The sequence below is a fragment of the Chionomys nivalis genome, chromosome 18 (assembly GCF_950005125.1).
Source record: "Chionomys nivalis chromosome 18, mChiNiv1.1, whole genome shotgun sequence".
Taxonomy (NCBI): Eukaryota; Metazoa; Chordata; class Mammalia; order Rodentia; family Cricetidae; genus Chionomys; species Chionomys nivalis.
Genome location: NC_080103.1, coordinates 26230005 through 26340146, shown reverse-complemented (window position 1 = coordinate 26340146; position 110142 = coordinate 26230005). Strand labels below are relative to the sequence as shown.

Sequence of the window (110142 nt, the reverse complement as noted above, 5' to 3'; positions counted from 1 at the left end):
CCTCAAAATAAGTAATTGATTTTGAGGTATATACCATACTAGGGAATACACACAAGAGGCTATCAACCTGATTAAAAGCCTGTGGTAGGGAAATATAAGTATCCAAGTGGTGAACACACTACCATTTTTCTCTAAGTGAATATATTATCAAACTTCCTTATAAAAATATATGCCTACGGGCTTATGAAAGTCTCAGCTTGGGAATATGAGTTTTTGCAGAGAATGATGGTTAATAAATAGACTTACATATGATCCAAGTGCTGAGAATAAGTGACTAATCAGTGCTCAAGACGTGTATATAGTCTCCTATTCCTAAGACCCAGGATTTCACTAGAGAGAGGATGGAATAAGAATCTGAAGATGAATAAGAGTTAAGAAGCACTGATAACCAGATATGACATTGTCATTACAACCATGAACACTGAGCATGTATGGATACCTGCACAAGAATAGGCCTTCTAGCTTTCCATCACATATAGAGGAGGTTTTCATTAATGTATTCTTTCTTGAGGAACTAATGGCTGAGAATGGTTTTTGGAGAAGGGAGTGTCACTATTTTCTAATGGTGTAGTGCCTGGGAAAATAGGTAGGAAGAATAAGGGAATAAGAAAGGAAGGAAGGTGGACATACAGGAGTAATAGAGGAATAAATACATGCACAATATTTTGTATATATGAGAAATCATCAAAAAATTTAAAGAGTTAACACATGCAAAACATGAGAATTAACAAACAAGATTACTCCTTATCTATACACAGACAGCTCAGGCTATATGAAATAGCATTGAAAATGCATGTTCAGGAGGGCAATTTAGCAATCCATTTTTATAGTATGTTAACATAACAATCATGATAAAATAATAGTAGGTTCAACAGACTTTAAAAACCTTAAAACTTTTGTGAAACATAAGATCCTATATAACTAGAGTTATGAACCAAATTTAATTTAAAATATATTCAAATAAATATTTAATAACATTTATGAAAGAATTTTAAGACTAATGATTTTCTTGTATCCTGATAATTTCTTTTGTTTTCTCTTATTATTCATTTTGGTTGCTTGAGGAAATTAAATTTCAAGAAAAAAATATTGGTATTTCATGTCATATCACACAGAAAGTTTTATTTTTAGGTTAATGAAGCTGCAGCTATTAACTATTAAAACAGTCTTTGTGGTGCTGGAGATAGTACCTATGGCCTCATGCAACACGATAGGCAACCATAACTCTAACTGAGCTATACTCCCAGTCCTGAAATACCTCCTCCTCCTTTTTTTGCTCTTCTTTTTCTTTAGTTTGACACATACACATAGGAACATGGATGTTTTTAAGTTGCATCTTTTCTTTTCTTTTTCTTGCTTAAAAATATTGAGAATCTCATACAAGATTATTATAATTTTGCCATTTCTACCAATCCATCTCCTTTCCTGTCCCCATATATTGTTCTCAGATTCATGGTCTCTTATTTATTTATTGGTAAGCACACACACACACACACACACACACACGGTTCATATGAGTACATTCTTAGGATGGATCACTTGGTATTGTTAACATATCAGGAAGCTTGTCATAGAGTAGACTAATTTCCCTCCTCTCAGTAGCCATTGATTGCTTTTAGCTCTTCATCTAAGGTGAGAATTCATGAAAATTCTCCCGTCCATGTTAAGCTATTGCAGTAAAACAAAAAGATGTCTTTCTAAACTGAATTCTTTCTTATAAGCACATATTCTCATTGTTCTTAATAATAAAGACCCAGAGTCAGCTATCAGGAGGTGAAAGCTGAAGGTTCAGAGAAGCAGAGCAGCCAGCCACTGGAGTTCTTACCTCTACCAAAACTCAGAACAAAGGGGCCATCCTGTCCTTAGACTGTCTCCTCAGACTGCATCCTGCCTCAGACTGCACTGAGTTTCTTTCTTCTCCTGCCTTATATTCTTCTCTCTGCCCAGCCATGTCAAGCTTGTCTCCACCTCCTTAGTGCTAGGATTCAATGCATGGGATCCCCAGAGCTAGGATCACCTCTGTGTGAGTTGTTTCTCTTTTAGACTGGATCAATTTCCTTTAGCCTCTGTCTGCCTCTGTCCTCCAAGTCCTGGGATTAAAGGTATGTATCCCCACTGCCTGGTCTCTAGTGGCTTAGTTCTGCACTCTGACTTCAGGCGAGTGTATTTGCTAAAACACAAACTAAATATTATTACACTATCTAAAATAGATGATGGCCATTTACATTTCAACTATCAAGTGAATTACTCATATCAAGTATAGACTCTGGAGTATTTTAACCTGTTGGACAAGTATGACCCTCAGCTCCATTAGAACGTTCTTGCTTAAAGTGTGCTCAAATTAAAATATTTACAGGTACTTATTGCTTTGTGGTCATTCCGTTTCAGGGCCCTAGAATAGAATAACAATAAATAATACATTATTGGTGACGATGGTACTCTCCTATCACTCTCTGGAACTAGAGGAGTAACAAAGTCGATCTCCTATCAATTGCTGAATTGGCATGAAGGAAGAATCCTTGTTTCTTCAAATTCTCCAACTAGATCCAAGACTTTAAAGAACTGCAGGCTTATGCTTTGGGCATGACTGCCAATTACTTCTCACCAGGAACATCTGTGTTTTCTCCCATCCACACCTACAACCCTCTGGGGATTCTCATGAATTGACGGACTGCTTTGCACTTTGTGCTGAGTTAGACTTCTCTTTCTCTGTGCTTTTCCTGTGTCTTCTCATCCTGCCTATGATTTCTGATGCTCTTTCAAAGTATCTCGTTAGCATGCAGTCTATATTTGCAATTCTTGAAATTAATTCACTGTATGTAGAATATCTTATCCTGCCATCTCCATCCATTCCATCATTGGTTGCAAAACTCAGTAAGCGTTTATATGTTTTATTTCACATAAAAATATGATATGCCAGTTACCAAACAGCCAAAAAATTGATTGAGGTTATAGAGTGTGAAGGTTTAATAGTGAAAGCAATAATACACGGTAGATACTTGTGCAGAAAGGTGATACCCATGTCCAGATAAGGGATTAATGAACACAGATACAGGACTACCAGGGAACAGAACTTTCAAGTACAAATCTACATGGCAGGCAGTTTGAGTGTCAGTTTTTAATATCATCTTGAAGTGGACCATGTATCCTGGTCAGGAGAAAGTATGCTTGACTTGAGATCCAGGAACAATCAGATGTTAATCCTCAGGTGATCTTCCTGAAAGAGTTCCCTAACAAATGGATGTGGAATCACATGCTCTGAAAATCTGTTGGGGCCAGTTCTTCTTTTATAGTCTAGGGTGAGGGAATTATACTGGGGTGTTGATCAGTTCACACAATGATGTTTCAGAGATGACTTTAAATGTTCAGAGGCAGAATTTTTATTGACATTATTGAATTACTCTTGAGCCATACTGGCAGATTTTGTTTATACAAACCAAAACCAAACCAAAAGAAAACAAAAACCAAAAATCAAAAACAAAAGCAAAAACAGAAAGGGGTCTAATACTCACAATTTTGAAATAGTATAAATAATTTAACACTAAGGAAACAAAATGAACAACTGAGGAATAGGATAAATAATTCTCACAGGAAGAAACCCAAATGGCCACTGACTATTTAAAAGGTTTTCAGTGTTCAAACAAATTAAACTTATTACAAAATACCATTTCACTTTAGTCAGAATGGCTATCATTAAGAAATCTGTCAACAAATGTAGCAGAAGATGAAGAGAAAGAAAAACTCTAATTCACTGCTGGCAGGATTGCAAATTAATGTAGCTATTACGGAAATTAACTAGGAAAGTCTTCACAAAATAAAAACCAAGCTAGTAGAGAATACACCTATGCCACTCATGGGCAACTAGTGCAATTGCTACAACCTTATCTATTGTAGTCTTAGAAAACCAGCTCCAAGTCTGCACACAGGTTTGCAAGGAATCTTTATTGTGATTTATTCTATCTAGGGTTAGTAAAGGAACACACATGTCGTTCTGGTGTAACTCTCTTTATTTTTTCATGTTGCTGACTTCTGTATTTTTTCATGTTGGCTCCAGATTTTCTTTGTTCTTAACACACACACACACATACACACACACACACACTCATACTCACGCTCCAATAGACTCTTTCATGCTGCATAGAGGAGTAACATTTTAAGGTCACATTCCAGTAAATGATATGAGACAGAGCTACCCCAATAACATACAAGCAATAAATTTCAACTTTTTAATTGGCTGTAAAGTGCAGTTGTAGCAGCAAATAATCAGTCATTGTGTTATCTATCTAAAGAGATAATCTTATAAGGCGGTAAAAAGGTTAGAAAGCAAAACTGTTGAGGAGTCTAAGAAAAAGAAGGAATTTGTGCATATATCCTATATTCCTGAGTATATTAAACATTTATTTTATTTTTAAAAACAATCTTTATTTTTCACACACTAATCCTATATTCCTCCCTTTTCTCCTCCTGCTTTCCCCATCTTTCCCTATGCCATCCTTCATCTTCTCTTCAGAGAGGGTAAGGTCTCCCATGGGGAGTCAACAAAGTTTGTCAAATCAAAATGACTAAAGACAGAAGCCTTCCCGGCTGCATCTACCTGGGCAAGATATCCCCCCGCAGAGGAAATGGACTCCAAAAAGCCAGTACAATCAGTAGGTTTAATCCTGGTCCCACGGCCAGTGTCCCAGAGACTGCACAAGCCACACAACTACCACCCACATTTAGAGAACCTTGTTTGGTCATATGCAGGTTCCCTAGCTGTCAATCTGGAGTCAGTGAGTGCCCACCAGCTCAGGTCTGCTGTTTCTGTGAGTTTCCCCATCGTGAATTTGACACCTTTGCTCATATTATTGCTCCTCTGCTAACATTTTGTGATTAGCAGAAATACTGGGCTTTCTCCAGACACTCTGGAGAAAAGCTTTTGTTGGGACCCAGGTGTATATCTTAAATCTCCTAGTATAAGTCCATTAGGCATTTTCCAAGGCTCAGTGAAATTAAGAAACACATTAAATCTTAAAATATATTTTCCTACACTGCGTGTAACTATAGACTATAAAAAAGGAAACTTACAACTCTTTATCGGGGCCATGAAGTCAGATTATTCTTTGTAGCCTTTTGCAGAGTTAATTTTTGTTCTAGATAATTAGTCAGAAAAAGGGAGAGAAACTGCAATGGTAATTAAGTCGCTTTGTGCCTAACCATGGTTCAACAAATCAGATAGATGGCAGTTTTGTGTTTGTGGACTAGTCTGCATTTCTGTCTAGTCCCTTAACACCCATTAGCAGGGAACCTTTCTAATCTGAACTGACTTTGACCCTCAAAAATCAGTTAATAGTACGAAAGGCTGTCTTATTAGCTAGAAATGCAATCACTAGCCTATGTCAGCCTGAGCTGTGATATAAAACAGCTTTCAGGGATTATATAATTACTGACTTGTGCAGTATTTCTTTGTATAGCCTACACATCAAACTTTGTAGCTAACATTTTAGAGATCAAATAAACAATACAATTTAAGAAGGAGTCATCTTCTAGAAAGTCCACAGATATAAATGCTCATAAGATTGAGATAGATACATTATAATATGGTAGTGGGGAAATACCCACACCATATCCATAATATCAGATACCAAAGATACAGCAGAAGCAAAAGACAGTTTGGAGTCTGTATTCTCGTAGACTTTGATTGAATGAGACAAATCCATCAGAGAGCTGTTCTTCTGGTGAACTGGCACCTGGCCTTCAATTGCCATTTGCTGCCCCTCTGATATGGCCAATGGCAACCAGCACTTGCCACAGAGATAGCTGCACATCCATGTTTGTTACTGCTCCACTCACAACAAGAAGGAAATGGCCTATATGTCAATCAAAAGTTGATGGATAATGAAAATGTGGTATTCATACATCATGGAATATTATACAAAATTAAAGAAAAACAATCAAATTTTAGAAATATTCCTTGGAATAGAGAAGTGAGAAGACCCAAACTCAGAAGGAAAGAAAGAAAGAAAGAAAAAAAGAAAGAAAGAAAGAAAGAAAGAAAGAACACTAAAAATTTAGTAAGGAGTCATAGATAGCATAATGTTAGGTGATGAGAGAGGATATAATTTAGGCAAAAACCATGAAAATCCTAAGACTATGTAGAGATATTTTCCCCTTATTTCAATTCTACTATAGTCACCACATAATGATTGATTTATGCTTTCAACTGTCTGTGTATTGAAGAAGAAATACTATTTTCATATTCCAAAAAAATCCAACATGTATTATTGTTTTCATGAAATGATTATGAAAGTTCATTTTTCTTTTAATTCTACTGATCATTAACTCAATAGAAATTAACACTGAGTATGTTTGTCACATTGATTCATTTAGAACAAGATATTTTTTTTCTTTTTTTTTTCTTGCTGATTTTTTTTATTAATTAATTAATTTAATTATTAAAGATTTCTGCCTCTTCCCCGCCACCACCTCCCATTCCCTCCCCCTCCCCCAATCAAGTCTTCCTTCCTCCTCAGCCCAAAGAGTAAGCAGGTTTCTCTGCCCTGTGGGAGGTCCAAGGACCACCCACCTCCATCCAGGTCTATTAAGGTGAGCATCCAAACTACCTGGGCTCCCACAAAGCCATTACATGCAATAGGATCAAGAACCCATTGCCATTGTTCTTCAGTTCTCAGTAGTCCTCATTGTCCATTAAGAACAAGATATTTTTAAAAATGTTTTAAAGGTGAGTGTTTTTAACTGACAATTTCCCATTTTTCTTCTGTTCAAAGTTATATCAAATCATTCTCTTACTATGCTATTTAACATGTAAGTTGTACTGCTATATGTGAACTTTCAAGTAATATTTTAATATATTCCAATTTACTTTATTTTTTTAAGATGTATACAAAGAAACTTCTGGTTTATGCAAAAGAAAATAAAATAAGGCAACATACAAACTGAAAGCCTTTTTTCTACAACACAGAGTACTTCAATGCATGATAGTATTCACTGTCACTCTTGATAGCAGGAGACCAAAGTGTCCCCAGTGACAAGCACATGCATATTATTCTTTTTAAGTGATGCAATGCAGAATTTGGTGGCACACATCTTAAGGATATAGAATCCAAATTAAGTTTTCAGTCACAAAAGTGCACTAGTAATTTTCCATCACTGTGAAAAAATATTCCAGGAAAAAAAAAGGCAGGAAGGATTTACTTTGTTTCATGGTTTGGGAGATTTCATTACACATCCACTTCCTTTATTACATGTAAACTGGTTTGTGAGGCAGAACAATACAGGGATCACGAGCAGGAACAAAGTGTGTCATTTCATGTTCATTAACTGGGGAAATACAGGAAGGAGCCAGAGACAAAACATTCCTTCAAAGCTATGCCCTCAGGGACTTTCTTCTTTAACCATGAAATTCCTTTTGCTATCTCTGTCAGTAATAATTCATGACTAGTTTAATTCACTGCTGTAGTAATCACCCTACTTATTACTTTTTACTATGTTCATAAGTTGGGGATGAAACTTCCAATATATATGTATTTTGGGAAGATGCTATATGTTACATATATGGTACAGCAACCTTCCTCTTCTGCCCCCCCCACAGATGCATGTGCATTTCAAATTCAAATTACATTTAGCCAGACTTCAAGAGTTCCAAAAGTCTCAGTCATCATGTATATCTTAAAATTCAAGACTGGAATTTCCTTTGAGGACTAAAGAAAGCATCTGTTCTGTGATACTCTGTAGAAGATTTTACTCTCTTTGCTTTCAGTGTAAGGAGCCATGGGGTGAAAGATTCGTTGTCAAGAGGAGGAATAGAAAATAGTGAAAGTAAAACCAAGGAAAGAACAAGACCCAATAAGAAAATGTTAAATCCTATGTCTTCACACCTAGCACTCTGACCAAATTGCACTGTTGTATGAGCTTACAAATCTTAGGAATTCACATCTCCATCCTCTTGCTGGATACAGCAGACATAATCTCTGTCTTATTCTGGCTCTGTTCATGGCCTGGGCTTTCCTCAATAGATTTTTCACATCCATAATATCTGTAACTTTTACATAACAACTTAGCATTAGCTTCATTTTTTTAATGTTTCGTGAATCATATGTTGGAGGGCTACGTGCATGAATTTTGATTCACCTAGCCTCCCACATCTTCCTGTAAAAGTATGATCGAAGCTTGCCTGACTCCACAGCTTTCTATCACTACACCTGAAAAAAACTCCATCATCATATGGATGGCATGAATGTCTACTATTAACTTGAGCAATATATTGTATTAAAATAACTCTTTAATCACTGCTGTGGTAGCATTGAGAACCAGAACTATGTGGGAACGTGATGTTGTTTGAAACAGACAATCTGGAGATACATTTTTTTTTCTTTTAAAAATCAGTGTCTTCCCAATGATTCTACACCTTTTTTTTATTTAAATTTATTTATTTATTAAAGATTTCTGCCTCCTCCCCGCCACCGCCTCCCATTTCCCTCCCCTTCCCCCAATCAAGTCCCCCTCCCTCGTCAGCCCTAAGAGCAATCAGGGTTCCCTGCCCTGTGGGAAGTCCAAGGACCACCCACCTCCATCCAGGTCTAGTAAGGTGAGCATCCAAACTGCCAGTATGTGCAGTAGGATCAAAAACCCATTGCCCGTACTGGCTTTGTGGGAGCCTAGGCAGTTTGGATGCTCCCACAAAGCCAGTACGTGCAGTAGGATCAAAAACCCGTTGCCGACGGGCGGTGGTGGGGCATGCCTTTAATCCCAGCACTCGGGAGGCAGAGGCAGGCGAATCTTTGGGAGTTCGAGGCCAGCCTGGTCTACAAGAGCTAGTTCCAGGATGGGCACCAAAGCTACAGAGAAACCCTGTCTCGAAAAACCAAAACCAAACCAAAACAAAACAAACAAAACAAAACAAACAAACAAACAAACAAACAAACAAAAAAACATTGCCATTGTTCTTGACTTCTCAGCAGTCCTCATTGTCCGCTATGTTCAGCGAGTCCGGTTTTATCCCATGCTTTTTCAGACCCAGGCCAGCTGGTCTTGGTGAGTTCCTGATAGAACATCCCCATTGTCTCAGTGTGTGGGTGCACCCTCGCGGTCCTGAGTTTCTTGCTCGTGCTCTCTCTCCTTCTGCTCCTGATTTGGACCTTGAGATTTCAGTCCGGTGCTTCAATGTGGGTCTTTGTCTCTGTCTCCTTTCATCGCCTGATGAAGGTTAATATTCAGGAGGATGCCTATATGTTTTTCTTTGGGTTCATCTTCTTATTTAGCTTCTCTAGGATCACGAATTATAGGCTCAATGCCCTTTATTTATGGCTAGAAACCAAATATGAGTGAGTACATCCCATGTTCCTCTTTTTGGGTCTGGCTCACCTCCCTCAGGATAGTGTTTTCTATTTCTGTCCATTTGCATGCAAAATTCAAGAAGTCATTGTTTTTTACTGCTGAGTAGTACTCTAATATGTATATATTCCATACTTTCTTCATCCATTCTTCCATTGAAGGGCATCTAGGTTGTTTTCAGGTTCTGGCTATTACAAACAGTGCTGCTATGAACATAGTTGAGCATATACTTTTGTTGTATGATAGGGCATCTCTTGGGTATATTCCCAAGAGTGGTATTGCTGGGTTCAGGGGTAGGTTGATCCCGAATTTCCTGAGAAACTGCCACACTGCTTTCCAAAGTGGTTGCACAAGTTTGCATTCCCACCAGCAATGGATGAATGTACCCCTTTCTCCACAACCTCTCCAGCAAAGGCTATCGTTGGTGTTTTTTAGATTCTACACCTTTTATTGGTATAGATTGCAGTGGATATGGTCTAACCAATTCCTGAATCACCTTCATTGCACTTTTGCTATACCTTCAAGGTGGCAGGAAGTTATATTGATCAGCACATATGTCTGGTGTTCCTAATATCATTTGGAAAAATTGCAAATAATTTTTTTTAAGAATTATAAAGAAATGATCAGTCTGTCTTTTGATGTGCTCCTAGGCATGTGATGGCTGTTTACTGGTCTAAGGTGTTGTAAAGTTGTCTACTTTGATAATTGTTTTCATAATGGAAGAGCTAATGCCTCATGCAGTGGATAAATCAGGGTAGTATACAACCCAAAATCTATTATTTTATTCAGTATTGAACTGTTCAGGTAGAAGCACAGACTGTTCTCTACAGTGTTCCCCATTACTCTGACACCTGAGGTGCAATGGTTCTGTGACCAGAGGAAACACACATTGTTCTTTCTACATGGTGCATTATGGAGATTACCGGTGAATGTTTTATGAAAGCAGAATCCAAGAAGAACAGCCAAAAATAAGAACAATGTTTTTTTCTAGCTGATAATAAATTCTGCTGCTCAGATGAGGGCAACCACTCTTGACCCAGAGCAGAATAGTCCAACTGCACTGGAAGGCTGCACATGGTATGTGTTCTTTGAAGGCTATGCTTTTTTGTTTCAGTACAAATTTCATGTTAGTGTCTTAATGTTATTTTGTCAGTGCAACTGAGTTTGTATTCTGTGTTATGGCTGCATGTTTGTTGAAACCCATTGACTTGTTTGCTTATTGCTAGTAGAAGGCATTGGGAGCTATTTTAGTGGAATAAATGATATTCAGTAATTATTCAATTCTACATGAAAATACCTAAACATATGCTCATATATGAGTTTACATACCACTTCAAAATATAATTAGTTACGGAAAATTTAACATGAACAGTCACATAAGATATAAAATTAAACATTCTCCCTCAACAATCAACATATATAACATTGTTAAACCAGAAACCTGCAATATGATTAGAACTATGTCAAAGGGGCTGGAGATTTGGTTCAAGATTTAAGAGCATGGGTTGCTTACCCAAAGGACCAGGTTCCATTTCAAGCACCCACATGACATTTCTCAGCTGTCTACAGTTCTATTTCCAGTGACCTGACACCCTCAGACAAACATGTATGCAGGCAAACACCAGTGTACATCAAAAAAACATTGTCGAGGTTTGATGCCCCAACATAAACTATTTTCCCCTCTCTTTGGACTGGCGTGGGGGCACGGGAATAATTGAGACACAGTTCACACAGAAATATCAGAAGGGAGTCTCAAGTTTCACTCAAATTCTGAAGATCACCTGTGTTTATTATCCAAACACCTTTTATCCCCCAAGGTAAACTAAGGTGGAAGTTCATTAACATTCTGTTTCAAGGGTAGCAGGACTACAGTCATGTCTGCAGCTCAGTCACTACCTTGGAGTTCATACCTTTTCTCAGGCAATCTGCATAAATACCAAATAAAAGGAGCAACCTTTTCTGAGCTTTTGTTAGGGTAGTAACAACCCATCTAGAAGGGTACATGACTGCTCCAGATACCAACCACGACCTGAGAACTTTGTTGTCACACCTTGTAGAAATATGGGCCTACAATCCACTCTCTCTTATAAATTTTAATAAAACTTGTGGTTCTGCAACTGGACAGAATGATCACACCTGGCTTGGGCAAAGACCTCTTTATTTATTCAAGTTTTCCCATCTTTGGAATAGCCGTTTATATATGCAAGCTCCTGTATTAGGCATCTGGGAAGAAGCTTCAAACCCATCATTGACTGCTGATCTCTGTGAAGAAAAGATATTAATGGAGAGAAACACTTTTGGGCCTTGTGTCTCAGAGCCATACTTTCTTGTCAGGATAAATTATAATGCTTTATGAATAATTAGGCTCCCAAAGGTTATAGTCTCCTATATAAAGGAGAAGAGAATCACCTGAGTTGAAAACATTTCTTCTGCTAGCTTAGAGCACCTCTTAAATCTTTTACATCATATCAAAATCTAAAATTCTTTAACATATGCATTAACTCCCAACATTTACAGGTTATGTCAAATTTTTCTCAGCAGTTGACAGGTCAGTATCATAATTCTTAGCATTGTTGGTCAATACCAACTTTTCCAAATATCTTTGTCAGTACCATAATTCTCAGCATTGTTGGTCATTACCAACTCTTCCAAATCTCTTTAGGTCAGTACCGTGATTCTCAGCATTATTGGTCAATACCAGCTTTTCTCAACATCTTTTATGCAGTTACAAATATCAGGTCAAGACCAGTAAGAGAATAATGACATTGCTGTTATCAAATACCAGTTTCAGTCTCTGAGCAGCTGTAAAATCCTTAGGCTGCCTCTTAACTTCATTCATTTCTTATTTTGAGTCTTTCTTTCCCTGAGGGGAAAGTTTAGGTCTTAGTTCTCAGGTCCAATATTTTAACCAAAATGAGTTCTGTGTCCCAGAAATTAAAACAGTCAAATGTTCAGTCTACATCTTAGTAAAAGTAAACAGGATTCATACTTCAGCAAGTTGCAACCATCGTAGTCACTCATCAGCGTCTCTTTGTCTGGAATGTCTGGAGGCAAGAATGGCACTGTGCAGTGTAGGGTGGCAGTGACAGTGGGTCCTGAATCAGGCATTCCTTTCTGTGGCAGCTGGGAAAGCTGGATCACAGATTCCTCCTCAATCTCCTCTTGTTTCATTTCCCCTGCTGGGCCATTATCAATTATGATGTCATCAGGTATGGTATCCTTCTGCTGAATGCACTGAGCTAGTCGCTCTGGGAACCAGTCATCCTGGGAAAAATAGAGATTCCCTTGACCCCAAATTAATATTGGTCTGGCCCTTTCCATATTCCAGTGCAAGGGTCTCTCCACCTTGCTTTAGCAAAATTGCTCTTTGTACTATTATGCCACAATCTGTCTGCTGATGATCGCTCATGGACATCCATATTTAGAAAACTTAGTGTAAACAGTGCATGAATTAAGGCATTATGTGGCATTTGAGGATACAACTCTCCTGCTTTGTTTTTGGACTTGTGTTTTCAAGAAGCTATGTACACATTCCACAGTTCCTTGCCCTTGAGGATTATAAGGAATACTGGTCTTATGTATGATATTTCATTGGGTACAAAATCTTTGAAATGTTCTGTTAACGTATCTGGACCCATCGTCTGTCTTTATTACTTTTGGGTTTCCCATGCATGGAAAGCAATTCAAGCAATGAGTTATTACATGCTTGGCGGCTTCACCAGTTTTTGCAGTGGCCATCATGAATTCTGAATACATATCGATTGCCACATGAACATATCTCAATTTTCCAAATTCAGTAACATGAGTAACATCCATTCGCCATATATGATTAGGAAGCAGTCCTTGGGGATTTACCCCTAAATGAGGCATGGGTAGATACTGTGGGCATCTCTCACATTGCTTAACAATTTGGCGAGCAGCTTCTCTGGTCAGCTTAAATTGTTATCTTAAACTGTTTTGATGGTGCAAAGCATGCAACTGCTGAGCAAGTTCACTCTGAGATAGAACAATTATTTTTGTAAGTTCGTCAGCTAAAGCATTATCTTCAGCTAATGGACCAGGAAGATTTGAATGTGCGCTGATATGTTCCTTAAAATATGGTAACTTTGAATGTGAAATGGCCTCCTGAATGTTCTGAAACAATATCTCAACTTGTTTATTGCTAGTCCCTGTATAAGGGAGGGTTTCCTATATTTTCAAAGCATTATAAATATACTGGCTGTAAGTATATAGATTAAATTTTTTTTTCAAAATTTTTAAACACTAAAGCTATAGCTCACAGCTCAACTATTTGTGCTGAAGCTGGTTCTGTCTGCACATGTCCTTTACCATTGACCACATAAGAAGCCTTCCCATTAGATGAGCCACCAGTGAAAATTAACAAAGCATCTTTTATGGGATCTTTTGCTACCATCTTAGGAAAAATGAATGAATGCAGTTGTGTAAACTGCAGTTACTGGTCAGCTAGAAAAAGATTATTGATCTGACCTTGAAATTGAGCAAATACAATTGCTCAAGAATCACTATTTTGGAATAACCATTCAATTTGCTGCTTAATGTATGGAACATTGATCACAGCTGGTTCTTTGCCAAAATATTTTCCTGATAAAATAGATTCTATCCTGATCTTCTGTGCTAAGCATGCTACTGCTTCAAAATAAGGATTAGGTAATAATCCTTGTTGAAACATCTGATAAATAACAGCTGTGCTGGGGGAATATAAATATACCCCCATTCTGGACATAATATCTTAGCCCCATAAATTCATGGGTAAGTAAGGACTAATATATGGTCAAAAAGTTCCTTTATTGCCTTCCCCATCTTTCCAATGCAATTCATTACTATTCTGTTCAGGATTTCTAGTTTGACCAATTCTTTGTAGTTTTGTAATGGTCTCCGTTTTTGACCACTTAGAAGGCCACTGGCTGGCAGGTATAACTGAAATATCTGAGCCAGTATCTAGAAGGTCAGAAAATCTTTTTCCATTTATAAACAAAGTGAGTTCTGGTCTCTGAGGACCTATGGCTTGTACCCAATATGCATCAGATGAACCAAATCTGTTTTTTCCTCTCTTTTCTTTCTTACTCTGATTATTGGTTTACACAGCAGGAAGTAAAAATTAATTGTGCAAGCCTCTGACCTGCTTTTACTATGGTAACTCTACTTGGTAAGTGAGTCATTACCTTGATCTTTCCCTCAAAATTAGCATCAATGACTTCAGGAGCCACAATGATCCCTTGCATAGTTGAGCTACTTCTCCCTAACAATAATCCTACAGTACCTTTTGGTAAAGGACAATAGACCCCTGTGGGGAGAGCTTGTACCCCCCACTTCAGGGGTCAGAACTGTGTTTATGGAAGAGCTGATATCAAGCCCTGCACTTCCTGGGGTTGCTCTAAAAAGGTCCTGTATAGATTTCCTTGTGGGAGAACAGATTGTTGGATTGCCCCATAATTTTGTCTTGGGTTCTGAGGCTGGCCCCTGTGTCCATTTCCAGAAAGGGGATTTCCTAGATCATCTCTTTTTGACCTGCACTCACTAGTCCAATGCTTTCCTCTCTTGCATCTCCTACATAATCCTGGTTCTCTTCTAGTACTAGGGCTTTTTCTTCTATCAGAACATCATCTGACCTGACGCCCCAGAAGACTGCAACCTTCCTGTAATTTGCATTCTCCCTGGGGCTAGGTCTCCCTGCTGGGATAAGACATAATTAATTGTCTTTCTCTGTAAGGCAGCAGCTATGGCCATTCCTTGTGTATATGATTGGCTAATATCCGAGCAAATTTGGATATAATCTGCAATGTTACGCTGCTTTTTAAAAGGTCTTATAGCCACCCTGTTACATACAGCATTGGTGTTCTCAAAGGCTAACTGTTTAATTATTATCTATCCTGCTTCTGAGTCTCCAATCAACTTATGAGATGCCTGTGTTATTCTGGAAACAAAATCCTGAAATAACTCATCTGGTCCATATCTTATACTAGATAACTCCTCAGTCTGTTCTTTTAACAATGGAAGCTTACTATAGGCCTTCTTGGCTGCTGCACTAACTTGGACATATGCTGCTATATCATATTCTAACTGTTGACTTGTTCCTGTATAAGGTCTCTCACCTACAAACATCTCATATGGAATAGGAATCTGCTGAGCTCTGTTTCTCTTGGCTGTGGCCTGACATTGTTCTGTAAATTCAGTTTTCCACAATAGATAATCTCCTCCTGACAGGCAAGCCTTGGCTATCTGCTTCCAATACGCTGGTGGCAGAGCTTCTATAGCTATATTTTCCACCAGTGACTGGGTAAAGGATGCCGTGGCACCATATTGAGTGCAAGCAGTTTTTAATTATTTGAGTAACTTAAATGATTATAGGAGTATGTATTCTAAGCAGATTTCCTAGACCGTCTCTCTACTCCATTACTGGGAACAATTGAAATCCTTACATCTCTTCCCCTCTGCTAATGCCTTCTCTGATACAAGTTTGTAGAGGAGATTCACTGCTATTGTTATGCTTCTGTTTTGCTCTCTGTGCTCTGAGCTGTTGTCGGGTCTAAACCTGCTATTACTGTAGGAAGAGAATTGCTCTTCTGATGAGCGTCTTGTATCTGCATAGTTTCTAGTCTTTGTAATAGCAAGGTTACCATCCTTCTCAAGCCTTTTATTTCTTTCTGAACCCTATCATCCCGTCTCTATCTCTCAGGGCTGCTGTTTGCTAGTGAGGGCAATGAAGACTCCCTTTCATAATCCAAATCATTAGTCTCTGACCTATTGTAACTGCTGTGCTCTGTGAGAGTATCTAGCAGCTCCTCAGGTGGCACGGATGGAATTGTCGCCTGCTGGTCAGGATTTAAGCCCAACCTTTCCTGTGTTAGCATCCAGAAATAAGGCATATCTTCAGGGATGGTTTCTGGTTCATAATTACAATAATGTTGTTGAATCCTCATTCCCCCTCCTTTCCATGCTGCAACATCTAAGGTCCTGCACTTGGAAAACCGAGGGCATATCTCCTCTATGAATTCTAAAAATTCCTGTGTCTGATGCTACTGTACTCTCTCTCCCCTGTCTTTTAATATGTCTCCTATTAACTGTATAGCCATTTGATTGCTTTTTTCTTGTCCCATATTTCTATATTTACAAATTTTTACTCCTGATATTACTGTCCTGCTTTATTTATCTGAGTGCTCACTACTCACATATCCATGTGTGGTGATATTTTTTTTTCTTGCATGTTTCTCATGTTCTCGTCCATACTTCTGGTCCCTTCTTTGGCATTTCTCGAGGTTCAGTGGTCAGTCTCACGTTGCAGCTACCACTATGTCTGGGTCTGATGCCCCAACATAAGCCATTTTTCCTCTCTCTGGACCAGTGTGGAGGCACAGGAATAATTGAGACACAGTTCACACAACAATATCGGAAGGGAGCCTCAGGATTCATTCAAATCCTAAAGAACACCCATGTTTATTATCCAAACACCTTTTATCCCCCAAAGTAAACTAAGGTGGGAGTTCATAAGCATTCTGTTTCCAGGGTAGCAGTACTACAGTCAGGTCCACAACTAGGTCACTAGCTTGGAATTAACACCCCTTCTCAGGCATCTACATAATTACAAAAGAAAAGGAGCAGCATATCCTGCCTGAGCTTTTGTTAGGGTAGCGACAGCCTGTCTGGAAGGGTCCATGGCAGTATCTCCATAGAATGAGTTTGCAGTGATTCATAATTAATAATAAATAAATAAATAATAAATAAATAATAAATAATAAAATATCCTATAAAAATAATGGTGTATTGATGATAGATTTATCAATGTGGAAATTCGATAATTTTTGGAAACTTGAGCTAGAGATAGATCTCAATGCCAGACTTGCTTTGTTAGCAAACCAAAAAGTCCCAGATTTATCTCCAGAACAACAATAAAAGGAGATTGATAAAAAAATGAAAATTATATTGGTTTTCTATAACAGTGTGGAAATCACAAAATTAAATTATTCTAAGATTTTCTTTCATTGTTAATATTTTGCAACACTTGGATTTGTTACTCCTTTGGCATCATACAACCCATGAGAAATTAATGCTATTAGAACATGTTGTGAATTAAATTGATCACTGGAACAAAATGTCCTTGTAAGAAAGTATTACGTTTTAATTAAAAAAAAAACTTGAAAACTTTCAATGACTTGTAAATGTCAAATTTGATTTTCATGTTCATCTAAGATCAAATGAGGAATTCTTAAAAGTCTTTTTGTCATGAAAGGAAAGAAAAGAAAATGTTCATTTTTAACAGGTGCAATGTTGGAGGCCTTTAAGTAAATTTTTTTCACATTTGGTTGTTAGCATCACATATTCATTCTCAGCTGTGTATATAATAATATAAATGGAAAAGAATTAAATCCTCTCTGGTCATAATACATTTCTCTAAGATTGAAGTGTAAAGTAACAGAAGCAAGTAATCTCATTTTGAGTGAACATTTAAAGAGAAGAAAACTGACTACAATGTTTACTTTCATTACCTTCATTTTTTTCTATATTCCAAGGTATTTTCAACAACAAAAAATTATTTGATTTTATCATAGCAACTAATAAGGGACAAGGTAAGAAAAGGGATCTCACTCTGGAGTTGGACTGTTTGGCTTAGAATTATGACTGCAATATTTCCTGTTATATGATTTTGAACCAATCTCACTACCTACTTGATCCATAATTTTCTTTTCTCATTCTAAGTGTACTGATGATTGCAGTTTCTCTCTACAGGTGTATGAGGAAACATGTCACTAAACATTAAGTGTTCTTCTTAGAAGTTTTGTCTTTTTTCAAAAAAAGTCTCATTTAACAATAGTTTTATCATTTGAATAGTGAGGACATCGTAAATCCTATGAATTTAATATTTTCTTTAAGCATGACATGGTGGGTGACAAATTCAGACCTAACAATTTGATCCAGTGAGTTGTTCCCATTATGGTCTTATCTATTTTATTGATTCAGTTTGGCTCACTAATTAGAGACAAGCTAAGTTAATCATTAAAATTACTTTTCTAGACTCTTAACCCTTATATTTTACATAAATGCTTCAGAGGAAAAATTGAACATAGGAGGAAAAGCGCATATTGAGAAAGCAAACTGGTGAGTTATGTTGCAATAGAAGAGGTGATACAGCTGGTTAAGGACAGCAGGGTGGTGGTGCCCAGTCCACTGTCAGTCACCTTGGAGATCAGCTCACAATGCTGACAGAAGTCATATTTGGACAATTATATAAGGTTTTCAAGAGTGAACGTTGAAAGAATGAGATGATAGAACATTATAAAATTATAAATCTATCCTTTTTTTCAACTGAACAGAAATTGAAACCAAAACATTGAAATTCCTCTTGTATAATTGGGAAACACTTAACGGTAGGTTTGGATGATTTTTTATTTATACAAGTTACTGTGGTAAGTTATTTAAAAATATATGCATTTTTATTTTTTTACTTTCCACCTGTTTGTATTTAAATAGGAGTTGTTAATGTTTTATTATTTAATGGTTTCACCGTCCTTTTTAGGTTTAAGGGTTTCATGGTCTTTTATCAATTTGTGGACAGATCATGTTTGCTTGTCCAGCAGCACAGAATGTACTATTTGTGTTGGAAACAGTCCAGAGCCTTGGCTCAAAACTTATCTTTAATTCTAGAGTACTGGCCTTCATATGCAACTTATGCTAAGTGAAAGTTTAAATATTTTTCTGTTGGGTGGTATTGGTGGATAAATACTTACTGATTTAAGACACAATCCAACGTACAATTCAGAGAAATTATGAATTATTTTAAGTAAAACAGCCATAACTTGAATAATTTTTTTTTAACTTGAATAATTTTTATGTAATATATCTTCCTAACATTTTAGAATATTAAAAACTGGAAAAACAAAGCATGGACACTTTCAACACTTAGAGATAGTCAATGAGATATAGATGATAAAATTACATGTGAAGATTAGAGAAACTCTAATATTTTAATGATCCTAATACTAAATTGTTAACTATAAAGATATTTAACTATGAGACTTCTAGGCTTCTAACTACTAATGGCAAGAGTAGTTAAGCAGCTTCTTCTTGGTCATCATTAATTCATTTTCATAATGTCTTAGTGTGCTATCAATTTCAGGAAAAATCCAATATGAATAATTTTGCAAACAATTAGCATTTACATATGCAAACTGGAAATATAGAGATATAAATACAAATTAGAGTTTACTATTTTTTTAACATTTAGACCAAGTTTCTTCTAATTATATGACTTCTGTTTCCCTAAGTAGAGTTTAAGTTAAATGCCTACATTTAAGTTTGATTTATTAAGAGGAATTCTGAATTTATAATAGAGTTCTTCCTCTTTAATATTTATCATAAAATAATAATAAGACACCCATTTTATAAGATTGATTTAAAAAAGGCTTTGATAATATTATGTTTAATTTTCAGTTAGATATTTTATTTTATTTTTTAAAACAATCTTCCTTTAGTTTACATATCCATCCAAGTTCCCTCTCCCTCCTCAACTCTCACTCCTCTCATTTATTTCCCCAGCCCCTATCCACTTTTCAGAGAGGGTGGGGCCTCCTAAGGAACTCAACAAAGTCTGTCCCATAGCTTGAGGCAGATCAAGGCATGTTCCCTCCCCTGTCTAGGCTAAGCAAGTTTTCCTTCCATAGGCAATGGGCTTCAAAAACTCAGTTTATGCCTATGAATAAATATTGGCTCCACTGTCAATGTCCCTACAAACTGCCCAAGTCACACATCAGTTAGATTTCTTAATGTTAAGTAAGATTTTTAATTTTTTCTTACATATTTTATCTTGCATTATGTATATTTAAGGAATATTATGCTATTCAAATAATTACTAAATTGGGGTTGTCAGCATTTCCACTTCATAATTTTTTTATAAACCTGTTATTGCTGCCTATAATACATAGGTGATTTATATTTCTCAATAGCCTATCGAATGCCTTATGAGTCACTACAGGAAATGAGGCTCCACAAAAGTTATGATGAGGATCAAGAAACATTAAGTAATCTGTTTTCCTAAGTATGCACTGTGTATGTATATTGTGATACTACAAAGTATCTATAAATATTGTACATGCTTTCTTAAAAATTTAAGTATCTAAGATTCTTGAGAGAAACTGTTTTGTTGTTTAGATGACATCAAATTCGAATGTTCTAATATATATATATATGAAATTGAACTCAAAGCCACATATATACTAGGCAATGGACTATGTACTTAGCTCTATTTGACATTATTATTACTTAAAATTTCTTACTTATATACAAGGTATTGTGAACAGATTCCCTTCCCTTTTATCTTCTCTAAGTCCTATACCCACAGTTTTAATGTCTTTTGCAACTAGTCCAACTGCTTTTTCTTTATTTTTCTGTGCAAGACTTGGGAATATGATCATATTTGCTATGCGTTTACACTTGCAAAATCATGTTTAATCCATAAGGCAAGGTTATTACAGTGTTTAACTCTGTCCAGATCTTAGATTCTTCTTTTTTATAAAAACAACAGACTATCTTTTTTTTCATTTTACATACTCATCCCAGTTCCCACTCCCTCCTCTCCTCCCATTCCCTTCACCATGCCTTCTGCCCCACCCTCCATCAGAGAGGGTAAGAAACATTGCTTTGGTGAAGGTCCAAGGTCCTCCCTGCTATATCTTGGCTGAACAAGATATTCCTCCAGAGAATATGGTTCCCAAAAAGCTAGTACAAGCAGTAGGGTTATATCCTGGTGCTACCGCAAATGGACCCACAGTCTACCCCAGTCATATAACTGTCGCCCACATTAAGAGGGTCTAGTTGTTCCTATGTTGCATCTTTCCCTGTCTGGCTGGAGTTGGTGAGCTCCTATTAGCTCATATAAACTGTTCAGTGGGTGTCCCGATCATGATCTTGAGCTCTTTGCTCATGTTCTCACTTCTTTCACTCTTCAACTGGACTTGGGGAGCTCTCATCTCTGCCCTTCCTCCAGCTCTACTATCCCATTCACTCAAGTTCTCCTACCCCCATCCTTCTCCCCTTTTCCTTCTTTTCTGTCTTCCCTTCTCTCCATACCCCTATGATTCATCACAGAAAACATTAAAACCAACAAATTCTTAGATTCTTTTTTTAAAAAATGAACAATTATTTTATATGGTTGTCTGCTTTGCTTGCACCATGTGCATGAAGTACCCTCAGAGGCTTAAAAAGGGAGTTGTATCCTCAGGAACTGGAGAGTTGTAGGGAGTTGGGAATTACATGTCGGTGCAGAGCATCAAACACAGGTCCTCTGGAAGAGCAGAAGACACTATTAATGCCTGAGACATCACTCCAAGCCCAATTCTTACTATATTTCCAGACACTCTTCCATGAAGTTTTCTGGGTCCCATTGTGGATAATATAGAGTTGGGGCTGAACTCAGTCCTTTGAAGAGTCATTGCTCTAACTGTCACCCATTGCTAAAGAGTTCTTTGTATAAGAATGAGACATATTTCAATCTTTGGTGGTAAACATAAGTATGTAGGAAACAATTCAACTGCATGTTTATTTAACAAAACATTAGTAATAGCTGCTATCATAAGACCCATGTTCACCCAGGCCATAAATAATTGACCATGTTTACAATACCGTGTTTCAGTTTTGAAGGTGATTACATTGAATCTTTAGTTTTCTTTTGGTAGGATGTTCATTTTTACTATGTTAATTCTCCTGAGCTGTGAGCATGGGTGTTCTTTTCATCTTCTGAAATCTTCACTTTCTTTTTTCAAGTACTTGATGATTTTGTTGTACAAGTCTTTCTCTTGCTTGGCTAGAGTTACCCCCAAGGTATTTTGTATTGTTGCAGGCTGTTGTGAAAGTTCTTTCTCTGATTTTTTTCTTAGTCTGTTTGCCATTTGTGTATCGAGGGCTAGTCATTTTTAGATCTTGTTTCCAGTCACTTCACTGATTATGTTTATCAGATTTAAGAGTTCCTTGCTGGAATTTTTGGGGTCACTTTAATATACTCTGGTACAATCTGCAAATCTCCACCAGTTTTCTTACTGCTCTAGCTAGAACTTCAAATACTCTATTGAATACATATGGAGAGAGTGTACAACCTTTCATGTTCCTGATTTTAGTGGAGTTGTTGTGAATTTCTCTCCATTTAATTTGGTTAAACAAGTAATTACTACAAATGGGTATTACATTGTAAAGTAGAGCTTCAGAAATATTGCTAAAATAAAAAATACACTGACTTTAAGTTAGACATATTATCAAATTCTGCCACTGTCAATTATTAAATAAGACAAATTGACTTAGTTACCCTGGTCCTGTGTGTATGTTTTTGTGTATATCGCAAGCCTTAGAATTGACTCTAATATATAGTTTCTGGTCTAGCGTTCATTTACTAAAAATGAGGAACTTAGTGCATGTCTATTACAGCCATTTAGTGGGAACATAAGAGAATTTACTGATGATTTGCTAGGACTAGGAATATTATGCCTGAAGGAAACCTTTAATACACTTTGGTTCAGAAAGGGGAATGTGTAAATATTAATATATTTATAATAAAAATCAAACAATTCAAGGGTATAATCGCCAAACTTGTCACAGATAAAACATTTACTGATTTTACCCGAGAATATAAATGTAGACTAAAACAAAAACATTTTTCAGTTGCATAAGCACCATTTACCTAAGGGTAGTGGGTCATAGGAAGAGCACGGATTATCATGGAAGTGTGGAACTGCCTGTGAAATATGAAAAGTATAGTTTTGTTAATAGTAGTGTTCATGCAGTTTGTTGGGGGAAGGAGCAAAAGAGAGCATCAGTATTGACAGAGGAATAATTAAACCTGTATCAGTCTTGTTATTCTTCTCAGGTCTGATATGTTTTCCTTTATTCTCGTTAATGAGTGATAGTACCTTCAAAAACCTAGATGTTTAGCATTTCTCTTTTTCTTGTTATTAGGCAACTGTGGACCATATGATTTGTAATCCTTTACAGTTTATAAATAACTAGTACTCAAAAATTGATTCACGTTAGCTTTTATTTCATTGTACCCTTTCCCCTTTTCTTTCTAATTTTTATTTTTCAGGAATAAAGTGGTTGTTAGAAAAAAACCACTAAAAACATCGTAGAAAAATGAAGTTCTTCCTTCTGCTTTCCTTCATTGGGTTCTGCTGGGCTCAGTATGACCCACATACTCTATATGGACGAAGCGCTATTGTCCACCTGTTTGAGTGGCGCTGGGCTGATATTGCCAAGGAATGTGAGAGATACTTAGCTCCTAAAGGATTTGCAGGGGTGCAGGTAATATTGGTTCACAATTTAAATGCAGAGTGCACTGTGGTTATATAAAATTGTTTTCTATTACATTTTTGATTATTTTTAAGCAATGTTTTACTTCACACATAGCTTTCTTGACAAAGAAAAAAGTTTAGGGGATGGTAACTTTGTATCTTGTTTTAGGACACCAGGAGGCCCTCTCCATTGTGCTGTCAATGTTTTTAGTGGTTCTAAAATATAGATCTACAAGTACACAACCTAAGAATTGCAGGATCATTCATAGTTTTCTACAAGATTTGTTTATGTAAAGTAAACCATGATAATCTTGGTTGTTTTATTTGTAGGTCTCTCCACCCAATGAGAATCTTGTAGTTAACAATCCTTCAAGACCTTGGTGGGAAAGATACCAACCAATTAGCTACAAAATATGTTCAAGGTCTGGAAATGAAGATGAATTCAAGGATATGGTGACTAGGTGTAACAATGTTGGGGTAAGTGAAGTCATATTTCCTTTGAAGTTATTTGAAAAACTTTTTTCTGTCTTATGTTTTCTATTCTTCTTGAAAAGAAACATTCAGACTTTATTTTTTTCCTTACATTTTAGCTGCAACTCAAAATTAACTCCCTTTTTATGGTCAGTTTTTTAAAAAATTTCTTTCATATGAACCATTTAAAGCAATGTTTAGGGGGATGGTAACTTTGTATCTTCTTTTATAACACAAGGAGACTCTCTCCATTTTACTGTCAACATTTTTAGTGGTTCTAACAAACCATAAAGCAACACTTGAACTATTTATCCTTGTAACCACACTCATTTTCTACCAACCATTTTCTAGTCAGGTAATAGAAATTTCAAGTGCAATACTTACTTTCACTTTTATGGTAAATAGCTATTTCTCCTTTTAATAATGACCAGTATCTATCATTTTTTTTCCTTCAGAGACTAAAAATGACTCACATTAACTCCTTTTAAGAACAATAATGTCCATTATTCTTATCCTAATTATATATTTTTTTTTTAAAAAAATAACACATTTCATTTGATTTTAGTGATAACAGTTGCTGGGTTTTCATTTATGAGCTTTATAAATCCTCAAGCTAATATTAGGACTGTTCATGATTGTCATTTCACATTGGTTTTCTTTCACACTTGACTTTTGTCTTGTCTAAAATTAAAATATAAAACAGCATATCTATCTATCTATCTATCTATCTATCTATCTATCTATCTATCTATCTACCTATCTATCTACCTATCATCCATCTATCTATCATCTATCTATCTATCTATCTATCTATCTATCTATCTATCTATCATCATCATCTATCTACCTACCTACCTATCATCTATCTATCTATCATCTATCTATCTATCTATCTATCTATCCATCCATCCATTTATTTGAGTGTTCTGTGCAGTCTAATTATATACATTTTACCTTTCTATTTTAATTTGAATAACACACTTTTCTGTTCAGGTCCGTATTTATGTGGATGCTGTCATTAACCACATGTGTGGAGAAGGGGCTCAAGCAGGAACCAGCAGCACATGTGGAAGTTATTTCAACCCACAAACCAGGGACTTCTCTGGAGTTCCATACTCTGGTTGGGATTTTAACGATGGCAAATGTAGAACTGGAAGTGGAGGCATTGAAAGCTACAGTGATGCTGCTCAGGTGAGGAAAATGATCAGAATAAAAAATTCTCTCCTCAGTATGCACATAGAACTTTTGGAATACTATTTGAAATGTAGTTTGGATTCCTTAAGCAATGCATTACTAGGTGTTAGAAATGCAAATAAATCTTCAAAAACATTTCTAGTTATTTGATGTTTTAAAGTTTGATTTGTTTACCAGTATAAAAGAAAGAAATAAAAGGAATGGAAAAGAGAGAGGAAGACAAAGGGTTTTCTCTCAATCAACTATAATATTACCTATGTCATTTCCTCATTGTTCAATCTTCATGCTGGAAGATATTTTTAAGGTGTATTCACAGTAGAACATGAATGTTCCCACTGCCCCATGAATAGGCTTTATGAAGCTTCCTAATAGACCAATTGGTAAATATGTGACTAGTCAAAGGGAGTCTGAGGTGACAGGTGACATTTAAAACAATCATCATTTTGTTTTGCTTGTTTTTTTTTGTTTGTTTGTTTCAATAGGTCAGAGACTGTCGTCTTACCGGTCTTTTGGATCTTGCACTTGGGAAAGATTATGTTCGTGGCAAGGTGGCTGACTATATGAACCATCTCATTGACATTGGTGTTGCAGGATTCAGACTTGATGCTTCTAAGCACATGTGGCCTGGAGACATAAAGGCAATTTTGGACAAACTGCATAACTTAAATACAAAATGGTTCTCTCAAGGAAGCAGGCCTTTCATTTTCCAAGAGGTAAAGTAATACACACACACACACACACACACACACACACACACACACACACACACATATATAAATGACATCAGTTTTGCTAGCCAGAAGATGGATGGAAGATTTTATTAAACATAATTTCAATAAATTAATGTCTGAATATCTTATTAAATGTGAAATTTCTTTAACTCTCTTTTATTTAGATATAACAGACTTAATTCTTTTCCAGAATAAGGGTTTAAAGCAGTGTAGAGAATTTGTGTAGCCTGCGATACTATTGGTTCAATTAGTGTATACTCAAGGATGATTATGCCAAGCAGAAAATTTATAGCCATTAACTCCAGCTTGTCTTTCTAAATTTGACTCCTGTCTGAAGTATTATTCAATGTGTAATATTTGGGTAAGCTGATTAATATTTCTGTGCACATTTTTCATGTGAAGAGGTTAGAGTTTGTAATTGATTTCTTTAGAAAATAACATGAATTTTAATTGCTGAATTCATCTGTAAGTAAGTACTTTGAAGGTCTGAATTTCTGAATTTCAAATTATATATTAAATTTAAATATTATTTATTGGACAAAAATGTCATTGTCACCAAATTTCTTTCAATTATAAAGAAATAGGAAAACCTAATTTGAGCATCAACAGCATAAAGAATTTAAAAGATATTATTTTGACATTGAATATTTTAATATTACTTTATCCAGTTTATGACAGTTTCCTCTATATCTCTACTAGGTAATTGATCTGGGTGGTGAGGCAATTACAAGTAGTGAGTACTTTGGAAATGGCCGTGTGACAGAATTCAAGTATGGAGCAAAACTGGGCACAGTTATGCGCAAGTGGAATGGAGAGAAGATGGCCTATTTAAAGTAAATACACCATACTTTGTTATTTTGTCTGTCACATATGTGTTGTCAATCAAATACATGGACATCTTAGAACATTCTAATTTATTAAATATTTATGAAGAAATTTACTATCAAGAAGGTTCACTGCTCTTGAAATCACAATTAATCATCTGTAATTAATTATTTTCATTTTAATTGTCAATAACAAGGAAGCATTTAGAAACACCAAGCGTCACCTAGAGATTTTTTTTTCTGTCTGAGATATAAGCCAACTAGGGTTTGATAATTATAATCTGTTAAAGTCAGGATATTACTTCAAAAACTATTCTACTCATAAATAAAACTATAATGTGGACACACTATTATGTTTATGTATTGCAATAAATTAGTTTGAAATGTTAAACTATTTATAAAATGCAGTGTAATATTCAATCTTATCTTATTTTTCATTTTTTCATAATGTGACATGGATATTTACCCTTCATGAGTTTATCTACATTACTTTATACTCTTACATGAGTAATGTGAATGAAATACAAATAAGCCTACCATACCTAGAATCATGGGATATGTTAGGCAATTATATATGTGTATATACACATACCTGGGAGAAATTTTTTCCTGTGGAATAATCTTTATGTTATATAATCAGTAGTTAAATAAAAATAGATTACAGAAAGAGATACAGATTTAGGGTAACCTAAAGGTATTGTAAAACAATAATATATACATATTTTTTAAAAATAGGAACTGGGGTGAAGGTTGGGGTTTCATGCCTTCTGATAGAGCCCTAGTCTTTGTGGACAATCATGATAATCAGCGAGGTCATGGAGCTGGAGGATCATCCATCCTGACCTTCTGGGATGCTAGGTAGGCAAAACCATTTTTCACTGCTTTGTTACTTGTCTTTTATTGATGATAAATTTTCTATTCTTCTATTATAATATTATTTTGTAATTTTCAGACTCTATAAAATGGCAGTTGGATTTATGTTGGCTCATCCTTATGGATTCACACGAGTAATGTCAAGTTACCATTGGCCAAGATATTTTCAGAATGGAAAAGTATGTTTGAATATAGTTTTTCAATAAAAGGGAAGAGGTTATAATTTCACACAAAATTTGTTGCATGAAAAACCTGCCACCAAATACCAATATACTGTAATTTTAGTAATGTAAGTATATTATAAAAGTACCAACTACTTTATCATTATGAGAAAATCTTGAAAAGTAGAGATCAAGGAACAAAAGGGAAAACATAGGAGTTTAATAGTACTTACCTCGTCAATGATATATAGAGATTGTGCATCGGAACACCTGCAAAGAAGGTAAAAAGTTCATTTAATGTTGGACTAGAATTCTGCCTTATCCCTGGAGAACTCTTGCCAGGGCTGAAGGAGTACCGGAAAGAATTACCAGAAAGAACAGCAAGAGACTTTTGGAGAACAGGTCTTTTATTAAGAGAGGGCAAAGAACAGTTATACCTTAGAAAGAAAGGCTGTTTGGGCCCATGTGATGGTATGTTACTGGATGGGGGCAGGAACAACCAGTGTGCTTCATGTACATACATGGGAGCAGCAAGGGCCAGGGCAAGAAACCTTATAAGATCATATAGAAAAGAAAGAACTTCCAGCCTGGGATGTTTTTCTCTTCAGATATACAACAACGAGTTTTCATAGCCTTGGAGAAACATGAGCTTATCAGTTGCTACATCCACCAGGATACGATAGTACCCTGGGATGTCTATCTGTTGGGGTTTGTTGGTGTAGAGCAGGCAGGGGATGTGGGATATGGGTGAGGCATATGGAGCGGGGAGCAGTCAAACTCCTGCAGCTCTCAGGATGAGAAAATCTGGGGATTTTGGCATGCTTCTACCCCATCTTAGTTTTGGGCCAGACCTGCCGTTTAAAACTTGAGCAAGATAAATATTTGGTAAATACTTTTAGAATATTTTGATGGAAAGAAAAGAAATCATTTGGTGTAACTGAGATTAACTAATATATATATAATACTCATATATATGAATTATGTTAAATGAATCAAATAAATTTGAAAAATGATTCAAGAATACTAAGCATTATGAAAATATCATGCAATACTTTAACTGAACCATTTCAAAAAACAACCAAGTGCCTGAGAAGATGACATAGATGGTAAAGCTCTTGAAGACAGTACAGGGGTTCATCTCCCTGGCATGTTGCAATGTTGAGCAGTTTGGTATCTGTAACACAACTACTCAACAGAAAGGAACCACAGATTTGTAGATCATCAAATTGGATAGTTTTTTGTTTAGAAGAGAGACCTTTCCTCTACTGTCAATGGAGAGACTGTTTTTACGTTGTTTTAGGAAGATGTGTAAATGTGTTGGCAATCATAAAATGCATATTAAAACTTTGGAAAATGTATCATAGAATATTAGAATATATTTATTAGTACTTTTATTTAAGAGATGGTATGAAACCTAAGCTTATATTAATTTAAAAATTAATTATACTTACTAAGGAAGTTCTACAGATATTTATATTTTATAGTAAGCAAACAATATTTTTATTTTATCGATGATGAGATTCAGGGATAGAGGACTTATGTATCTTGAATGAGTTTTCTTTTTTTTTTTGGTTTTTCGAGACAGGGTTTCTCTGTGGCTTTGGAGCCTGTCCTGGAACTAGCTCTTGCAGACCAGGCTGGTCTCGAACTCACAGTGATTCACCTGCCTCTGCCTCCCAAGTGCTGGGATTAAAGGCGTGTGCCACCACCGCCCGGCTTTGAATGAGTTTTCTTAAGACATTTCTTGGTACTGGATTCTGTCCCTCATTAATCTTTCTGATACAAATGCTCTTACCACTTTAGTGATACTAAAGAAGTAGAGAAATATTAAGAAGTTATTGCTTGGAAAGGCTCTGAGCGAATAAAAGTGTGTATAAATAAAAATGTCATATTTCTCTGAAATATGACTCTAGAGAAATAGTAATGTTCCAAAGTTAGACACTAAGTATATACTATAGAGAATCAAGTAGCAGAACTTTTTTAGTTTAGTGCAATGAAAATGGAACATGAATCTTAAAATCCTGCAATTTTTTCTTGTAATTAAGGATATCAACGATTGGGTTGGACCACCAAATGACAATGGAGCAACCAAAGAAGTGACGATTAATGCAGACACCACTTGTGGCAATGGCTGGGTCTGTGAACATCGATGGCGCCAGATAAGGTTGGGAGTGTCCCCTACAGATCTTGTCTAATAAGAAATTGTTTAACTTTTTGTTTTAAGTTGTTGAATATAAAGGGCACGAGCATTTTACGTGATATTGTGCTTTTAGGAACATGGTTGCCTTCAGAAACATAGTCGGTTTTCAGCCTTTCTCAAACTGGTGGGATAATGGCAGCAATCAAGTAGCTTTTGGCAGAGGAAACAAAGGATTCATTGTCTTTAACAATGATGACTGGTAAGTAGAAATCAATTAAAATAGGATTGTATACTTTTATACTTTTACATCTTTCCTTTTGCTTCCTGCTTATTTGTAGCTGAAAATATTATTGTTAATGGGTTTAAGAAAGCATAGTTACCTGAAAACTAGAAAAAAAAGATGCTTCTCTCAATTTGTTTCTCCATTTTTTATAAATTTTGTTTTAAGTAGAATTCTTTTTTTGCTGTTGTTTTTGGTGTATGCTTACACTGTCATATTCATATATTCTCATTCATATACTCTTGTGATATCTGTACAAAGCATATAAACATTCAGCGAGTTTTAAAATCAGTGACAGTATGGGCATTATTAGATTCAAAATACTTTCCCCCATGTCCTAGCTCTGTATAACAACTATTTATTTTTCTGTTCCCTTGTTATCTAAACTTAAATTTTCTGCCTCTATGTGATGAATTGTTTTAATGCATTTGTCTACTTACTCTGGCTGTTGGTTTTTCTCAGGAGGCAATTGAGTTTTTTTTTTCTACAATTCTAGATTATTGCCCTTCTGTTTTTGATGCATGTGTATGTTTTCTTCTCCTTGAGCATTTTCCTATTTGTATACAACTATATGTAGAGAATCTTTGTGCAAGTAGTTGGCAATCTCAGTGGAAAGTTTCATGTTTTGCTCAATTGGATTATTGTTAGTTTCTTTTCTGATGCTGTGATCAAACATCATGAGCAAGACAACTTACAGAAGAAAGATTTTATTTGGGCTTGCAATTCCAGGTCATTAGAATGGAAAAGTAAGGAATGAGGGCAGGAATAGGAAGCTGATTACTCACACTTTGAACCACAATACAATACAAAAAGTGCTAACTGGAGAATGTAGGAGTCTTTCCCTCTCAAGGGCTGCATTCAGTGACACAGTTCCTCCACACCCACATTAGCTAACCTCCCCAAACTATGCCACCACATGGAAACCAAATTTTTAATTTAACAAGTGCTCTTTTTACATATCTAGCTATGTATCATAATCTATATCTATTTCTGTGTCATCTATCATCTATGTATCTATCTTTCTTTTTATATCTATCTATCTATCTATCTATCTATCTATCTATCTATCTATCTATCTATCATCTGTCTATCTGTCTATCTATCTATCTATCTATCTATCTATCTATCTATCTATCTATCTATCTATCATCTATCATCTATCTATCTATCTATATATGATCTATCTATATTGATCTGTCTATCTTTATGGCTAGTAAATTATAACTTATAATTACACACCACAAAGTTTAGGAAGTTACTTAATTTGGAGCTGGTCTGCTTTCTTGAATTTGTTTGAATTTGACTCTTTTTTCCTTTTCAGGTCATTGTCAACAACTTTACAAACTGGTCTCCCTGCTGGCACGTACTGTGACATCATTTCTGGAGATAAAATTGATGGCTATTGCACTGGAATTAAAGTCTATGTTTCTGGTGATGGCACTGCACAATTTTCTATTAGTAACACTGCTGAAGACCCATTTATTGCAATCCATGTTGAATCAAAACTATAAAATTTAAAATAAATTCATACTGAGAGCATCAATCATTTGTATTTCCTTTCTTTTACGTAATTTAATTTTATACTTCATTCACCCTTATAAAATCTGTAACAGTAATCAACTTGAATTCGTAAAAAATGCTTATTGAAATCAATGTAATTTTGCGAAAATTACATACAGGGATTTTAAAATGTTATAGAAGATTCTCGTTAAATTCTTTGTTAATGGCAATTCTCAGATCTATGAAGATATCCTGACAAATATATTGTTTTATCTCAAGTACCACTTGTTTCATAGTACCCTAATTTCTCTTCTTTCATATGTATGTGTGTGTGTATGCATATATATATATATATACACACACACACATATATATGTAATCACTTTGATCTTATTCATTTCCTTTTCTTCCATTTTCTCTCCCATTTTTCAACAGATTCCTTCTTTTTTTTTATTGAAAAAAAATTTCCGCCTCCTCCCAGCCTCCTATTTCCCTCCTCCTCCTCCCACTCTTCTCCCCCTCCCCCCACTCCTCTTCTCCTCCCTCTCTAGTCCGAAGAGCAGTCAGGGTTCCCTGCACTGTGGAAAGTCCAAGGTCCTCCCCCCTCCATCCAGGTCTAGGAAGGTGAGCATCCAAACTGGCTAGGCTCCCACAAAGCCAGAACGTGAAGTAGGATTAAAACCCAGTGTCATTGTCCTTGGCTTCTCATTAGCCCTCATTGTCCGCCGTGTTCAGAGAGTCCGGTTTTATCCCATGCATTTTCAGTTCCAGTCCAGCTGGCCTTGGTGAGCTCCCAATAGATGAGTCCCTCTGTCTCAGTGGATGGGTGCACCCCTCGCGGCCCTGACTTCCTTGCTCATGTTCTCCCTCCTTCTGCTCCTCATTGGGACCTTGGGAGCTCATTCCGGTGCTCCAATGTGGGTCTCTGTCTCTATCTCCTTCCATCACCAGATGAAGGTTCTAGGGTGATATGCAAGATATTCATCAGTATGGCTATAGGATGGGGCCATTTCAGGTTCCCTATCCTCAGCTGCCCAAGGAACTAACTGGGGACATCCCCTTGGGCACCTGGGAGCCCCCCTAGGTTCAAGTCTCTTGCGAACCCTAAGATGGCTCCCTTAATTAAGATATATGCTTCCCTGCTCCTATATCCGTCTTTCTTTTATCCCAATCATCCAATTTCCCCAAGTTTCCCCCATCCTCCCCTTCTCACTTTTCTCTCCCCATCTGCCCTTACCCCTATCCCACTCCACCCACAAGATCCCAATTTTTTGCTCGGCAATCTTGTCTATTTCCCATATCCAGGAGGATAACTAACTATATGTTTTTCTTTGGGTTCACAAATTATTTATTTAGCTTCTTTAGGATCACAATTATAGACTCGATGTCGTTTATTTATGACTAGAAACCAGTTATGAGTGAGTACATCCATGTTCATCTTTTTGGGTCTGGGACACCTCACTCAGGATAGTGTTTTCTATTTCCATCCATTTGTATGCAAAATCCAAGAAGTCATTGTTTTGTACCGCTGAGTAGTACTCTAATGTATATATATTCCACACTTTCTTCATCCATTCTTCCATTGAAGGACATCTAGGTTGTTTTCAGGTTCTGGCTATTACAAATAATGCTGCTGTGAACATAGTTGAACAAATGCTTTTGTAATATGATAGGGCATCTCTTGGGTATATTCCCAAGAGTGGTATTGCTGGGTCCATGGGTAGGTTGATCCCGAATTTCCTGAGAAACCGCCACACTGATTTCCAAAGTGGTTGGACAAGTTTGCATTCCCACCAGCAATGGATGAGGGTACCCCTTTCTCCACAACCTCTCCAGCAAAGACTATCATTGGTGTTTTTGATTTTAGCCATTCTGAGAGGTGTAAGATGATATCTCAAAGTTGTTTTGATTTGCATTTCCCTGATCGCTAAGGAGGTTGAGCATGACCTTAAGTGTCTTTTGGCTATTTGAACTTCTTCTGTTGAGAATTCTCTGTTCAAATCAGTTCCCCGTTTTTTAATTGGGTTATTTAGCATTTTAACGTCTAGTTTGAGTTCTTTATATATTTTGGAGATCAGACCTTTTCTGTTGTGGGGTTGGTGAAGATCTTCTCCCAGTCAGTAGGCTGCCTTTTTGTCTTAGTGACAGTGTCCTTTGCTTTACAGAAGGTTCTCAGTTTCACGAGGTCCCATTTATTCAATGTTGCCCTTAATGTCTGTGCTGCTGGGGTTATACATAGGAAGCAATCTCCTGTGCCCATATGTTGTAGGGTACTTCCCACTTTCTCTTCTATCAGGTTCAGTGTGTTCACATTGATATTGAGGTCTTTGATCCATTGGGACTTAAGTTTTATGCATGGTGATAGATATGGGTCTATTTTCATTCTTCTACAGGTTGACATCCAGTTGTGCCAGCACCATTTGTTGAAGATGCTTTCTTTCTTTCATTGTATACTTTTAGCTCCTTTATTGAAAATGAGGTGTTCATATATTTGTGGGTTAAAATCCGGGTCTTCTATATGATTCCATTGGTCGACTTCTCTGTTTTTATGCAAATACCACACTGTTTTCATTACCGTAGCTCTGTAATAGAATTTGAAATCAGGAATGGTAATGCCTCCAGAAGTTCCTTTATTGTATAAGATTGTTTTGGCTATCCTGGGTTTTTTGTTTTTCCATATAAAGTTGATTATTATCCTCTCAAGATCTGTGAAGAATTTTGATGGGACCTTGATGGGATTGCATTGAATCTATAAATTGCCTTTGGTAGAATTGCCATTTTTACTATGTTGATCCTCCCAGTCCAAGAGCAAAGGAAATCCTCCCATTTTCTGGTATCCTCTTTAATTTCTTTCTTCAATGCCTTAAAGTTCTTGTCAAATAGATCTTTCACTTCCTTGGTTAGAGTTACCTCAAGATATTTTATGCTGTTTGTGGCTATCGTGAAGGGTGATGCTTCTCTGATTTCCCTCTCTGCTTCCATATCCTTTGTGTATAGGAGGGCAACTGGTTTTTTGGAGTTGATCTTGTATCCTGCCACATTACTAAAGGTGTTCATCAGCTGTAGGAATTCTTCGGTAGAGTTTTTGGGGTCACTTATGTATACTATCATATCATCTGCAAATAACGAAAGTTTAACTTCTTCCTTTCCAATACGGATCTCCTTGATCCCCTTATGTTGTCTTATTGCTATTGCTAGAACTTCAAGCACTATATTGAAGAGGTATGGAGAGAGTGGACAACCTTGTCGTGTCCCTGATTTTAGTGGGATGGCTTTGAGGTTTTCTCCGTTTAATTTAATGTTAGCTGTCGGCTTGCTGTAAATAGCTTTAATTATATTTAGGTATGACTCTTGTATCCCTAATCTCTCCAGGACCTTTATCATAAAGAGGTGTCGGATTTGGTCGAATGCTTTTTCAGCATCTAATGAAATGGTCATATGGTTTTTTTCTTTCAGTTTATTTATATGATGGATTACATTGATAGATTTGCATATGTTGAACCAGCCCTGCATCTCTGGGATGAAGCCTACTTGATCAAAATGGATAATTTTTCTAATGTGTTCTTGGATTCGGTTTGCCAGTATTTTATTGGGAATTTTTGCGTCGATGTTCATGAGTGAGATTGGCCTGTAATTCTCTTTATTGGTTGAGTCTTTGTGAGGTTTTGGTATCAGGGTGACTGTAGCTTCATAAAAGGAATTTGGCAATGATTCTTCTGTTTCTATATTGTGAAATACATTAAGGAGTATAGGTATTAGGTCTTCTTGGAAGTTCTGGTAGAATTCCGCATTGAAACCACCTGGTCCTTGGCTTTTTTTTGGTAGGGAGGTTTTTGATAACAGCTTCTAATTCTTCGCGACTAACAGGTCTATTTAGATTGTTCACCTGGTCCTGGTTTAACTTTGGTATATGGTATTTATCTAAAAAAGTGTCCATTTCTTTTACATTTTCCAGTTTTGTGGCATACAGGCTTTTGTAGTAAGATCTAATGATTCTCTGAATTTCCTCTGTGTCTGTGGTTATGTCCCCCTTTTCATTTCTAATCTTATTAATTTGCAAATTCTCTCTCTGCCGTTTGATTAGTTTGGATAGTGGTTTATCAATCTTGTTGATTTTCTCCAGGAACCAGCTTTTTGTTTCATTGATTCTTTCAATTGTTTTCTGTGTTTCTATTTTGTTGATTTCAGCCCTTAGTTTGATTATTTCCAGTGTTTTACTCCTTCTAGGTGAGTCTGCTTCTTTTTTTTTCCAGAGCTTTCAGGTGGGCTGTTAAGTCTCCAATGTGTGCTTTCTCTGTTTTCTTTAAGTGGGCACTTAGTGCTATGAACTTTCCTCTTAGGACTGCTTTCATAGTGTCCCATAAGTTTGAGTATGTTGAGTCTTTGTTTTCATTTAGTTCAAGAAAGACTTTAATTTCTTTCTTTATTTCTTCCTTGATCCAGGTGTGGTTCAGTAGTTGACTACTCAGTTTCCATGAGTTTGTAAGCTCTGGGGGTAGCATTGTTGTTGAATTCTAACTTTAATCCATGGTGATCTGATAAGACACAGGTGGTTACTAATATTTTTTTGTAACTGTGTAAGTTTGCTTTGTTACCGAGTATGTGGTCAAATTTCGAGAAGGTTCCATGAGCTGCAGAGAAGAAGGTATATTCTCTCCTATTTGGGTGGAATATTCTATAGATGTCTGTTAAGTCCATTTGATTCATTACTTCCATTAATTCTCTTATTTCTCTGTTAGGTTTCTGTCTGGTTGACCTGTCCATTGATGAGAGAAGAGTGTTGAAATCTCCTACTATTAGTGTGTGTGGTTTGATGACTGCCTTGAGTTTTAGCAATGTTTCTTTTATGTAAGTGTGTTCTTTTAAATTAGGGGCATAGATATGCAGGATTGAGATTTCATCCTGATGAATTGTTCCTGTTATGAGTATAAAATGTCCCTCTCCATCTCTTCTGATTGATTTAAGGTTGAAGTCAACTTTGTTAGAAATTAGTATGGCCACACCTGCTTGTTTCTTAGGCCAATTTGCTTGATAAGCCTTATCCCAGCCCTTTACTCTGAGTAGGTGCCTGTCTTTGTGGTTGAGGTGTAAACAGCAGAATGTTGGATCCTGTTTTTGTATTTAATCTCTTAGCCTGTGCCTTTTTATAGGTGAGTTGATGGACAGAGAATTTTCAACAGAAAAATTCCAAATGGCCAAAAGATACTTAAGGACACGCTCAGATTTCCTAGCTATCAGGGAAATGGAAATCAAAACAACTTTAAGATACCATCTTACACGTGTCAGAATGGTGAAAAATCAAAGCACCAATGATAAGCTATGCTGGAGAGGATGTGGAGTAAGGGCTGGTTGGAATGCAAACTTGTGCAACCACTTTGCAAATCAGTGTGGCATTTTCTCACGAAACTGGGAGTCAACCTACCTCAGGATCCAGCAATACCACTCTTGGTAATATACCCAAGAAATGTCCAATCATACTACAAAAGCATTTTTTCAACTATGTTCAAAGCAGCACTATTTATAATAGCCAGAACCTAGGAAAAACCTAGATACCCCTCAATGGAGGCATGGATAAAGAAAATGTGGAACATCTACACATTAGTGTACTACTCAGTGGTAAAAAACAATGACATCTTGAATTTTGCATGCAAATGGATGGAAATGGAAAACACTATTCTGAGTGAGATAACCCAGGCCCAAAAAGATGAATATAGTATGTTCTTACTCATTAGTGGATTCTAGCCATAAACAAAGGACATTGAGCCTATAGTTCACGATCCTAGAGAAGTAAATAATAAGGTGAACCCAATGAAAAACATATAAAGATCCTCCTAGAAATTGGAAGCAGACAAGACCACCAGGCAAAAGTTGGGAGCATGGGGGTAGGAGTGGAGTGGGGGGAAGGAGAGAGACAGATAGAGAAGTAAGAAGGGGAAGATTGGGTAGAGCTTGGGCGAGTGGGATGGTTGAGATGGAGGAAGGGCAGATATGGGAGCAGGGAAGAACATATGTTAATTAAAGGAGCCATTTTAGGGTTGGCAAGAGACTTGACTCTAGAGGGGTTCCCAGGTGTCCATGGTCATGTCCCCAGCTAGGACCCTTAGGCAGTAGAGGAGAGGGTGCCTGAACTGGCCTTGTCCCATAGCCACACTGATGAATATCTTGAATATCACCATAGAACCTTAGTCCAGCCATGGATAGAGATAGAGATAGAGACATTGGAGCACTGGACTGATTTCCCAATATCCCATTGAAGAGCAGAAGGAGGAAGAACATGAGCAAGAAAGTCAGGACCACGTGGGTTCGTCCACCCACTGAGATGGTGTGACTGATCTAATAGGAGCTCACCAAGGCTAGCTGGACTAGGACTGAATGAGCATGTGATCAAACCAGACTCTCTGAATGTTGCTGACAATGGGGGCTGACTGAGAAGCCAATGATAATGGCGCTGGGATTCGAATCTACTGCATGTACTGGCTTTTTGGGATCCTAGTCTGTTTCGATGCACACCTTCCTAGGCCTGGATGAGTGGGGGAGGGCCTTGGACTTCACACAGGGCATGGTACCCTGCCCTCCCTTAGAACTAGAGGGGGAGGGTGGAAGGTGAGTGGGGAAGCAGGAGTAAAATGGGAGGAGGGGAAGAAGTGGAAATTTTGAATGATATTATTTATAAAGCAATAAAAAAAATAAATAAATAAATAAGAAAGAAGTGCTAATGCAAAGTGACCAAATTAGTTGTAAAGTGGACCAAATTAATTGCAAAATGTCCAAATTATTTTCTGGCACGAATCTCAGAAAATCTCACCTGTTAAGAAATTGGTGCTAAGAGAGGGAGAATCAGGTTACTCCCTGATAAAATATCAAATGCTAAGTGGTCTTCTCTAAATATATATACATATGCTTGTCACTAAATGGAATCAGCAGGTTGTATTTATATATACATACACATATATGTAATAATTAAGAGAATAAATCATGAATTAGAAAGGTGAAGCAAGGTATAAGGAGGAGTTGGAGGACAGAGTGTGTAGGCCTAAAATCATGTGAATAGAGTATACAAATATCAAATTCTTCTATAAAAGAAATAAATGTAAAAATGAAATAAAATAAAATCACAGAGACAAAAAGTTCTTTTTTTGTTACTTTATAAATACTAATCAAAATTCCCACTTTCTTCCCTCCTCCCACTACCTTCCTGCCTTATTGTTGTTAAATTCTAACTTTACTCCATGGTGATCAGATAAGACAAAATGTCTTAAAACTTTTCATTTCTTCTTGGTGACTTTGAGTATATCCATCCACCTTTACAACTTTGATACCCTTTACCCCTCACATATTCCTTGCATTGTCTAAAGCACTACTTGACTCCTTCAAACTTTTCTGCTCCTGTTGTAATTTTGAAATGTATTTTATTTGCTGGAAAGAAATTTCATCTTATTTATTACATAAATTCAATCCCATTATTAATTAATTATTTTACCCATTCTTGTCTGTTAGAATTGATTTTTGTGTTAATAAGATCCTGAAGCAATTTATCCATAATTCTCTTAAAATTGTTACCCTGTATTAAACTTTATTTGTTGACTGAATTTTCTATCCCAAAGAAATACACAGAGGTCTACATTAATCATAACCTGATTGGCCTAATAACTCAGGCTTCTTATTAACTCATATATCTTATATTTTCCCATAATTCTTGACTATGTTATTCATGTTGCTTGATACCTTGTTTGGCAAGGCAGTCACATCTTTCTTTCACTGTGTCTGGCTTCTTCTGTGTCTGGATGATGACTGCAGACTGCCTCTTTCCTTCTTCCAGAATTCTCTTGTTCTCGTTTTCCCGCCTATACTTTCTGCCTGGCTACTGGACAATCAGCATTTTATTAAACAAGTGAAAGAAACAAACATTACAGGGTAAAACCATTGTCCCACAGCATTTATTACCATTTGTTTCTGTGCATGGTCTGTGTCTCCTCTAGAACACATCTAATAGAATATAATACAAGTCATATATATGACTTAACATTTATAATTGTCAGTTAAAATGAAGCAAAAATACAAGAATTAGTATTAATAAAATAGTTTTATTTTACCTAATATAGCATGATATGTTCTTTGAAGATTTAAGTACTATGAAATTATTTTTCCCTTCTATTTGTATACTGAATCTGAAATGCAAAGTCTGTTTTTCACTAGTCATTAATTCTCTTTAGACTAACAACATTTCACAGTCAATAGCCAATTATTGATAGTGTCTAATATTGGAAAGGACATCTTTAGCGTTCTAGTGTAATAAATACATTGTAATAAAAAGAACACTGAATTGCAATTAAACCTATTGAAAATGCTTAATCTGATATTTATTATATGGGCATGACTGATTTCCTCGGTTTCTTTGATCCATAGTTTTTATGTGTATGGAGTTTTTTAAGGATGAGACCTTAGTGATCACAAAATTTCTGATTTAGTGTTTATTTATGTAAAAACAAGGGCATTACTCAATTCAACATCTTGGCCTTTACCTGGATCTTGGAACTTAAGGGTTTGTCACAGTCATTTATTGAGCACAGAACACATTACCACTGTTATGGCATTGTCTAGTCCTCATAGAGCTTCAATGGTTCTTTTCCTGTTCCGAATGGTGTCACCTGGCCTAATTCAACGGCCTCATCTAATTTCAGTTTCCCCTCTCCTACAAGCTCTAATGTCATTGACATTTCTGTTGTTTTTAAATATTTCTTCACTATTCTAAATTCTTTTCATCTGTAAGCATTACTTTGCTATGATCTCTTTTTCTCTGATATTCAAAGCATCCTCTGCTAATCTTCATCCAAACTACAAGGTCACATTCTTAGGAGTAGTCTCCAAATGCAAGACATCCATGTTAAACTCACTCTATTGTCAATTTTCTCATGATCTTCATCTATGTTATGCTATTAACACCATTAATGCTTTAGTAATATTTATGCTGTTTTCTTTTTATACTAAAAAGAACTTATAAAATAGGAACCTGCTTTGTTCATCATTATAGTCCTCATATACTCTTTCTTTGGCAAAATGAAAACACTAACTCATCACTGGCTAAATGGAAGGGTGGGTTGTTTCTTAACCTATACTATATTTTCTTTCATAGGTATTGAGGTACATTGTAAAAAGCAATGAATTTTTATTTTTTATTAAGCAATGTTTCAGGAATACTGCTCTGACCACTGATTGATCCTATGGATTGATGAAGGGGAAATGCATATATGTATGATCCAGAGGCATTTAAATTTAATGTCATTCCTTATATAATTTTTATTAATTTATTTGTTTTGAGGATTTTCTATATATATTCTTCTGAACTGCCAGATATCCTAATTTATTTTTCACTTCAGTACTAAAATAGCAGGTACATGCCATTATGTTTTTCAGTTTCTTAAAACTGAAAGAAATTATTAAAATGAAAAAAAATCTTAGTAGGGAGCCAAAAGCCAAATTGATGATCCCATGACTATTTATATAAAAATAAAGATTTATATATGGAAAGTTCTAGATATATTTGATTTCAGTTGTGATGTACTATTGGAGGACATAACAAACAAAATGTAATACCAATCAAATAATATTTGACCTTAAAAAATATTAGGTTTAGGCCTCTCTCTTCCTATCCCACCCAGCTTGCATCCAGAACCCTCCTCCCCTCTGCCCGCCTTCCCTCTTTGGGCACTTAACTCCACCCAGCTCAGCCTGTCTAGGCACTGGGGTCGAACCCTCAGGGCAAGCGGGCGGGCGGGAGTTCCTGTGTGTCAATAACCTGCCTGCATCAAGCAAGGTAGGCGCTTTGTTTATGAACTACCCAACCAGCATGGAGATCTGATCTCGGCACCAGGAGAGCCATCACTGGAGCACCAGGAGAGCCATCACTGGGGAGTGCCATCACTGGGAAGGTACAACAGTAGGCAAGGAGACCTGATCCTGTAAAATAAGATTCATAGGGGAGCACTCAGAGGAAGAGATGGGCAGGTGCCAATGAAAGAATTCAACCAACAATCTGAAAAACAATATGAAACCACCAGAACCCAGTGACCTCACAACAGGAGGTCATGAACACCTTAATCAAGAAGAAGTAGAAAAAATGACTTTATGAAAGTGATTGATGCCCTTAAACAGCATGTAAAAAATGCCCTTATAGAAATGGATAAGAAGTATAACAGAAAGTTTGAAGAATTGAGTAAATCAGTGAATGATACCCTAGGAAACCAAGGAAAAACAATCAAACAGATAATGGAAACAGTTCAAGACTTGAAAACTGAAATGGAGGCAAAGAAGAAAACACAAACAGAGAGCCGGCTGGACATGGAAATCTAGGTAAACGAATAGAGACTACAGAAACAAGCATAACCAACAGAATACAAGAGATAGAAGAAAGAATCTCAGATTCTGAAGATACCATAGAGAAAATAAACATGCTGATCAAAGAAAACAGCAAGGCCAACAAACTCTCATCACAAAACATTCAGGAAATATAGGACACAATAAAAAGACCAAACCTAAGAATAATAGGAGTAGAAGAAGTGGAAGAAGCGCAGCTCAACAGTCCAGAAAATATATTTAATAAAATTATAGAAGAAAACTTTCCAAACCTAAAGAGAGATAAACCTATGAAGGTTCAAGAAGCATACAGAACACCAAATAGGCTGGATCAAAAAAAAAACCAAACCATCCCCTCGCCATATAATAATCAAAACACAAAGCATACAGAATAAAGAAAGAATATTAAGAGCTGCAAAGGAAAAAGGCCAAGATACTTATAAAGGTAAACCTATCAGACTTACACCTGACTGCTCTATGGAAACCATGAAAGCCAGAAGGTCCTGGACAGATGTATTGCAGAAACTAAGAGACCGTGGATGCAAGCCCAGACTACTATACCCAGCCAAGCTTTCGTTCACTATAAATGGAGAAAACAAAATTTTCCAGGATAAAAACAAATTTACAAAATATGTAGCCATAAATCCACTTACAGAAAGTAATAGAAGGAAAATCACTAACCAAGGAGTCCAACAATGACCACAATAACTCAGACATCTAGAGACCCTTCACCAGTGCAACTCAAAGAAGGGAAACACACAAACTCTACTACTAAAAAAGTGACCAGAGTTAACAACCACTGGTCATTAATATCACTTAATGTCAATGGACTCAACTCACCTATAAAAAGGCACAGACTAAGAGATTGGATATGAAAACAGGATCAAACATTCTGCTGTTTACAAGAAACACACCTCAACCACAAAGACAGGCACCTACTCAGAGTAAAGGGCTGGGATAAGGCTTATCAAGCAAATTGGCCTAAGAAACAAGCAGGTGTGGCCATACTAATTTCTAACAAAGTTGACTTGAAACTAAAATCAATCAGAAGAGATGGAGAGGGACATTTTCTACTCATAACATGAACAGTTCATCAGGATGAAGTCTCAATCCTGAATATCTATGCCCCTAATATAAAAGCACCCACGTACGTAAAAGAAACATTGCTAAAACTCAAGCCAGACATCAAACCGCACACACTAATAGTAGGAGACTTTAATACTCCTCTCTCACCAATGGACAGGTCAATTAGACAGAAACCTAACAGAGAAATAAGAGAATTAATGGAGGTAATGAATCAAATGGACTTAACAGACATCTATAGAATATTCCACCCAAATAGGAGAGAATATACCTTCTTCAGCTCATGGAACCTTCTCGAAAATTGACCATATACTCGGTAACAAAGCAAACATCCAGAGTTACAAAAAAAAATATTAGTAACCACCTGTATCTTATCAGATCACCATGGATTAAAGCTAGAATTCAACAACAATGCTACCGCCAGAAAGCCTACAAACTCATGGAAACAGAACAGTTAACTACTGATCCATACCTGGATTAAGTAGGAAATAAAGAAAGAAATTAAAGTCTTCCTTGAATTCAATGAAAATAAAGAAACAACATACTCAAACTTATGGGACACTATGAAAGCAGTCCTAAGAGGAAAGTTCATAGCACTAAGTGCCCACTTAAAGAAAACAGAGAAAGCACACATTGAAGATTTAACAGCCCACCTGAAAGCTCTAGAAAAAAAAGAAGCAGACTCACCTAGGAGTCTGGAAATAATCAAACTGTGGGCTGAAATCAACAAAATAGAAACACAGAAAACAATTGAAAGAATCAATGAAACAAAAAGCTGGTTCCTGGAGAAAATCAACAAGATTGATAAACCCCTATCCAGACTAATCAAACGGCAGAGAGAGAATTTGCAAATTAATAAGATCAGAAATGAAAAGGGGGACATAACCACAGACACAGAAAATTCAGAGAATCATTAGATCTTACTACAAAAGGCTGTATGTCACAAAACTGGAAAATGTAAAAGAAATGGACACTTTTTTAGATAAATACCATATACCAAAGTTAAACCAAGACCAGGTGAACAACCTAAATAGACCTGTTAGTCACGAAGAATTAGAAGCTGTCATCAAAAACCTCCCTTCCAAAATAAGCCAAGGACCAGATGGTTTCAATGCGGAATTCTACCAGAACTTCCAAGAAGACCTAATACCTATACTCCTTAATGTATTTCACAATATAGAAATAGAGGAGTTATTGCCAAATTCCTTTTATGAAGCTACAGTAAGTCTGATACCAAAACCTCACAAAGACTCAACCAAGAAAGAGAATTACAGGCCAATCTCACTCATGAACATCGACGCAAAAATTCTCAACAAAATACTGGTAAACCGAATCCAAGAACCCATTAGAAAAATTATCCATTATGATCAAGTAGGCTTCATCCCAGAGATGCAGGGCTGGTTCAACATATGAAAATCTATAAATGTAATCCATCATATAAATAAACGGAAAGAAAAAAACCATATGATCGTTTCATTAGATGCTGAAAAAGCATTTGACAAAATTCAACATCCCTTTATGATAAAAGTCTTGGAGATATTAGGGATACAAGGGTCATACCTAAATATAATTAAAGCTATTTACAGCAAGCGAACAGCTAATATCAAATTAAATGGAGAGAAACTTAAAGCCATCCCACTAAAATCAGGAACACGCCAAGGCTGTCCACTCTCTCCATACCTCTTCAATATAGTCCCTGAAGTTTTAGCAATAGCAATAAGACAACATAAGGGGAGCAAGGGGTTTCGAATTGGAAAGGAAGAAGTTAAACTTGCATTATTTGCAGATGATATGATAGTGTACATAAGCGACCCCAAAAACTCCACCAAAGAACTCCTACAGCTGATAAGCACCTTTAGCAATGTGGCAGGATACAAGACCAACTCCAAAAAATCGGTCGCCCTCTTATACACAAAGGATATGGAAGCAGAGAGGGAAATAAGAGAACCATCACCTTTCACGATAGCCACAAACAGCATAAAATATCTTGGGGTAACTCTAACCAAGGAAGTGAAAGATCTATTTGACAAGAACTTTAAGGCATTGAAGAAAGAAATTGAAGAGGATACCAGAAAATGGAGGAATCTCCCCTGCTCTCGGATTGGGAGGATCAACATAGTAAAAATGGCAATTCTACCAAAGGCAATTTATAGATTCAATGCAATCCCATCAAGGTCCCATCAAAATTCTTCACAGATCTTGAGAGGATAATAATCAACTTTATATGGAAAAACAAAAAACCCAGGATAGCCAAAACAATCTTATACAATAAAGGAACTTCTGGCGGCATTACCATCCCTGACTTCAAACTCTATTACAGAGCTACAGTAATGAAAACAGCGTGGTACTGGCATAAAAACAGAGAAGTCGACCAATGGAATCGTATAGAAGATCCGGATTTTAACCCACAAACCTATGAACACCTCATTTTCGATAAAGGAGCTGAAAGTATACAATGAAAGAAAGAAAGCATCTTCAACAAATGGTGCTGGCACAACTGGATGTCAACCTGTAGAAGAATGAAAATAGACCCATATCTATCACCATGCACAAAAATCAAGTCCCAATGGATCAAAGACCTCAATATCAATGTGAACACACTGAACCTGATAGAAGAGAAAGTGGGAAGTACCCTACAACACATGGGCACAGGAGATTGCTTCCTATGTATAACCCCAGCAGCACAGACATTAAGGGCAACATTGAATAAATGGGACCTCGTGAAACTGAGAACCTTCTGTAAAGCAAAGGACACTGTCACTAAGACAAAAAGGCAGCCTACTTGACTGGGAGAAGATCTTCACCAACCCCACAACAGACAAAGGTCTGATCTCCAAAATATATAAAGAACTCAAGAAACTAGATGTTAAAATGCTAAATAACCCAGTTAAAAAATGGGGAGCTGATTTGAACAGAGAATTCTCAACAGAAGAAGTTCAAATAGCCAAAAGACACTTAAGGTCATGCTCAACCTCCTTAGCGATCAGAGAAATGCGAATCAAAACAACTTTGAGATATCATCTTACACCTGTCATAATGGCTAAAATCAAAAACACCAAGGATAGCCTTTGCTGGAGAGGTTGTGGAGAAAGGGGTACCCTCATCCATTGCTGGTGGGAATGCAAACTTGTCCAACCACTTTGGAAATCAGTGTGGCGGTTTCTCAGGAAATTTGGGATAACCTACCCCTGGACCCAGCAATACCACTCTTGGGAATATACCCAAGAGATGCCCTATCATATGACAAAAGCATTTGTTCAACTATGTTCATAGCAGCATTATTTGTAATAGCCAGAACCTGGAAGCAACCTAGATGTCCTTCAATGGAAGAATGGATGAAGAAAGTGTGGAATATATACATACATTAGAGTACTACTCTTCGGTAAAAAACAATGACTTCTCGAATTTTGCATGCAAATGGATGGAAATAGAAAATACTATCCTGAGTGAGGTAACCCAGACCCAAAAAGAAGATCATGGGATGTACTCACTCATAATTGGTTTCTAGCCGTGGATAGGGGCCACTGAGTCTATAATTTGTGATCCTAAAGAAGCTAAATAAGAGGGTGAGCTCAAGGAAAAACATAGTTATCCTCCTGGCTATGGGAAGTAGACAAGATTGCCGGGCAAAAAAATTGGAATCTTGGGGGTGGGGTGGGATGTGGGTAAGGGGAGATGGGGAGGGAAAAGTGTGAAGGAGAGGATGGGGGGAACTTGGGGAAATGGGATGATTGGAGATAAAGGAAGGTTGGATAGGTGAGCAGGGAAGCACATATCTTAGTTAAGGGAGCCACCTAAGGGTTGGCAAGAGACTTGCCTCTAGAGGTGTTCCCAGGTGTCCAAGCAGATGTCCCCAGTTAGTTCCTTGGACAGCTGAGGATAGGGAACCTGAAATGAACCTATCCTATAGCCACACTGATGATTATCTTGCATATCACCTTAGAACCTTCATCTGGCGATGGATGGAGATAGAGACAGAGACCCACACTGGAGCACCGGACTGAGCTCTCAAGGTCCTAACGAGGAGCATAAGGAGGGAGAACATGAGCAAGGAAGGCAGGACCACGAGGGGTGCACCCACCCACTGAGACAGTGGGTCTGATCTATTGGGAGCTCACCAAGGCCAGCTGGACTGTGACTGAAAAAGCATGTGATCAAACCGGACTCTCTGAACATGGCGGACAATGAGAGCTGATGAGAGGCCAAGGACAATGGCACTGGGTTTTGATCCTATTTCATGTTCTGGCTTTGTGGGAGCCTAGACATTTTGGATGTTCACCTTCATAGACCTGGATGGAGTGGGGAGTATCTTGGACTTTCAACAGGGCAGGGAACCCTGACTGCTCTTGGGGCTGGAGAGGGAGGAGAAGAGGAGTGGGGAAGGGGGAGAGGGGCGGGAGGAGGGGGAGGGAAATGGGAGGGGGGGAGGAAGCGGAAAATTTTTTTTCAATAAAAAAAAAAGAAGCAAAGGAGATGGGAAAAAAAAAGAAAAAAAATACTAGGTTTATTCTCCATGGGAGTTTCTGAGGATTCTTCATCTGCTCACATCATTGCTGCTAATCTCTTTCAGATTATAGCTTGTACTCTAAATATTTATTCATGAACATTTACTTTGCAAAATTTCCCTCTTTCAGCATATAAAGAGTTGGTACGGAGAACACAGACAACTTCAAAGCAAAATGAAGTTCTTCCTATTGCTTTCCCTTATTGGGTTCTGCTGGGCTCAGTATAACCCACACACTCAATCAGGACGGACTTCTATCGTCCACCTGTTTGAGTGGCGCTGGGTTGATATTGCCAAGGAATGTGAGAGATACTTAGCTCCCAAGGGATTCGGAGGTGTGCAGGTAAGATTTGTTTAAAATTCAAATGTAGAGTTCACTGTGCTCACATCAAAATGTATTCTAATCAAGACCAGTGAGTTTGAAGGATAGCTTCTTTTCACACGTAACTTTCCTGTGGAAGGAAACGTTTTGGTAGGGGTGGCTTCTTTATACTTTGTTGTAGGATATTTACATGGGAACACTGCGATATCCTTCCATATTTTCATGTGGTTGTTAATAAACAACACCCTGCATGTGCACAGGGTGAGAAACAACATTGGATCACTGATAGGTTTTTATTAAGATTTAATTATGTAAGGTAAGTTTTAATCCAGCATTAATTATAATAGTTCTATTTGTAGGTCTCTCCACCCAATGAAAACATTGTGATTTCTAATCCGTCAAGGCCATGGTGGGAAAGATACCAACCAATTAGCTACAAAATATGCACAAGGTCTGGAAATGAAGATGAATTCAAGGACATGGTGAAGAGGTGCAACAATGTTGGTGTAAGTGAAGTCACATTTTCTTTACAGTTATTATATATACAATATTTCCTTTGTTTCAAATTCTTTCTGCTTGAGTAGAAGATTTTACATTTCTGAAATCTTACATTGCATTTTTTTTATTAATAAAAATATACTTATGTCTTATTGTCACCTTTTTAATTTTTTAATACTGCAAAATGTTTACTATTAAAATTAATAGCTACAAACTCTTTTTGTTAATACAAACATATTTTTGTTAGGTATTAGGCCATATGTGAGTATTAAGTTATTTTATGTAATTCCTTTTTCTCCCCACAATTCTTAGATTTTCTTTCCCTTCATTGTGTTTAATGGTAAGCACCTACTTTCTCCTATAATGAAGAGATAGCTATTTACCTCTGGTCTTCAGATTCACAACATATATTGCAATCACAGTACTTCTAGTGATCCTGAAAAATTTGAAACACAATACTCTCATATTTAAGCTCTGTTTTGCTTCCTCAAAAATAGATTTTTTTGTTTATAATTGTAATAGTTTTTGCTTACCTCCACTGAACAGGTTTATATAATTTTCTTTTTTTTAATTTTTAAAAAAATATTATTTATTTATTATGTATTCAATATTCTGTCTGTGTGTATGTCTGCAGGCCAGAAGAGCACATCAGACATCATTACAGATGGTTGTGAGCCACCATGTGGTTGCCGGGAATTGAACTGAGGACCTTTGGAAGAGCAGGCAATGCTCTTAACCACTGAGCCATCTCTCCAGCCCCTATATCATTTTCTTAATATTAGGATACTGTTAATCTAATTTCACATTATTTTCATTTCCCACTTGACTCTCTTTTCTAACATAAATCTATCAAGAATCAGAAGATGTATTTTGGAGATTTCCTCGCATGTTACAATTTTTCTACTGAAACTTTAGATTACTGACTTCAGCTGAAGCAAGCACTTTTCTTCCCAGGTCCGTATTTATGTGGATGCAGTTATTAACCACATGTGTGGTGCAGGCGGTGGTGCAGGGACAAGCAGTACCTGTGGAACTTACTACAATGCCAATAACAGGGACTTCCCTGGAGTTTCATATTCTGCTAACCATTTTAATGACGGAAAATGCAATGGAGAAATTAATAACTACAATGATGCTAATCAGGTAATGAGAGAAATATTAATCAGAATAAAGAAGCATCAAAGTATCTAGAAATGCACAAGGAATTTATGAATAACCATTAGACATATTCAGATTCCATAGGAAAAGAGGTCCTATGAAAGAAATCTTGAAAATAGAAATGGAAAAAATGTACTGGATTTTTGTTGCATGATTTTTAGGGATACACCAAAATCAATTATGAAATAGAGACATACTTTGGTGACCTTGGGTGAAAATTTTAAAAGCATGGTTTCATCAATTATATAAACATTGCAGTATGGAAAAATTATTAGAAATAACAGTAACTATTTTAAAACCATTTCAATTATTGGCTATATTTCCACATTTGAAGTAGTACACTTACTTAGCTTATAAAATTTTCTGGAATAGAATCTGCAAACAATGAAAAATAAAGGAAGATTAAATATAAAATAAAATAAATGAAATAAAGAGAGAAAGGGAGCAAGAGGAGATCAGAAGTTTTGAGAGAATAGGGAGAAGGGATGGGGAAGAGAAAGAAAAAAAATAGAGAAAAAGATGGAGAAAAAAAGAATTAGCCAGGTTAATTCTTACTAATTTTAGTTGATATTTCTGTATCTACCACAAAAATATTTTAAAATCTGTGTTCCAATTAAATTATCAGTACTCCTCATGTTCTAAGGAAAGACAATGTCTATGATCTAAGTAAATGCAATAAGAAAATATCCATTTGTAAATGAATGAACGACTGATTGAAGAAATAAATTCATAGGCCATACATGATATTTTATACATCAATCATCTTTTTAAAAAAGGTCAGAAATTGTCGTCTGACTGGCCTTCTGGATCTTGCACTTGATAAAAGTTATGTTCGTGGCAAGGTTGCTGACTACATGAACCATCTCATTGACATTGGTGTAGCAGGGTTCAGAATTGATGCTGCTAAGCACATGTGGCCTGGAGACATAAAGGCGATTTTGGACAAACTGCATAATTTAAATACAAAATGGTTCTCTGCAGGAAGCAAGCCATTCATTTTTCAAGAGGTAAAACAATATACATGTTTTTTTAATTTAATACTATAATTTAATTGCAATGTTCTCCCACCCCTTTCCTCCCTCTAAACTCTTCCATATATGCCTACATATTCTCCTTAAAGTTTGTGGGATTTCTTTTGACTCTTTGCTTATTGAACATAGACACTATATATATATTTATATTCATATTCATATATATTATATATACATATTTAAGAACATATTTGTATATACTAATATACACATATTCTTAAATTACATAAATTTATATACTTGTTTCTAAATATTTTTAAAATTGTTAAACATATTGTATTTAGGAATATATATGTATATGTATGTACAAATAGTCTATATTGCTAAAATATATTTATATATTTGTATTAGGCAACCATTCATATAGTCTTCCTTGATTTTTATTTCCCAATTTCCTCAATTGCCATAGTTCTTTCTATATTACCTTGTATAATTTTGAGCCCTTGTGGACTATTTCTTAAATGTCATCAGTTTGTAAATTAGTTAGTTGATTTTACTAAGCATAAAATTCATAATGTAGGTTAATATTTCTGTCAGTTATACACTGTAGAATTCAATTACTTAATAATAGATTGTTGTTATTTGTAGGTAGCACAGTTAATTCTTTACCACAGCAGGTTCCAACTTTGTACAAATTTGATTAATTCATTTTCTAAATCCCCAGATATCATTATAAAAGATAGAGCACTCATATTGTTATTTATTTCAAGCCAGTCTTTCAGAGTTTGAGATTCATTTCACAGTATCAGTTTGCAAAGTGATGAAGACTGCTGTGTGGCAATAATATATTTGAAGTGTACTGGGGATAATGCATTTGAAGCTCTGTTTCCCTGGAAACACTAATGAGTTTATAAACACTTCTATGCTCATTTGACAGCAAGCATTATATCCATGTGAACTAAGGAATTTTCCCCTATGTTAACCACCCTGGAGGATAAGAAGTGACCCTAACATTTGGATTCTTTAAATATTGTGACACACAATTCTTGAAAAAATCAGAATCTTAGTAGAAAGAAAACCATTAGGATCATTTCAAATAACAAAAATATTATAAAGATTTCTGAATGACATTATATTTAGGTAACATGCTTTAACGTTATATTAAAAAATACAGCTGACTCAATGTATCTACTAGGTCATTGATCTCGGTGGCGAGGCAATTAAAAGTAGTGAGTACTTTGGAAATGGTCGTGTGACAGAATTCAAGTATGGAGCAAAACTTGGCACAGTTATCCGCAAGTGGAGTGGAGAGAAGATGGCCTATTTAAAGTAAATATATACCATTTATTCATTTGATCTGTCATAGGTTTTATGTCATTTGATATCAGTACGTTATAGTACTACTCTCATTTAAACAACTATGATTAATTATTAGGCTCAATGTTTTTAAACTCCACCAAATTATTTTTCTGTTTGGGATGTCATTCACCAGGTAGCCCTAGAAATCCAAAGTTTCACTTAGTGATTTTTGCCTGTTTGTAATAAATCCATTACTTTACAGGAATGTTTATTTATGGTCTATTAAAGCTAGATTATTATTACAAGAATAGCTATATTCATAAATGATACTTATAATGTAAAGTATGAAGTTTACATATTTTATATCAAAGAATTAATTTGAAATTTTTAGTGTTTTTATAATAATAGCACTGCAGATTTCTACTTTACATAACATCAAATGGATTTTTTGCTTTTCAAGTCCATAAAATTACAGTACATGAAAAATTTAAAGAAAATAAAAATTTTTAAGAACAAAAGATTATACCATAACAACCAAAAGGGATATATATTATCATAGAAAATAATATTCTATGTTCATATATATACATATATATGTGTTTGTGTGTTCATGTGTTCCTATAAGAGAGATTTAATATGGAATTGTCATTTATTTAGGTAATTCAGGATGCCCTATGTAAAGTTAGTCTAAGCATTGTGAAATAATAATTTGCTTTTTTTTTTAAAATGTAGGAACTGGGGAGAAGGTTGGGGTTTTGTGCCTTCTGATAGAGCCCTTGTATTTGTGGACAACCATGATAATCAGCGAGGACATGGTGCTGGAGGATCATCCATCCTGACCTTCTGGGATGCTAGGTGGGAGAACATTCTTTGCTGTTGTGTAATCTCCTTTTAACGATGGCATTACTTTATATACTTCTGCTTTAATACCATTTTTAAATTTTCAGAATGTATAAAATGGCAGTTGGATTTATGTTGGCTCATCCTTATGGATTTACGCGAGTAATGTCAAGTTACCGTTGGACAAGAAAGTTCCAGAATGGAAAAGTAAGTCTTGAAATTCTTCAAAGAACATTGTAATTTAGAAAAGAAAGAGGTTTCGATTTAATTTCACATGAAATTATAGTGAATGATACTTATTATTACATGTTTATTCACCAATTTTTGTACAGTAAGGAAATTGAAAATGTACCTGATAGGAAAAGCAGTAATTTAAATATGAGAAAGGACAGAATAAAAATAGGTATTCCTGATAAAGTCCACCATAAAAGTTAACAGGGGATAGTGTCTGCTAACATTGAGTAGAATTTCAAATTCTTTCTAATTCAATGTTAGTGTATTAAGATATTTTTATTTTTTCCTGTGGAAAAAGAAGGTATCTGATTTGAAGGAAATTAAGGAGTATAATAGATAGAAATTTCTGAAAATTACACAACAATGATTTCCTAGAAGTCTATAAACAATATGTGTTTACAGAATTATAAACAATATAAGTTGTTGATTAGGTACCTAAGCAGAAACAATTTTAAAATTAATCTAAGAATTACAAACATTATGTATTGTTTGTTAAGTGCAAAAGTTTAAATAATTTCAAAATCAATCTAGGAAATAAGACCTTTAGATATCTGGCAGACTATGTGAAGTTTTTCTTTCAATTCAAGAATATAGCTTCAGAGAGAAACATCAAATATAAAGTAGAAATAAATGTTTCTTCTTTAGACAACTGAAAACCAATTTTTCCTATATTCTTTTCAAAATGAGTTTCTTTCTTTTTTATTGAAATTTGCTCTATTCCTGAAGAGCTTTCAGACCAGAATGAGCCTTTCTATTTTTCAGAAATGTATTTACCATTCAACTATCATCAAATGTTCATTTATACTTTGTTAAGCCCTATAAGGAAAGTCAGGATATTTTATAAACATTCTTTTATAAAAGAAATCAACTAATGTTAGCTTATAAATTGTTATATTAAAAGCATTTTCATATATGCTCTTGAAATTTCTGGGTAGCTTAGAACTATGCCCCATTTTTATGGATAAACTGAGGCACATGTATATTATATATGAAGATGGAGACTTCTCAGGTAGTGACTGAAGTCTGTTCTCTAATGCCAGTGTTCCTGTCTCTAATTGTACTGATATTAGATGACATTGAGAGATTTTAGTTGTATTGAGAAGTGATATTAGTGGTACTTCTTTGATAGAAAGTGAAAAGTTTAAGAATTGCTTCTGTCGGTTTGAATTGAGTAGTAGAGAATCTGAATTTGTACAGAACTGAAGGTTCATAAAACACTGCAGGACTTAGATTAAAATTAGACACTCCAAAGAAAGAAGTAGCATAAAAGGTTTACACCAGTGGAAAGAATTGGGCAGATACAAGCACTCAAATGACCTGATTCTTTCAATAATTAAGGATGTGAATGACTGGATTGGACCACCTAATAAAAATGGAGTAACAAAAGAAGTGACCATTAATGCAGACACGACTTGTGGCAATGACTGGGTCTGCGAACATCGATGGCGCCAAATAAGGTGGGAATTTCCCCACGGACCTTGTCTAATAAGAAAGTGACTTAACTTCTGTTTAAAATTGTTGAAGTTTACTGGTACCAGCATTTCACATGATGCTGTGCTTTTAGGAACATGGTTGCCTTCAGAAACGTAGTCAATGGTCAGCCTTTCTCAAACTGGTGGGATAATGGCAGCAACCAAGTAGCTTTTGGCAGAGGAAACAAAGGATTCATCGTGTTTAACAATGACGACAAGTAAGTCAGTATCAGTTAAAGTGGGATCATATACTATTATATGCTTAGATCTTTTCTTTTCCTGTTCATTTATATCTTTCATATGTGAAAAATCGTTAAATAATGAATTTATGCCCAAAAATAATTGTTCAGAATACAGAAGAAAAAAAATATTTGCTTATATATTATTTCTTTTAACATAGCTCCAAATGGCAGTAGTATGTATTCATATTTGCAAACTCATTTGACACATTTCACAAAGCATATAAATAGTAAATATAAGTCTTAACATCATTAAACAATGTATCATAATAGGACAGGCGTACTTTTCTACTACCTTTGCATATCACCTACTTGTTATCCATCATACTTATACAGAGTCTTCAATTTCTATCTGTTTTTAAATATTTAAAAATATATGAATATTTGAATCTGGTCTATGAGTGTCTTCAATAAGCTGCTGAGTTTTGATTTTAAAACTTTCATTATTGCCCTTCCACTGTGGTTCTTTCATCTGAATGGTTTAGCTAAGATACCAGGAGTGGAGGCTAAAGTCTTTAATGCCAGCAGGCAGAGACACCCATATTGCTAGGGGTTTGAGGCCAAGGATGTGTAATGAGATCCTGTCTCTCAAAAAACAAAGCAAACCGTCAAAAAATAATGCTTACTCAGAGAATCTCTTTGAGAGTCAGTGATCTGTCTCATACTAAATCAGCTGTCTTTTTGTTCCACAAGTCATATTTTATTGGTTTAGAACAAAATAATTTAAGGTACATAATTTTTTGAACGAACATATGTTTACTGGTTTAGGAATACTAGAATCACTTTATACAGACAGTTTCCTATTACAAACTTGTATGTATCCATACAAATGCTAGATAATGTTTAATTATAGAAAAAGTCCTTTGTGGTGTCTTATAATCTAATAACTTTGGGAGAAAATGATGCTGCTAACATTTTTAAAAGACATCAGTTTAAATCCATCAGAGCATGAACTTGAAAGAATGATGGTTCTCACAGGAGCCCTTTACTACTGAGCACTACTGGATTCTCTAGCTTTCTTTGCCCATGAAACTAACAGACATTATAATAATGCCTACAGTGTGGAGAATTCTCTTACTCCTCCACTTACTGTATTTTCTTTGGGTTTCACTGACTTTTTTTTTCTTGTATCATCCAAATATTTATTACAAAGGAAAAATGGAAAAATAGCAAATCTATGCAAGAGAAATCCAGAAGACACCATTTCAGCAGCACCTGCAATAAGACACACAGGCTCTATTTACTCCTAAATGAACACCAAGGCTCGTTACTGCTGTCTGTTTCCCTCAAAATCTAGAGCCACAGGATAGCCATGTGAAATCATCAGAAAAACCTAAATTGAGAGGTAGTCTTCAAAATGCCTCCTCAATATTCTTTTTTTTAATTTTTTTTACGATTTTTTAATTCTTTTTTAATTAAAATTTCCACCTGTCCCCGTTTCCCATTTCCCTCCCCCTCCTCCCAAATATTGCCCCTCCCCCCACTCCCCTTTCCCTATCCCCACTCCTCTTCTCCTCCCCCCACTCCATTCCCCCTCCCTCTCGATACTGAAGAGCAGTACAAATTCCCTGCCCTGCGGGAAGACCAAGGTCCTCCCACTTCTGTCTAGGTCCAGGAAGGTGATTGTCCAAACAGGCTAAGCTCCCACAAAGCCAGTTCATGTATTAGGATAGAAACCTAGTGCCATTGTCCTTGGCTTCTCATCAGCCTTCATTGTCTGCCATGCTCAGAGAGTCCAATTTCAACCCATGCTTATTCAGTCCCAGTCCAGCTGGCCTTGGTGGGCTCCCAATAAATCAGTTCCACTGTCACAGTGGGTGGGTGCACCCCTCGTGGTCCTGACTTCCTTGCTCATGTTCTCCCTCCTTCTGCTCCTCATTTGGACCTTAAGAGTTCAGACCGTTGCTCCAAATTGAGTCTCTGTCTCTATCTCGATCCATCGCCAGATGAAGGTTCTAAGGTGATATGTAAGATATTCATCTGTATAGGATAGGGTCATTTCAGGTTCCCTCTCCTCAGTTGCCCAAGGTACCAGCTGGGGACATCTCCCTGGACACCTGCAAGCCCCTCTAGAGTCAAGTCTCTTGCCAACCCTAAGATGGCTCCCTTTCACTGACTTTTTTTTAAGGATCTATATCAAAAGTGTGAGATATTTATAATTTTATCGATAACAGACCTTCCTGCACTTGAGTGGTTTAAATTTATGTAAAATACTTCTTTTTTCAGGGCTTTGTCAAAAACTTTACAGACCGGTCTTCCTGCTGGAACATACTGTGATGTCATTTCTGGAGATAAGATAAATGGCAAATGCACTGGAACTAAAGTCAGTGTTGGCAGTGATGGCAAAGCTCAGTTTTCTATTAGTAACTCTGCTGAAGACCCATTTATTGCAATCCATGCTGAATCAAAATTGTAAGAACCAAATTAAATGCATGTAAAACAACAATTGAGCGTGTCTCATTTTTTTCATATGTGCCTTATTATTTTTTATTTTTCTCTTCTTTATTATGATGTGTGCATGTGTGTTGTTTATTTTGAGCCCTGGAATATATGTAGGGTGTTGGAACAGCCTGTGTCATGGCTTTGCCTATCTCCCTTTGCCCAAGGGCTGTGAGGTCACACTTAAGTCATCAGACTTTCCAGGAAAGCACCTTTACATGCTCAGCAATGTTGCTAACTCATAAGTAACTTAATTTCAGAGTTTCTTTCTTTTAATTAAAAGCCATAAACAATAAACATAAATATGCAGAAATTATAAACCCCACCTATATTATCAGATAACAATATCTAAGATTTACTATGTATTAGCAGAAAATCCATATTTTTTCCAAGAAAATTCTCAGAACTCTGATTGCATCCTTACAAATATATTGCTTTACCATCAATGTAATCTCCATCATGTATTTCTAGATAGTGAATAAAAATTATTTTTAATAAAAATTCACTCACCGTCTAATCACTAAGTAAACATACCTTTGGCCACCTGGAAATACATAATTGTTTAATTTTATCTAGCTATCACTTTATTCAAGTTTCTCTTATAAATAGTGATTCAAGAAAAATTATTTTTTCCTAATTCCACACTACACACACGTATACTGTATGTTGATATGTACACTGTATGTTGATTATAAATCAACATCCCATAATATTCCCATATCATCTTTGATATTTTTTCCATTTCCATTTTTTTCCATTTCCCATTCACTTTAAAGCACCCATACCCATGCACACACATGTTCAATTTTTTGTTTAGTTGATATTTGGCACATAAGTACAATGCCTTCATGAATGAGAGTGGAAAGCTATTTTCTTGATAAAAACAAATTGTCATTGCTTACAGCACTGAAGAATATGACTCCATATACTGAAGCAATGACTAACAGTCAAGAAGCCATTCATGATGTCTTGGGACCTTTCAGTTTTGCTTGATTTACAGTGGAAAGTTGATATCCCCAGAGTTCTACGGGACTTATGCAGACAAACACTGACATTGTATGTGCATGGGTGCAACAGTTACATCCTGAACAGATGACTCATCTTCCCAGTATTCCTTTCATTCTGTGACTCTTACATGATCACTTCCTTAATCATCTATTTTGCCCGGAAATGGCTATAGAAAAGTTCTTTTAGGGAGGAAATCTCGAGTCCTTTTTATGCTTCTCACTTAATTTTTTGAGAGGTGGTGTTCCATGAAAGCATAGTAGACTTTCTGACACAAAACTGATGAGAAAACCCGGCTCTTCTAGCAGTTCTTTCTAGAAAATTCCTCTTGGTTAGATATGTAAAAATTCTTCAGGTAACTGGAGAATATGCACAATAATAGTAGTACCTTGGTCCCTAGTTCTGTTAATTTTAATAAGCATGTAATTACAGCCATGATCAAATGTCCTGCTATGAATCATGTCGAAAATCTACCCACAAAGATATTAGCTAAGTTGTAGCTGTTAGGCCAATATTGGACCAGGTAGCATAAATTTATTTTTTTTCTCATTGATACATGAGCCAAATTGAACTAGCCATAGTTTTGTGAATACTTTTGTATATCAGTACCAAAGAGATTTGATAGGATTTTGTCATGCCTGCCACTCACCTTTATTTAATACTATGATTGTTTTGTGGCTGTATTGTCCAATTAAGCTGAGTAGTTCTCTTCCGGTTTCTGTTTATTTCTTGTTTTTTTTTTTTTTAATTAAAAAGCTAACAAATAATGGATTTTCATATGATTCTTTCATCTATATATAGTTTGGTTGATCCACTTCCATCACTTTAATTCATCATCGACTGATCTTTATATTCAGCCCACACTCTTCCTGTCTTTCATATCATGTGTATTCTAACAGCAAACTCATGTCCCATTTTGTGTCATTTAAATGTCCCTCTCTCTAGCTCTTTTGATCCTTTTACAGACTCAGTCTCTCACAAAAATCTAAAATGTTTCAAAACAAGATTTGCATGAGAGATTTCATACATCATTTGTCTATCTAAGCCTGGGATACTTCAATCCTTACTCTGTTATCTAGTTTTATCAATCTGAGATAAATTTTCAGATCCATGTTTTTTAAGTTTACTATAATACATTGTACATTTGGAACAGATTCTCATTATTTCTTTTTTTGTTGGTGGGTATCTAGTATTGATTCTATTTCTTAGGCATTTAGAAGAGAGCAAAATGGAATTTGGTTCTTCAAATACTTTTCTTAACTAGCATAGAGAGTTTGTTAGGTTTATGTCTTAAAGTATTAGAGGTAAAATATGTAGTCACTCAGATTTTATTTTTGAGAACCTGTTACACTGGTTTCCACAGTGATTGTTCTTTTGTAAGTTCTTCCCAAGGGGAGGACCTTATGTTTTCCTCCTCACTAGGGCAGCACTAGCTATAAGTTGGTTCATTGGTGATAGTCACTCTGTAGTCGTGAGATAGAACCTAAAGGTATTTTAATTTGTATTTCCTTATAGGTAAATATATTTATTTGTCATTTTATCTCTTATTTTCACAACATAATATTTATCTCCATATTTTATTTTATCCAATAAATGTTTAAATATAAATAAATGTAATTGTTTCCCCCATTTCTTCTTCTTTCTCTAATCTCTACTCTGGTCCATCTTTTCAGTTGATTCCATTCAACCACTTTTTGCAAATTTTGGATCATTTATCTCTCATTATTATCTTTATCATCTTCATCATCATTATCATATTAACAATGGGCTTGGAACATTTGAATTGTATTTGATATGAAAGCCTCATTTCTGAAGGTTCAATGCATCCTGAAAAGTGATAGATACAATCAAAAGTCCTACGAGGCTAGATGCCTATGACTCACAAAAATGGCAACAATACCAAGATTGCCTTACGGTGTAATGTGTCACTCATATTTTGGCAGTAATAAACAACTATCTTTTTTTTTTTACTTTCAACATCTTTTATTATACTGTAAATTGGTACCAAACAGCACCATCCCAACATACAAAGAAGTCCATTAGCAAGCAAGTAACTCCATTGCATGTCCTCCAATGTCTCCTAATGTTAGGTGATACCTTTTTCTTTGATTTAACAAATATTGCTATAAATTTTCAAAATGTCAGGTAATATGTTCATGGATTAGAATATATATAATCAGTGTTGGGAAACTTATGTGTGTGTGTATGCATGTATGTATGAATGCAAAATCCCTGAGTTCTAGGCCAGCCTGGTTCTAGGACTGAGTTAGTTCCAGGACAACCAGAAACCCTTGTCTCGAAAAAACAAATAGACAATAAACAGTGTCATAATAAACCATAAAGTGATGTTTTGAATGAATAATTAAAAAGCTGAGGAGTCCATGTAAGTTCAAAAACTAGTAAACAAAATTAGTGTTACTGCTAAACTAAATTTACTCTTTGAGTCACAGTGAGTAAATACTAATGTATCTATGATAAATGATTAGAAACAAGAAATAAAACCAACTAGAAAACATGAAAAAAAAAGAATGGCTTAGAGGGTCAGGAAGACTTCCAAGAAATGTTGCCCTTGAACGTACTTAGAAAGACAAGTGTTTTCTTTTTTTCTTTTTTAAATTATTATTATTAAAAATTTCCACCTCCTCCCCTCCTCCCATTTCCCTCCCTCATCCCCCCACGTCCCCTCCCCCACCCACTCCAGTCCAAAGAGCAGTCAGGGTTCCCTGCCCTGTGGGAAGTCCAAGGTCCTCCCCCCTCCATCCAGGTCTAGGAAGGTGAGCATCCAAACAGGCTAAGCTCCCACAAAGCCAGTACATGCAGTAGGATCAAAACCCAGTGCCATTGTCCTTGGCTTCTCAGTCAGCACTCATTGTCCGCCATGTTCAGAGAGTCCGGTTTGATCACATGCTCCATCAGTTCGAGTTCAGCTGGCCTTGGTGAGCTCCCATTGGATCAGCCCCACCGTCTCAGTGGGTGGGTGCACCCCTCGCGGTCCTGACTTCCTTGCTCATGTTCTCCCTCCTTCTGCTCCTCATTTGGACCTTGGGAGCTCAGTCCGGTGCTCCAATGTGGGTCTCTGTCTCTATCTCCATCCATTGCCAGATGAATGTTCTATGGTGGTATGCAAGATACTCATCAGTATGGCTATAGGATTGGGCTATTTCAGGCTCCCTCTCATCAGCTGCCCAAGGAACTAGCTAGGGACATCTCCTTGGACACCTGGGAACACCTCTAGAGGCAAGTCTCTTGCTAAGCCTAAAATGGCTCCCTTAATTAAGATATATACTTCCCTGCTCCCATATCTACCCTTCTTCCATCCCAACCCTCCCATCCCCCAAGCTCTCCCCATTCTCCCCTTCTCACTTTTCTCTCCCCATCTCCCCTTACCCCCCACCCCCACCCCCAAGTTCCCAGTTTTTGCCTGGCCATCCTGTCTACTTCCAATATCCAGGAGGATAATTATATGTTTTTCCTTGGGTTCACCTTCTTATTTAGCTTCTCTAGGATCATGACTTATAGGATCTGGCCTTAAGGCTACTCTACAGGAGAAAAATCACATTTTTTTTTTAAATCCTAGCCAACTATTCAGGGCCCGCGATGCTAGGAATGTTAGAAAACATACCACCACCATTCTACTAGACCAGCATAATTCCAAAATGCTTATAAATACTTAATCTTATACACACTGCACATAAAAGAAACTTCTGTTTTTAATGGGCTGTTAATGAAAAATCTCAACTGACCAAAGTACAGAGATCAACTGATATGTGCAGCTCCCCTTGATAGATCCACAACATTAGCTCTACACTGTGGGCTCAGGGAAGATCACAGCAGAGGAGGCAGAAAGATTTTCAGAATCCACAGGACCAGAATGTCTGGTGTAAAATGCTGTCTCCTAGAAATAACATGGAAACTTTACCTGTGATACCTCAAATACAGCACTGCCTAATCAAGATCTAAACAGGTACATTACAAATAGACATGCTAAAGTAGGAGGGGCAAATCTCACAGGGTTCCCACTACCATATAAATCACTAGAAGAAGCTAAAGACTGCTGAGAGAGAGGAAGAATTAGTTTTCCCATGGATCAGCCCATTTTGCTCATATAATATGAAGTGGTCAGTCCTGAAATCACATACATACAAGCCATATTCAATGGATTCAGCAAGTTTTATTTATAGATTTATGCATCCATTATCTATTGTTGAAAATTATTTTTATTGTTTGGAGCTGAGTTTTTTGGTACATTCTTATAATTCCATCATTTGGGAGCAGATGTACAGGCTAGCAAGAGTTTATAAATAGCATACTATATATTCAAAGTACCAGCCTAGCCATGCATACACAGGATCATGCCTCAAGAAATCGATAAACTAAAATATAGTATTTTGATGTATATACTTAACAGTTTGGCTTTTGATCTTTTCTGTGATGTATAGCATTTTCTACCTAAGTTCAAAAGTGAGGCAAAGCAGATGGATAAATAGAAATCTCTGCAGTAGCATGTATGTTTTCTTTTATGTATGTGCCTGAGAGTGGCTTGGAAAAGCCATGTAGTCCAGCTATATACCGCTTGTGAAAACCTTCCACACTGATTACATAGTGGATGTACCAATTTGCTTTTCCATCGGCAGTGAACAGGTGTTCCCAACCTTCGATGTGCAGCAGCATTAGGCATTATTATTGCTACTTTTCTTAGTCCTTTTGATTGGAGTGAGATGAACTATCAATGTCATTTTAATTCGTAAGATCCTTATAAGCCATGAATACAGAGTAGTTGTTTAAATTTTTTCTCAACCATTTGTCTTTCATCTTTTTGAGTATTTTGTTTGGTTCTGAGAACAATTTGTTCACTTCAATTCCTTGTCTGTTTAAATGTTTGTGCTCTTTGCAAATTCTTTGCTTTTAACACTGTATTAGATTTATACCTTATATTTCACTTAGGGTTATTATTGCTGTGATGAGACACTAGGACAAAAGTCAACTTGGGGAGGAAAGGGGAAGGCTTTATTCTACTGCCAGTTCCATGTAACAGTTTTTGTGTGTATGTGTGTGTCTATATTTTTTCAAACATGGGTCCTGTTCTTACCTGGGCTTTGAATACCCAATAAGACTCCATTGGAGAAAGCTACATTTTCTTTTCAGGGCAGTAGATGTCAGTTAGAGATAGTGTCTGGGTTAGGGATAAGGAACTATTTTTACCTCCATTCTTAGACTAAGACCTAATCTGAATTAGATCTGTTCAGGCTCTGTGCATGTTGCTACAGGCCAGAAATGCATCCGTCTCATTGTGTGTAGAAAGTCTCGCTTCCTTGGTGTTATCCATCTCCATTGGGATTACAAGATTCCATAGACAGAAGTCTTCTTAAATAGTAGCTAGCTTGTGTAGTATTGTCAATTTTGGGAACCAAGAGGAAAATCATTTCCTTGGCTTTTTCACCCCTGCTATTTTGCTGATATACTTGGGATGTACTCTTTCTAAATTGTGTGGAGTCTCCATTAATTTCCTGATTACTGTTTTGCAGCTTATTTCAGATTCTTCCTGAAGCTTCTGGTCAACTCAGCTTGAGTATCATCAGCCTTCTGGGCAATACTGTCAATTTCTGTTTGTTTGCAATCATTGCATAAAGATAGATCAGTCTTGAATAAGTTTAATTACCATACAAAAATCAATTCATTTGTACTTTTCATGTTATTGTCTTTCCTCTTATTGCACAGACATATGTGACAAAGACAGCAAAAGTCATAAAGCCCGCACGGCTGCTTGACAAAGCTCCAGCAAGGCTGATCTGCATGATGGTCACTGTGACACTTTTGGTTTTGATCTCCATGTGTTGCATGCTTGAGAGGTTTCTAATATTTGTTCAGGTTCAGGATATTTTATTAATGGAATACTCCCTATGAATCAATGCCTTCTCCCAAGAATGCTGCTTCTCATCTTCCACAGAAAAGTCTTGAGCAATGTGCCCCTCCTCCATTTAGGAAGATATCCTTATCAACTTGAAGGTCTTCCTTATGTCTTGTAGGTTGTGACACACATAAAGAAGACAAAGTTCTCTTTGTGAGGCTCTGAGATATTCTTGAAACATCTGTCCCTCTACTTATTCAGGGACAAGACAATAAAAACAAAATAAACTAAAAATATAAACAAGACTTGATGGGCTAGAGGAGCTGGCTGCAGATCAGGTTGCAAACTGTTTCAGACACTCAGACGACAATGTGGTATATACAGCAACAGAGTTAGACCAGCTGAAGTTATCTCTGTACTATGCAGGGACTTATATAGATGAACAAAGAATGGGGTAGAATGATGATAAAAGAATGTGCTGTCAGGACCTCCCTTTATAGAAAAGTTAGTTTGTGCAGAGTCATTGTGATGTAATATGGCAAAGAACAAAAGAATGCTGGGATTAGACATAGAAACAATTTCTATTAGGATAAAATATAAACATTATGTTATACCAGAAATTGAATAATAACTGTAGAAGCTTTTGCCTGAGGGATTTTCTTGGGCACTCTGACCATAAGAATCAATAACACACTGCTTGGAACATGGCATTCTGTCTGAACTGGCTTGAGATTTTCATTCTTTTAGCATTTTTGAAGCCACAGAAGCTGTCATTCTGGGAATGAGTGTTGGAGTAGGGCCACTTGTTTGTCCCCGGCTGCCAAGAACACAGAAACTGTATTAATTAAATCACTGCATTGCTCATTAGCTCTAGCTTATTTGCTAACTCTTTTTTCTTTTCTTATTTTTTTTATTAATTTTTATTGAGCTCTACATTTATATTTTCCATTCCCAGGTGAATCTATGTATGTTTTTCCTAGCTTCTCTAGGATTGTGAACTATAGTTTTGTTATCCTTTGCTTTACAGCAAGTATCCAATTATGAATGAGTACACATCATGTTCTTCTTTCTGGACCTGGGTTACCTCACTCAGGCTGTGTTTTTCCAGTTCAGTCCTTTTCCATGCAAATTTCAAAGTGTCTTTGCTTTTTACTGCTGAGTAGTACTCTGTTGTTTAAATGTACCACATTTTCTTTATTTATTTTTCAGTTGAGGGGCATCTAGGTTTTTTTCAGGTTCTGGCTATTAGAAATAATGCTGCTATGAACAAAGTTGAACAGATGCTGGACACTCTTATAATTCTTCTTCTTTCTACTGACTAAACAGTTGTTGTTGCAAAATTCTTAATATTTTTCTCTACACTGATGTTTGTTGGGAACAAAAGGGTCCATTCTGGTTTCCTTTTCATTTTTTTCTCTGTTCATTCTTCTTTTTCTTTACTTCATAGAGGGAAATTCCTGTGGCCCTCAACTAAATTGTTGAAATGTTATGATTTATATAATTATTAAGTCATAAATAGGAAATACTGGCTTGAAAATTTTCTACATTATTTTATTCTACCAATCTTGTGCTGATTACTCTGAAATAACTGTTTCATCATGCTGCATTTTGAACTAAATTTTCTATTATTTTCCTGAATGCTAAGAAACACAGCTTTTAAGCACACAAGTAATTTTATGAACCAGTTTAATTACTTAGATAAGGACGTCTAAGAAAAACTACAGCCTACCATTCCTATGAGTCGGCTTCAGAGAGATCAAGGAACCTGCCTATGGAGGATTGTGTACCACCAGTTGTTTTCCTTCTTTGTTTAAAGCACAGAGAACCAGAAAAAAGTCTACTCTCAATGTATAAGCAAAAAAACAGTTAATTCATGGGAAAATTTTTGCAAGCACTTGGAAAGACAAAAATTACAGCTATCTGGATTGCTTGACTTCAGTAGAGACTAAAAATGAGAAAATAAATGACAGTGCTTGGATTTACATTTCTTTTAATAGTACCTTGCAGTCAGTCATTAAAATATACCAATTTTCTATGAGAATAGTCACAAAGGTAATTGTTAAGGCACTGAAGGTAGGTGTGTGTAACATCAGTATGTCTGTGATAGAAATCTTTAAAAAGAAAAGTTAAAGTGATAGTTTGGTCAAAGGAAGTAACAAAATAAAGAAGAATGTGTGGGAACACGTGCAGCACAGTTGTGGATAAAATGATTTCTTATCATTGTTTGTTCTCCAGGAGCACATAAAATATTCTGAGAAACCGAGAACTTTTGATATTAAAATGATAAATGTAATGGAAGAATGTCAAACTTTTACTCTGAGGGTGAGAACACAGCAAGTGCTTACACCAGTATGACTAGAGCCAGTAAAAAAGATAATAATACAGTGATGATAATAATGTTGTTCCAAATAAATACACTGATATTTCACTGAACTCACTAAGATAACTGCATTATTTGCAATAACTAGTTTAATCATGGTAATGACCTTGGAAGTACAATTTACTTTTTTAGTTCATTTTGTTTATAATCGCAACAGTTTCTATTTAGCTCCATTTAACAGATCCATATTATTTTCTTAACATTAGGATACTGTTGATCTAATTTCACATTTTTTTCCTTTCCCACTTGACTCTCTTTTCTAAAATAAATCAATCAAGAATCAGAAGATATATTTTGGAGATTTGCTAGCATGTTATGAGCTTGTTATTGGATCTTTAGATTCATGAGTCTAGCCGAAGCAAGCACTTTTCTTCTCCAGGTCTGTATTTATGTGGATGCAGGTGGTGGTGCAGGGACAAGCAGTACCGGTGGAACTTACTTCAAGGCCAATAACAGGGAATTCCCAGAAGTTCCATATTCTGCTTATGATTTTAATGATAGAAAATGCAATGGAGACATTTATAACTACAATGATGCTAGTCAGGTAATGAGAGAAATATTAATTGGAATAAAGAAGCATAAAGGCTTCTAGGAATGCACAAAGAATTTATGGATAACCATTAGACATATATCCAGAGTCCACAGGCAAAGAGGTCACTATAAAAGAAATCTTGAAAAATAGAAATGGACAAAATGTGCTGGATTTTTGTTGCATGATTTTATAATGATACAACAAAAATCAATAATGAAATGGGGACATGCATTCTTGAACTTGGGTAAAAAAATTAAAACCATGGTTTCATCAATTATATAAACACTTAAGTATTCAAAAATTATTAGAAATAACAATTACTATTTAAAAACAATTTCAATTATTAGGCTATATTTTCACATTTGAAGTACTACTCTTACTTAACTTGTGGAATTTCCTGGAATAGAATCTGAAAAAAATGAAAAATGAAGAAAGATTAAAAATAAAATAAATAATATAAAGAAAGATAGAAAAGGGAGAAAGAGGATATCACAAGTATAGAGAGAAGAGGGAAAAGAGAAATTAGAATAAAGGTAGAGAAAGAAAGAGAAAAAATAGCCAGTTAAAATTCTTACCAATTTTAGCTGATATTTCTGTATCTACCATAAAAAAATATTTTAAAATCTGTGTCCAAATTAAAACATTATTACTTCTCATGTTCTAAGGAAAGAAAGACAATATCCTATGATCTAAGTAAATGCAATAAGAAAATATTCATTTGTTAATGAATGAAGGACTGAATGAAGCAAAGAATTCATAGGCCATACATAACATTTTATACATCAATCATTTTTTTTTAAAAATAGGTCAGAAACAAGATTGCTGGGCAAAAAATTGGGATCTTGGGGGTGGGGTGGGATGGGGGTAAGGGGAGATGGGGAGAGAAAAGTGAGAAGGAGAGGATGGGGGGAACTTGGGGAATTGGGATGGTTGGGATAAAGGAAGGATGGATATGGGAGCAGAGAAGCATATATCTTAATTAAGGGAGTCATCTTAGCATTGGCAAGAGACTTGAACCTAGAGGGGCTCCCAGGTGCCCAGGGCAATGTCCCCAGTTAGTTCCTTGGGCAGCTGAGGATAGGCAACCTGAAATGGCCCTATCCTATAGCCATACTGATGAATATCTTGCATATCACCATAGAACCTTCATCTGGCGATGGATGGAGATAGAGACAGAGACCCACATTGGAGCACCGGAATGAGCTCCCAAGGTCCCAATGAGGAGCAGAAGGAGGGAGAACATGAGCAAGGAAGTCAGGACCGCGAGGGGTGCACCCACCCACTGAGACAGAGGGACTGATCTATTTGGAGCTCACCAAGGCCAGCTGGACTGGAAATGAAAATGCGTGGGATAAAACCGGACTCTCTGAACACGGTGGACAATGAGGGCTGATGAAAAGCCAAGGACAATGATACTGGGTTTTGATTCTACTTCATGTTCTGGCTTTGTGGGAGCCTAGCCAGTTTGGACACTCACCTTCCTAGACCTAGATGGAGGGGGGAGGACCTTGGACTTTCCACAGTGCAGGGAACACTGACTGCTCTTCGTACTGAAGAGGGAGGGGGAAAGGAGTGGGGGGAGGGGGAGAGGAGTGGGAGGCAGGGGAGGGAAATGGGAGGCTGGGAGGAGGCGGAAATTTTTTTTCAATAAAAAATAAAAAAATAGGTCAGAAATTGTCATCTGTCTGGCCTTCTGCATCTTGCACTTGATAAAGATTATGTTCATGGCAAGGTGGCTGACTACATGAACCATCTCATTGACATTGGTGTAGCAGGGTTCAGACTTGATGCTGCTAAGGACATGTGGCCTGGAGAAATAAAGGCGATTTTGGACAAACTGCATAACCTAAATATACAATGGTTCTCTCAAGGAAGCAGACCTTCCATTATTGAAGAGGTAAAGTAATACATGTATGTATATATGAATGACAACAGTTTTGCTAGCCAGAAGATGAATGGAAGATTTTATTAAACATAATTTCAATAGGTTAGTGTCTGAGTACCTTATTAAATGTATAATTTATTTAGCTCCCTTTTATTTAGATATAATAGACTTAATTATTTTTCCAGAATAAGGCTTTAAATGAGTTAGAGAATTTGTGTAGGCTGTGATACTACTGGATCAATTAGTGTGTACTCAGGGACGATTATGCCAGGCAGAAAGTCTTATTCATTGACTCCAGCCTCTCTTTCCAAATTTGACTCTTGTCTGAGGTATTATTCATTGTGTAAAATTTGGGTAAACTGTCTTTAGCTCTAATACCTAACAATTCTCACAGACTTACCTGCAGGCAAAACACCATGCACATAAAATGAAAGTAAAAACAAAAACAAAAAACAAACAAAATATGATGTGCAGAATAAAACAACATGAAGGTAAAAAGAAGTAAGAGAAAATAATTGCAAATACTCTGACTGGTAAGCAATTCATGCTTGGACTACACAAAGGGCCTTTATAACTCCTTATAAATAACAAATCCATTATCTGATTTAAGGTATAAGAAAAAATACATGATATATTCCTCTTGAACATGAGTACCATAATATCAGGATGACATAAGTAAATCATGTTTAAGTATAAAAAATACAGTAAGTCAATACCACAAGAAATTTAATCCAATAACACAAACATCTATTTAATATTTAATATGTAATTAAATAAATGTTTAAAAATAATTTATAATAATTTAATACATAATATTAAATATTGTTTTAATAAAATCATGTAACCTTAGCATGGCTTGATTGCTTCAGAAAAGTCCTATCTTCTTAAAAGGTTACATTCTGAGGGCTGGTCTTAGTCCTTCAATTTTTTTTTTTTAAATTTAGTTTCAATGTTTTTAGTTTTGCAAGGTGATGTAAACAATTTAGTTCTTCACAGTTTTCCTTTTGAGATAAGCACAAAGGAAAGATGTAAAGTACTCAATAATTTGTTGAAAGTTCTAATGAATGAGAAAAGTCAATATAAAGAAATAAAGAACACAGATAGAAGAAATGAAGTTAAAATATTTGTACTTTCTTATGCTATAATCATTTATTAAGAAAACCCTAAAGATGGCTACAAAACCCTGTGTAACTAATTCATTTAGCGATGACATAACTAAATTTTTATATTTATATACTAGAAAGGTAAAAGTGACTTTAAATATATTTTCAGGATAATATTAGAAATATAAAATAATTAACAATAAATGTATCAAGTAGACCTGTACAGTAAGAATTATTAAACATTTCAGGAACAAGATGTTTAAGTTATTCAAATAAAATCAAGGCCTTAATAATATAGTGTAGAATGGCATTTTAAAGTTCCAAAGAGTGGCAAAGTCAAATATTATGAATAAAATGTAGAAGCAGCACAGCTATTTGATGACTTCATGTATTAAATGTTATTTTCACTTTGAACAAGGATTTGAAAAATTGGCAAGTATTTATAATGTCTATGAATATAATATAAATGATTTTTTTAGTTATAAGCACATATGATATAAAAACTGTTTATGGAAAATGCTGTTCATACTTTCTCATCAGAGTTTGTTCAAAATGAAAACAAATGTGTACTAGTATCTGATTGGATAACCATATGATGGTACATTAATTCCACAGAATGTCACATAGCAATATGGAGCATAAGACTATCTAATATACATTTAGTGACTGTCATCTTCATCTAGTTTTGGGGGCCTGGCCAATCCCCCCTTTTTAAGTAATTCAGTCAAAACACCCAGCCAACTCCTTATAGAACTGCTACACTCTTGTAACATTATGTCCAACCTAAATGTCTATGTTTAGGGAAAGACAGCCATTATAATCCAAAGGTCATTGAAGCAAAATTTATTCATCTCACAATTTATTCCTTCATTCAGGGAAACAATCCAACTTAATAAGACAAAAATCCACTTGGCTTTGATTAATTTCTTCATGTGTCTTAGAGTTGATTGAACTGCTTCTGGTCAGGTGGATGTGAAGGTTGTAGGAGGAGCTGCTTGTTTGTCTCAGCTACCCAAACAAAATAATCACATAGAAATTGTGTTAATTAAAACATTTGCTTGCCCATTATCACTAGCTTCTTTATGGCTAACTCTTATATTAATCTAACCCATTTCTATTAATCTATCAATGCCATGTGGCAGTGGCTTACTGGCAAAGATTAGGCATGCCTTACTCTGGCAGCTCCATGGATTCTCTCTGACTCTGCCTTCTTCCTCCCAGCATTCTGTTTAGTTTTCCCTGCCTGCTTATGTTATGCCCTATTAACAGGCCAAGGAAATTTCTTTATTCATTAATGGTAATCACAGCACACAGAGGGGACTTCCACATCACCTCCCTTTTTCTGTTTAACTAAAAAGAAGGCTTTTCCTTTAACATAGTAAAATTACATATAACAAAACAGGTATCAAGTCAGAATTACAGTTACAATATTGATATCTACTTTCTATCTATTCTTCAACACCATCAAAGACTCCAGAAGGATATAATATTACCTAAGTTAACAGAAAGTGCATTGCAAGCAACTTCCAAAATTCTAGAATTGACAGAGACATCTTACTGCCTGAACAGTCACCCAAATTCTTCTGCACCATTGGTTCATCCATCTTCAGTCTACAGGTCATATTCTCCAGCAGACTACCTAAACATATGCTCATATCTGGGTATACACACAATTTCATAATATAATTAGTTAAAGAATATTTAACATGAACAGCCACATAAGATATAAAATTAAATTTAAAAATTCTCCCTCAACAAAACATATATATCATTGTTAAACGAGAAACCTGCAATATTATTAGAACTATGTCAAAGGGGCTGGAGAAATGGATCAGGCTTTAAGAGCACGGGTTGCTTATCCAAATGTCCCAGGTTCAATTCTGAGCACCCATGTAGCAGTTCACGATTGTCTGCAGTTCCAGTTCCAGTGATCTGACATCCTCACACAGACATGCATGAAGGCAAACACCAATGTACATCAAATAAACATACCTTTAAAAAGAGAGTGTCACAAGTTAATAAAAACAGACACAAGAATTTTCATAAATAATGTTAGGTTCATGATCTGATGCTTGCTTCTCTTCTTTATGATGCTTTGTGCATTTACTTTACTAGCCAGTTCCACATCAGAATAAGGTCCTTCTCTTTGTTAGTGGTATGACTTTCAATCTCATTAAGCATGACATTTTCATCTGTGTTGACAGATGAAATTAAGCATTGGCCTACATGGCCTACATGCAATTATAACTATTTCCAGCCCTGTGCTCTAGCATGACAAAGATGTAACTTTATGTTACAGTACAAAACTAGCCTTGGCTTACCAGAGTTAATGTTCAGTTTCTTATCACAAGTCTCCGTAGGGATTTGTTTGTATCACTACATGGTTTAATTTGTTTGAAAAATTAAATTACTTCAAATATTTTGCAATAGTGATTTTATTTGTTGAATTTCAGTGGAAGCATGGTAAGTTCTCTAATTCTTATTAGGAAAATAAGCAAGGAGTGTAATCATATATATCTGACCTTCTATCCTTGTCAGAATTTGAAAGTTTATTTCTTTCATCAGCTTTAAGTCACAAAAGGACTTTTGAATTAACTTTATAAACCTGACAATGACAATCTTAGTTCTATACTCCCCTAAGTTTTGATTGGTAAGTTAATAACATGCTATTCATTATACTTGACATGATGACATATGAATGACAGAGCAACAAATAAATATATGCAGAGATCATGGGTGTAAAGAGTCAGTATTGAAAGTAAGCTCGAGAACAAATACTGGTGTAGAAGGTTGATACTGCTGGCTAAATAAATGATTAAGAGACCCGTCCCAGTGCTGCCAAGACAGAGAAATTAAGCATTGGCATACATGGCAGGCAGCTGTGAGTGCCTTTTTGATGGGCCTTCCTGAAGTGGGCCATGTGGAATTGGAAGGAGAAACCATTTTTAACTGAACTATGAGCACAGCTGGACATTCTCTTGTTGTTCCACCCCAGTAATTCTCTGATAAATGACTCAGTGATGGATAGGCAGTTGTGTTTTTATCTTGGAGTGTCTTTGTTTATAGTCCTTAGTATGGGAGACTGAACTGGAGTCATAGATGGAGTTCATGTGTCTGATAGTTCTCTTATTTTTGAACTATCCATGGGAGGGAATTGTTATTGGCACTAATAAATAATTTACCAGTGGTGGCCTGTGCTGTGCTGGCAGGTGGGTGTTTACTTGTATATACAGGACATTCTACTTTGGCACTTACTCTCAAGATGTAGTTTCTTGAGGCAAACTTCTCCTTATTAAATCAATTCATGCAGGCAAAGCATAGCCTGAATGTTACTATTCTGTCCAACAGAGTAGACAAAGACAGGGCATAGGCGTTTCTCCATATATATTTAAAGAGATTCTACAAAACCCAACTTTGATAGTAAAAATTTACAAATAGACCATGTGGAAGTAGGATTAATAGAAATGTTAGTTTCAGTGATACCATTTATATAGTTTTTTAAGTTACAAAAAATGGGAAGACACTACCCAAAACAAATCCCTAAGAAGTCAAACATAGTTTAGAGTTGCATCTTTTATGACTTGCGTTTCTGATAAATACAGCACATTTACACCAAAGGAATAAGCAAATTTTAAAATTGGTTTTTTATATTTTCCCTTTACTTAAACTTTACAAAATTAAAATTTTACTGTTAGAAGTGATAAAACATGCACTTTTCTAAATAGGAACAAATATAATGTAAATATCGACCACATATTAGGAAGAGGAAAAACTTAATAGTTAAAAGAGAAAACAATTAACCTAGAAACTACATAGAAATTTCCTTCATAGCCTCCCAGTACAGAGGAAAGGAAGACAAGACATAGATGTATGTCTGTCAATGGAGTACTGAGAACTTAAGCAGTCCAAACAGATGTTAGCATGTCGGGAAAGCATAGTAAATCTCATCTCTTCATATTGTATCTTATCAAATATATTTTAAGAACTCTCAACTATTAGTCAGGGGTTTTTCCCTTAGCTTATTTTCTTTTTTGTTACTCTTCTTCTTCTTCTTCTTCTTCTTCTTCTTCTTCTTCTTCTTCTTCTTCTTCTTCTTCTTCTTCTTCTTCTTCTTCTTCTTTTTGTTATTAGTACTTAAGTGTTTTTAGCCCCGGTGTATGAACTGGCTTTGTGGATCCCATTCCCTGTGGTAGGGATACCTTGCTCAGCCTAGTTACAGGGGCAGAGCCTTGGTCTAGCCTCAGTGTGATATGCCAGACTTTGTTGACAGCCCATAGGAGTTCTTACACTCTATAAGGAGCTAATGGGGGTGGAGTGGGTGAAGAAAGTGTAGCAGGGGGATGGGAATGAAGGAGAACTGGAATTGGTATGCAAAATAGAGATGGTTTAAAAAATAAAATTAATTTATTTTTATAAATATGTGTGTGTGTAAATAAATTATATAAATAAGTATACCTGAATATATGTGTGTACATCATGTAGGTGTTAGAGTCCATTTGTTCAGAAAATGGTATTGGATGTCCTGAAAGTGGAGTTACTGGTGAGTGTGAACTTCCATGTATGTACAAGAAACTTAATCTGGGTCCTCTGCAAGAGTAATAAATGCTTCTAAGTTTTTTTCTCCAGCTCCAAGAAACATACAAATAAAAATACAAGCATTTGACATTTATAAAGATTTCTGGTCATAAACACAAAATATTTTAAAGTTGTAACTGCAGACAGAAGTTTCCATCCTGTCCAGTCTCGTAACTGTTCAATCCCAAAGAAACACACAGACTTATAATAGGTGTAAATTTTTTGAACTATGAGCTCAAACTTATTATTAACTAGCTCTTATAACTTAAACTAACTCATAATTCTGGCCTATGTGTAAGCACACGGCTTTCTACATTTTCTAAGTGAGGAATTCTCATCTTACTTTCTTTGCGTGTAGCTGGTGGCTACATCTGTTCCTTTGTACTTCCCAAAATTCTCAGTCTGGTGTCTCTGCCTATAATCCCTGCCTGGCTACTGGTCAATCAGCATTTTATTATACCAATATGAGTGACAAATCTTTACAGTGTCCAAAAGCATTATGCCACAGCAAGTGACTGGTGAAAATATTTTTACATGGAATGCTTATAAAATACCACAGATGTCTTCAGAATATCTTCAAAGAACTGAAATAAATTATTTTGACGACACTATTTATGTAGTAATTTGAACAATAAACATAAAAAACAGAGTCAGTTTTAGAACACCAAGTAACAGAATTTGTCTGAGGAGATAGTCACCCAAAAAGCAATAAATTAGTTTGGATGCCTAGTGTAATCCTAGATGGAATTTCTGAGCTATTAGATAAATAAGTAGAAAGCAAATTGACAAACACATGGGCTAATCTACACTATTTTCCCCCATTTCTAAAGATGATTTCTTTTAGGATTAAATATGAGGATAGTTTAAGAATGAACACAGGGTCTATATACTTAGAAGAAATGTCCGCTTGTCTTAATGTCACTTTACTTTCTCTGGCAAATAGCATCGATGTTTCTTTGAATTTCAAAAATCTGCATGATGTAATCTCCATAACAGAATAGAAACAGAATGCATAATATCTACTGTGGCAACAGGAAAATTATATTACATAAACAATGTTTAAGTAGACAAGACATTAAAAAGAAAAAATTAATAATTCAGTAAGAATGTACATTTAGGCTGGGCAGTGGTGGAGCACACCTTTAATCCCAGTACTCAGTAGGCAGAGGCAGAAGGATGTGAGTTCGAGGCCAGTATGGTCTACAGTGTAAGTTCTAGGACAGCTAGGGCTGTTACATGGAGAATACCTGTCTCAAAAACCAAAAATGTGTATTTAAATGCAAATATATATTAGTACGGTATTCCAATATAAGAAAATTGTTTCTGTTAAAAACACAAGCATTTCCAGGTAGGATTTTAAAAACTGATAAAAGTTGTTGATGAAAATAAAATGCTATAATAAAAAGCACCCATTTACACTGTGGCAACAACAGCAAGACAAACAGACAAATAAGTGTAGTAAGGGCTGCGGGCCTCTTCCCACAGCCCGGCTCATGGTTGCCTGGCTAGCTTATGCCCCAAAATAACGACACACAAACTCTATTCTTTTAAACACTGCTTGGCCCATTTCTATTCATGTATGTAGCACCCCAGGTGCGCTTACCGGGAAGATTCTAGCCTACATCCATCCTGGGTTGGAGTTTCATCGCGTCTGCTCTGGAGAGGAGAGCATGGCGTCTGTCTCTGAGAGGAGCTGCCTTGCATCTGAGCTCACTTCCTCTTCCTCCCAGCATTCTATTCTGTCTACTCCACCCACCTAAGGGGTAGCCTATCAAATGGGCCAAGGCAGTTTGTTTATTGACAAATGACCTTCCTCCATCATTTCCCTTTTTTCTGTTTAAACAAAAAAAAAAAAAGGAAGGCTTTAACTTTAACATAGCAAAATTACATATAACAAAACAGTTATCAAGTAAAAATTACAATATTTACATCTATTTTATCTTTATCATAACTAAAGAAAACTATAACTATCTATCTATTATTCAACTCCATCAAAGACTCCAGAAGAATACAATATTACCTAAGCAAACAAAAAGTAAGCAACTTCTAAACTCTAGAAATGACAGAGACATCTCACTGCCTGGACAGTCACCCAAAGTTCCTCTGTACCGTTGGGGCATCCATCTTCGGCCTAAAGGTCCATAGTATCCAGAGACATTTCCATGAAGCTGGAAATTTCAAAGGCAGTTCAGTCACTATCTGCTGTGTCCTGCAGAATGTCTCGCAGACTCCTTCATGAATCAGGAACCCCGAAAGATCATCTCACCATTAGGCAAGTTCAGTAGTCCTCTCTCTGTGGGTTCTCTATGTCCAGTTTATACAATAGTCCAGGCAAGAGCAGTTTCTTGCCCAAATAGCTATCAAACTCCATAAGGTGCCTCTTCGATGCCCATCTTCTTTCTTCTTGAAGTAGATTGGTGCTGCCAGGAGCAGATGTGTCTCATTGTCATGAAAAACCTTAAGTTATTAAAACACTTAAAATGCCATATTTTATAATCTTTGAAAGATATGAAGAATGCCTATTTAAAATATATCTATGTGCATCTAGAAAATCTAACTAACATGACTACAAGCTTGACTATTATTGATAATTATCTATTAACAACCTATATACATTACATTTTTAAGTGAACTACACAATCACAATACCTTAATCAATATCAGAAATACATATACATATAATAAAATTGACCTTAAATTAATATCAGTAAACCAAGATTCATATCAATGCAAATTATTCACATCTATATCATCTCCCCCTTTAAATGTAAAAGAACATTTATAAACAATATGTGGGAACATGGGCGCAGTTTTTTCTCTCCAAACTGCTTCCTGCTGAATGGGGGCGCTGTTATTCGGGTCTTTTATGGGATAACCTGTCTGCTAGGTTCATCTCAGTTGGCAGTTGAGCGAAGCAATTTTTTAAGGGTGTTCACAGCAACCCTTCAGGAGGGCGTGGTCTATCATACCATATCGTGATCAAAGAAGCAATCCACAGTGTCTCATCTTCTGTGAAAACAAAAGAAACTCTTTTCCAAAGTATCATATCCTTAGATCCAAATTCTGAAGTCAAGGTATTTTGAAAATATCTATCTTGGATTAGTTCAGCAGCATTTATAAACAAATGTCTTTTAGCAGATGTTGCTCTTTCCTCAGCATTCAAACAATTCAAAGAGAGCATAATAGCATACAGTATCAAGATTTTCTGTGTACTTTCCATCTTTGTGCGGCTTTATTTTAACTCTATTTTGTTTATTTTTACTTTTGTTTTATATTTTCTGTATATCTTTGTCCTGGAATAACTCTTTAGACCAGGCTGTCCTTGAACTCTCAGAGATCTGTCTGTCTCTGCCTCCCAGGCATTGGGATTAAAGGCGTGTGCTACCACACCTTGAAGTCACAGAGGTCAATCTCCCTCTGTCTCCTAAGTGTTGGGATTAAAGGTGTGTACTACCACACCCAACTGCTTTCTTCCTTATTTTTTTTAAGAACTTTTAGCCTGCATATACTTTTAACACACTGTAAACAATTTAGAAATTTTCTTTGTCTTTGAATCTCTCTTTACTGTATATCTCTCTTTTTCTGACCACACGAGCCTTTAAATTACTGAGCAATATGGGTAGGATTAAAGCCTTGGCTTTGCCAGCTAAATCCAGGCCATTCCTTAGCTTTCCAGCCTCATGGCGGAGGTACCGGCTGTAGCCATGTTTACCACCACAACTCTGTGGCGTTTCAAGGTCTTTGCCAACAAGCAAACTGCAGCATTACATCCACAGACAACAATCAAGTCCTCTCTCTGTAGTCGGCCCTCCTGCCTCAAACAGTCAAGAGTTTGCCCTGGCAGGATGGCCCAGAAAGCCGGCATTTTAAAACAGCACAACTTTTTTCCTGCTACGGCTGAAAACCGAAAAGCATGCCTTCAGCTTTTCACCAACACCGTTTTAAGTATTTCGTGGCAGGACCTCTTAAATGAGCTGCAAGGTTTCACAGCTGAAGCTGAGTCAGGAAGCCTCTCTTAGATGAGTGCACTTGCTTGCCTCTAGCAAGCAGAGCAGACCCGAGAAATTGCTGCTACCAAGAAAACACGCTTTACTCTATTCTTTCCCAAGCTTTCTCAGGCTTTCTGTAGATTCAGTGCCCCATGTCTGGGCGACATCTGTAGTAAGGGCTGCGGGCCTCTTCCCACAGCCCGGCTCATGGTTGCCTGGCTAGCTTATGCCCCAAAATAACGACACACAAACTCTATTCTTTTAAACACTGCTTGGCCCATTTCTATTCATGTATGTAGCACCCCAGGTGCACTTACCGGGAAGATTCTAGCCTACATCCATCCTGGGTTGGAGTTTCATCGCGTCTGCTCTGGAGAGGAGAGCATGGCGTCTGTCTCTGAGAGGAGCTGCCTTGCATCTGAGCTCACTTCCTCTTCCTCCCAGCATTCTATTCTGTCTACTCCACCCACCTAAGGGGTAGCCTATCAAATGGGCCAAGGCAGTTTGTTTATTGACAAATGACCTTCCTCCATCAAATAAGAAGAAAAACCCAGTGAATATAGCTATGTGAATTTCACACAAAGTAAATTAGAGCCCAAATTAATGGCCATGGTAAATCTTTTATATATAAAAATATTTTACTCTGGCTAGAAATCTACCAATTTCCAAATCTTTGCATCAATTTTACATTTCAAAAGAACAAGGTAAAGGGGGTAAGAGATTATAATTTTTTTTTTTTTTTTTTTGGTTTTTCGAGACAGGGTTTCTCTGTGGTTTTGGAGCCTGTCCTGGAACTAGCTCTTGTAGATCAGGCTGGTCTCGAACTCACAGAGATCCGCCTGCCTCTGCCTCCCGAGTGCTGGGATTAAAGGCGTGCGCCACCCACCACCGCCCGGCACCACAAATAATTATTAAGGACCAAATGAACATGTCAGATAGTGAGTCTTCTAAAGAATTTGAACAGTACAGTACTCTTCGGTCAACAGGACTAAGATCACATAGGAAACATTTATTCTTGTATTCATCTCATTTTTATACCGTGAACATTTATTACTTGAAACTTTCCTGTTATAAGAAAGGTTCTAATAATGGACAATGAGGACTACTGAGAACTCAAGAACAATGGGAATGGGTTTTTGATCCTACTGCACGTACTGGCTTTGTGGGAGCCTAGGCAGTTTGGATGCTCACCTTACTAGCCCTGGATGGAGCTGGGTGGTCCTTGGACTTCCCACAGGGCAGGGAACCCGGATTACTCTTAGGGATGATGAGGGAGGGGGACTTGATGGGGGAGGGGAAGGGAAATGGGAGGTGGTGACGGGGAAAAGGCAGAAATCTTTAATAAATAAATAAAGAAATAAAAATAATAAAAAAGAAAGGTTCTAATTAGCATGTGTGAATGTTTCTCTGTACCTTTCTGAATGAAAAAAAAGTATGTTAAGCTATATTATGCAATTTTACCACCTTTTCCCGTAGAAATGTTCTACTCATTTTATACCAAATTTCTTTCTATTTTCCCTTTTATTTAGTAACTAGAATTCTTATGTTTTCATTGTTTTTATAATACATTCTTAAATTATTCTTCTAATCTAGTGCTTAACTTTTAGTGTTTGTTCTGGTACAAGTTTAGGTATGTATAAGTAATTAGGGTAGTACCACAGGTTTTTAGAATTATTTTTTCAACCATTTACTTCATACAATTGTTAATTTTAAAATTTAATATTTTAGCACATGCCACTTGTCTATATTTACTTCTCATCTTCTATAAATGTTAAATAAGAACAAATGTATGTGACTTCAAATAACAGCCACACAAAAAATAAGACAGTATGGTGTATTCCATTGTGTTCTTGTTACTATGGCTTTGTAATATTGTAATATAATTTCAAATACTGCATTGTGATGCCTAAAGTGTGCTCTTTCTTAGGAAGCTTTTGTGATCGTCTGAATTTCTATATGAATTATAGGAATTATTTTCTAGTTGTTGAATAATATCATTAAACTTGTAATGAGTATTGCATTGATTCTGCAGATCACTTTCTATAATGCATCATTTCTACAGTATTAATTATGTCAGTCCATGAGTTTCTTAGTTAGAGTTTCTATTAATGTGCTGAAATGCCATAACCAAAAAAACTGGGGTGTAAAGGGTTTATTTAGTTTACAATTCCATATGACAGCACATCATAGACAGAATCAGGGCAGGGACTTACTCTCTATGGCTTTCTTAGCCTGCTTCTTATAGAAGTATAAGTAATAAGGGTACTGTCAGACCAGATATGGCAATGGCACAACCCACAGTGGGCTGGGCTCTCCCACATAAGTGACACACATACATACTTTTGGTATCAGAATGGCAATATCTCCATAGAATGAGTTTGCAGTGATTAACAATTAATAATACAAAATAATTAACAAAATATCCTATAAAAATAATGGTGTATAATGATAGATTTATCAATGTTGAAAGTTTATAATTTTTCGAAACTTGAGCTAAAGACATATCTCAAAGCTAGATTGCTTTGTTAGCAAAGAAAAAGTCCCAGATTTATCTTCAAGACAGTAAAAGGAATTAGATAAAAATGATAATTATATTGGTTTTCTATAACAGTGTGGAAATCACTAAATTAAATTATTCTAAAATTTTCTTTTATTGTTAACGTTTTGAAACACTTGGATTTATTATACATTTGTCATCATACAACCCATGAGAAGTTAATGCTATTAGAACATGTTGTGAATTAAATTGATTACTGGAACAAAATATCTTTATTAATCAGTAAGAAAGTATTATGTTTTAGTAAAAAAAAAAAAAACCCTGAAAGCTGTCAATGCCTTGTAAATGTCAAACTTGATTTTCATGTTCGTCTAAAATCAAAAATAGAATTCTTAGAAGTCTCTTTGTCATGAAAGGAAAGAGAAGAAAAAGTTCATTTTTAACATGTGCAATTTTGGAGGTCTTTAAGTAAAACATTTTTCTACGTTTAATTGTCAGCATTACATATTCATTCTCAGGTGTGTATGTAATAATATAAATGCAAAAGAATTAAATCCTCCCTAGACATAATACATTTCTCTGTGTAATGTTGAAGAGTAATGTAACAGAAGCATGTAATCTCATTTTGAGTGAACATTTTAACCAAGAAAACTGACTACAATGTTCACTTTCATTATCTTCAAATTTTTTCTATATTCCAAGCTATTTTCTTTTCTTTTTTTTTTTTTTTTTTTTTTTTTTTGGTTTTTCGAGACAGGGTTTCTCTGTGGTTTTGGAGCCTGTCCTGGAACTAGCTCTGTAGACCAGGCTGGTCTCGAACTCACAGAGATCCGCCTGCCTCTGCCTCCCAAGTGCTGGGATTAAAGGCGTGCGCCACCACCGCCCGGCCAAGCTATTTTCAACAATAAAAAATTATCTGATTTTATCAAGGCAACTATTAAAGGACAAGGTAGGAAGAGGTATGTCACTCTGGACTGTTTGGATTAGACTTATGACTGCAATATTTCCTGTTATATGAGTTTGAAACAATCTCACCACCACCTTGATCCATAACTTTCTTTTCTCATTCTAAGTGTACTGATGATTACAATTCATCTCTACAGGTGTATGAGGAAACATGTCACTAAACATTAAGAGTTTTTCTTAGAAGTTTTGTGTTTTTTAAAAAGTCATGTTAACAATAGTTTTATTATTTGATAAATGAGCACATCGCAAATTCTATGAACTTAATATTGTCTTCAAGCATCACATTGTGGGTGCTAAATTTAGACCTAACAATAGGCATTTGATCCAGTGAGATTGTTCCCATTAAGGTCTCATCCATCTTATTGATTCAGTTTTTCTCACTAATTAGAGACAAGAAAAGCTGATCTTTAAAATTATTTTATAGTCTCATACCCTTGTAATTTACATAAATGACTCAGAAGAAAATTTGAAAGTAGGAGGATAGGTTGAATATTGAGAAAACAAACTGGTGACTTATGTTGCAATACAAGAGGTGGCAAAGCAGCAGCTGAGGGAAGGCAGTGGCTTGTTAAGGACACCAGGGTGGTGGTGCCCAGTCCACCATCAGTCACCTTGGAGATCAGATTACAATGCTGACAGAAATCATATTAATAATTATATAAAGTTTTCAAGAGTGAATGTTGAAAGGATGAGATTATAGAAAATCACAAAACTCAAAATCTGGTCTTTTTTTTTTTTTTTCAACTGAAGAGAAACTGAAACCAAAACTTTGAAATTCCACTTGTTTTATAAACTGGCAAACACTGAACGGTAGGTCTGAATGATTTTTATTTATACAAGTTACTGTGGTAATTTTAAAACTACATGCATTTTTTTACTTTCCACCTGTTTGTACTTAAGTAAACGTTGTTCGTGTTCCATTATTTAATGGTTTCACCGTCCTTTTAGGTTTAAAGGTTTCATGGTCTTTTATCGGTTTGTGGACAGATCGTGTTTGCTTGCCCCGCAGCACAGAATGTACTACTTGTGTTGGAAACGCTCCAGAGCCTTGGCTCAAAACTTATCTTTAATTCTAGAGTACTGGCCTTCATGTACAACTTATGCTAAGCAGAAGTTTATATATTTTTCTGTTGGGTGGTATTGGTGGATAAATGCTTACTGATTTGATACAGAATCCAATGTACAATTCAGAGAAATTATGAATGATTTTTTAAGTAAAGCAGCCATAATCTGAATAATTTTTATGTAAATATCTCCCTAACACTTTAGAAAGTTAAAAACTGGAAAAATAAACCATGGACGCTTTCAGCACTTAGAGATAGTGTCAATGAGTTATAGATGATAAAATTACATATGAAGATTAAAGAAACTCTAATATTTTAATGACCATGAAATTAAATTGTTCACTATAAAGGTATTTTACTATGAAACCTCTAGGCTACCAACTACTAATGGCAAGAAAAGGTAAGCTGCCTATTGTTGGTCATCATTAATTCATTTTCATAATGTCTTAGTGTGCTATCAATTTCAGGAAGAATCAAATATGAATAATTTTTCAAGCAATTGATATTTACATATGCAAACAGGGAAATATAGAGATATAAATACAAATTAGAGTTTGCTACATTTTAAATATTTAGACCAAGTTTCTTCTAATTATATGACTTTCCTATGCTTAAATACAGTTTAAGCTAAATGCCAAAATTTAAGTTTGATTCATTAAGAGGAATTCTGAATTTATACTCGAGTCCTTCCTCTTTAATATTTATACTGAAATAATAAGACACCCATTTTATAAGATTGATTAGAAAAATGCTTTTGATAATATTATGTTTAATTTTCAGTTAGCAATTTTATTTTATTTTTTAACACAATCTTCCTTTAGTTTACATATCCATCCCAGTTTCCTCTCCCTCCTCAACTCTCACTCCTCCCATGTTTTCCTTCCAGCCCCTGTCCACTCCTCAGAGAGGGTGAGGCCTCCTAAGGGAGTAAACAAAGTCTGTCCCAGAACTTGAGGCAGATCAAGGTGTGTTCCCTCTCCTGTCTAGGCTAAGCAAGGTATCCCTGCAGAGGCAATGGGCTTCAAAAACTCAGTTCATGCCCTAGGAATGAATATTGGTTCCACTGCCAATGGCCTTAAACTCCCCAAGCCACACATCAGTTACATTTCTTAATGTTAGCTAATATTTTTAATTTTTTCTTACATATTTTAACTTGCTTTATGCATATTTAAGAAATATTACACTATTCAAATAATTACTAAACTGGGGTTGTCAGCATTTCCACTTCATAATTTTTTTATAAACCTGTAATTGCTGCCCACAGTACATAGGTGATTTATATTTCACAATAGCCTATCAAATACCTTATCAGTGACTACAGGAAATGAGATGAAAGGCTCCACAAAAAGTTATTTTGAGGACCAAAAATCACTAAATAATCTGTTTTCCCAAGTATGTATTGTGTCTGTCTATTGAATACCACAAAGTAGCTATAAATATTATACATGCCTCTTGAAAATTTAAGTATCTATACTTCTTGAAAAGAATTGCTTTCTTGTTTAGATGATATCAAATTCAAATGTTTATATATATATATATATATATATATATATATTTGAACTCAAAGCCACATATATACTAGGCAATGGACTATGTCCTTAACTCTATTTGACATTATTATTATTTAAAATTTTTTACTTATATACAAGGTATTGTGAACAGATTCCTTTCCTCTTTATCTTCTCTAAGTCCTATACCCACAGTTTTAACATATTTTGTAACTAGTCCAACTTCTTTTTTTTATTCCTCTGTGCAAGTCATGAGCATATGATCATATTTGCTATGTGTTTACACTTGCAAAATCATGTTTAATCCATAAGGCAAGGCATTACAGTGTTTAACTCTGCCCTCCAGATCTTAGATTCTTCTTTTTAAATTTTTTTTTATAAAGAAAACAAAGTATATTTTACATACCAGTCCCAGTTCCCACTCTCACGTCTCCTCCCATTCCCTCCACTTCCCTTCTACCCCACCTTCCATCAGAGAGGATAAGAAACATGATTTGGGGAATGTCCAGGGCCTTCCCTATTATATCTTTGCTGAGCAAGATATTCCTCCAGAGAATATGGTTCCCAAAAAGCTAGTTCAAGCTGTAGGGATATATCCTGGAGCTACTGCAAGTGGCCCCATAGTCTGCCCAGCCATACAACTATCACCCACATTTAGAGGGTCTAGTTTGGTCCTATGTTGGTTCCTTCCCTGTCTGGCTGGAGTTGGTAAGCTCCCATTAGCTCACATAAATGGTTTCAGTGAGTGTACTCATCATGTAAACTGTTTCAGTGGATGACAACCTCATGATCTTGAGATCTTTGCTCGTGTTCTCACTCCTCTCACTCTTCAACTGGACTTGGGAAGCTTAGATCAGTGTTCTGCTGTGGGTCTGTGCCTTTGTTTCCATCAGTTGCTGGATGAAGGTTCTAATCTGACATTTAGGATATTCATCAATCTGACTACAGGGCAAGGCCAGTTCGGGCACCTTCTCCACTATTGCTTAGAGTCTCAACTGGGGTCATGCTTGTGGATTCCCGAGAATTTCTCTAGTGTAAGTTTTCTTACTATCCCCATAATGGCTCCCTCAATCAAAATAGCTCTTTCATTTCTATCATCTCTGCCCTTCTTCCAGCTCTACTATCCCATTCACTCAAGTTCTCCTACCCTCATCCTTCTCCTCTTCTCCTCCTCTTCAGCCTTCCCTTCTCCCCCTACCACTATGATTCATCAGTCAAAGACAACATTAAAGCCAACAAATTCTTAGATATTTTTTAAAAAATGAACAATTATTTTATATGCTTGGATGCTTTGCTTGCATGCTTATCTTGCACCATGTGCATGAATACCCTCAGAGGCTAGAAAAGGGAGTTGTATCCTCTGGAACTGGAGTTACAGAGAGTTGGGAATTACATGTCTGTGCTGAGAATCAAACACAGGTCCTCTGGAAGAGCAGAGGACACTATTAATGCCTGCAACATCAGTCCAGTCCCAAGCTCTTACTGTATTTCCAGACCCTCTTCCATGATGTTTTCTGGAGTCCATTGTAGATAATATAGAGTGGGGGCTGAGCTCAGTCCTTTGAAGAGTTATGAGTCATTGCTGTGACTGTCTCCCATTGCTAAAGAGTTCTTTGTGTAAGGCAGAGACATATATCAATCTTTAGTGGTAAACATAAATATGTAGAAAGGAATTTAATTGTCTGTTTATTTAACAAAACATGGGTAATAGCTACTATCATAGAACCCATCATCTCCCAGGCCGTAAATAATTGACTAGGTTATACAATACTGTGTTGTGGTTTTGAAGAAGAAAAGAAAGTTTTCTTTCGGTAGGATGTTCATTTTCCTATTTTAATCCTCCTGAGCCAATGAACATGGTGTTCTTTCCATCTTCTGATATCTTCTTCACTTTCCTTTTTCAAGGACTTGAAGATTTTGTTTTACAAGTCTTTCACTTGCTTGGCTAGCGTTACCTGTGAGATATTTTGTATTGCTGGAGGCTGTTATGAAAGATTTTCTCTAATTGTTTTCTCAATCTGTTTGTCATTTGTGAATAGGAGGGCTAGTCATTTTTTTTTTTTTTTTGCTTTTTCAAGACAGGGTTTCTCTGTGGTTTTGGAGCCTGTCCTGGAACTAGCTCTTGTAGACCAGGCTGGTCTCGAACTCACAGAGATCCGCCTGCCTCTGCCTCCCGAGTGCTGGGATTAAAGGTGTGTGCCACCACCGCCCGGCAGGGCTAGTCATTTTTAAATCTTGTTTCCAGTCACTTCACTGATTATGTTTATCAGATTTAGGAGTTCCTTGTTGGAATTTTTGGGGTCACTTGTATATACTCTGGTATAATCTGCAAATATCCATCAGTTTTCTTACTGCTCTAGCTAGAACTTCAAATACTGTATTGAATAGATATGGAGAGAGTGTACAACCTTTCATGTTCTTGATTTTAGTGCAGTTGCTGTGAATTTCTCTCTGTTTAATTTGATTAAACAAGTAATTACTACTAATCGTTTTGTATTGTAAAGTAGAACAGAAATTTTGCTGAAATAAAAATACACTGACATTCAGTTAGACATATTATCAAATTCTGTCATTTGTCAATTATTATATAAGCCAAATTGACATAGTTACCCTGGTTCTTTATGTATGTTTTTGTGTATAACGCAAGTCTTAGAATTGACTCTAATATATAGTTTCTGGTATAGCATTCATTTACGAAAAATGAAGAACTCAGTGTATATCTATTACAGCCATTTACTGAGAACATAAGAAAATTAACTCATCATTTTCTAGAACTAGGAATATTATGTCTGATGTAAACCTTGACTACCGTTTGGGTCAGAAAGGGTAATGTGTAAATATTAATATATTTATAATACAAATCAAACAATTCAAGAATATAATCCCCAAACTTGTCACACATAAAACATTGAATAATTAAACCTGAAAATATAAAAGGAGACTAAAACAAAAACGTTTTTCACTTGAATGTGTACCATTTTCCTTAGGGTAGTGGGTCCTAGGAAGAACGTGGATTATCATGGAAATGTGAAATTGCCTGTGAAATATAAAAAAGTATAGTTTTGTTAAAGATAGTGTTCATGCAGTTTGTTGGGATAAGAAGCAAAAAGGAGCATCAGAGGAATAATTAAACCTGTATCAGTCTTGTTATTCTTCTCAGGTCTGATACATTCTCCTTTATTCTCCTTAATAAGTGGTAGTACCTTCAAATACCTAGACGTTTAGCCTTTGTCTTTTTCTTGTTATTAGGCTCTTGTGGACCATATTATTAGTAATACTTTACAGTTTATAAAGAACTAATACTCAAATATTGATTTATGTTAGCTTTTATTTCATTATACTCTTTCCCCTTTATTTTCTCTTTTTTAATTTTCAGGAATAAAGTGGCTGTTAGAAAAAACACTAACAACATCATAGCAAAATGAAATTCTTCCTACTGTTTTCCTTCATTGGATTCTGCTGGGCTCAATATGAGCCACACACTGAAAAAGGACGAACCTCTATTGTCCATCTGTTCGAGTGGCGCTGGGTTGATATTGCCAAGGAATGTGAGAGATACTTAGCTCCTAATGGATTTGGAGGGGTGCAGGTAATATTTGTTCATAATTTAAATGCGGAGTTCCATTATATTTTTGATTATTTTTAAGCAATGTTTTACTTCACACATAACTTTCTTGACGAAGAAAAAACTTTAGGGGATGATAACTTTGTATCTTGTTTTAGGACACCAGGAGGCCCTCTCCATTGTGCTGTCAATGTTTTTAGTGGTTCTAACACAGCAGATCCACAAGTACACAACCAAAGAATTGGAGGATCATTCATAGTTTTCTACAGGATTTATTTATGAAAAGTAAGTCATAATTAATCTGATAATCTTAATTGTTTCATTTGTAGGTATCTCCACCAAATGAACATCTTGTAGTTAACAATCTTTCAAGACCTTGGTGGGAAAGATACCAACCAATTAGCTACAAAATATGTTCAAGGTCTGGAAATGAAGATGAATTCAAGGATATGGTGACTAGGTGTAACAATGTTGGGGTAAGTGAAGTCATATTTCCTTTGAAGTTGTTATCTGAAAAACCATTATCTGTCTTTTGTTTTCTATTCTTCTTGAAAGTGAACTTTCAGACTTTAATTTTTTCTTTACATTTTAGCTACAACTCAAAATTTACTTCTGCTTTATGGTCAATTTTGAAAAATTCTTTCATATGAACCATTTAAAGAGAAGTTTAGGGGATGGAAACTTGGTATCTTGTCTTATGACAAGAGGAGGCTCTCTCCATTGTAATGTCAACATTTTAATGGTTCTAATGTAAACTTTTATTATTTATCTGTATAACCACACTTATTTTCTACAAACCATTTTCTAGTTAAGTATTAGAAATTTTACATGCAATAACTTACTTTCAATTTATGGTAAATAACTATTTCTCATTTTAATAACGACCAGTATCCACCATTCTTTTTCCTCAGAGAGTAAAACTAACTCACATTAACTCCTTTCAAGACAATAATGTCCACTTTCTCTTAACCTAATTATATATTTATTAAAAATAATGCTTTTCATTTGATTTTAGTGAAAACAGTTTCTGATTTTCCTCTTATCATCTTAATAAATCCTCAAGCTAATATTAGGACTGTTCATGATTGCCATTTCACGTTGGTTTTTCTTTCACATTTGACTTTTTTCTTTTCTAAAATTAAACCATAAAATAGTATATCTATCTATCATCTATCTCTCTACCTGTCTGCCTGTCTGCTTATCTATCTATCTATCTATCTATCTATCTATCTATCTATCTATCTATCTATCTATCTCTATCTATCTATCTATCTATCTATCTATCTATCTATCTATCTATCTATCTATCTATCTATCTATCTATCCATCTATCCCTCTATCTATATATTTGTGTGTTCTATGCAGTCTAATTATATACATTTTATCTCTCTAATTTAATTTGAATAACACATTTTTCTGTTCAGGTTCGTATTTATGTGGATGCTGTCATTAACCACATGTGTGGAGAAGGGGCTCAAGCAGGAACCAGCAGCACATGTGGAAGTTATTTCAACCCACAAACCAGGGACTTCTCTGGAGTTCCATACTCGGGTTGGGATTTTAACGATGGCAAATGTAGAAGTGGAAGTGGAGGCATTGAAAGCTACAGTGATGCTGCTCAGGTGAGGAAAATGATCAGCATAAAAAATTTTGTTCTCATGGGATGTACTCACTCATATTTGGTTTCTAGCCATAAATAAAGGACATTGAGACTCTAATTCATGATTCTAGAGAAGCTAAATAAGAAGGTGAACCCAAAGAAAAACATATAAGCATCCTCCTGAATATTAACCTTCATCAGGCGATGAAAGAAGAGAGAGACAGAGACCAACATTGGAGCACTGGACTGAAGTCTCACGATCCAAAGGAGGAGCAGAAGGAGAGTGAGCACGAGCAAGGAACTCAGGACCGAGAGGGGTGCACCCACACACTGAGGCAATGGGGATGTTCTATCGGGAACTCACCAAGGCCAGCTGGCCGGGGTCCGAAAAAGCATGGGACAAAACCGGTCTCGCTGAACATAATGGACAATGAGGACTACTGAGAACTGAAGAACAATGGCAATGGGTTCTTGATCCTATTGCACGTAATGGCTTTGTGGGAGCCCAGGTAGTTTGGATGCTCACCTTAATAGACCTGGATGGAGGTGGGTGGTCCTTGGACCTCCCACAGGACAGAGAAACCAGCTTGCTCTTTGGGCTGAGGAGGGAGGAAGACTTGATTGGGGGAGGGGGAGGGAATGGGAGGTGGTGGCGGGGAAGAGGCAGAAATCTTTAATAATTAAATAAATTAATTAATATAAAAAAATAAAAATAAAAAAAGAAAAAAAATTTTGTTCTCAGTATGCACATAGAACCTTTTAAATACTATTTGAAATGTAGTTTAGATTCCTTAAACAACATATTACTAGGCATTAGAAATGCAAATAAATCTTCAAAAACATTCTTAACATTCTTTTAGTTATTTGATGTCTCAAAGTTTGATTCTTGTCCCACATTAAGAGAAAGATATAAAGAATGGAAAAGATAGAGGAAAACCAACGGTTTCCTCAATCAACTCTAATATTACCTATGTCATTTCCTCATAGTTAAATCTTCATACTGAAAAATCTTCTTAGGGTGTATTCACAGTAGAATGTGAATGTTCACACTATCCCATGAATAGGCTTTAAGAAGCTTCCTAATACACCAATTGGTGAATATGTGACTAGTCAAATGGAGTGTGAGGTGAGAGGTGATATTTAAATCAATCACCATTTTGTTAGGCTTGTTTATTTGTTTCTTTCAATAGGTCAGAGATTGTCGTCTGGTTGGCCTTCTGGATCTTGCACTTGAGAAAGATTATGTTCGTGGCAAGGTGGCTGACTACATGAACCATCTCATTGACATTGGTGTAGCAGGGTTCAGACTTGATGCTGCTAAGCACATGTGGCCTGGAGACATAAAGGCGATTTTTGATAAACTGCATAACCTAAACACAACATGGTTTGATTCAGGAAGCAGACCTTTCATTTTTCAAGAGGTAAAGTAATACACGTGTGTATGTATAAATGACATCAGCTTTGCTAGCCAGAAGATAGATGGAAGATTTTATTAAACATAATTTCTATAGGTTAATATCTGAATACCTTATTGAATGTACAATTTCTTTAACTCCCTTTTATTTAGATATAATAGACTTAATTCTATTCCAGAATAAGGCTTTAAAGGAGTTAGAGAATTTGTGTAGGCTGCAATATTACTGGATCAATTAGTGTATACTCAGGGATGATTACGCCAGTCAGAAAATCTTAGTCATTGACTCCAGCCTGTCTTTCTGAATTTGACTCTTGTCTGAGGTACTATTCAATGTATAAAATTTGGGCAAACAGATTAATATTTATGTGCACATTTTTCATGTGAAGAGGTTAGCACAGTTTTGTATTTGATTTCTTTGGAAAACTAAATGAATTTTAATTGCTGAACTTATCTTTCAGTAAGTACTTTGAAGGTATGAATTTCTAAATTTTAAATTACATATTATATTTAAATATTCTTTATTGAACAAAAATGACATTGTCAGCAAATTTCTTTCAATAGTGATGCATATACTTTATAAAGAAATAGGAAGAACCAATTTGAGCATCAAGAGTCTAAAGAATTTAAAGATACTATTTTGACATTGAACATTTTAATACTACTTTATTCAAATGACAGTTTCCCCTACATCTCTACTAGGTCATTGATCTGGGTGGTGAGGCAATTACAAGTAGTGAGTACTATGGAAATGGTCGTGTGACAGAATTCAAGTATGGAGCAAAACTGGGCACAGTTATCCGCAAGTGGAGTGGAGAGAAGATGGCCTATTTAAAGTAAATACATCATGCTTTGTTATTTTGTCTGTCACATATGTGTTGTTACCCCAATACATGATCATATTCTAATTTATTAAATATTTACCAAGAATTAGCTATCAAGAAGGTTCACTGCTGTCTAAATCACAATTAATCATCTGGAATTAATTATTTTCATTATAATTGTCAATAACAAGAGGGCATCTAGAAACACAAAGTATCACCTAGAGATTTTTTTTTCTGTCTGAGAAATGAGCCAACTAGAGTTTGGTAATTATAATCTGCTAAAGTCAAGATATTACTTTAAAAATCCTTCTACTAATAAATAAAACTATAATGTGAACATACTGTTACACTTATATATTGCAATAAATTAATCTGAAATGTCAAACCTGGAAGAAATTTTTTTCCTGTGGAATAATCTTTTAGTTGTAGAATCAGTAGTTTAATGGAAATAGATTACAAAAAGAGGTACAGATTTAAGGTAACCTAAAGGTACTGTAAAACAATAATATATACATATTTTTCAAAATAGGAACTGGGGTGAAGGTTGGGGTTTCATGCCTTCTGATAGAGCCCTTGTCTTTGTGGACAACCATGATAATCAGCGAGGTCATGGAGCTGGAGGATCATCCATCCTGACCTTCTGGGATGCTAGGTAGGCAAAACCATTTTTTCACTGCTTTGTTATTTGTCTTTTATTTATGATAAATTTTCTATTCTTCTATTATAATATTATTTTGTAATTTTCAGACTCTATAAAATGGCAGTTGGATTTATGTTGGCTCATCCTTATGGATTCACACGAGTAATGTCAAGTTACCATTGGCCAAGATATTTTGAGAATGGAAAAGTATGTTTGAATATATTTTTTCAATAAAAGGGAAGAGGTTATAATTTCACACAAAATTATTTGCATAAAATACATGCCACCAAATATTAATATGCTGTAATTTTAGTAATGTAAGTATATTATAAAAGTACCAACTACTTTATCACTGTGAGAAAAATCTTGAAAAGTAGAGATCAAGGAACAAAAGGGAAAACATAGGAGAAATACTCATGAGGTTCCAAAGTTAGACACTAAGTAGATACCATAGAAAATCAAGTAGCAGAACTTTTTTAGCTTAGTGCATTAAAAATGGAACATGAGCCGGGCGGTGGTGGCGCACGCCTTTAATCCCAGCACTCGGGAGGCAGAGGCAGGTGGATCTCTGGGAGTTCGAGGCCAGCCTGGTCTACAAGAGCTAGTTCCAGGAAAGGCACCAAAAACTACAGAGAAACCCTGTCTCGAAAAAAAAAAAAAAAATGGAACATGAATGTTAAAATCCCACAATATTTTCCTGTAATTAAGGATATCAACGATTGGGTTGGACCACCAAATGACAATGGAGCAACCAAAGAAGTGACAATAAATGCAGACACCACTTGTGGCAATGGCTGGGTTTGTGAACATCGATGGCGCCAGATAAGGTTGGGAGTGTCCCCTACAGATCTTGTCTAATAAGAAATTGTTTAACTTTTTGTTTTAAGTTGTTGAATATAAAGGGCACGAGCATTTTACGTGATATTGTGCTTTTAGGAACATGGTTGTCTTCAGAAACGTAGTCAACCGTCAGCCTTTCTCAAACTGGTGGGATAATGGCAGCAATCAAGTAGCTTTTGGCAGAGGAAACAAAGGATTCATTGTCTTTAACAATGATGACTGGTAAGTGGAAATCAATTAAAGTAGGATTGTTTACTTTTGTACTTTTACATCTTTCCTTTTGCTTCCTGCTCATTTGCAGTTGAAAATATTTTTGTTAAAGGATTAAAGAAAGCACATTTAGGCCGGGCGGTGGTGACGCACGCCTTTAATCCCAGCACTCGGGAGGCAGAGGCAGGCGGATCTCTGTGAGTTCGAGACCAGCCTGGTCTACAAGAGCTAGTTCCAGGACAGGCTCCAAAACCACAGAGAAACCCTGTCTCGAAAAACCGAAAAAAAAAAAAAAAAAAAAAGAGAGAAAGAACATTTACCTGAAAACTGTATGAAAAAAGATGCTTGTTATTAATTTGTTTCTTCATTTTTATAGATTTTGTTTTAAGTAGAATTTTGTTTTGCTGTTGTTTTTGGTGTATTTTTACACTGTCATATTCATATACATGTGTGATATACGCATGTGATATCTGTACAAAGCATATAAATATTCAGTAAGTCTTAAAATCAGTGAATGTATGAACATTATTAGGTTCAAAATACTTTCCCCCATCTCCTAGCTCTGTATCACAACTATTTGTTTTCTGTTCTTTTGTTATATAATCTTAAATTCTCTGCCTCTGTGTGATGAATAGTTTCAATGTATTTTTATACTTGCTCTGGCTGATGGTTTTTCTCAGGAGGCAATTGAGTTTTCTTCTACAGTTCTAGCTTATTGCCTTTTTGTTTTTGATGCGTGCATGTATTTTTCTTCTCCTTGAACATTTTCCTATATGTATACAACTATACTTACACAATCTTTGTGCAAGCAGTTGACAGTATCAGTGGCAAGTTTCATTTTTTGCTCAATTGGATTATTGTATTAGCTTCTTTTCTGATGCTGTGATTAAACAGCATGAGCAAGTCAACTTACAGAAGAAAGATTTTATTTGGGCTTGCAAATCCAGGGGGCTAGAAGGGGAAAGCAAGGTATGAGGGCAGGAGCAGGAAGCTGATGACTCACACTTTGTACCACAGTACAATACAGAAAGCGCTAACTGGAGAAGGCAGGAGTCTTTTCCTCTCAAGGGCTGCCTTCAGTGACACAGTTCCTCCACATCCACATTAGCTAACCTCCCCAAACTATGCCACCACATGGGAACCAAATTTTTAAATTAACAAGTGCTCTTTTTACATATCTATTTATATACCATAATCTATATCTAGTTCTCTATCTATCTATCTATCTATCTATCTATCTATCTATCTATCTATCTATCTATCATCTACCATCTATCTATCATCTATCTATCATCTATCTATCTATCTATCTATCTATCTATCTATCTATCTATCTATCTATCTATCTATCTATCTATCTATCATCTACCATCTATCTATCATCTATCTATCATCTATCTATCTATCTATCTATCTATCTATCTATCTATCTATCTATCTATCTATCTATCTATCTATCTATATCTATCATCTATCTATCTATCTATCTATCTATCTATCTATCTATCTATCTATCTATCTATCTATCTATCTATCTATCTACCTATCATCTATCTATCTATCATCTATCTATCTATCATCTATCTATCTATCTATCTATCTATCTATCTATCTATCTATCTATCTATCTCTCTATCTCAATCTGTCTAACTTTATGGCTAGCAAATTATAACATATTTACATACCACAAAGTCTAGGAAATTACTCAATTTGGAGACAGACTGTTTTCTTGAATTTTTATATTTGAATTTTACTCTATTTTTTCCTTTTCAGGTCATTGTCAACAACTTTACAAACTGGTCTTGCTGCTGGTACATACTGTGACGTCATTTCTGGAGATAAAATTGATGGCTATTGCACCGGAATTAAAGTCTATGTTTCTGGTGATGGCACTGCACAGTTTTCTATTAGTAACTCTGCTGAAGACCCATTTATTGCAATCCATGTTGAATCAAAACTATAAAATTTAAAATAAATTCATACTGAGAGCATCAATCATTTGTATTTCCTTTCTTTTGCATAATTTAACTTTTATACTTCATTCACACTTATAAAATCTGTAACACCAATGAACTTGAATTGGTAAAAAATGCTTATTGAAATCAATGTAATTTTGAGAAAATTACAAACAGGGATTTTAATATGTTTTAGAAGATTCTCTTTAAATTATTTGTCAATGTCAATCTCAGATCTAAGAAGATATCTTGACAAAAATATTGTTTTATCTCAAGTACCATTTGTTTCATAGTACCCTAATTTTGCTTCTTTATTAAATATATTTTCCTAATTTCATATGTATATATATGTAATTACTTTTATCCTATTCACTTTCTTGTCTTCTATTTTCCCCTCCCATTTTTTACCAGATCCCTCCTTCTTCCCAACAAACATTCTCGTCCCCATTTTTTTTTTACATCTTTTTTGACCAGCTCCTTTTAGATAGGGTTGCCTGCAAGAGCACGGGTAGAAAGTTATTACTTGAACATTATTACTTGAACAAAACTAACTGGCCAGTGTATAAAACACCGAGGAATATAATCTACCCCATGTTAGCAACTGTTAATTGCTTATAGCTCCCAGTAAGGGATGGGGCCAATCCATAGTGGAATCATTGTGTGACAAGTATTAAGCAGAACTTGTGTACTTAGTCAATAGTCAGTGAGTTTATGAAAGCAATAGTTCATTCATGTACCAATGGCATCATCTCACATCACTCCCTTCTATCCTGTTCTTTTCTTTTCTTTCCACCACCTCTTCTATGATATTCCCTGATCTTTGAATGGGGTTTTATAGATATCCCCTTCTAGTATGAGTGCTCAGCAGTCTCTTATTTGCCCAAACCGAACATCTTTAATATATATATATTATATATTCCTACTGTATTTATTGTTATTTACTATATAAATCTTGATTAGAATAGTGAGTATAATCATTCCACAGTCTCATTGTACTCTCCTTTGAAATTTCCTCTGCAGAGCTCATTACTCCACCATGTTAAAATCCAGTCTCAGTCTAGGTGTCAGAAAAATATATCAGATTTCATGTGAAGAATTTCGAGGCCAGGAGCTTCCAGAGTCCATGTTGTTCTGTGAACCCTCTTGAACCTGACCTCCACTTTTAGTAATTCTCTTTGTTTTCTGGTATTCTCTATCAAACCAAAAATAAGAAAAAAAAACCCCAAAACTCTATACTTTGAGCATTTAATGACTGTCTAGTTCCCAATTCCAAACTCCTCCTTATTTGTCCATCGTGTATTCCAAAGCCTACAGATTGTGTGGATTTTCAGAGTTATTTCTTGGTACTAATTGCTAATAAGTCTTATCATGGCAATCAGAAATGACTTGGAAAGAACTAGCTTCATGTTGGAAGGAATACAAACCATAGGGCAGAGAAAGCAGCCTCCATGTGCTTTTCATACTGTCCTGCAGAAACAAGCAGAGAGGAAAGAGGAAATGGAGCAACACTGAAAAACTTTGAATCTTTCTCCAGGGAATATCCTCTCCTAGCAAGGCTCCATCTCCTAGAGGTACCATAGATTCTCTAAACTTACCACAATCGGAGTACAATGTTGAAAATTTCATGAGCCCACGAGGGACACTTAATATTTACATTCAAACTATAGAAATGTGCCTCCTATCCTATCCTCTATCCTCACCTACTTTACTGTCTTCTGTCACATTTGTTTTTTATGCATAATAATCCATGTGTCGTAAGACTGTAGTACAGTATATTGTATTTCTCTGGTTAAACTTGGGATGGCATTTGGCTGTGGATAACTAGTCAGCCCACACAAATATTTAATATGAAGACGGACATCTAGATCTCTTTGTGTAGACTTTATTAAGATTGCCTTTATATATTTCACTTAACTAAGTTTCTATACCACCCCTCAATTGCCCCTCAATTCTAGCTGTCTCTCACTGAATTCCCTCCATCATCACTATCTACCCTCTCTCTTCCTAGATTATCCTCCTGTTCTGTATTTCCTCTCCTCCAGCTGCAGTCCACCAATAAAATAGGTTTTATCTCCCTCACCTAAGGATATCTACGTATTCCCCCATAGTCTCTTCTTCTATGTCCAATATCTCTGGATCTACATATTATAACCAGGCTAACACTAATTTATAATATACAATATATATGGACTGGAGAGATGGCTCAGCCATTAAAGGTTAAGCTCACAACCAAAATACAATATATAAGTATTTTAAATTTTATATTTATTTAAATATCAAACTAACTTCAAGAAATAATATTTTACATTAATAGAAAATTTAGTCAACGAAAAATTATGGAAAAGAAAATCAAAATCAAAATAAATTATTACACTAACATGAATGCTTATATATTTTTATCTGCTTGTTTCTTCCTGATAAAGGAGTTTCTGATTTTATTTTCTCAAGAATTAATGATTTCCATAGGAAGTTCCTGGGTCTATGTTTCTATGCTCATTTCTTTAAACACATAATTCCTTCCTGAATGTAGCACATCTCCTGGCTTCTATTGTGAGGTCAACACATCCTTGAAATACATTGACTTATTTGATTCTATTATCCAATGTTTCTCTGCTGCTGTTGTTCCTTTCTCATTAGTATTAAGAAAATTCAAGGTTAAGAAAGCATTATGTAATCCATTTCTGGGGGTATTTTCTTTTTGTTTAGCATATCCTTTATAGTTCTATTCTTTATAGTTCTATCTTTCTATAACTGCCTGACCTGATTGTGTGGTATACCTGTAATATGATTTATATAATAATAAACAAAAAACTTTCATTTTCTTAGAGACATATGTTGGATCATCACTGACTTTATTTCTGCAGGAACGCCCATGATGGTCATAACTTCTATTAAATGTGTGATTACTGAATCTGCCTTTTCTGAGCTCAAAGCAGTTGCTCATTGAAAAACTGAATAAGTGCCAATGGTGTGGGGTACATATTTTAATTTTCAAAATTCTGCAAAATGGAACACATCCATCTGCCAGAATTCATTCCTTTGAGTACTCTTGGGGTTGGTCTTTGCAGGTAGTGCTGTTTGGTTATAGAAAAAACAAGTAGGGCATCTCTTTATATTCTTCTTAGCTTGTTGCCATGTATTAGAAAACTCTTTCTTTAAACCTTTGCTGTTTATTTAATGTTTCTTATGGAATTCTGAAGCCTTCAATACACTTCCAATCAGAAATCAATCAATTTCTTCATTACCTTGTGCTAGAGGACCCGGCAGACCAGTATGGGATCAGATATATATTATGTATATGTTACAAAGCCTATTCCCGATTATATCTTGAACTTGCATCAATAATGAAGTCAATTTTGTATTATCTGGTATAAATTCAGGGGTTTCAATATACAAGACAACTCTTTCTGCATATTGTGAATCAGTAACTATATTAAGAGGTTCTTTAAAATCCCTTAGTTCCACGAGAATAGCATATAATTTTGCCTTTTGGACAGAATTATAAAGACTTTGTTCCACCTTACTTAAATCTTCTGATTTCTAATCTACTTATCCTGATTTATTTGCATCAATTTAGAATGTACAGGCTCCAGTTATTGGTTTGTCCCATAAAATGTGGAGAAGGATCCAAGTAGTTCTTTTTATAAGGTTAATTCTACCACTTTTGGGATAATTGCTATTAATCTATCCTAAAAAAATTGGCACAAACTCTTTTCCAAGGTTCATTGTCTTCCCATAATTTTTTAATTTCATCAGAAGTAAATGTCACTATAATCTCTGTTGTGTCTATACCTGCTAGTTGACAAAGTCTCAATTTTCCTTTTGTAATTAATTCAGAGACTTTTTCTACATAAGATTTTAATTTTTTACTTGGTTTATGTGATAAAATATTTATTCTAAAATAATATTTTTCCTTTTCATTAAAATTCCTGTGGGGGAAATTCTGGAATTAAATATGCAATCATGATTTGGAATTACCCTATTCAAATATGCCTCCTGTAATTTTTTTCACCAACAATCAATTCCTTTTCCACTTCAGCTGTTAATTCTCTGTCACTATTTGTCTTTGTTACCACATAAGTTGTGTTTAAATGGACTGTTAGATCAGGTATTATTCCAATAGCTGATCATAGACTGGAAATGCCACCTAACAATCTTTGAAAGTCTTTAAGAGTCTGGAATCAATCCCTCCTAATTTGTACCTTTTTGTGTTCTAATTTATGTAATTTTATAACCTAGGTATTTGGCAGAATCTCCTCTCTGTATTTTTTCAGGAACAATTTGTAATCCCCATTTTGGTAAAACGTTCTATACTTCTTCAATCCTTCTAAAGTATATATGTTTGAATCAGATAGCAAAATGTCATCCGTGTAGTGGTAAATTATAAGTTTAGGAAAATTTTCACAAATTATTTTCAATGGCTGACTTACAAAGTAGTGGCATAGGGTAGAGCTATTGAACATTCCCTGTGGAAAAATGGTCCACTAGTATCTTCTAGCATGTTGAGAATTATTATAAGTAGACATCGTGAAAACAAATTTTTCTCTATCCTTTTCTTGTAAAGATATAGTGGAGAAACAATCTTTAAAATCAATAACTATAAGTGGCCATACTTCTGGTAATAGAGAAGGGAGAGGAATTTCAGATTGTAGAGGTCCCATAGGTTGAATTACCTTATTGACAGCTCTTAGATCTATCACCATTCTCCATTTACCAGATTTCTTTTTAACAACAAATACAGGAGAATTCCAAAAACTTTGTCTATTCTTCAATATGGTAACCATCTAGTTGCTCCTGTACCTCTGTTCTGAAGCCTGCAGTTTATCTTCTGTTAACAGCCACTGTTTATCCCATATTGGTTTCTCCATTAATAATTTAAACATAGGGCTGTTGGTACCTCTAAAGGTTTGCTAATTGCTTTGTGTTCTTGTACAGTCTGAAAGGATGCTAATTTTTGTGTACAATACTTTACAATATCCTTCCCAGAATTATCAGTCTGGGATTTCAGGAATGTTAATCTGGGTATTCCATTGCTAGTCACGATCCATAAATTCACAACAATATTAGCCGTGTATGGCCCCAGCTTTCTTCTCTGTCCTTCTAGCCCTGTGCTTTCAACCCATCTCATGCTATGTTTAACTTGACATAGCATTCCAATTTCCAGTGACTAAACATCTGTCTCTTGAAGAGGCCAATTTGGATGCCAAGATTCTGGAGTAATGATATCATGTTCACACCCATGTCTATCAAACCCACAATAACAATGCCGTTTATACACACTCTAAGCTTTGATCTTTGATCATTAATAGAAAATATGTGGTAACAAAGACAAATAGTGGCAGAGAATTAACTGCCAGAAAATATGTTTCCTATTGAAATTTTTGATTTATCCTCCATGTTTATTCCGTCATCCAGAACAGTATGGTTTTTTACAGAAGTCTCTGGATTTTTTCATTTTCCTGCAGTGACATGTTTTCCACTGTGACTGGGAATGACAGGGCCACTTTTGACTTGGGGGCCTGCAAGATGCCCCCCAAGGATTTTCTCAGTGGTATTAGGTTGTCTTGTCTGTCTATTGTTGATATGCTTTCATTGGTCCAATGTCAGCCTTTACCACACCTTCTACATATACCTGAAGGCTGAGTCCTTCTATTCTTGCCATTCCCAGAGGATATATTATTCCTAGGAATTTCTTGTCTACAATCTCTTTTTAGATGTTCTATTCTATCACAATTAAACCATTTGGTATTTTGATGTCTCCTTATACCTTTGGAAATTGCTTCTCCTACCCAAGATTCAGTATTATAATCAAATGTCTCAACATTCATTGTATACAGAACACAAGTCATAAGTTATGATAGCTTGCTTAATTTCTTTTAGATCATTCATTCCTATAGGTATCTAGCTATCTTCCTTGGATCTTTTTGGGTCTTTAGAATGTGATGCTTTGTCAGAGTAGATTACAGGGTAGGAAGCTAAAACCCTGGGTAACTCATCTCTGACAAGAACTGACAATATTAAATCCTGTCTAGTGATTTCATCGAAGCACCTAGCCTCTGGTCTTCATTCCAAACATGTGATTCCAAGGTCTGAAGTTTTTCCTTTAACGATAACACCTTATCTTTTGACGTTATTGCATAATGTGCAGATTGCCATCCTGGAGAGATACTCTATCTGCTAACCTATTATAACTTTTTAACAAAGTTTAACAATTTTGATTGTTAAATTTAACAGTATGAATTCTTTCAGATAGTTTCTCAGTAGCCTTAGACATGTATTCAATTTTGTCTGTCAAATTAATGTATTAATTTTTTCAGGTAACTTTTGATATTCGATAATATTAATCCTGTCAGCTAGCTGTTCATTATTAGTCTGTAAAGACTGTTTCATTTCTAAAAGTGCCTCATTCTTGGCTCTGTTATCAAACCATTTTCTTAAGGATATAATATGAAGAAAAATAATTTAGTCCCAATGTCCAGTTAATGGATGTATCACAACCATATAAGCCTTGCAGAATATATTCCATAGTATTAACAAAAAAGCTAGTAAAAATTTCCGTGGTAATGTTGTCTGCCATTATATAACTTTCAGGTTTATTGATTTATTAATTCCTAAAATATTTACCTGGTATGAGGTCCAGTAAATTGCCTTAGGTGTAAAAATCTTATTGTCCAGCAGGTGTTGTGGTTACAGAGTCACGACTAGAGGTGCAAACTGGTGCTAGGAACAATCCTGAGCTGCTTAGGTTTCCACATCTTGGTGCTGGTTAAATACTTAGAAATATGCTTTGCTTGACAAATTAAAAGCAATTAAATCAATTCCATACACAAAACAAGAAGCCCAGAACTCAGGAGCTAGGAGTACAAGCTGGAAGCCGTGCAAGTCATCACCAGGCAGGGAATGCATCTGGGAATGCTTCAGAGTGGTGTGTGTGTGTGTGTGTGTGTGTGTGTGTTTGTGTGCAAGCTTGAGAAATTCCTAAGTCGCCTCACGCAGTTAGCTGTGTGCTGTGGATGGACCCTTTTAGGCCTTTAATCCAATTCACCTGGTAGGTGTGGATCTCGGCCTTACATGGGTTTCAGATGAAGAAGGAGGTTTAAAAGAAATCCCACACTAGCTCAGAATTGAATATCATAGAGGGTTATTTATTTAGGGGTAGACTCACAGATCACAATGTTCTACTCGAAAGGGGAACTGCAACCGAATGCACAGTTGGAAGAGACGCCAGAGGCGCGCTTTACATATTCATATAAAATATAAGAGGCCACACCCAAGTGGGTGGGGAACTTAAAGGCTACTGCCTGTAGGAATTGCTACAGCTGTCAGAGTTATCTAGAGGAATACAATCAATAGAATGAATACTAAAAGGAGGTTTATTTGATTAGCTCACATGATGTAGCTTTGGTAGTATATCAGTGCCTGTCGTCACACTGGAAAGACTGAAAACTTAGCTGCTCAGTGCAGAGGCTCATAGTGCTGATCATAGTGCCAATCTGGCTGTACAGAGGAATTTTGGAGGGCCACTGGTCTTCAGTGCTTGTTGAAAGGCTGAGGAATCTTGGTTTATTTGTTTGAGATGGTATCTCACTATTTAGCCCTGGTAGGACTTAAGCTAATAGAGATGTGTCTGCATTTGTCTCCCAAGTGCTTAGTTTAGAGATATGACCATGCTCCAAGAATCTAGGTTTTGATATCGGGCACAGAATGGTAGTCACAACATAAGCAGCAGTGGAAGTTTCAACAACTTAAATGAATTCATCAGAAAAACAAAATATCAGGCCAAAACAGAAAAAAAAAAACCAACAACTGCAACAAAATAAAAGAAAAACCACATCCAAACAAAACAAAACAAACAAGCAAACAGATAACATAAAAAAACACAACCAAACAAAAAATCCTAAGCAGGCAAAAAGCAAAACATTTTTCTTGGACTTACTCCTATGTTACTGACACTGCTCATATTTAGAGTGGATCTTTCTATTTCAATTAATGTAATTAAGGGAGGCCCTATTCCAGACTCTCTCAAGCTGACAACAATTTGAAGCATCAAGATTTTTAAACTTTGTTGTATTCACCGTCCCTTTTCTACCTAATCCCTTCCTGTGAGCTCATACATTAAATATATTTTTCAGTAACAAAAACCTCACTAGAAACAATGTAAGGGAACAAAGTTCTATTTTTTTCTTTCAGTTTAAGAACATATAATACTTTTTTGATATTTCAGGGCTCCTTCTTCCTTTTCCTATTGAGATAAGTGGCTTCAGTCACATGCTATGTTATCATTAAGTATTTCTTTCTTTATATGTTTAATTTTTTAGGTTTGTTGAAAGAATATGTTAAGATGCCCAGGAGCACAGAATGTACTATTTACACTGGAAACATTACTGACTCTTGGCTCAAAATATGTCAATATTGTCAGAGATCTTGTTCATAGACTTGAAAAAGGTTTTCTTTGTTGTTTGTCTCTAACCTTCACTTGAGACTTATGTGAAACTCAAGTTCTTATCATTTTTGGGGGTATGCCTCACTGGAAAGTGAATAATTTTGCAGAACACAATGATAATTTAGAAAAATTATGTGTTATTTCTAGTAAGTGCAGCCATTAACTTGATTAACTTATACATAGTATTTCTATATAAAGTGTTAAACTTTTGAGAAGTGAAAAAACTGAAAATATAAAAGAGCTCACATTTAGATATAAATATAAATAATAAAATTGTGTGCAAATATTTAATGAAGTAATTTTCAAAATTTTATTAAGACATGAGGATTTTTATTTTAATGATAATTAACTATGTGGCCCCTTGGGCAATAAATACAATATGAAGAACAGATAATTTGTCTCTCATTGATAATTTTAGTTAATTCACTTGCATTCATAAGACCTTAGTATACAATAAAAGAAAGGCTACCTACAACTAAAGGGATTAAAGGACAAATTTTGTAAATAAATGAGAGAACAGGAAGTTACAAAGTACAAATAGTTTTAAAGTTTGTTATTTTTTTCTATAAATTTGCATAGATCCCAAAATTATATAGCTTTTTGTGTCTTAACCATGAGTTAAAATAATTAAATCATGAAACTTAATATGTTCAGAGATATTTCAAATTTTTGGTAGTGCCATTCCTTTATAATATTGCTTTTGTATGCATTAAATAAAATATAGAAACCTTCTATCTAGTATTGATTAGAAAAATACTTTTGGGAATACTATGTTTAATTTTGAGTATGAGTTTTCTTCTTAATATTAGACTCAATTTTTAAATTTTACCCTTTTATATACTTTTAATTATACATATTTAGTGCCTGCAATTTGGCAAATAATTACCCAATATATAAACACAAAATCAAGATAATTAGCATTTCCATTAAAGTTACAAAAGTGCAATTATTTGTAATATTTTATATCAATAGTCAACGAATTACTACCTGAAGAAAGATTAAGACACCTATCATAAAATTATGAAATGAGCTAAGAAATATAACATAATCTTCATAAATAAATATGGACTCTGTATATGTCTACTTTCATATGACAGGGTAGTCATAAATATTGTATGCATTTATATATGCATACATACCCAAAGATAATTATTTTTCTCTTAAGATCTTATCAAATGTCCCAGTGTGTGCGTGTGTGTTTGTGTGTTTGTGTGTGTGTGTGTGTATTACTAATAATTGAATTCAAAGCAAATAAGTGCTAAGCAGAGATTTTAACATGACCTACATCCCTAGGGCTGTTTTACATTTTAAAAATTTGACCAATAGTGTATATAATATATATTGTATATCTTATTCCCCTCCCCATTTCATTTTTTTTCTCATACTTATTGACTACCATCTTCTTCCTGAGTAGTCAGTCTTTCACTTTCTTGTCCCTTTACCTTCTTGTGTGCAAGTCTTTAAAGATAGTCTCAGCTGCTGTGTATTCATGCTACAATCAAAACAATTTTTAAAAAGATAAAATGAAAGCAAAAAAGAATTAAAATTATATTTTGTTCATTAACTTTGTTGCTCTAGAATCCTTACTAATTCCAGATGATAGGAGCTGGACTGGGGAGACAATAGAGATGGGGAAATGTGTAAGGAAAGTAAAAAGAACAGAGGGTTCAGAAGAGATTGCATACAAATTATGTAGTATTAATTTATTAGGATAGCAGATTATAATAGAAAAAATTCTTTGTTATTTACCATGTATAGGTCAATGAAAATTGCCTGCCTTGTCAAGCTTTCAATCTAAAATCGTGACAGTTTACAAGGTACCAAATGTAAGTTTATAAGTAAGTTCTACAATCAGCAGTGATCTAATCCAATTTTGATCTTTGTGTGATACAATAAAGAATTGCCAGGAGTGATATATCTATAAGTATAATAGTGGCACATTCCAAAATCATTATAGCCACTTTCTGATTGGACCTTAAGTTTGCTCCATGGCACGTATCATGTTTTTTTTACTCTAAACCTTCTTGAAGCCCTATAACTTTTTAGGTCACATACTGGATTTTCTTACCAATATTTTGTTAAATAGACATGTAGTTATAATATTTTTAAATATTTGTGTTAATAATCATTGACTAGAGAAACTCTCAGTTTTAGTTAGAGAAGCCTCATTTAGCAGTAGGTAACAATCAAGTCAAAGACTCACAAGTCTTATTATCTTTTTAAAATTGTTTTTATTGATCTATGTATTTTTCTCTACTCTCCCTTCTCCCTTCGACCCTCTGCCATGATCTTGATGCTCCCAATTTACTCTGGAGATCTCTACTTTTTCTATTTCCCATGTAGATTAGATCCATGTATGTCTTTTTTAGGGTTGTATTTGTTTTCTAGGTTCTCTGGGGTTGTAAATTGTTGGCTGTTTTTTCTTTGCTTTATGTCCAAAAGCAATTTGTAAGTGAATACATGTTATACTTGTCTTTCTGGGTCTAAGTTAGCTCACTCAATATGATATTTCCTAGATCCATCCAATTGCCTGAAAATTTCAAGATGTTATTGCTTTTTCTTCAGTGTAGTACTTCATTTTATAAATGTACCACATTTTTCTTTATTCATTCTTCAGTCAAGGGGCATTTAGGTTGTTTCCAGATTATGGATACTACAAATACTGCTCCTATGAACATAGTTGAGCACATATCTTTTTGGTATGATTGAGCAGAATCAATCCAATGGCCATCCAAATCACAGCAAAATTCTTCACAGACCTCGAAAGAACAATACTCAATTTCATATTGAAAAGCAAAAAGCCAGATAGCCAAAAACAATCCTGTACAATAAAGGAACTTCTGGAGGCATCACAATTCCTAACTTCAAACTCTACCACAGAGCTAAATTACTGAAAACAGTCAGTTATTGGCATAACAACAGACAGGAGGGCCAATGGAATCAAATCAAAGACCAGGATATCAACCCACACACATATGAACATCTGATTTTTGGCAAAGAAGCAAAAAATATAAAATGGAAAAAGGAAATCATATTCAACAAATGGTGCTGGCATAACTAGATATCAACATGTAGAAGAATGAAAATAGATCTATATCTATCACCATGCACAAAACTCAAGTCCAAATAGATCAAAGACCTCAACATAGAATCAACTATACTGAACCTCATAGAAAAGAAAGTAGGAAGTACACTTGAAGGCATTGGCACAGAAGAGCAGCTCCTAAATATAACAGCAGTAACACAGACACTGAGAAGAATAATTAATAAATGGGACCTCCAGAAACTGAGAAACTTCCATAAAGAAAAGGATACAGTCAACAAGACAAAATGGCAGCCTACAGAATGGGAAAAGATCTTCACCAACCCCACATCAATCAGAGGGCTGATCTCTAAAATATACAAAGAACTCAAGAAATTAGTCATCAAAAAAACAAATAATCCAATTTAATAATGGAGTACAGAACTAAACAGATAATTCTTAACAAATGAATTTAAAATGACTAAATGACAAGGAAATGCTTAACATCCAAAGGCATCATAGAAATCCAAATCAAAACAACTCTGAGACTCCATCTTGTATCTGTCAGAATGGCCAAGATTAAAAACACTGATGACAGCTTATGCTGAAGAGGTTGTGGGTAAAGGGAACACTCCTGTATTGTTGGTGGAAATACAAACTGGTATAGCCCCTTTGGAAACCAGTATGGTGATTTCTCAGAAAATTAGAAAACAAGTTACCTTAAGACCCAGCAATACTACTTTTGGGTATATACCACAAGGACATTCAGTCATACCACAAAGCAAAACATACTTTAAATAAATGGATCTTCAGTGGCTTGCCCTTCATTTTTCACTCTTGGTTTTGGAATAAATGGCTGCTTCCAGACTGGAGAATCATCAGCTTCTCACCATGCATGGGAATGCCTGAGCAGTCTCAATTGAACACTGTTTTTCTGGAGAGCCTCTCTTCTTCAATCTACAGTGGTTGGCAAACAAATTTGTGATTTAATGTTTTACAATAACAGCGACCACACTAGCAGGAGCAGTGACAATATAGAAATAGGGGAAATAATATCTTGAGCAGGATACAAAGGTCAGTAGGCAAGTATTTAACTCTGAATTGTTCTACCTTCCTAAAAGGCACCACCAACTTAGAACCAAGTGTTTCAACATGTGATCGTTAGGTCATTTTACCATTCATATTTAGAACATAATACTATACTGCCCATCTTAATTTTAACCCTGATCTGCCTTTCTTTCCATTCTCTGTACATTATTTGCTTTTGATGAATAAAAAATTATATATTGTAAATGTATGAGTGAAACCGATTGTACTTCAACTGAAATAGCCTGAACATTACTCACAACTGTAGATAAATGATCAGCCAACACAAATCTTCCATATAAAGAGGGACAACTGGATCTCTTTATGTTGTCTTTAACATGGACAAGTTAGGCCCATGTTATAATAGTCTCATGGATTCCCCAGAAAATTCCTGATTGAATTTTTACTTATTTTTCTTTATATTTTTAAATATTTATTGTTTTTTCATTCCACATATCAATCCAAGTACCCACTCCCTCTCCTCCTCTCATTCCCTCCACAAACCCTCCCACCTCACCCCCATCAAATCCTCAGAGAGGGTAAAGCACATTGCTTTGGGGATGGTCCAAGACCCTCCCTAATACATATAGGCTGAGCAAGGTATCATCCAAAGAGAATAGGTTCCCCAAAGCAAGTATGCAGTAGGGATAAATCCTGGTGCCATTTCCTGTGGCCCCGTAGTCTGTCCCAGCCATGTAATTGTCAGCCATATTCATAAAGACTGGTTTCGTCCTATGCATTTACCTTCCCTGTCTGGCTGGAGTTGTTGAGCTCCCATTAGCTCAGCTAGACTTTTTTAGTGGGTGTACCCATCATAGTCTTGACTTCTTTGATCATATTTTCATTCCTCCCAATTTCAATTGGACTTTGGAGCTCAGTCCAGTGCTCCAATGTGGGTCTCTGCCTCTGTTGTCATCAGTCGCTGGATGAAGGTTATATAATGATATTTAAGCTATTCATAAATCTGACCACAGTGCAAGTCAAGATTTGGCCCCATCTCCTCTATGGCTTAGGGTCTTAGCTGGCTCTACTTATTTTTCATTGACTGAAATTTTATTGGGCAGGACAAGTAAAAAGCCAATTCCATAGACTTTATAGAAACTCCATAAAGATCTGAAAACTGGGATTCTTCATTATTTGGACAGACTTCATTTTTTATTTTAATTTTTTTTAAAAGAGAAATAAACTTTTTTTTTAATTTTACATACCAATCCCATTTCCCCCTCCCTTCCTCTTCCCATTCCCTCTACCTATCCATCCCTCATCTCCCACCCATTCCTCAGAGAGGATAAAGCACATTGTTTTGAGGAAGGTCCAAGGACCTCCCTACTATATCTAGGCTGAGCAAGATATCCATCCAAATAGAATAAGCTCCCTAAAAGCCAGTACAAACAACAGAGATAAGTCCTGGTGATATGTCCCCTCAGTCTTCACCAGTCATATAACTGTCAGCCACATTCATCGGCTCCAGATTTGACATTTGCTGGTTCCTTCCTTGTCTGGCTGGAGTTGGTGAGCTGCCATTAGCCCAAAAAAACTGTTTCAGTGGGTATCCCTATCATAGTCTTGAGCTCTTTGCTCCTATTCTCACTCTTCCAACTCTTCAGCTGGACTTGGGAGCACAGCTCAGTGCTCTACTGAGGGTGTGTGTCTCTGTTTCTATCAGTTGCTGGATTAAGGTTCTATAGTGACATTTAAGATAGTCATCAATCTGACTATTGGCCAAGTTCAGTTCAGGCACTCTCCTCTGTTGCTTAGGGTCTTATCTGGGGACTCCTTGTGGATTCCTTGGAATTTATTTAGTTTCTTACTAGCCCCATAATGACTCAGTCAATCTAAATATCTCTTTCTTTGCTCTCTTCTCTGTCCTTCCTCCATCTTGACTACCTTGATCCCTCAAGTTCTCCTCCCCTTCCACTTCTCCCCTCCTCTTTCCTTTCCAACCTCCCTTCCTCCCACCCATATGTTCCCAATTTTGTGAAAT

The 110142-nt window shown here is 35.8% G+C and overlaps 3 protein-coding genes across 7 annotated transcripts; all 3 read left to right on the top strand.

The window, feature by feature from the left end:
- The first annotated feature begins 23423 nt into the window (after positions 1–23423).
- On the top strand, positions 23424–95647 carry LOC130890083 (alpha-amylase 1-like). Of its 3 annotated transcripts, XM_057794032.1 has the most exons (12): positions 82548–82797; positions 85508–85593; positions 87936–88148; positions 88454–88600; positions 89549–89746; positions 90915–91145; positions 91841–91974; positions 92492–92614; positions 92710–92809; positions 93311–93429; positions 93539–93664; positions 95426–95647. In XM_057794032.1, the coding sequence occupies exons 3-12, from the start codon at positions 87981–87983 to the stop codon at positions 95613–95615; spliced, it is 1536 nt and encodes a 511-aa protein (XP_057650015.1). In that variant the 5' UTR covers positions 82548–82797; positions 85508–85593; positions 87936–87980; the 3' UTR covers positions 95616–95647. The 3 variants fall into 3 exon arrangements, with proteins under 3 accessions (XP_057650016.1, XP_057650015.1, XP_057650014.1); XM_057794033.1 differs by lacking the exons at positions 82548–82797; positions 85508–85593 and adding an exon at positions 23424–23442 and having other exon boundaries at positions 87961–88148; XM_057794031.1 differs by lacking the exon at positions 85508–85593.
- Positions 23464–31806, top strand: LOC130890087 (alpha-amylase 1). The gene is made up of 10 exons (XM_057794040.1): positions 23464–23631; positions 23952–24098; positions 25086–25283; positions 25769–25999; positions 26717–26850; positions 27577–27699; positions 27794–27893; positions 29921–30039; positions 30149–30274; positions 31617–31806. Exons 1-10 carry the CDS (start codon positions 23464–23466, stop codon positions 31804–31806), a joined length of 1536 nt encoding a protein of 511 aa, XP_057650023.1.
- Positions 47911–57184, top strand: LOC130890086 (pancreatic alpha-amylase 2a5-like). Of its 3 annotated transcripts, none has more exons than XM_057794038.1 (10): positions 47911–48078; positions 48417–48563; positions 49510–49698; positions 50490–50555; positions 51880–52013; positions 52716–52838; positions 52931–53030; positions 54396–54514; positions 54622–54747; positions 56995–57184. In XM_057794038.1, exons 1-10 carry the CDS (start codon positions 47911–47913, stop codon positions 57182–57184), a joined length of 1362 nt encoding a protein of 453 aa, XP_057650021.1. The 3 variants fall into 3 exon arrangements, with proteins under 3 accessions (XP_057650021.1, XP_057650020.1, XP_057650022.1); XM_057794037.1 differs by having other exon boundaries at positions 50490–50720; XM_057794039.1 differs by lacking the exon at positions 50490–50555.
- Positions 95648–110142: the final 14495 nt, after the last annotated feature.

What these genes read in the sequence shown, in the direction of transcription:
- LOC130890087 (XM_057794040.1), top strand. Translation starts at nt 23,464, where the DNA reads ATGAAGTTCTTCCTTCTGCTTTCCTTCATTGGGTTCTGCTGGGCTCAG. An exon ending in AAGGATTTGCAGGGGTGCAG is followed by an intron (nt 23,632 to 23,951) that starts GTAATATTGGTT and finishes TTTTATTTGTAG; the next exon opens with GTCTCTCCACCCAATGAGAA. An exon ending in CATCGATGGCGCCAGATAAG is followed by an intron (nt 30,040 to 30,148) that starts GTTGGGAGTGTC and finishes TTGTGCTTTTAG; the next exon opens with GAACATGGTTGCCTTCAGAA.
- LOC130890083 (XM_057794033.1), top strand. Translation starts at nt 87,981, where the DNA reads ATGAAATTCTTCCTACTGTTTTCCTTCATTGGATTCTGCTGGGCTCAA. An exon ending in ATGGATTTGGAGGGGTGCAG is followed by an intron (nt 88,149 to 88,453) that starts GTAATATTTGTT and finishes TTTCATTTGTAG; the next exon opens with GTATCTCCACCAAATGAACA. An exon ending in CTAGGTGTAACAATGTTGGG is followed by an intron (nt 88,601 to 89,548) that starts GTAAGTGAAGTC and finishes TTTTCTGTTCAG; the next exon opens with GTTCGTATTTATGTGGATGC.
- LOC130890086 (XM_057794037.1), top strand. Translation starts at nt 47,911, where the DNA reads ATGAAGTTCTTCCTATTGCTTTCCCTTATTGGGTTCTGCTGGGCTCAG. An exon ending in ACTACAATGATGCTAATCAG is followed by an intron (nt 49,699 to 50,489) that starts GTAATGAGAGAA and finishes TTTTTAAAAAAG; the next exon opens with GTCAGAAATTGTCGTCTGAC. An exon ending in GTGTTTAACAATGACGACAA is followed by an intron (nt 54,748 to 56,994) that starts GTAAGTCAGTAT and finishes TTCTTTTTTCAG; the next exon opens with GGCTTTGTCAAAAACTTTAC.